Raw genomic sequence first — 144,179 nt, 5'->3', positions numbered from 1 at the left:
GGTATTGAAGTAATCAAAAAAGTAAGGGTAAGTTATCAGGTTACATTACTTTGATATTGTGATACTTGGATTACGTTACCATTTACATGTTTCCAGAAGTAATTAGTAACCATGTCAGAACACAATTCCCTCTGAGACGGCAGTGGAGTAGAAGTATAAAGTGGCACAAGATTAAATACTCAAGTCTTTCGAATGTGTACTAGCGACCATTGTTTCAGTAAATGTGCATAGTTTCTTTCCATCACAGACTGCATCATATTAACCTGATGCTAGTATTAGTGGCCTCCAGCTCATTTTAACTGTCAGTCATACCCATGTTGTCTTTGAGGAGGTGGGTGACGGTGTCGGCCTGAGCTGGTGTCGGGAGGATTAAATCCTTCAAACCCTTCAGCAGAGGAGTCATCAGACCTGTGAGAGAGCAGAGCAGGTCTGTCAGTGTCGCTGTTCCTATTTCTGCCTTCGCTCTGACGGTGAAAACATTGGTTTTCATGGCACAGGTTTTTTTGAGATTTGAGATTCAGTTTTTTTCTTTCATAACATGTATTTCTTCAGAGTGGTGGAGAGAACATCTTAAAAAGTAGCCTTAAGGTGTTTTTTTTAATCTGATTTCTGTAAAGAAGAAGTCTGGAATTTTCACACCACCTATCTTTAAAGGTTTCTCAGACTCATGAGACAAAAATCTCAACTTCAGTAAATACACCAAACTTTCCTTGGCAAAAGGGTTTATTCATATATAATTCAGAGTCTTGATTTATATAAGGTCTTACTCCAACAGTATCTTCTGAGTGATCAGAGGAGATCTCCAAACATTCCCCTGTGAAATCCTTTGATTCTGATGTGTCAAACAAAATGAAGCAAGGGTTTTGAACCTGGCTTTATCCGGAGCTCAGATTTCTGTTTCGGAAATGTATGCTGTTGAGTGCGTTTTGAATAAGATGCTGCCTTTTTTGTATGAAGGGTTAGGGTTAAAATATAATATCAGAAAACTTGTGATGTGAAAAAAATGTTTGTTTCCCCTTAAAGTGACTTTGGTGTCACTGCAGCATCTCTGCGGCTGCTTCCTTCCTCCTACCCTCTTTGACGTCCTCTTGCACTTCGGGGCTGGCTCGCACCATCCCGATCTGAGAGCTGACGAAAGGGCAGCCCTTCGACACAGACTCAGCCACCTGAGCCGCCGACTGAGCAAACAGCCTCCTTTGATCCATGGTGGGAAGTCGTTTAGTCTTCAGGGCGTCGGATGAGACGCCCAGCTTGGCGTCCAGAGAGGCTGGGCCACTCACGCTGATCTGTCGAGCGATGATGGGGCACCGATCGGCCAGAGACATCAAGGTGGCCCCTGTTCTCCTCAAAGCTGGCTTCGGGACAGCTTTCAAGAAGGGGCAGTGATGAAGGAAGGCAGCCATTGTACTGCAGCTGTTCCTAGTCTGAGATGAGATAGAAGATGGGGAATCAATTTCATTCTATAAAACATGCCATATTTCTGTAAAGAGTGTGGCTTTTACTCCAGGCAGGGTGTGCAGAATAACTTTTTACTTCTCTAAGCACCTGCACAAAAGAAGCTAAAATCTCATCCCTTACAGTCAGGTGACCAGAGTGTAAAATGAGAATGACTGGGGAATGACTGAACTTCAAAAAAGCCCATCATAGTTTCTGAAGAGAAACATGTTCAGAGGGGCTATGTAGTGGCTCAGTTTGGCTGTGGAGAGCAGTCGGTGCCTCCTCCAGGGTGCGGCAGGTTGCTGCTGTTTATCTTCACCCTGCAGGCGCTCAAGTGCTCCCCCGACAGACGTCACCAGCTGATTACAGCAGTGTACCTATCAGAAATGTCTCCACTTCACACAGCAGGGATGCGTCTCATTTTGTTTTGATTCTTTCGGTCAATTATTTTCCTGCAGTGAGAGGTTTCTCAGACTATGAGGGAATAAAAATAGATGCTGGATGTGATACTCTGCCAGTGAAAAACCCACCCAAACAATAACTTATCTGCATTTTAATAAGATGAAGGGCGCAAGTATGTATAGCTTAGTTTACAGCCGGAGGCTGCATCACTTCCCCAACAATCTCCTGTGGTCAGCAGATAAGCCAATTCTTAGGATCTGTGGCTTTCCCTTGTGGTCAGATGTAATCTTACATCAGCCCCTCTAACACCGGGGTCTTTAAACACAAGTAGGTCAAACTTTGACTTTATCTTAGGAAAGCCTTTGCTGTCATTGAATACACATAACTATTACTAATCACTAAAGCCAAATATCCTCAGGCATCTGTAGGCTGTAAAGTCCACATCTCCTGTTTCTGCCCATCAACAAATGTTGTTCATGGATCAATTTGTGTTTGTGAATGAATGTAAAATAAATGTGTATTCCCCACTAAATAAATTAATGAATAACATATCCATAAATAAAACACTTCACGCCACATTTATTATTACATAACATACAACTTAAGATATTGTTATTAGGCAGTGGATGTCAGAGGGGTTCATAACAATAACACTACTATTAAAAATAGTAAAAATAAAGGAAATTAGCACCATTACTGCTACTGCCAATTTAAAGAACACATCTAAATATGAATAATAAAGTAAAGTAATGATGAAACAACAACACCAAGCAGGAAGCTCACCTGTTGACCTGCACTGAGGACGAACTTCGAAACAGCAAATAGACAGATTGTCACCAAGTGTCAACAGTTATCGGTCAGATGTTGAAGCGCATTATGCAATCAGCTCAGCCCCCACCCCTCCCACGGCCCCCAGCTTTGGGGGCCACCCAGCGAAGAGTTTGTGTGTGTGTGCATGTGTGTGTGTGGGAGGTGCAAAGATGCTGATAAGGCTGCATTAAAGTTCTGTAAAATGACTTTCACTTTGATGTCTGAGCTGTTAAAGCAGTGTGATGCTGCGTTTTCAAAAACACACCGCACATGTACACGGTCTGTTTGTTAGTTTTTTGGTGATATTAGGAGATTTAAACACTGTAAGACACAACAAGGTCACTGTGAGGAATATTTGTGACATTCTACATATATGTAAGTGTATTACAGTATATGTAGTAAAATGTTGTAGTTATTTTTACACCTTCCATTGAGCACTTAGAGGTCGGATGAAATCAGGAATACAACTTGAAGCTCAACACATCCTCCATGTATGCTCCTGTATTTTCACTTGACAGTTCATTGTGCATGAATAATGGTTCAGTATTGACACATATTATCCGGGAACTTTTTGAAGATTGCCTGGGAAAGCGTGATTAATATTTTTTAATACATGGTTAAAAATGTTTACAAAATCTAATATCTGGAAGAATGGGTATTTTTCAATAAGTCAAATGAAGTACAATCACAAAAACTGAACTGGGTTTTCTTTTTCCTGCAAAGGCATGTGTGGCTGAGGGCAACATTCATTCCGGGGCTACTGTATGTGTATTACAGCAATCTTGCGCCATGTTCTACAAATGGTTTACTAATCCTGGCTCAATGTAAAATAGACTTGACTCAAAATTGTAATCTGATCTATGTTTAACCCTCATGTTGTCTTAACATTTTGTATACGCCCCTTGTCCTCTGGATCAAAAATGACCCACCTTCACTGAAGATCTAAAATAAAGCAATTTCATTTCACTTTAAATGCCAAATCTATTTAGCATTTTGCATTTTTATTGTAACACAGCTGTCATATTTCTTTACTAAAGTACATTTTTATTGTTATTATTTCTTAAGGTACTGCAAAGGTGGTAAACAATATTTTACATTTTTTTTGTTAATTCTGCCCTGATAATAAAAGTCACTTCAATTAGGATGGTTAATGCAATTCTGTGTTTATTTGTTTGTCAATAGAACTGTACAGTTTTTCTTGTAAACTGTATGCAGGAGGAGAGCTGCAGTGATGCCACTCAACACAGTACCGCTGCATCCTTTTTGCTTAGCAGCCACAATGAAGGTTTCAGCTGTTTAAAGGGTTAAATAACATCTCTCAAATTCAATTTCAACCCCTCCTGGAGGAACATTGTTGTCCCTGACATGTTTCACCATGATCCATCCCATTCACTTTGATAGGGGCACATCTTAATCAATAACTTCTAGGTTATTTTACCCATTGTCTCAAAATCAGTTCCAAAATTTCTTTGGTTATTAGTTGAATGAGACGCACCTGTTTTTATTGGATTTTGTTGGACTTTCTGTGAATATGAATGCATATCTTAGGTCTAACCCTCAGTCAGTGACTGAAGTCAATTTACTGCCTGTAAGCCTCATCTATGAAGGAATGTTTTTGACATAAAGGTCAAAGGTCAGAATAATATAAATAGAGTTTGACACTCGATGACTGAAGTCATTTTTCTGCCTCTAACCCTAAACCTAAGTCCAACTGTGTGGGACTTTTAAAAAAAATATCACTACATACAGGGCACCTTTTTGTAGAGACATTTCTTTTTTCCAGAAATATTCAAAAGAAAAATCACCATCTTTCATGACTACACCTGCCGTTTCTTTCAGTAGGTCCCAATCATTTGTCCCATTGACCCATCATCAGTGCAGAGATGTCTTCCTTTACTGGTTGAATGAAGATCACTTGTGTTTATTCAATATTATAGGAACATGCCAGTAATAGTGAAAGAATTAAAAAAAAAATCTTTGAGGCACATAATAGAACATTATGTCACATATAGACTAAAAGCTCCTGTAAGAATATTGATAATAGCCCTACTAGATTATAAATCTCACCGATAAATTCAGGAATTTCACAGAAGCACTGGGACTCACTTTACAATCCATTTGGGAAAATAAATGAGATATTATTACAATGTAAGTCTAATAATATCTCTGGAGATAAGTACAGCCTGTCAGCTGCTGTTCTTCTTTTATTTGTTCAGCCTGCCCTCTGTAAAAACTGTCTGTCTGTCTGTCTGTCTGCCAGCCAGTCTGTAATTAAGTATTTGTCTTACAGAGTGTGTGCTCCCACCAGCAGATGGTGCGTTCCTCAGGCTTTTATGAATCGCTGCTGCTGCTCGTGAGAAGGAGGCGGGGTCGGATTTATTTATTTTTTAATTTTTTTCCTCCTGCTGTCGTCGACGTGCAGGCGAGGAGGCGGGCAGCAGGCACAGGGCAGCAGGCTGAGTCCATCTCCATCCTGACTGGATCACAGGAGCGACATCATCATCACCATCATCATCCCCCCCACATCCACCGTGACAAGGACAACCGCTCCCCGCAAGAAAATTAAAACACACACTCACACACACACACACACACACACACGCAGGAGCTGTTTTTCCTTTAGAAGAGAGGTACAAATCGCAGTCGAAAGCAGCAAGATGCTGGCCTGTACGGAGATGATCACCATGTGTCTTCAGTCTGCCAAGCAGGAGCACCTGAGGAGGCAGCAGGAGCTTGACCACAACCACAACCAAGGCACCTCTCTGGTTCAGGATGTGAGTACACTCTGGTTTATTTATCATTAATCAGTTGTAGCCTATCATAGCTCAGGAACCCGCCCTCTTGTCACTTCTTCTTAATTGAGCTTTTATGAATATCTCTCATTAATGATATGCATGGTTGCATCCATATTTATATTATACACCTTCCCCCCCATGAGCTGCTCCCCCACCCTTGCTCCTCATGGGGATGAATGCTTCATGTTTGAATTCACGTGCCTTGATGTACAGCAGCCCCATTATGTAAGAAAGGTGAGCGCATGTCCATCAGTGCGTGAATGACAAAACGAGGGGATGCTCAGCTTCCTTTGACCTCTCTCTCTCTCTCCCTCTCTCTCTCTCTCTCTCTCTCTCTCTTTTTGAACCTGCAGAGTTTTTGCAGTGTTTTTACCCCGGCTGACTTCATGTGACACTGAGGGTCGTGACATTGATTGCAGCCTGGGTGAAACATGAACGGTTGTCTGTATAAAAACATGACCGTCTGTGCATTATTGATGGGCAGCCTTCCATCTGCTCATAAAAATAGAGAGAGCTTAAATTGTGAATGATTGTAGGGCTGGGTTTATTCTCTGCTTCCCTCTCGCGCATTGCTGATGTGTTTTTTTTTTAAAAACTGCTTTATTCCTGGAGCCCTCGTGGCTGCTGTTTTAGCCTCTGGGCTGCTGAGGACACTGGATAATACAAGCAGCATCATTTCCCAGCCTTAGAGCTCCTGACAGCTGCTGTAGATAACGTTCTCCACTTTCCTTCAGGCAGATGATTGGCCGGCGAGGGGAACATTACACTGCAGAGCGTACGCATTTGGTGTAAATGCAGTTAGCGTCCATCCTTCCTTCCAGCCCAGTGCTGCATAACCTCCAAACAGCAATTTTCTTCTTCCACTGAATTACAATTGCTAATGGTTGGCGATGTGTTCTTTAATGGCTGTATAAATCAAGAGGGTGACCACCGGGAAGCAACTTATCGAAGCAAACTGCACTGATTCACCTCGCTCCTCTCGCTTCCCAGCGACCAAATCCTGCTGCTCGCACTCATATTTGCAGCAATTTCGCTGAAATCCGAGCCGTCTTTGTGCTTTTCCTGCTCTACACAGACTCACCACATCTCAGACACGAGGAAGCCGTTTGTGCTTGTCTGTTTATGTAATCAGACAAGTTGAAAGACTCGCTGTTTGATTTAAAAAAAAGGCTCTCAGTTAAGCGAAGGTGGTTTTCTTTGACATCCCAGAGAGGTGTTGTGCAGCTCTTTTTTGAGGTAGAGATTTCGCTTCAGAGGCTGATGGGAAGAATCTCAGCCGTGGCTGTGGTGCTGTAGATGTTGACAGTGTCAGATAACTCCTCCTGCTGTAGTCAGGAGTGACATATCAACAGGCCCCGGGGACGAGAGGAGAGAGAAAATACAAAGAAGCAGCATCCGTGCAGCCAGCATTTCTTTTGGAAGATCTCTGTCAGCTCTGTGGGATGGCAACACCGACTCCACCAACCAACCTCCCACTTAACAGCACGAGAAAGAGGAATCGAGGCCAGTGAATGTACAGTCTCCCCACAGCCGATGTTCATCGCTCACAGTTTGTTTCTCAGATTTTATTTACGGAGCGGCTCCCCGTGTCTTCTTCTGATGTGTGCTTGCGTCAGCACTTCTGTAGTTTAGGGATGCTTGACAGTGATGGCGCAGCCTCTGGGTTTCATGACATCAACTGCATCAAGAAGTCACTCCATAGATATTAAAACAGCGTGCCAGTTGTTTTGCATGGTTCAGTCCATTCACTGCAAATCCCAAAGTGAGATGACAGCTAATCTTCATCTGCGTGTGTTTTGGACCTGAGTGATTTATAATGCAGGTTGTTATCTTGGCTGTTGCTCTCATGTCGCAGTTTAGGGCTGCAACTGAGGATTATTTTCATTGTTGATGAATCTATCGATCATTTCCTTGATTAATACATTTCCTGTTTTGGCAAAGACGACAATCTCAAACGTCCCCTTTAGTCCACAACCCAACAATAATCAGCTCACTGTCATAGAGGAGTAAAAAAATCAGAGAATATTCCCATTTGAGAGGCTGAAATGAAAACTAGGGCCGTTATTCTCAATGACCCAAAATGATTCATATCGTCAAACTTGTTCGTGATGACTAGCTAATGACTAATCAGTTAATAAAAGAATCGTCGCTGCTCTACCGCTGATGTTCAGATCGCTTTTTGGGTTATGGGCATTGCAGTGCAGATATTCTAAAATATGTTTTGAAAAGGTGTTTTTTTTTCAGTGTTGAAATAAATTATGGCTTGAAAAGCTCTCCTGTTCATTACTCCACGCTAGCAGTGAAAGTAGAAGTAGATATTGGGAATTAATGTAGTCATTGGTGACTAGGGTGTAGTTTGGAGCACCGAAGCTGACAGAAGGCTCTGCAATATTATCAGACAAGTTACTTTTGGTATGACTGTTTCCTTTTTGACCACACCGCAAACCTCTAAATTTAATATCTTCAGTGTTTGTTCTATTTGAGTTGTGTATAGTTGTTATCAATAATACTTTAATTCACAGTCAGCATTAACTTTTATGTTTTTACTGTTACAGGTGCTATTTTATATCCAAAATCTCATATTGTGATATTGTCCCGCTCAAATATTGCGATAGATGATGTTCCTGTCTTATGGTAAAAAAGACATGTAGTTTTTGTTTAAATCCCTTGGCTCTCCATTTTCTCCCACTTCAAGGCCCAGATATTGCTCAACCGGTGAGCTGGCATTCTTTTAGGAAACAAAGTCTGTGTGTTGAAATGTGCGTGATTTAGCTGTAGTAACGTCCGCTCATTCCTCTGTCTCATTCCCACCTAATCAAATATTGACGTGCATTGCCTCTGCTGCGACTACAGCTCAGCATTATTTCCTCAACAAAATAAAAGCCTTGATATTCAGTATTGTGAGTATTGTGCATGTGATGAAATATATCGCCACATATGATGTGTGACGTGACGTGGCGTTTCTGTATCACGAGTCGTTCTGCTAACTCTTGAATCTAGCTTGAGCATTTTTATCCATCACGGGGAACATCATGTCTCTGTTTATTTTTGTCAGCGTTGCATCATTGGTTTGTTGTCAGACTTTTCACATCAACCCGCCTAAAACCGCGTTACCCCGCAATGATAAACTGATTGATTTATAAATTAAAGCAGACGTAAGGGGTTGGCTGCGATGGATAACACAACATTGAACAACTCTGCTAAATTAATTTGAAACCATACAGGAAATAATTGGAATCCAGTGGTTGCCTAGGGAATGTTAAGTGGGCATGAGCCGGAAAACACACTGATGCTGGACTGAATGTTGCCCAGGTACCCGAGATGTCCAGTGTAGTCTTTCTTATTCTGTCACATTCTTTGTTCCGTCCCCCTTTTTTTCCCTCGCATTGATTTCTGCGAGGCTCGGTCGATGTCTCTTGTGTGGAGGATGGATGTTGTGAGCAGAGCGTGTCTGAGCCTTCACATCACGATGTGCTCGAAAGGTGACGGCTGGATGTGAGCGCACAGTTAATCAACCAGCCAGCTGGACTCTGTTTGTCCACTCGGGGTGAATGAGCAGGGGGGGAAGAATAAGGTGCCACTGTGATGATCTCACCTCACACGGCACAAACACATCCGATTCCTCACGAGATCGGTGTTACGCGGTGACGATGCCGAAGACATTAATGAGGATCTTACCGCGTAGATTAGTGAGCATAAAGGACTGTTGCTTCCTGGTTTGCAGGTTTTTAACACAAATATCTTCATGCAGCGTGATTGCTCTCAGTGCCAGGAGAGGGAAGAAAAACCCCATTGAATCTATCATTCAAAGGCTTCTCATGGGTGCATATAAATGTCAGCATTTCATTTCCTGAGGTGTCTCGAGTGTCTATTGTTATTGAAATGCAGAAATTACAGCTTCTCTTAAAGGTTCTCCCGTTGAAGAAGAGAAAGGAATATGCCAAGAAAAAGGGTTCTCATACAGATGAATTGCCTCACATGCATGGAGACTTTTAATGGCTCCACTGCCACACAAGTCTTTGCATTTTATCTCACATTATTAAAATATATCATTACCTTTGAAGATACTGCTCTCGCGTTGATGCATGTTTCCCATATTTTTCCCCCTTTAACATGACCTTCTCCTCTTCTTGCAGATATTCCGCCGGGCAGACAAAAATGGTGAGTAAACAAAACATGCAGCTAATTGGATTACACGGCTTATTAAAACTCAGTTAGAAAATCTCTTTGAAGGAGTTTCTGTGCAAATGAGATGCACATGTGACAGGAAGGCAGATCGCGGTGGCTGAGTTCAGACAGGTGGCCTCTGAGGGGCTTCATGTGACCTGGTTGAAGTCATGTTTCCGTTTTATTGTTGTTCTTGGTAGATCCAAATAGAAAGGATATAAATAACCCAGTTCAGGTGCAGATGCACCTTTTTTGTTGTCATGATGTGATTGGATTTGTCAGGACGAACTACATCGAAGCAGCCGCTCGCCATGGAAACGCTCATCCCAGCGATATCCAGACCCATCCAGTCATGCTATATATCCACTTAGTTGTCTCCCTGTTCAGTGAATGTGGCCTGTGCCGTCTTCCTCATCAGAAAAATACATTTTTAACTCCAAATTCACCAGAGACTTTCGTTCTCCCCCCTGCAAATATGTCACAGCTCCATTTGAATAAATGTGTTAATGTGTTACATTTAAATCCACGCGCAAGAAAAATCCCACCTGTGCACGATAACACAGTGCCGACAGACAGCACAGTTTATCATGCGGGCACACCGTCTGCATTAAATGGAACGTGCAATTCAAAAGGAGCAAGTGATAAATGCGCGCGGAGTATCGACGAGCTATGATCGCCTTTTTCCTCAGGAGGACGTGTTGCGTAAGAGCAGGAAAATTAATGATGCAACGTGTGCCGCCGTTAGCAGGGGTTGTGTGGGGTTGCCTCGCAGCTCGTGTGGAGACATTCAGATAAAAGAAGAAAATTTGTGAATTATGCAAGGGCCCCTCAAAGATGTCTTTTCGTTGCGGGTGAAACTAGTTGACAGAACTGTTTCTTCAAGTTGTGTCTCAATTACCTTGTGAATTAGTGGCCGGACACGCAGCTAGACGTGTGGCAGACGTTGACTCCATCTCAGTGAGAAAAGGATTCATTCTACAGTTTTGTGAAGCCTCAAGTCTGCTCCCCGCGTCCCCCTTTCCACCCACCACCCTTCAGCACTCACGCAACGCTTTTATTTTTCACCCTCTGTAAGACCAAGCCAAGAAACCAAGAAAGATAAAGCCAGAGAGGAGTACTCTGTGTCATGTTTGTGGTAGTTATCTTCAATTTGCAGCAGAGCTCCTTTTTTTTGCTTCTCGTCTTCACAAACTCACCGAGTCGTGCACCCCGAGAGGGAAGCGCCTCCTACCAATCAGCACCGAGTGGGCTGCCGTGATACGCCTCGAGCACTGCGGATTTACCATGTAATGAGTGCTGGCTACCAACCCACTACACTCTATTCCTCCACTCTATTGTAATGAGGAATTAAATCTTTAAAAAGCCCCCAAAACAATTGTATGAGTGCAAGACTACAAAGAAGATGTACACAGAGAGCTCATGAGTCTTGTGCTGAGATTAGTTTAATGTTGCTGCACAGTGAGCTCAGAGACGTACTCGAGGATTTGCAGTGTAGCGAGATGAAAGTCGGTCAATGACACTGGAAACAAAAGGAGGCCTATTATGCTTTTATAATTTTTTTCCCTGTGCTTCAGTGTTTTATTTACGTTGTCGTGCCTGTAAAAGATCTTGAAACCTTGCCTCGTCAGTAGTCCCATTTTTAATCCTGTGACATTGTGACATCACACTACAGTACGCCACTGCGTCCTTCATTTGCACAAGTTATGCACAGCTGCTCTGTTGTCGTTGTTATTAGTGGTGCTGGCTCAGGTGTGGGTGAGCTGACCAATCAGAGGAGATTGGGTACTCAGGATGAAGGAGGGGCCTTAAAGAGACATGAACTAAAACAGAGAGTGTTCAGATGGATGGGGCATACAGAGCTGCAGCACCGGACAGTATGACAGAACCGATGTGTTTTATAAGTCAGAGGAGACTTTCGTCACAGATGACGTAAAGTTTCATCATGTGAACTGAACTGTTGTGAATGAAGAATGATTCGTTAAGGCCTTTGACTGGTTTCACACAATGCTCTGGTTTTATAACAATACAGTGTAACAAGTACCATTTTACTTATTTTTTTTATGATTAATTTATAGTTTTGTATCATTGAAAGAATAGGTTGCCATTACAATGTGAGGTGCACAATGTGGTTTTGATTTTTCCTGCGTAAAAGATGACAACCACATACAGTCGTTGTCATTAATGCTACATTCAGCACTGTAGCAGAGAAGACTGCAGACGACAGCAGAATCCTTTCAGGACGCAGCGATGTTCAAATGTACTGCAGCTTTGAGAGTTTGTGAGGAGCAGATTCAGCTGTCAGCAACAAAATGACTCCGTGAATTGGTCCAAACAAAGTTCCACTCTGGAAATTTGCACATGTATCTACAGAGGACGCTTTTGATGTTTCAAGTAATTATACTTAAAAACTAATAAGAATAAGTTTGATTTGCATGTTTCTCTGTAGGCTCAGTTATTTATGGTCAGTGTCTACTCCTCAGTCTATTCTTATCTCTCACATTCCCGTTATTGCTCTGTTGGGCTTCATGAATTATTGGTGGTGCTCTGCTTTTAGGATTGCCTCCAGAAAAAGCGTACCTGGAGAGAGGTGAGAGAATTTTTGCTGTTTTTATTCAGTGTGAAGCGAGACAATTAAAGCTAGTAAGCTGCCTTGCTTCTGTCTTGAGGTACCGATTTACCATCCATCTGAACAACACTCTAATTTCCCTGCAGAGGTGCTGTATTGACTCTTGTGAGTCACGAAGCCTCAAGATTAGATCTTGCAAATTCAGTCTTCACTTAAAAGGTTAAAGCTATTTAGAGCTTATTTTTTTTCCTCCAATTGATATGAAACAGAAAAAGGTAGCAAATCCGGTTTTGCTGATCAGTGGTAACATATTATCAGAATTATTGTTGGTGGACTCGATCTAGTTTCCCCGTGGTCAAGCTTGAGTTTTTTCGGTAACTGAATGCTATACGAGTGTCACTCTCCTTCAGCCTTTGCCTCCACTAGCCGACAGTTGTTATTTACATGACCGCAAGAGTCAAGAATACCGAAACACAAGTCAAACTGTCTATAGCCTGAAGCTCAGCCTTATCTACCAGTGCAGCTCTGCTCTCTGAGAGACACTGAACACTTGCATATTATGCCGTCTGAGCCGCACTGTAACATGTATTTGGGTGTCTAATTGGGTGTGAATCTACACCATAGCAGCTCTGATGGAGAAGGCTGCAGAATGAGTCAGAGGTGCAACAGATTGTGTTTACTCCTACATCATGTGGAAAGAAGATTTTTTTTTTATAGGGAAGTTTGAGAAAAGATAGTTCCGCCTTAACAAACAGCTTCAGTCTTCTGGCCACGATTTAACATCGCCAGACCACAACAAATGTTCAGCAGGCGCACTGATCGTAGGGGGTAGTGTTGCAGCTGGTGAAACAGTGAAGACACAAATGCAGACTCAACGAGACAGGCAGGTAGAAAAAACAAACAGTGAGCTTTGATAACATAACGTCCATGAATCCGAAATCCAAAAGTGCAGGCAATGAAAAGGGCAGGCAACAACAATAATAATGGTAAATTCAAATGGCAAAAAGGGAAATACAGAAGTAACCAGGAAAAAACTGAGATAACGAAGATGGGACTACAAAAAAAAAAAAACACAAAGGCAGAGAGCATGAGGAGCAGATATAGTGACATTAGAAGCAACACATGTGAACAGGCAAAGAGACACAGATTGAAACTAAAGGGCTAAAGGGATAAAGTGGGAAAAACACAAAGACAGGAAGTATAAAGTATAACCTGACACATGATAAATCTACCAAAATAAAACAGGAAATAACAAAACCAAAAACCAAATGCATGACAGGTACAGCTGAATAATTTCTCAATATGATATTGTTTTTGTAATATGAGCCTATATAACATTTGGATGAATTTGGATATCATCTGTATAACCTGATCTGTAATAAGGATCGTCTTTTCCTGGTTTTAAATGCTGCATTACAGTAAAGTGATGAAACTTACCAGACCGTTCGCTTTGCACTCATACTTTCCTTTAGTTGCAACTAAGTCATCGTCATGTCCACATTACTGATGATTATTTATCTAAAAGACCAAAAGTCATCCCTACAATAGTGTGACAATTGATGTGTGACAATATTGATATCAAGGTATTTGGTTATGATCAGTGATAAAGCAACAGCATCTTTTTGTCAAAATGTGTCATTTTGCTAACCAGCCTTTGCTTCAAACGCATCATGTCCAAAGCCATCCGCCATGTAAGCTGGAAAGAAGTCAAAACAGTTCTTACAAACTAACAGATGATGAGATTTACTGTTGGCTCTGGTCTATCAGTCTGAGCTCCGTTGCCTGGCGGGATACTCAGCGGCGGGTCTCAAAAGGTTTCACTGCTTACTGAGCAAAGCTGGTGAGATGGAGGCGATATCTCATTATCGCCTGAAGTTTGTCCGCTGTTGAGCTCTGCTCTGACTACTCAAACTACTCCTCAATCCTTGCTCCCAATTTTCACAGGAGACTGCAGCCCCAGATGCTGCTAATCAGAGGTAGACCATGCTCACCTTCAGCAGAGGCTAGTGCCCTTCAGTTTATCCTCTGAGGTGGCATTGACTAAACACTGCTACGCGCAAGCTGTGTTGAGGTGATTGCACTGGGAGAAATGATTTGGAGCAGAGATCGAAATGATTTTGCGGCATCGTGTTTGTTTGGCTGTCAGGAAATAAAAAGGAATTAAAAAGGAAAGCTGCCGCTCATTTAGATCATTATTACTCCTCATTATTACGCTGTGTGATTTATATTCGCTACAGTAATGGAGCCAGATAACTACAAAGTTGAATTCAGTCTTCTGAGTGTAGTTTTTTGCCTGAGATTTTGTCCTTGATAGGGGTTTTAAGGTTGAATAACGACTGATGTTGAGTATTATCGTTTACAGTGGCACCTCTGAGCTTATCACAGGCTTTAATTTAGTATTGTGAGGTCAAATTAGCCTTGTTCCATTATGTTGAATAATGGACAACCTCTTCATTAAGGTGATAAAACCTTGCAGGCTTCAGTGAGGTTTTATGTCCTACGGTTTTTCTCTTCTTTCAGATGACGGGAAGCTGTCCTTGGAGGAGTTCCAGTCGTACTTCACTGATGGTATCCTCACTGATGAGCAGATGCAGGAGCTGTATTACTCCATCGACAGGCAGCGGACAGAGTAAGCTCATCTTCCTTTTGGACGTCGTCCAACTCCGCCGCCATCTGTAGCCCCTCCTGCTCTCCTCCTGCCCGCCCGGCAGAGAGATGTCAACACCTCACTTCAATGAAGATGATGTCGATATTCCATAGAGAGCCTGGATCTAGCTCAAGTTTGCAGCATTCTGTTTGCACACTGATGAGCAAATGAGATTTTGAAATATGTAAACATTTGCCTGCGCCACCGGCATACCATTAGACTGAGTCAAATCTCCAGTTTGTTTGCACATTCTTGCCCAGTAAACCCTGATTCTAAATATGAAACCTGAGAAACATTGATTGGGACAAAAAACTCACAGCCAAGATGGCGTACTCAGCTGCGTCTGTGGGTACTAAACTGAGGACGTAGCTGTGCTGCTGACATCACTGAAGTACCAACCAGTCACAGTGAAGCATGACTGCTCAGGTTCAGCTGCACCCTGGAATGTGCAGCTCAGCTTCATTTGTCTCAGTAAATTCACATGTTCAAAAAAACAAGAGAACAAGAAAGCTTGCGTCACATTAGCAATTAAACATTTGAGCTCCTGATATATCAAATTGATGGATATAAAATGTTGGAGGTAACCTAATCACATCAGTTCTTTTTAAATGGTCAAGATCTGAAGTAATGTAATGCTGAATGAACTATCAAAAATATCCAAAGTACTATGATCTATTTCCTGTTAAATTAGGTCCATTACTATCTGTCAGAGTTATGTATGTATAATAAATATTTGTATAAACACAGTTCACCATACTGATGTAGCACTGTAGCTATTAACAGTTAGCTGTTGGCAGTTATCTGTAGTGAATTGCGTCTTTCTCACTCTATTTTTCCTCTCTCTCCAATATGTGGCACTGCAGTTACCTGATTGGCTGTTACCGCTGCATGCCTTGAAGGAATAGTACACCAAGTAAAATAAAAGAAAGGATCTGCAAACTACTTTTTAGTGAATGAAAATGTGTTGATGGACTAAATTTTATGTTTTCTGTCGTTGCAGTGCAATGAATCAACTTCAGTGAACAGACTGTGGTGAAACATACCCTTTCACAACGTTAATCACAAGTTAGAAAAACCCGTCTCCAATGTGTGCATTTTTCCCGTTTAGTCGCAAAGCTATGACATTGCATTTGGTCTGCTGCAATGGATTTAATTATTCAACATGGCATTGTCGTATTGTGCCACCAGCGCATTGTCATCCCTAGAGTCCTGCTCGTGGGATGTCTAAAAAAACTAGACTGTCAGTGTGGGTTGACAGGATTTGTTTCAGTCCTCCCGCTGACATCTCTCTAATCAGTGTGTCTCTCTTTGTCTTGTTCCTGTTTCCTCTCAGCAACCTGGACATAGACAAACTCTCAGGTAATTATGTGTCATTCTTGCTCTATCTGACTGACCTTTCTAATAAAATCAATCCTAATTGTTTTTACGTGCGGCTCATTTTATCACCATTATGTATCGCACAGCTTTACAGTGTCAGCTGTTGCTACTGGCTCCAGTTCTCTGATGATGACGCTAACTCAAGCATGACACAGCAATCAGTGGCTGAACTACTTGGATTCTGTTTAATGCAATCAGTGTTATTCTGACTCGTGTGCTTGTGTCTGACACACAGCATGTTCAAAGTGCTGAACAAATCCATTTTTTCCTCCAGAATACTTCACTCCACATCTGGGAGAATATGTCAGCGTCCTGTCCGCTCTGGAAAAGCTGAACGTGGCCATATTAAAGGCCATGGATAAAACTAAAGAGGTGGGTGATGATGGCTTTCACCTCCACGCCGTGTTTAATTGCGCACTGCTTGAAATGCAACACGACACCTGGGGTCTATTATCCTTTTTTGACAGCTTCAAGAACATTTATAATCATCCTTCATGCCTCCGAGCGTTCAGACAAGTGTTTTTTGTTTGTGCCTCAGCTGTCAATTTGAAACCCTCTCGGAGTTCTTTGAGATCACTCTGCTGTGGCGGTGATACAGAGGCAAAGAAAGCTACCCCAGCATGACTGCCTCTGCTGCGGTATCTGCTCTGCCTCTGCCCACTGACAATACATTCTCACACATGAGCCCTCAGGACCTTACAAGACGAGTCGTGCCTTTTGAAAAGGGCCTCCTCTAACAAGACAGCTGATGTCAGCTTGTTGGTGTGAGAAACATGGCAGCTGTTGGAGTTTGGAAATCAGGTGGAGAGCCATTAAAAGAGGATGCTGTTGGTATTGTAGAGATATTGCTATGTAGGTCATAGAGCTGAAACATGTATTTTTTTTAATAATGTGCTGCTAGTCGTAATTTGACCAATATTCAGCGGAGGGGTGAGGCTGTGAGGGACGGAGACTACCCTTTTACACACCTGTGGACTGACAGGTGACAAAATCAGAGCAAGAAACACCCACGCACAGTGACCTGACAGCTCTCAGCACATGGAGCTATGGAAATGTAAAACTTTTTGGTAAACATACCTTCATCAGTGGGACAACGTTGGCATGCTGACATGCTCACAAAGCTAACATGTTAATTGAGATCTTATATGTCATGCTTTCCATCATCATCATGATTTTCATTACTTTACGTGTTAGCTCAGCCGAGGCTGATGGGAATATCATATCATTAGCTTTTTTGTAATAAACCATAGTACTAGTATTTGACCTAATGATGAGTCCATCAGTGTTTTTCAGGCCAAAGACCCTTTAGCAGACACCGAGCAGGGGCCCTGTGCTTTACATATTGTACACATCTCTGTTGTGTATAGAACTTGGACCTGCAGTCACATGAAGAGCAGCTTATAGCGCCAAGTACAAACATTTAGGCAGCAGTAGCGATGTCATTCTCTTACTTGATATCTTAGAAAATTATTTACTACGGATTAAATGTCTGTACACTCAGGATAATTATACAGATAACTTGCTATCATGCTGACTTGTTTCATAGTATAATTTTTGCTGTTTAGGAATGGGATTCCCTCCAGCAACATCTGACATGTTCCTCCTCACGTTCATTCATGTATCTTTCAGTTTCACGTGATCGCATTGCTTCGCCTGTTTGACGTCACAGCTCGTTATTCAAAGCCAGCATCGACTGTCATAACATGTTTTTGCCAAGTTACTTCAGGTCTCATCGCTGATAAAAAAAAAAAAAAAGAAATGCTTTGGAGCTGAAGTAAAGATCAATACCAGTCAGTTCAAAAGAGCCCAAACTTTTGCACCAGCGTTACTTTTCCATGTATTTTCCAGATAATGAGACCTAGAATCTCATTGAATCATCAGCCTTGAAACATGCTAATTAGAGCGTTATGGAATGCTGTTATGAAACCTGGCTGAACAGAACCGTGCGCTGCGCTTTACACAACGCGTTGAGGGGCTTAAAGAATCTCTGATCGCGTTGTATTATGCACACGCCTAAGACAGATCCGAGAAACTCCCACAAAGACATAATCAATGGCTCAGCTCACTCTGTATCGATCTCCCCCAACCGGCCAGTTTAAGGGGAGAGCCTGTGAATATTTATTCCTGTTCGAGGAGGGGAGCAGAAACAGAGGCAGACTGGAGGCAGACTTACAAAGAGGTTTTTTTTTTTTTGGTTTGTGGTATGCAGCGACTCATTTTCGCTGCAGTGCGGGATGTGGGTGTCGATGATTTTAAGAGAGAGCAGAGGGTGATAGTGGAGCATAGACGACAGTAACCAAGGCTGACAAACCCCCCAGCTGTCCGACTGATCTTACGTCAGATGCCCTCCACAAACACTTCTCTTTCAATCTCTTTCTCTTTCAGTTTGCTTCCCTTCTTCTTAATCCGAGTCCATTATTCACTCAGGCCCACACTCCTCCTTTTCTCTGTTTTATCTCCTTTCAATGTTCATCCATCTTCTCCGACATTGTCTTCTTGTCGGGCTTTTTTTCACCCCCCTCTCTTTCCCTTGTACTTTCCCGGTCTCTATATCACCCGTGCCTCCCCTATAGCTCATGCATATTTCATGCTGCTGTTAGTCAGTCAGAAAGCTTTCTTTACCCTGAAGTACAGAGGCTCCTTAAACATCCTGATCAGCCTCATTTATTAAATTCTCCGCGCTAAACCTAAGAAACGGATCCTATAGCAGTAATCAATGGCATCCACAGCTGCAGTGATTTGTCCATCGAAAGAAAAATTGCCAACTGTTTTGTTAATCGATTAATCGTTTCAGTTTTTTTTCAAGCACAAATATGAAACGTTTGCTGGTCTCTGAAATGTAAGGATCTGCTGGGGTTTTTTTTTGTCTCTTTTTGTTATCTAGTAATGAATTGTCTTTGGGTTTTTGACTGATCACTTTGGGGCTTTGGGAGACTGTGATGAGCATTTTTCTCTTGCAAACTCGCAAATGCAATTTAGGCGAGAACAAAGGGTACAACTTTTGCATGAACTCCAGTTTATAATGCCCTGAACACATTATGAACCAACACAGTCAAGTGCATCTTCTGCATCCGTCAGCTCTGGCGTCGCAGCTCCTCTGTCTCTTGAAGCGAGGGAGGAGGAATTGAGAAATTTGTCGAGGTTCATTACTCATGTAGTGCGGAGTCTCTGCCGCTGAGAAACCACAGCCCATAGAGACGAGGAATCCAACAAGCTCGCTGGTCATTTTTCAAATGTCTCCCTGTCATTTTTTCTTCTGAACTCTATTTCGTCGCACCGCAGGGTGCTAGCGAGGGGTGACGGGGTTCATTATCCGCCAAAACTCAGCCGACAAAAAATAGCAGCCGCTGCACTAAGTGTTCTCAGAGAGCTCGCCGCACCAGACATACATACATTATCATAATACCACTTTCCTTTTCACCGAATGGGCCATTATCACCTTGTCTGCTTTGCATTCATGTATTCAGAGTAATGTACACGGTGACAAGTTCACACCATTAACGTCTCTGTGTTTACTCCTTGCTTGTTTTAAGCAGGTGGGACTCATGTTGTTTCAACTCAGTTCTTTTGATCAAATACCTGCATAAAAAACCTGTTTATTAAAAATACACAAACAACCTCAAAATCCTGAGATTTGAGTAGTGTTACAGTATGGGTGGAAAAAGTGCCAGTAAGTATTAAGTGTCGTGACTTTCCCTTTGATTTTCACAAACATTGTGCAGTAAATTATGACAAACAAACAAACACATTTTTCATGGTGATGGTTTGTGCCATCATCAACAGGACACTGATTTTAGAATTTAAGCACACCTTATTTGATATGACAGCTCAAATATGAGGAAATTCTCATGATGTAATTTCATGACTATTCCGATAATATTCACAAAAACTATACAGTAAAATCGTAAATGATTTTCCCTGCAGAAACACAGATTAAAATGTTATTGTGCCTCTGCAGCGCTGATAGCTGTGACCAGAGGGATTATGTTTTCGGGTTGTCCGTCCCATCCTCACTCTCTCAAGAACTGATTAGATTGTGTTTGTCAGAGGTCACTGACCTCACTGACCCCATAAACCCATTTTAAGCCATTACTCAACAATTCATATTATAATTACAACAACATTTTATGGACATGTCTAATGGCATAAAATGATGAAGCCGTAACATTTTATATTGAGACCTGAATACTGTGACATCATAATGTCCTGTGAAAAACGTTCCTGTCGTATTTCAGCACCCCTGGTAAATCTAGCATGGTCATAAATTTTGAGTATCATTCCTCTGGGAAAAAGTCATGGTACAGCAAAGAGTCAAAAGTAGAGCTAGTAGACTAAGTGAATACCGGCCCACTTTGTACGCTGGTTTTAAACATGCAGTACAAGCAGACTGTCTGATGGTCAACATCATGGCTGATTTTTTTTTCCCCCTTCATCTCCTCCCTTCCTCTTGCATTCAGGAGTATCAGGGTTCATCAGTGCTGGGTCAGTTTGTGACGCGCTTCCTGCTGAGGGAGACCTCCACCCAGCTGCAGTCCCTTCAGTCTTCACTGGACTGTGCTATGGAGGCTGTCCATGACCAGGGCTGCACTGGAAGGAGGATAGTGAAGAAGCCTGAGGACCTGCCCATCCAGAGGGTGGCCAAACGCCCCGGCAGACGCATCCAGAAGAACATGTGTCTCTCCCCGACTGACCCCTACTCTGGCATGCTCACCACAGGTATGTTTCAGAAAAGATATTGGAAGTAAATCTGTTAAGGGTAGTAAGGAAGTAATTTCATTGTTTAGACGTCCTCTGTTGTGTCTCTGGTGTCAGGGGTCAGCGTGGAGCCAGACAACCACTGGGGCTCCCAGATCAACCAGCTGGAGGAGCTCATGGACAAACTGGAGTGTGAGGTTCGTATGAAATCTCTAGAGTTTATGTTAAGCTAAGCTGACTGTCTGATGGCTCTAGTTTCATATTTGGCCGACAGACATCAGAGTGATGTCAATGTTTTCGTCTAACTCTGTACAAGAGCAACTAAGAACATTTTCCAAAATGTAAAATATATTCCTTCAAACGGATAATACTTCTGTCGGTGTAGAATTATCCAGCTCAATAAGCTGTTTCAAAGCAGTTCACAAGTTGCAGTCTCAAAAATCAGTCTTATTTTCAGGTTCATACTTTCATTTTAGGTGCATGCTAGAAGATTATTTACACATTTTAATGCTCTCTGTTGTGCCTGTCTCTTTAAGGCCGTCTCCTGAAAAGTGCTGTCTGCTCTGATTAGTCAGTTGCCACAGGCCTGAGCAGGCACCGCCCAGCTTGCCTCTGCATCAGCTCTGCGTTGTTTTTTAAAAAACATGTGACATCACAACCTTACAGAATCCTCGATGGCTTGTTTAAAGGCACAGTTTCTGAATACTGGCTGCGTGCATTTCTTAGTGGAATGAGTATTTTGACACTTTCACTGCATTTATACAGCACCTAGACCTGCTTTAAAACAAAAAAAGACAAAGAAATCTCATTTTATACAATATGGGAGCTTTAATAAGAATGTGGGCCATTAAAATGGCAGAATCACTGGCGTATTCCATCCAGTAAGTGGGACCCAGAGGACCAAGTCGGCCCTATAAGGCAGAGGTTTACACAAAAATGTCGTCGTTTCAATTTGATTTCTTGGAAAGTCTCACGTTTGCTGGAGAGCGGCTCATGGCGAGGATCAGGTTTGACTACAGGGGGCTCAGCTGTTACAGACAGAAATGTCAAGCAGACCGTATGAGCCCTGCTGCGCATCTGCAGATATGTACAGAGTTTTTCCCGTGGAACGAGATCCAACGTGATGTCAGAGAGGATGATTTGTTCAAGGTGCATATGGCTGTTGAGGCCAGAGGTACAAAGCTACATTGAACTGAGCACACGCACACACACACACACACACACACACACACACACACACACACACACACACACTGAACGTCAGGCACAAGGTATCATCCTGTGCATGCATGCTGTGCTTGGCTCAACCTAGACTCTGAGAAAAAGGTTTCAGTGAGTCGATGAGACACAGCGGTTGTCTGACAACACGATACTTCACACAGATGAGTTGCTGCTGGAAAGATTCAACCCTGCTGTTGATGCTCTGGGCTAACAGATGTTATAAAGTTTATACGTTTTTATTCTAGTCACCAAAATAACTCTGGAAAGATGAGAAATAACTTCTCTGTGCTGCGTTTTTTATTTTGCACATTATTATAATTGCAGATATTTTTATATTTTCTTAGGTTAGATATCAGCGCTGCAGCAATAATAAGCAAGTTTGCTAACACACCAATAATTACATTTGCTTATCTTGGCTGTGCAGACAAGAATTTAGTACAACACAAATTCTTTGGGCTGCTAGTGAGGCTTTTGGAGAGTTGGAGAATGGGGGGGGGGATTTTCCTCCCGGTGAAAGCCAATAGTTTGTGACAGACTGTACCTGGAGGCCATGCTTTTTGCTCGAGCTACTTGTTCTGCTCAAGGCTGACTGAAATATTCATGCCCTCCATTTTCAGAGTCCACATCTCGAACCGCTCAAAGAGGACACGTTGGCGGGGACGTATAAATCGGTGAGTCCGACCTGTGCTAAAAATAGCTGCGGCGCTATCTCAGATTGTGTGAGATCATACAACAAATCCTTTTGATGTAGTTGATTCATACATGGTATATTTAACGGCACTCAAATGCACCGCAAATCCAAAATGAGCCTAATTTGTTGTAGTTACTGTAAATATTTTTCTGTTTTCTCTCCTCTCTCTTCTCTAGAACATCCTCCTGGTGCAGCGACAGATGTCTGTGAAGGAGCGCGACTTTGAGCAGTTTCAGCAAGCTCTCAAAATCTACACAGATGCCACCTGCAGCCAGCTAGACAACCTGCAGTATGTCTCTTTTTTTTCTGCCTCAACGCTTTAGTTGGTCTCAGAATTTCTGTTATTTGATGCAGCCATCTCAAACTGCTTCAATCCCTCCCCACACACACATAATATAACCCCACCGCCCGCACTCTCTCTCTGTCTCGTGTTATTTTTAGCGTTTCCGTCCAGAACCTGCCAGACAGATCATGCTTCATCATGTACGAATTTTGGCAGGACCGTCTCTCCTGGATGAGGTAGGTGCAGGGGGCCTTCATGGCCTATTAGATTTGAAACCTGAGAATTTCAGTACCGCACTGAAATTTTGCTCAGTGTATCGAGCTGCTCGCCGGCTCTCTTTGAAGCTTTCGCTGCCTTGCCGAGAGGCATACAGCGATCTCATCCTTTCCATCCCTCTTTCCCCTCAGCTACCTGCAGTCGCCCATCAGTAAGACCTTCCAGCGCTGCATTATCGACTCGCTGGAGGAGCCTGAGATGGTGTCCACCATGCTGCTCCCAGGTAGAAACCAGCCGCTTACAGATCAATCTCACAATGCGCAAAATCTCACACGAATCCAGTTTAATTTGGTTGATGGTTTTATTAATTAATGATAATGACTCTCAGTAGAACAATGAGAATTAATTCAAGAACAGGATGGCCTTAAAATATAATTGCGAATGCCTCTCAAAATGAGTAGGTGTTTTCAGAGAATCAAGACACAAAGGATTTTAGATGAACCTCAGAGCTTTGTTAGATTCTTTCTGGGAGATTAACTTGTCAGAAACTGCGAAATCAAGTCGCTTTACTGGTAACCTTTAATGTAAAAGCTGCTATTGTAAATAGTTTAAGAATAACAATAGTTTAAATGACGTATGTGTAAATGAAACAAGTAGGTAGTGATGAACTCACAGCTCATTCTGCAGTTCCCCTCAGCTTGAACAGAGCAATTTAGCTTCTCTCATCAAATTAATCAGGATTTCTGGACCAAAACTTTACTCTTTTGGTTTCCTTACACTGCAGGCAGCAGAAGCTACAGAGCTGTGATTCAACCTTTGTGTCCTTCCAGACATACAGTTAGCTACTAGAGAACCTGACGTTCTCCTCATCAGTAGGTGGAGACAGACAGAGTAATCCTGACTTCAAGCACTTATGTGACTAGTTCAGCTGACTGTAAGGTTACAGCGAAAAAGAGCTGAAAGCAGAGTGAAATTTATCTGTCAGGCGCCCGGAAACATAAAAGGTGATAAGTGATCAGCGTAATGTGTCAGACGTCCTGTATTAGATAATGAACTGTCATTTTCAGGGGCCATTAGGTTTTCAAGAAGAAACTGAAGTGCGTGTTTACATGTAGCGCCTCTTCCTGCCATTTGTGTAAGGCAAAGATGAGTAAGATGAATGAAAACCCTGATTCTTGTGTTTTATTAACAGCATCTTGGTGGATTATGAACAACAACTGACAGAGCAACGCTGCTTCTACTGAGGAAAAGGCAACTGGATGATCGTTTGATCCCTTTTCTGTTCTTTGATATCCACTTTCTCCTTGTGGCATGGCCGGGATTGTTTACGCGAAGCTTTGCTCCGAGGTTATTAAAAAAAGAAAAAAAAAAAGAAAAAAAAGAAAAGAAGACTGCTCTTGGACGAATCAGTCAACAGTGAAACTAATTAACACCTTGGAGAGAAGGAATTGAGGCAATGCCATATTTTATCGCGTGATCAGGATCTGTGCCAACCTTCATTCAACTCTGTCGGCACATTTCTTGCTTCTGATTTAATGGAGAAAAAAAAATGATTTGCATGATTTCTTATTTCTCAGTGCTAGTTTTATTTGACTCAGAACTACATCTTAGAGTAGATATAATGTCAGTGATGCCACAAAAATAGAAACACATGAATGACAACTGTCCCACCCATCCGTCTCTGTCCATCACCCTCTCTTCGGTACAGACAAAAACAGAAGTAGTGGCAGGGCTGACCTGCATCTCCCCTTGTTCTGTCTGTGGTATTGTGCTTTGTTGTCTCCTTCAAAGCTTTGCTACCAAGCGTCTTTTTGTTGACGGGCTACAAAGCCATTAGATAGAACAATTACGGTTCCCATTTAAACTTCTATCAGTGTGTCACTCCTGCACTTTAGACCAACAGTAAACATGGACCTAATTGTGGAGAATGGATATTATTGTAGATTTGTTGGAAAGTGTAGAATGTAAAGCTGATTATATGATGAGCCGGGAGCTGTGCTGAGGTGTAGCGAGACATTAGCTGACAATTAACCAAATAATTCTCCTGCAGTTTGCCTGTACTGTTAACCCGCGAATACGACTCCAAAAGCCATTGTTTTACATTTGTAGTGTGTAATCAGAATACTTTGACAGTACAGCACACACAAGTAGAATTTTATATTTCGAGTACGGAAATCAAGCAGAACCTGTTCAGTGTAATGCCGTTAGAAAAAAAAAATTCTATTAAGATTGTGTACAGTAGTTAATGAGAGCTGTAAGATGTAAGATGTAAGTAATTGTTGTAGATCATTGGTAAATGTACAGTATATTGAGCTTTGGTTGCTCTGAGGAGGAATGAATGCATTCACTCTTTCTTTGAAGATTTATGGAGAATATACAGTTGTTACGTTGATGCTATGTTTGTTTTCTGGCATGAAATAAAGTTCATGACTTGTTGATGACACGAGGTGGTACATTACTTGTCCCCCCCTTTTAAGAGGAGCGCTGTGTTTATCAATTTTGACCTAATCCTTTTACTAAAGGTGCAGTATGTAATAATTGTTATTTAAAACATTCAAAAATGAACTCAAATTGTCAACAAAATGTGAAGAATGAGTTTGTAAAATTTGTTGGTGCATTGTGTTGCAGAGATATTTGCTGGAATTAACCGCTGCCAACCAGCTAGGACTTTTTCATACCACTCCAACCTCCCAGTCTGGACTGCTAGCTGCATGGCTAAGTGAGCTAACTCGCTAACAGCCGCTGCAGGTGATATGCTGCCCACGACTCGTCTGGAGTATGAATTTAAAAAGAGGCCAATTCTTACATATTGCACCTTCAGGGTTGTAATTGTGTGTACTGCAGGGCCCCAGTTTAACGTTTTATGCCAGTTGCACTGGTGCACCTGACTTTTTCTATTCAGGTGCACATAACACGTTACGTAGAGACGCCTGAAAACATTAAATCAGCAACAATAATCTGGCTGCTTAAATGATTTGATATGCTATATTCTGTTTTTATCACAAATAGAAATGTTCATCATTACTTCTGACATTGTCTTAAGTCACTCAGTTAATGAGGCCTAAACAATTAAAAATAAAAGTAATAAGCTTTTGAAACACTATGGAACACTGACTTAATGTTATTTTTATCTGTATGTGTACTCCTGTTTTTTGTTTTTTATATTATTATATTATATAAAAAGTCAAAAGCCTACAAGGTAAAATAAAGTGCTGTCCCATTCATATTATAGCATTTTTGGCCCTTGAAACTCATTCAAACACTCAGGGCTTAAAAGCTCAGGGCTTTAGCTTCAGGGGCCACATTGGAATTCAGTGGCACCTGACAGATTTTTGGATGGATGTGTGACGAAAATAGTCACCCCATGTACCCTGAGCCTCCTGCTCATGTTGTATTCATCTTTATTCATGATTTAAGTTGGCCTGTCCTGCGTTAAATCACCAATAGTAAATAAAGTGTTTCATACTATATTTCATCTTTCAATTGCAGCAGAACATTATGTTCCTTCTTCTTGGCTGAATAAGACTGACAGACTGAAATCCTTTGAAAATACAAACTTGGTTTGGGCGGTCTTATCAGCTGGAAACTTTGAGAAACGTATAAACAAACAACGGAACAATTTCAAGCTCACCTCGTGCTGAATGTAGAGCAGCTGGCTGGTTTTCATTCTTCAAAGCCAGTTTGCCCTTTTTCTTCAAACGCGAGCTGAAACAGCTCGTACTTGGAAAGTTGACAGCCAGAGTTTCCAGCTCACACTTGCGCTGTATTTTCAGTCTTAATAATACATACACATCAGGTTATATTTGTCTTGAGTGTATTACCGACCAAGCCTTGGAAATTTGTCTCTTTGTGCCTCCTAATACTTACGTACAATAGGACTCGCAAGTGAGGATTTCATTTAAGTACTAACATGTACTTACTCCTATTATCCATAAGTGGATATTCAGACACTTAAAATAGGCCAGTGTTTAATGTATTACCTCGTGTTCTCACAGCCTTACATATGTCACATGGCTCTCACAGTAAATGGACAGATTTTTCTGTGATGGGAGCTGTATGAAGTGAGGATGCTGAAATGCAGGGGGGGCTTTATTGCAGCTCGCAGCCTCTCTCTGAGATAAATTCTTCTGCTGCTTCAGATCTCACATCCTAATCCTTCCCCACTGCTATTTTCTCCTCTGTGACAGTGGGGCTTCGGCAGATATGTTGGGGCCAAAACACCAAGCCAGCTGTGTGGGCTGAAGAACATCTTTTTTATTTATGTGTGTGTGTGTGTATATATATATATATATATATATATATATATATACATATATAATTTTTCACATGTACATATAAACATCCTGTCAGGCCTCTCAGAACCAATGAGGGTATATTTTCAATCCTCTTAGGAACACACTCAATACGCTGATGCCATTATGTCTTTTTGTGCAATTTCCTCGCACAAATTGGTCAGAGAATGGCCTATTTCCACAGCCGAGTGAGCAGACACTAATGAATGTAAGGTTGACACAAGAGAAGGAGTGTCGGTCAATGTATTTATATGTATTGGCTCTGGGTAATTTGCCTGTAAATGGATGCCATTTGTGATGTTTGGCACCCATTAGCTGACAAGAGGCTTCCGTCCAGGATGTTAGTGCACTTGAGTGTCACCACACAACTATTTGGTCAATAAGGAGCTTAGGTGCATGTGTTTTTGCGTGTGTATAATTAACAATAAGTGGTTGGAGGCAGGGTGGTAGGGAATGAACCAGTCCAGAGAGTAGCAAGGGAAGAGAGGGAGGAGTAAATGGTGGGTGAAGAGACATTGGCAGAGCAAAATCAGGGTCAGCTGTCAGGTCACATTGACGCCAACGGGGAAGCAAACTCAAGCAGAGAGCCTGAGCTCTCATTTCCCCACGTGCAACACACAAACACACGCACAAACACAACAACACACCCGTGGCCTTGTGATAAGCTATAAGGTAACAGCAGGATTGATGGAGGAGGAGGAGGAGGAAGTGGGAGTAGAAAGATTCAGAGAAATGCAGCGATGGGTACGGTTGCATGTTTTCAAGCATTTTTCCAGGCCAGATTAGTGACAGTCGATCAAAGAGGGATTACTGACGGCTCGAGGCGCAAAATATATTTCTGGAATTAGAGGGCGTTTGATCTGTCTTATCAGATGGGCTCCGCTGCCTACTTCCATTGGCCGCATATTTGCTGCGGATGACACAAACATGACTGGAGGAGTGCGTCAGCTCACAAGCAGAGCGACGGTGGAGCCTCTCGCGTTTCGTTCAGCGTTAGGTTTAGTTGGTGTTCCTGCTCCTGCCAATAAACACATTTCATTGTACTTGCTGTTTCAAGACTTACAGGTCTGTATTATTCTCTCACTGACTAGCATTGTAACCATAACGATGCCAGGAACCAAATCTGAAGCAGATCATTATGTCAGTGCTTAACAAGCTTTAGATGAACTAAAAACAACCCCTGTATTGCATGTTTGTGATGATTTTCTACAAAGAAGACTGAATCAAAGTGTGGCAATTATTCAGTATATCACTATCTGGATAGTCTGGCTCGACATAAAAAAGATAACACTTGACCGACCACAGAGCAGTGGAGAGGTTCAAGAGGATGTGGAGCTAAAAGCACCAGAGCGACGAGCACACAGGAGGATCACAGGAAGAGAGACGGAGCGAGGACAATTAGATGGGAAAAGGAGGTAGAATAACACTGGGGAGGGATGTGGAAACAATGAAGGGAAGAACAGGGGGAAGGTAAAATAAATGGACCATCATCATCTTTTACAGTCAGAGTTGGGTTATCAGAGGGGAATGCAGGAGGTTTGGCTAGAGGGATGCCTGATGAAAAAAAAGAAAATGAAATGGAGAGGAATGTCAGTGGATGATGAAAACAAGGGGGAGGATGTTCTTTGAAGAGTGGAGAGATGGTAAATTGGCAACATGAAATAGAGGACAAAAAGTGGGGGAGAGGAGAGGGAATTAAGGGAAATAATGAGGAGGCCGAAACCGAAAGAATCAGAGAATAGAGGACATTTTGGAGTACAGTGGCATGTGACGTAGAAGTATGTGAACAATCTTACATTTCTGGAGGTAAGATTGCAAGATAATAATTATATTTATTACAAATAATTAAATTAAAAGAGTGCAGATGTTTAAAACCTGTGTAGAAAATCTGCTGTGTTAACAATGCATTTTCACCACATTACATAAAGTGTATAAACACCTGCTGTCCATATTATAGTGTGTATCTGAGGCTGTTCTTAATGGTTCCTGCTTATTTTGTATCATGAGAAATATTAATGCCACAGCATGCGCTAATGTTTTATACAGTGGTTTCCTTCTACATTGGAGGTAACACTTTATCACAACACCCCCGTACACCATGAGCTCAGTACAGAAATGAAGCCAAGTAATGCAATAAAAATAATATCATATATGTTATTCATTCCAAATAGCATTTTATATATAAGAAACATAAATACATATATACATAAAAGTGATATTCTATTTTTTATTTGTTCCTGTGTACTTTGAGAACACGACTGGCCCAACCAATTCCTTTGGGATGAAATGAAGCACCAATTGGAGTGGTTAGACCTCTTTAGGCAGAATCGGAGCAAATCTCTGCAAGGCATCCAAATGTTATGGAAATGTATACAGTAGCACATTAATCTATTGATCTATTGCCAGAAATCGAATAAAATATTCATAATTATGTTTTCATTCATGAATAATCACCTGCAACTGAGAATCCTTGTGTTTTGTTTCCTTTATCAAGGGGGAAGAACAATCCTCTTTCTAAATTGCACACTACACTATGTTGCATCTCCATTTTTCTACAGTAGGCTAGAGGGACAAACCAAATACTGACTCTAGAGAGAATTTTTGGTGGTTTTAGAAATCACCATAGGGTAGTGTGGACCTTTAAATCCATGGTTCAACAGTCACATATGGGTGTCCATAAAGACATTTCTGCCATGTGGTATAAATGCACCATTACATACCGTGTTGAGGAAACAGTAAACCTACAGATTTAGTACATTATTGCAAACTATTTTAGGATTCAACAGCTCTGACGTTCAGCTTCACTTCAGATCTTTGAAAGCTGATCTTCAGTGATATAACATTCATCATGAAGTTATCTCTGCCTCTCCTTTACAGACGGATACTCTGCAGTCAAAAAGTGTGGGATGGAAGAGTGGGGGCAAAAAACAAGACAAAAAAGAAAAATGGGTGGAGAGACTGGAATGAGAGTGAAATAAGCTAGTAAAAAGCTGATTGAGAAAAGAAGATGATAGGATTAAGAGGTGAAAACAGAGGAGATTGAGGCTGCCTGTGAAAAGAGATTACAGATTTGAGTGAGAAGAAAGCCGGAGGGAGCAACGAGAGAAAAAAGGGGAGCAGTGAAAATATAAATGAAAAGCAGGAAAAATATGGAAACAACATACATGACAAGAGAAAACCAGATACACACAAAGGCAGGTAAAACAAAGCATATAAGAAAAAAGAAGATATCTTAGTGAAAGATTAAATTCAGGGCCTGTGACACATTCCAATGCAAAGTACATGGAAATTTACCAAAACTGTTGACATGTATGCCAAGCAAACATTTTGTATTGCTCTGATGGTCTTGTCTTTGCTGATTTTAACAAACTTGCTTGATTCTTCTGCTCAAGAACTGCAACCACTCACAGGTAAGTAGAACTTTGAAGTACAACCACTTAATCTTTTGCAGATTAAGATGCTGCATTCAATGAGACTCATGAGGTAAGCGTTTTCAAATCTTGCTCTTGTAGAAAAAAAACTTTGAACTTCAAACATTTTTACCACCCGGAGTATTAAAACGGTGTTGCTTTAACTCTGTGATGATGCATTTTTTCATTAATACTCTGACATGTGAAAGCACACACACACACGCACGCACACACACATGCACGCACGCACACACGTAAGCACGCACGCATACACACACACACACACACACACACACACACACACACACACACACACACACACACACACACAATAAAGGCACCCTGTAAGATGCTGACTGTCACAGTGCTCACTGTGTGGGCTGCAGCACATCCCGTCTGTCCATCATCATCATCTGCCATCACAGTTCCAGCTCCAACATGTCATATTCATACCAATGACTTCACTTCCATTATCATGTCACCTCACGGAAGTGCTGGATTTTAAAATAGCTCTTTGGGTTATGAAGCAACAAGAGAAAATGTATTATTATGGAAAATATTAACCAGGAGATTTTAGGTTTGCTTTGGTGTGCAAGGATGAAGTACTGACAGTGCACTCAAGTGCAGTTTTAAGGTAATATAGTATTCCTATTTTCCAGTGTTGTAAAAAGTACCCCAAAGACCTACTTGAATAAGTGTAAAGATATTTTGTTAAAATTTTACCCTAGTAAAAGCGATGCAGCTTACACACTGATAAATCAATAAAAATGTTGATTATAAAATTCTATCATGTTGTTGATAATGCCTCTGTGATTTTACTTTGAACACATTGATTTATAATGCAGTATTTTTGATTATGACATGTTCAATTAAAATAAAAGGTTTGAATTCCTCCTCCGCCTGCATACAGGTCAAATAACAAGAAAATAGCTGTAGGTTCAAAGTTTTATGTTTTAGGAATGCTTTCTGACACTACTGACAGTTTGGACCTCATACACTGTTGTTGATTTTGCACTCATCTTCTTTGGCGTGGAGAGATTATTTTTTGCAAGTTAAATCAAATACAGAAATGTAAATGATCATGTCTCATGTATTTTCGTAGCTAAAAGAGGAGGAAGGGATTGTTTCAGTTTGGTCCTGGGGCTGTTTCTAGCTCATACATCACATTAAGTATGACATTTATCATAAATGATGAGATTTTGCACCATCTGGCTGCCTATGCGAGAACTATTCACACTACAGTAACTCATGATTTCTGTTCGCTCTCTCACCATCTACCTCACTATCAGATGCTACACTGCAATGAAAGCTATTGACAAATGACTCAGCCCTTCCCCATCGCAAGACTGTTTTTTTGTACATTTGACAGTGTTTCGTGTGTTTTTTAAAATATAAATCATTACTTGTAAAACAGTGGAATGGAAGCTATAATGGCATGTTGGGTAAGAGAGACGTTTTCATTAATCTAAATGAAACTTATGCCTTTTGTTGTTATATATGGAGACACTCTTAATGCATCACATTAAACACAATTCTGCTACTGGATAAGAAATTATGGAGGAGAGAAAATACAGTTACTTCCCCTTAATAAAAATGAATAAAACTGAACAATTTCTCACATTAAAACTCTCAAAGGTTTTTCCTTTGTTTAGAGTTTCATTTCTTTTTCTAGTGTTTCCACTGAAATCAAATAGGCAATAACTTGCAAGAAATCCCATATTCAAGTACAAGTACAAGTAAAGTACTGAGGTGCAACTACTGGCACTAAAAATAATACTTCAGTAAAAGTAATATCTACCTATTTGTTGCCGATTGGGCTAATCATCAATGGTTGAAAGGTAACTAATAATCTTTTTAATTAGAATTGCACTCAGCCCTCACTGACAATTGTAAAAGTAACTGAGTGGGTTATATGGTGTCATGCATGTAAGTAAGTGAAAAAATTACAGACGTAAAATACAACAAAAAAATACTTAACTACAGTGAAAGACAACAATGATGAGTCTGACATGAAAATGCATGATTGGCAGTGAGTGTTTTTCCTACTTATGTGTTACATTTAACACTTTTGTAATCTGCATGGTTTTTTTTAGCCACTATGCCTTTAAAATTTCCCATGATGCCTTGCGTCTGTAACAGTATCATTCAAGTTCTAACTACTTACTATTGCGGAGACGAGCTTTGTGTGAGGCTGCTCTGACTACCGTGCAATTTAAGAGATTAGCGAGACGTTGCTGAGTTATAACCAACAATTGCGACACCGTGATGGACAATAATTTCCACATGGGCTCGTATTTATAAGTCGCTTCCCCTCCTCACATCCGGGCATTCGGAAGTCTTGCACTCTGGGCTACATGCAGAGAATCAGATTTCTCCCCGCCGCCCAGGGGAAAGTCCCCGGACTCGAGGCAGAAAGTGCCGCTGGGTGATTCCAGTGTCCGCTAGCGCCGCACCGCGAACAAGCTAAGACGTTCATATGAGCAGAGCTTGGTGTCCGCTTGTGGACTTTGTCAGCGTTACTAGTAATGCAAGTGAGCAGTCACTAACGCAGAAACAGAACGGGGCTCATTCTCGGAATGCACTTTTTTCTTAATATACATATATATATCTTACACACTATTGTAATTCAGAGGCGCTAATGCCCCTACGCTAGTTTAATTAGCTTTAAGCGAGCTCTTCCGTGTTGAGCACAGCGGTTACTTAGCAACCGGCACAGGAAGTGCCGGTTTACGTTACTTTCGGACTCGAGAACACACGATGTGATCGTTTTACAAAGGGATCATCAGTTTGTTAGAGTCTAAAATGAGAAAATGCTTTTTTTTTAAAATTTATTTACACCATCTCCTTCTTGTGCAGTTACCTTTATACTCAACCACAACAGCTGACAGTGAAGTGCCGGAGAGAGCATTTTTAAACGTGCTGAGGCCGTCATCTTGTGGTCGAAAACGTGACGTGCAGCTCTTGAGCGTCGAGCTAGCTGTGAGTGCCTGGGATTAATTGAAATAAATGAACCTGACGTCACAGGCTGTAATTTGTTCATAGAACATGAAAGTCCCCTTGGGACTAATGTCACAGTCTCAATAACATTTTGGAAACAGTTTTCTTAATTTTGTGATGTTTGATTAAGTATCCCTCCCAAATAGTTTAAATTAATATGAGCTACGTGGCTTAGATTCCCTGCAAGTGCACATATACAGTAAATCTATGTATTTTAAGTAACCCAAGCAGTCAATTTAATTTTTAACAGTACAGAATATCAATCAACACAATTTCTACTACTACCTAATTTTGCTCTTGAAAGGAGAAAAAATATATAATTGTAGTGCTGTGTAGAATCTGTCCTGTCTGAACAATTCAAGATGGTGGAAAAACCATTTGGAGATACAGGAATAACATTAGACATATTATTGTTATTCTGCATGGTCGCTGCTGAATATGGCCAGTGCTGCTCCATTTTCTCAGTGGCGTCACATTTCTGCATGACATGGGAGGGACAAAGGCACTTGTTTTTCCATGTTGGCACCACTGGAGGGAGCTCTAGATTTACAGCATCCCTGCTAATACACCCTGACATGAGCCCTACAAAGACACACACTGACATACTGTATGCTACTGGATTAGGTAGCACACAAAAAGATTACAGCGTCACATGGTGGCCCCTCCGAATGGTGCCTGCCTGTAATCTACTTCCCTTCCTCTGAGCCATCCCATCATTCATTTGGAGTGGGCGTAGGCTCAGGCAGCAGCAGCATCACAAAGGTCCAGCTCCTCCCTGCCGTGTCCTGGCGAGACTGAGGGAGGGAGGGAGAGACAGAGAGAGGATCAGGGTCAGATGAATTCCAGTCTGAGTAACGAACGCAGTGTGTGCAGGAGAGTGTGTGTATAAGAGAGGACGAATCAGGGAGGGAGATTAGAGAGAGAGAGAGAGTTGAGGGGGGGTGGGTTGTGTGTGTATGTGTGTGTGTGAGAGAGAGAGAGAGAGAGAGAAAGAGACAGAGAGACAGAAAGAGGAAATCCAGACAGAGGGAGGAAGGGAACATAAAGAGAGGAAGGAAAAGGGGGGCAGGAGGAAAAAGACAAGACAAGGGGACCCAGATTAAGAAGGAAGATGGCTGAGCCGGAGCTGAAATCACGGAGCAGCCGGGAGAGCGTTGCCAAGGCGGCGAGCCAGGAGAAGATGGAGGGTAGGTACAGTGCGTGCTCACACTCCTGTAGATAACCACATGGTGCAGAGCTGCGTTATGCTGCCATGTGCCCTGATGCAACATTGCCTGATGCAAAAATACATGTGGCTATGGAGATGCCTTGTATTATTATGGTTGTGTGTGTGTGTATGTGTGTGTGAAATTGACAGGTGAGTAAATGTTACACAAAATTAGACCTTGTGAGCCTCGTAAACACTGAGGCAAGGTGTGTCACACTTGGGGGTTGTAAATTAGGCAGATAACAGCCATTCTTCTGCAACGGGTTTTCAAATTATCCCGATGATCCTGCTTAACCTGTTTGACAACAGCTGACACCTGCTGACATGTGTACCCATGCTAGAAAAGCCTTGTCTGTTTTGTTAATTAACTGCTGCCTAAACTGTCTCAGCTCAGAAACTTCAAACAAAACTTTGCCAATTTGATGAATCCCTCTCTTTTTTTTATGACCACTAAATGCCTTAATTGTGAAATTATCTTGTCTGTTCTCCTTTCAACTCCAGCAGCTGAAGCACACCCAGACCAAGATGGTCTGATTGCAGATCAGTCGGCATCTCCATCCAGCCCCATGGTCCCTGCATCAGCCGCCACAAGCCCTACAGATGGCTCGCCCGCCAAAGGGGAGAAGGTCGTTCTCAAACGCAGCATCACCCTCTTCAATGGTGTGGGGATGATCATAGGCACCATCATCGGCTCAGGCATTTTTGTCACTCCAACGGGTGTGGTTAAGGAGACTGGCTCAGCTGGGCTCTCCCTGATCGTGTGGTCTGCCTGCGGCGTCATCTCAACCATGGGTGCCCTGTGCTACGCTGAGCTGGGCACGACCATCACCAAGTCTGGGGGAGACTATACTTACATCCTGGAAGTGTACGGCGAGCTGGCGGCTTTTTTAAAGCTGTGGGTTGAGATGCTCATCATCCGGCCGTCATCGCAGTATGTTGTGTCGCTGGTGTTCGCCACGTACCTGCTGAAACCTCTCTACCCAAACTGCTCTGTGCCCGACAGTGCTGCCAAGCTCATCGCCTGCCTGTGTCTTAGTGAGTGGGGGTGTTTGGCTGTCTTGCAAAGACTGACTGTAGAAATATGTTGTCCTTTTATCCAAATGACAAAGAATTCAAATTCTCAAGGCATTACCCCTCTCATTCTTGATTCTTACTCTCTTGTGTGTCTCCTGTAGCCTCCCTGACGTTTGTAAACTGCATCAGCGTGAGAGCGGCCACAAAGGTCCAGGACTTGTTCACGGCCTCCAAACTGGTGGCCCTGATCATCATCATCCTCTTCGGCTTCATCCAGATTGGCACAGGTAAGTCCCACCTACTCACTGACTGACAGACAGAGGCAACAATGTTGAGAAAAAACCAAGGTTGGTTTTATGATGTTTGTCACTGTCAGGCCTTTTCCAGGGATATGCAGAGAGAAAAAGCAGCAATTATAACACAACAAAGGTTACTCAAAAAAACAAATTACCCAATTTGACTTAAATAGTAAGTCATGAGTTTTTTGTATTACTGCCTTTGCTGCCCATGATACGTGTACAGTGTATTTCCCAGCATGCACCTCTGCACAGTGTTAAACCATCTCCTGCTTGTTTTCATTGTTGTTTATCACACTCATGGTGCATTAAGTGTAATAAAACAAATCCCATTACCAATTGTAGTTTTTTTTCATCTTACAAAGTAATGTCCTCTCCATTATTGTCCCATCCTTATGTGTGTCAGTAGTTCTGACAAGGCAGGTCTATTTCTTTTGTCTCTAATGATCAACAAATTGTTGACCAACACTAATGAGCCCAACCAAGCAGACTGCCCTCCTTTCAGTTTGTTAGCACAGTTGCTGAGTCTGAACACAAGGCTTGTCTGTCTGCAGCCATGTGATTGAGTCTGAGCAAGAGCGCGACCATGTGCATCTGTGCCTGTGTGGGTGTATGAAGCCGAACGGCATAATTGGTTTCATACATGACTCGTCCGCACAGTATAGAGGACATTAAAGAAACCGTACGTGAGATAATTATTTGAAAATTTGAGAAACATTGATGATTGCTGCAAAGAATGCCTCATTGTCCTTTCAATGACGCCCCGAACATGGATTCAAATGTGCAATATCAGCTCCATCTTTAATAACAGCAGATATTAAAAACTGAATGGACTCCCTCATTCAAATTAAAACGGCGCGGGAAGACATTGTGGCCCTCCTTTGCTCCATGCTACATCTGCTCCTCTTCCCCCCATTTTTTTTTCTTTTTGCAAGGCCACACCCACCACCATTGTGCTCGACACCACGTTACCATGGTAACTAGGCGGCGAAGCTTGCCGGCTGTTGTCACACTGTGGTCTTTCAGAGAAGGACAGAGTGAGAAAATAATGTGTGTGTAATAGAGGAAAGCAGAGTCATTACCATCTGAAAGAGACAGGTACTGTAGAGGAGAGAGTCAAACAGAATAGAGACTTTAAGCATACGCCCTTTTTTATTTACGCACACACACACTGCCTGACAATTACCTTTGCTAATAAAAAACTGGATTTTCAAGCTTCTGTGTATATACGTTTGCAGCTGGAGGTTTATCTATCAGAAGATGTTTCTGCTAATTTTTAGATGTCAGCCACACAGAATCTTATTGTGTTTCAGTACATCAAAGCAGATGCTCAAACCTAGAGGCAACAAGCTCAGATGGAGTCCCGACTGGCAAGAAAATGTCAAGCCTGTCAAAGGGACAGGCAGCAACAGCTTCAAACCAGAATTAAACAAGGGCAGAAGCCCTTAAATGAGGATCAATTAAATGTCTAATGAAACCACGTTATAACTTCAAAGAGAGAGAGTAGAGCGTTTCTCTTTCATTTTGAGATTTCATTAACTTCTTTTTCTTCTTTCTGTGTGCAGGCGATGTGCCGTACCTGACGCTGGAAAAGTCGTTTGAGGGCAGCAAAATGGGGGTGGACAATATCGTGTTGGCTCTGTACAGTGGTCTCTTTGCCTTTGGAGGCTGGTGAGGCATTTGTGACCTTTTTTGAAATAATTACATACCAGAGATAGAAATGATTCATTCATAGCTGCTAAATATTTGCTATTGTTTTGGAATACACAATACATAATTACAATCTCTAGCCAATCCCTAAAATAGTGCTGTGTTCTATATTTTCTTGTAGGAATTACCTGAACTACGTGACTGAGGAGATGATCAATCCAGAGAGGTGACTTAAATATGATAATGGTTGTTTTGAGGATTGTGCCGATAGAGTAAGTGTTTGATCCAAGCAATCATGACTGAGCTTATTGCTTGGAGATACAGTTTTAGGGCTACAACTAATGGTTATATTATATATTAGATTAAATGAAATTCTTATTATTAATATTATTATTATTATTGATTAATCTGACAGTTAGTCTTGAAAATATCAAAAAATTGTATATAATGCTCATGACAATTTGCCAGAGCTCAAAGTGACATCTTCAACTTGATTCTTTTGTCCATGAAACTGTAAAAAACCAAAGACTCATTTATTATCATAAATGTCATAGAGTAGATCCAGACAGACACGAAGCTGGATTCTAAAAAGATATTTGACTTCTCATCTTAAAAAATAAATGAAAAGATTACTCTATTATCAAAATAGATAACAGTACATTTTCTTTTGATTGTTTGATCAATTAACTGACTAATCACAATATACAGTGTGACACGTACCTCTTTCAATTTAATGCAATCTAACACAATAGCAGCCTCAAAAACAGCCGTAGAGTTGAATCAACATCTCTGATGACAAAATCAAATGATTAACTTGAGTTTTGTTGCATTGGTTTGCATAAAGTATTTAGCTGTTACCATGTTTTTGTCCACCTGAAATATTAACAGTCTCAAAAATGCATGTGATGCATGTGCATATATGTTTTTAACTGATATATAATCTAGCATGAATGATGACTGGATTGTGTAAAATTGGATGCAAATAAAATTCCTGTTCCCATAAAAGCAGTTAAAACAATCATGTATAAGTAGAAAAATATGTTGGATGTTTTTTCCTCAAATGACCTCTGACCTCTCCCCGCCACAGGAACCTGCCGTTGTCCATCATCATATCCATGCCTATAGTGACGGTGGTGTACGTCCTCACCAACCTGGCCTACTTCACCACCATCTCTCCTGAAGAGATGGTCGAGTCCGAGGCCGTTGCCGTGGTGAGTGTCATGTGTCTGTCATAGGGTTACCGCAGCTACAACTTGCAGTTGAGTTGCATCTTTGGCCTGTTGTTTTTGCTTTCTGAGTGGCCTTAATACATTTTGTGCTGCTTGGCAGAGTTTTGGCGAGTACCATCTTGGTGTGATGGCCTGGCTGATTCCTGTCTTTGTGGGACTGTCCTGCTTTGGAGCTGTCAACGGATCCCTGTTCACCTCAGCTCGGTGTGTGTTTGCACAATAAAATGTATTGTTGATTGCATTTTGCTGCTGAAATACGATGGTTTTTTTTTTCAAATGATTGGAAATTAGCTAAGGGAATGCTTGTTTGGTGGATGTTCAAAACCGCTTTGAGCATAATATTCCTTTGAACATGAAATTAATGTCAGAAACTGGGTGCGATAAAAACTCACAAATGGCAACTCACAAAAAGTATTTCATCAGTGAATACCAACTACTGAGCTTCCTCTCTTCTAGGTTGTTCTACGCCGGAGCTCGTGAAGGTCAGCTCCCTGCTGCTCTGGGATTGGTCCACACAGACCTCTTCACACCAGTGCCATCCCTCATCTTCACGGTAAGTATCAGCTGTGACCAATAGTAATGATATGAGAGTTCGTCTCCTGTTGAATAAATGGTCATCACTGGACATTCAGTGTCAAATTAGACACCAACAAGGTGGGATCAAAAACATGTTCATGAAAGCATTTGACGAGTGCAGCATGTGTGTTTATATGCTGTTTACTGATACAATGTCGTCTTCCTTTTCCTTGTTTCAGTGTTTGCTGTCCATGATGTACGCCATCTCTCAGGACATCTTCTCTGTCATCAACCTCTTCAGCTTCTTCACCTGGCTGTGTGTCGGGATGGCCATCGCTGGCTTGGTCTGGATGCGCTTCACCAAGCCCAACCTCAGAAGGCCAATTAAGGTAGAGTCCCTACGTCTGGAAGGTTGTTTTACAAATCTATCTAAGAGGAGTGTTTCTTGAAAAGAGTGATGCAATACCCTTGTTTTACCTGAACCTCAGCCAGGTTCCTGGTGTGCCCAAGACATCAACACATCCTCTGATTTCATCGAGAATCCACTATTTTTTATTTTCTTTCTTCATTTTTTTAATGAAAGCGCCATTGTATCACTGCTCTTGTTATTAGCTGGAAGTGGAACCACACTGTGTTTCCAGAACAGTAGGGAGTGGCTCTTTGTTTCTGTTTCATCATGGGAATATTACTTTGGCTGACCAGAGTCTTTCATCTTCCCTTTGAGCCTGAGTGCTCTCAGCCCAGTTGTTTTATAAAATGAACCACCAACAAGTAAACCTTTCATCAAACCAGACAGCTCGACTATTTCTTAGATCTAAATTCAGATCCTCCGACAAGGCAACACTGTATTCTTCTTAGCTTGTGATGCAGCTGGCCGAGAGACTAAATTACCACAACACTGTATGTACTTGTAATGATCTAAGATGATCTATATATTGGCATCAAAATACAGCCTACTTAACATACGTTTTCAACACATTTCAGAATATCAGTTTGGTAATAATGCAGTGATTCTGTCCTCTTTTCTAGGATCAAACACTCACATCTATTGTTTCTTTTTTCCTGCAGTTTCCTCTGTTTATCCCCTTGACTTTTGTCTTGGGCTGCGTCTTCATGATCGTCGTGTCCTTCTGGGCAGCTCCGTTTGAGTGCCTGGTAGGCAGCAGCATCATTCTCACAGGCGTCCCGGCGTACCTACTGGGCTACAAGTGGAAGAAACCCCATGTGGTCAAGAAGATGCTGGGTGAGTGAGACATCTCTGTTCTTTGATAGCGTCTTTCTCTATTTGCTCAGGCGCAGCAGGAGAAGCATTCGTTACATTTTGTTATGAGATTCATGTGAGAATACCTGCTGGAGCGTGTTTACACAGCCAGCGCGACGGCCTCGAACAAGGTGTCGATCAGATGTTTGATACAAATCTGACAGTATTTGACCTGTAGCAGCCTAGTAAAAGAAAACAAACACAGCTAATGCGATGAGTTGTTTCTCCTCAGAAATCTTCACCATGTTCTGTCAGAAGATCTTCATGTCGGTTCCTGAGGAGAGGGAGCAGCGGGTGGCTGAATAAGGCCGGACACACTGACCAACATGAGTCGATATTTTTGTCTGAACATTCTTGACATGTTTACATTCATTCACCTGTGATTTGGCTTCAACAGTTTTATTATTATTATTATTATTATTTTGTTAATCTTTGAATTACTACGGAAACACTGAGAGGCAAGTTAGAAAAAAATAGATCTGCTGATCCTTTTTTTCTGAGTCTGATTGAAATATTGGTTTTCCTTTGTTTATGACTTAAGAACATTATAATAATTTAATGATTGATAATGTTTATTTTTTCCATCTCAGAAAAATCAATTCATCCATGAAATCAGGTGAAAAAAAAGAAATGTTTTAACCGATGCCTCTGATTGGCTAACCCTGATCCCTCATGCCTACTTCTAATTGTGCCAAACCAACAAAGCCAATCCAAAGCCAAAGTTTATACGCTATTGGTTTAAACCGCTCAGACCCACGCCACAGGGCAGCGTGTATGTCCTGATTACAAACCTTATGAAGTCCCTCTGTCATGATAAATCATATCGCTATCTCTTTGTTTTCCTGAGATGATGACACAAATTAAACCGCTATCACAGCAAAAAGTATCTCGACTGGCGTTCTGAAGATAGGGGCAATTGGAAAAGTAATTACGTCCATGGCCTTTAAGGGCTTCCATATTTAAGTCATTAACACAGGAAACAATCAAGATCACACCTAAAAAAATAGATCACCATTTTTTTTTTCCACTTGCCTCCACACTAAACAGTCAGGCAACTGTGACACAAATTGGTATTCCCTAGTGCGGCCTGGCAATCTTATTGAAAGAGGGTTTACACGAAGGGTTTCTCTTGTTTGCATAGTATGAAGGGATGTTTTATTCTAAATCTTTTTGACAATTATATCTCCTTTAATGCTAGATCATGCATATATGTTGCATGTTAGTTAGGTATAAAAAGGAGAGTCATGCAGTATGATTAGTCGTAAACACAAGATCAGAAGCTGCACAATATGTAGTCGAGTGGCCTAGAACGAGCAAGTGTCGTGCTCGCCTGAAGTGTACAAATGAGTAGCCAAGCGAGACAAGATGCTTTTTTTTAAACTTTCTTTACTTTTTGATAAACACTAACAACCAAACTTCATATAGTTTATTATAGTTGACAGTTTTAAGGAATATGAACGCTGTATACAGTACCTACCTGTGAGTTAACCTCTCTGCTACAGTTATGACCTCACATCCTCATTAAACACTCACTGCACAGTGTATAAATAAGGTCAGGGATGGAAGAGGAGGAGGTTAACTCATCATAACACTGGTTACATTATACTCATACTAATATTTGTGTTAAGCAATTGATTTAAATGTGTATTTTTTGTATTCATTTGTTAAAATGAGACCACAGCACTATCTTAAAGCACAAACGTAAGACAAAACAGTGTATGTAATGTTTCCTTAAGATTTGTCGCTGTGAATCAGGTCTGTTTTCTTGTATCGTATCATTCTCACATCAAATCATGTCGCAGTCAGCGCTCCATGTGTGATGATGAAATGACAGCGGATACCAGCACCTGTGAGGCATTACTATAACAAACTGAAGACCTGTATAGATGTCATTCTGGTTGTACTCGGTAAACCCATTGTAGTGTTAGTGTTTTGTATTGCGTGCATCTACTGTATAATCTGTGCCAGACATGTCAGTGCTGATATCCCAGTTGTTTTGTTTTATTGCCACTATAAGACCAGAATGAATGTTACAAAGTTATTGACGTCAGCTTTGCTTTTTTTTTTTTTTTTTTAAAGAAAACATTAAAATCTAAGAATTGTTTTTTTTCCCCAAAGTTACTGCAAGCACTTTCCCAGTGTACTCGAGATGGAAGAGGAAAAACGTCTCTGAGGGAAACATAGCTGGATGGAGGTTGTGTGATCTGGGAAAAGTTTCTGGATTTTGCAGACTAAAGAACAGTCCCCTTAAATATCAACAGTTGGTTAGATGATTTTCAGCCTCTACTTATTCTGCTGACAGTCCAGGTATAAGACAAATGTAAATGCATCCTTATGTTGGTTGAAGACACCAAACAGAAACATTAGTGCTGCTCATCTAACATAAATGAAGCTAAAGTTTTCAGAATTTCTCAAAATGTTAGACAGCAGAATGATGGAAAAAAGAAAAAAAAAAAACACTCTTTTAAGAAACACATGGACTCTTTAACCATCATTTTACATATTAATAGCCGCTGGACCATCATCACAACACAATAGACAATGATCAACCCTGATTTAACAATGCCACCATGGATTATAATCTACACGTAAGGGGGAGAAGCACATCTTTAGTGATCGACAATGGAAACGTCCTTCTTAAAAGGAAAAAGAACTTGATATGAAAGTTTTGTACACATTTTTGGAAAATAACACACCTGTTAGTTTCTGCTGACAGATGCTCGCAAGCACAACAAACAGCACAATGCCCCACTAATTAAATCTGAACAAGTCTCAAAACCAGTATATTAACAATTGTGAGTTAAGATAAATGAATTCTGCAGACCTCTCCATATATTTTATGTTTTGCACAACATACTGTGTGGAATGTATTGCTGTATGTATGGATAGGCAATACCGTTCATGGTATTTGTCTGATGAAATGTTACAGAGGAAATAAAACACTCTGACAGCATATTTTTAAGCGTAAAAATGGAAAGTACCTTTGTCAGATGTCAGTTATTGTAACTATTATATGTCAGTGACCATGGCAGGTACATGTAACAATAAATATATTTTTGTTCAAAGTTTGCCCGGTTGTTTGTGTCTTTGTAAAGCCATAGACAACACAAGACGTCTTCCTCTGGGCGCAAATTCTCAGAACTGCGTAAAAGAAGCGTCCCGTATCAAAAAAGAAAAAAAAAAAAAAGAAAAAAAAATATTCTGGCAGCAGGGGGCGCCAAGAATATTGTAAAGTAACCAAAAAAAGCAATTTATTTAAGGCAAAAAATGACAGAAAAGGGCTGTTTCAGTTGAATTTGAATTTGACTTAATGTGAACAATGTTGTATGTTTAATTTATATTTCATATTATGCATTAATACAACAATGAAAACATTACATTTACACTTGAGTGTCCAACTAATATTTAGTTATCTCCACTTTATCATAGCGACATCTGTTTCTTTCACTTGATCTAATTTATTTCACATAAAGTGATAGTGAGACTTCTTTTTATTTCTGCTTCCTTCAAATGAGATTACAGCTGTTGATAAATATTACAGCCGCTTCACTAATGGTAAAAACTACAATCCAGCACAAAAATAACAATTGCTAGTATAAGCCACGATGGTCTAAAAATGCACATTACAAACTCTACCTAGAAGGAACATTTGCAACAACACAGCTTCACAAAAATTCAGCTGCTCAGCAGAATGCATGATGGGAAAGGCGGGCTGTCTTTGACCCCAATACTATCAGCACTGTTTCACATCACTGTCAGGTGGTGTCCTCAGATGCATGTATGCAGAACCAGTCCCTCTTTCATTGATACTTGTCACTAATTATGTATAATTTAATTCATTTTAGTACAATATGAAACTTGAATTCAACATTTCCAATGAAAAAAACAAAAATGTAAATAACATTTTATGGTTACAGATGTATCATGTGATTTTACAATAGACATGTAAATTAAAACTCCATCTTTTGTAGTTTCATGGATATTTTAGTGTATTTAAAAAATACAGGGAATAGTGTAAAATAAATGAATATTTCATAAAATGACAGCTCGTGTGACAGAAGGCCAGGCCCAGCCGCTCTGCAGATAACACCTTCAAGCAGAACAAGCAATCCCCCAAAACACTAGATAGCTTCTAGCCAAATGAGGATGTTTCACAGGCACAGTTTTCCCTCAGAATGTCGTCCAACTGTGTTATCACCTCGGCCATCAAGTGTTCGGTTAGTGATCCGTATGAAATGCTCTGTCCTTTCTTGTTTGCCTCGTCTTGTTTGCTGGCTGTCAGACAATGATGCCGCTGATGCCTGCGCTGTCAGGAGAGTTCATATCCGTCTGAAGAGGAAATGAGAGGGTCTGATGGCGACTGATGAAACCAGTATCAGAGCTGCTGGAGACAATATTAGTGATGGGAGATTGGACAGGCAAGGAGCCAATATTGCACAAGTGACGTAAAGGGCGTTTCTGCTAAAAAGGGAGGGCATCAAATGGGGGCTTCACCAGTCCACTTCATTTGTAATATGATAAATCAGCACATATGGTGTAGTTGAGTAAACTGATCTGAGAGGTGATTTTAGAAAGCAGCAGGTCAGATAAACATTAAAACACTCTGAAGTTCTGTTTTATTTTGAGCAACCCCTAACAGACTTACAGCATGTAATTTAAACAGATGTATTGCACTCGTGATATTTTTCAGCGTTGCCTTGCAATCTTTCAGCTTTGTGAAACAACCCGAGGGCAGCTTCAATCATACATAACTCACCGAGGTGAGATTGATTCAGCTCCGCAGCAAAACGCATCACTGACATCAATCTTTACACATAATTTAGCTCTTTTGTACTGAGCTCTCCAGTGATCTATTTTTCATAAAACAAGAACAATTCTGCCTGTGGGGTGAAACAAAATCCACTTGTCCCCTGAGTATTTTCAAGACTGGCCCTGGTATAAGATGTATAACAGAAAGAAATGGACTAAAAAGTCTTGAAGGATCATTTTAAAGGGCTTAGTGCCTCAGTGATGTTTGCACTGTTGGGCAGCCTTAAAATGAGAATAAACACAATGAAGATCCTAAAGATGATGATATTCTTTTGCTTTCTCACTTTCATAACTGACGTTTGACATTTATGACACATACGATGCAGAGTTGTGTTGGGATGAGGTGAAAATGTTCTTGTTGGAACCTGAATCACCACCAGCACTACAATCCACCAGCAGATGGAGACAGAGGAAAACGAATGGGAGATGGTAAAACATTGGACAGATCCAGTCCAACTATTATTTCTGTCAGTAATCAGCTCCAGCAGCGCTCGTATATAAATCAACCTCTGTCTTTAGAGACACGTGCACTGTGACGTCCTTTATCAGATACCTCATTTTGGTGACATTTAAAAGGATTTCCTGCTCACAAATGTAACATCCTGAGTTTTTTTTTCCTCATTTTATTCAACTTTTAAATACATTTTGAGGGCTACTTCTGCCAAGAGTGATGTCCTCTTTTATTCTTTTTTGCAGACATCTGGAAGCTGCCCAGTAAAACACAAGTGCGTGATAACAGCCTTGCTCAAGGGCACCTCTGTGGCGGCAGTGACGGCAGCGAGAGGAACTTAGACGTCCTTCATTTGTGTCATTAAAACAAGTTATAGTTACACCTTCTCCAGCACCATGGGTGAAGTCGCTGAATCGTAATGAACCCATTCCTCTTTGGGTAGAGGCACTGAAAAAAAAAGAAAAAACAATGTGGTAGGTTTTATGAATGAGCTCTAGGGGGCACTGCGTCATCATCATCACCATGGAGAGAGAGAGGGGGAGAGAGAGAGAGAGAGAGAGAGAGAGAGAGAGGGGAGGGATGATAGATTCCATTTCTATTCTACCTTTAATCCAACTGTGAAATTCATAAGTAAAAGGCAGTATTTTTTTTCTTCTTCTTTGCAGGTACTTCTCTGAAAGACCATGCACTGCTGCATCAACTCCGAGTTTCATCACCAAACCTTGACGGAAAAAAGAAAAAAAAAAAAAACATGACCAGCGGGCAGAGATATGTTGCTAGATATACTATATATTGATCATGTTCTCGAAAAAGAGAGAAAAAAACACTGAGAAGGTTAAAGTTCTTTAAATGAAGGCACGCCAGGGAGCATAAACTCCTCACCTCATGAGCCACGCAGCGGGGGGCCACGTCGACTTTTCTCCAGCATCAAAGATAATTCTCCTAATTAACCCCAGACATGTGCAGGGAAATGCAAAGTTATGTTTATCGGCTATCAGGAGCCGCTCGTCTAATTACTAATGAATGTGTGGAGACTCAGCAATGTAAAGCACAGCCAAATAAGTCGAGACATGCATGTCCGTTTCTCCACTTTAAACATTTTATTACAGACAAAAGAAAACAAAAGAAGTATTGGTGACACAAAATGAATCTAATGCCGGTACAGCAGTATTGCACCAACAACAATTTCTGAAAAAATATTTATTATTCTAATAATCATGGCGTTTGATCAGTAATAATAATAATAATAATAATAATAATAATAATAATAATAATAATAATAATAATGCACCCTGATGAAAATAAGCCAAAATGTTACTTCATATCATTCATAAATAGATGTGAAACCTGCAACCAAATTAAATAGAATGACCATATTGTAAAACATGATATTCAACAAAACAAAATGGGGTTCTCTCATCACTGGCTTTACAAATTAAAGAAGTACATTTGGCAGGTTTATACACAAAATTAAAATATCTACCCCCATGACTGTTCCTCCGAAACGCAAGTCCTGCTACAGTGAAAAAAGAAAAAACAAAACAAAAAAGAAAATATCCTCAAGAATTTTTTTTCTTCACAAAAAATGATAAAGATGAGTTCAACACAATTCTAAAACACCTAATAAAACTAGTCAAAAACTTTAAAACCCACTGTTATGTTTTTTTTTTCTTTAGTAACATTTCACATTTAGCAACTTTTTTTTTATTCACCTGTACAAGTGGTGTCGGGACTAAAGGGGAGGTGGGCGGGGTTACAGGTGTAGGGGGGAGAAGGGGGCGGTCCTTACTGACCAAGAGGAGGGGGAGGAGCTAAAAGGAGAGGTATCGACCTTTGACCTCTACAGTTCTGTAACGTCCTGAGGCCGTGTGACGAGAGCGACACTCTCTATCAGAGCTCCGCCGGTTAAGGAGGAACTGGAGCGCTTTTTCAGTCTTTTCTCTCTCTCTCTCATTTCGGAGAGAGACAAGACCAGTGAACACAGTTTCAACACAACTTTTAGTGTGTGTATTCCCTCACTGGATCCGCCTGCACGAAAATCACATAACCAAACGAAAAGAATGTTTTTAAAAAGAAAAAAAAAAAGGAAAGCAAGGGACTGCAGCTAAATACACACATAAGAGGGATCCATTTTGGTGATATTTACAATCACTCTGTGAGAAAGAAAGGAAACGAGGGAGTCCTTTAATATGGGCAAGGATGATTTACAAATGTCTTATGTGTTCGTGACTATCTTCGTTAAAATGTTCTGCTTTGCTTTCACTCAGTCGGTCATGGAGTACATTCACCCCTGCTGAGGTGACTATAATCTAGTTTCCTGCATTAGCTTTTCTACCCAAGACCCCATCGCTTTGAGTATGCTTAGAGCATTTCATCTCCCCGATGAGGGCGGTCCATGGCAAACACAGAGTAATGGAGTGGAGAGGGGAGAGAGCATCTTTAAAAAATTCAAAACAAAATGAGAAGACATTTTTCTTTTCTTTTTTTTTTTGGTCTTCATTTCCAGTATGTTGGCATGAGCTTAAAGCTCAATGCCCCCGCAAAAAACAGGGAAAGTTCACTGATAAGAAAAAAGAAAAAGAAAAAGAAAAAGCAAGAGAAGTGCCTCAGGCTTCGGGCCGATTTAAGTGCTTGGCAAATAGGTGAAGTTACTGTAGCAGTCTTTGGGATTTTCGAAATCCGTCACAAAAAAAAAAAAGAAAAATAAGAAAAAAAATGGTGTAGAAGCTGATACATCGATGACGTTATGTTGGAAAGCTCCCTGGAGTCTGACATTTGGAGGTCTTTCAACTTCAAGTGAGGTAGAGAGGCTTGTCCCGAGCTCCCATGCCACTGCTGAGGAAGAGGAGACAGTATTAGTGTACGTCTGGATACATGTGAGTACAGTGATGGTCTGACTGGGGATGCATGGTATTGGATTTAGTCCGTAATGCAGATATTTTCTGTCGATACTAATATATGCACATACTTTCTCCGCCTTATTGCAAAGAACATCAGGCCTCAATCCTATTTCCAATTTTTGTCCCTGCCCGTGCTTTTCAAGTTTCCCCTTGCCCCTCGGAACAGAGTTACAGGGATTAGCGGCCAATATTTCTTGCTATGACATGGGACAACCCTTCGACACCCTCATACGTGATCGGTCGTCGAAGGCGTGTATGTAAACAGACATGAGCAGATGACATTTCCAGTAGGCTGTCGTCAAGTCATCAAACAAAAAAGAACCCAACCACATTACTTAGCTATCTGACTAGCCACCAGCTTTAGCATTGGCTTTATCATTAGCATCTTTGCTGCTGGACTTTAGTTAAAGTTCAGGTGTCACATGCCATCCAAGTGTAATTGAGACATGTCAGAATATGGTACTGTCGTGTTATGGACATCAGCTCCAACGATACAGCATTAGCTAGCTAGCTAGTTGGCTGCAGAGACCTCAGCAAACTAGATTGTTTCAGAAAAGTATCAAAAGAGAACGAGACAGCAGAGTTTATACCATTACCCCTCATTTAAAAGTGGCCCTACCCATCTATCCCAACATGAACTGCGACACCCTGCCCCGCAGTGATATCGAAGTCTCTCCTGTTGGGGGAATTAACATCTAGTTCTAGTGAAAGTTCAGTTGGCACAACTATTTCTTTGCTCACGTCATTTGTCATCAGCTGTTCTCACACACCTTCATTGTTAGCCACATCATCATCATCATCATCATCGTCATCTTCTTCATCATCATTGTCGTCTTCATCATCATCATCTTGCTATTGTCTTTTTAAATCTGTTCCCCTCTCTGCCCTAAGCTCATTCGTGCTGCTGTCATGCCCGGCCTTCACCCCTCCATCACTGCCAAGTCTTCACATATTCATTAGCTTCACTATTCCACCAGCACATCAGTCTCAGCAGAGTCATCATCAGCCACCGCCACCACCAGTTTCTGGACTCCAGGAGGGGATTTATCTCACTGCTGCTCGGGGCAGACGGCCCCCGATTACAAAATCTCCCCGTAGAGTCTAAGCTCCGAAGACTCTCTGACAAGACCTAATTATCACATATCATCTGTCATAATAAACAATTATCTTTACTTCATTCACTTGTCTCTCCTGATTGTAATATCACTATGATTACTCTTATCGGGATGGCAGACGCTTTTTGAAAAATGTACACATTGACATTTAAATAAGACAACTTCTCAGTAAGTGGTTTGCGTGGGATTAAAGCGTCATTACTTCCGCCTGTCTCGTCATTGGCAGAAATCGATATCATCGCGCATCCCCAGCTCTGACCGTTCCCTCCTTATCCTATATTTTCACCAGGAAATCCTTGTGAGATTACGAAAAAAAGAACAGCTTCAAAACAAACAGACATCAGTCAGTATAAAGAGAGAGAAACAAAAAAACAAAAGTCAGAATTTGCAGATCACTTGGTGCTTGAAATGTCAAATACAAAGCCAGTTCTGCAGTTATCTTTCCTGACACACTGAGAAGATTTCAGCACCCTCCAGAACTACAATGATCTGACACTGAGTGAGAAGGTTTTAAGCACACACTCGATCGACTTCAAAGAACATCAAACATGATTTGACCCAGGCGTGATCCCATTTGACATACAGATGAATCAGCTCTAAATACAGGAGATACTGACTTCCAGCTCTGCCGCCTCTCGGAATAGCAACACCAAGTTTCAGGTGTGAGACAAAACAACGTTCCTCTTGTACCTGCTCGAATGGCTTGATTCAATAAGGCAATGTGTGCTGAGCGAAACACAGGGAAACTTAATTGGATGTCACACTTTTCGCGAGCTGGGTAATAGCATTGTTCTACTGCTGCATTGCTCATTTCAATTTCAAGGAGATGCTTTGCTTTAGCAGGGAAATCGCAGTTTATGATTAATACTGTCTGAGTCTCTGAGTGTGAAAGTGAAGTGGTTTAGTGCAGCTCATTTGGAAAAATGAGTAACTGTCAGAAATCTACTTGCTATTCTCAACAACTGAATGTCCCAGAATGGGTTTACAGAGGCAGAGACATTTTTATTTTGGTCTTCTTGCAGTTATCTTCGTGTGATTTCTTCTTGTTTGTGGCGTCCTTCATGCAACATTCACTGCTGCCATAACCAAATATCAGGGTCCGGTGTGATGAGCTCACCCGCAGTGGTTGGGTCCACAGTCCCTGTTGCAGTACTCGCTGTCCCAGTCAGGGTTCTGGCCGTGCACTGGGTTCGGGGCCCCTGGAGACTGCGAGCCCCCGACACTGTTCTGGTAATCAGCCTGGATATGGGAGAATCCCTGTAGATCAGAGAAGAGGAGGAGCGTTGAGATGGGAGTTTACGGAGCCACGAGGCCAATTACTGTCAGTGCTTTTTTTTATCAGTTGCTCCTGAGCTTAGCGCATAGGAAACATAAACATCAATTTCAAAATCATAATTCCTATACAGACATGATGCCCTACTTAGCACCCATGTAAATACTGTACATTTTGAATTTAGTTCATTTAGTCTATTTTCATTAGATCTGACCTGTTTTGTATCCTTATTATTAACATGCTGTCTTGTTTGTGTCTGTGTACGTCTTCAATTGCCCCCCCGGTTTAAAGTTTTTTTAATTGAATTGAATTGAATTGAACTGAATTATAGACTTTAACATCTATGTCAAACTGGAACGGCCATGTTTGAACAGAGGAGGTGGCCTTTGACATTACTCATCACCCACCTACGATGCAGTACTGAGTTCCCTCAACCATTCGCACCAGGGCGAGCGAACCAACGATCAACAAGTGGCCCTAACGACTCTGTAAGGACACTCCCACGCAGAGTTTAAAAAGCCTGCATCTCCCCTGCAGTTAGTTAGAACTGAAGAAGCCTCTTGGGTGAGAGGTGAAACTGAAACAAGTCCAGTTGCTTACAGTACAGCACTTAGAATCAACAATCAGTGGAAGAGGAGAAAATGCTTAGTTTTTCAGTGAATGGGTGCAAAAACTTTTTTTTTTCAAATCTTCTTTGTTTTTTCTTCATTTATATGCAAAGCAATATAACTATATTTATAATATGACAGAGCAACTGATGAACAAATCTGAAGGTTTTCAATTTCAATCATAGTCAGAAAAAGCAATACAACAATGCGTTTATGTTTAATAAATTATCCATCAACAATGATCTCTGATTAAATATAATATTCAATGTGATTACAGTGATTTTATGTGTCATCATATTCATGTTTCAGAGATTTTTAATAACCGCCACACCAACCTGTTGGCTGAGAGGAGGGGAATGCAGAGGCGCCTGGAGCCCCATTTGGTGCGAGATGATTGGCTGCGACTGCTGCATGCGGATTGGCTGGTTGAGCAGGGAGCTCTGATGCAGGGAGAGCTGGGCGTGGGGGTGCAGAGGTGGGCTGATCTGGAAGGGAGCTGGGGGAGAGGCACTCATGCTGGGCGGCAGCATCTGGGATTGGCTGAGGGTCTGGGCCAGGGTGTGGCGGGGCGGCCCGGCATAGCTCTGGAGGTCCGACAGGGGGAAGGAGCCCGGCGGGCCCAGGTAGGGTGAGGAGGGCTGGGGGGGCACACTGTACAGGGGCTGCTTCGGGGGCAGCATGTGGGAGGGCTGGCTGTTCTGCTGGGCACTTTTTGGTTCAGGGTCATTGTAAGTCTGTTGAGGAATAAAAAACATTTTTAATAAGAGCACTTCAATAAATGACAACTTACCTTGAACCTGAACACATCACAATAACACATCGATCATCACTCATCAACACAGCCCCCCTCTTGTTTTTGTTGATCGCATCATCCATTACACTTAAAACTCCAGCCCTGACCTGAATCTTGAAGGGAAATTCTGTCAGTACTTAACCTGGCCCAGTTGAAAAGCAGCTGGATTGCTATGTTATCCTGTTTACTTCAGCAGCGGTGGGGATTTCCAGAGGACTTCCTGTCTTTACTTTTCTTTTTTTTTTTTTTAGACTCACAGACAAGGTTTTAAAGGAACAGTTCTGGAAAATATGTTTACTCCCCCTTATTTGCAAAGTAGATAGATGGGAAGATTAAAGAGCAGGCTACTAGTTACACTAGTAGGGAAGTCTTTTTTAGTTAACTTTGGTTTCAACAGCCACATTAACAGGTTTTTTTTAAGAAAAAACTCTCGATTAGATATCGATGGCATAACGCACTCAGGCTCAAGATACTGGCATAGGTCTTAAGACTCCATACTGATTGGCATGCATCACATTTTGTTCCCTTGGCAAGCAACGACAGGAACTTTGGCAATCAGCCTTTCTTTGAACATGGCAGTTGGGGCAGCATAGCGCTAGTACTACTACTACACTGTAGAGTAGCATCGCACAATTTACATTTGACTTCACTGTCTTTCTGGACGAAATGTCCCCACCCTGAGCTAGCGGAGTGGTGGGTGTGCACAGTATATGTGCAAATAAACCTACAGACCAACACATGTAACCATCAAAAATATATTAGACATATATAGACATCTAATTTTTTTAAATGTTACATTTACATATAAGGTAAATTTACTCCTGTACCCCAGAAGCAATGAGTAAAATCTTAACATGACTAAAGGACGCAATTGATAAATATTTGATAGTAACGCTCAGGCTGACAAATTCTGGACTTTCCCTTTAAAACATTTCCATACTGCCCCCTCAGAACTGGTTAATTATGTTCAGATCTTCGTCAGCTGCCTCACTGCAGAGCTGCTCATTTCTTGTCTGCCCGGTGCAGCAGTCTGATACGGTTGACACTTAAAGCTCCTAACAGCAAATCCTTTTCAGCATATTGATGCTCACTGTGTAATAAGACTGTATATTTTTTACTTCACACATGCACAAGGCTCAGATGAGAGTAAACAGGGTCGAGTTAAAAATGGACGCACTGCTTTCAAGTACAACCCATCAAACTCTGTCAAGATCAACAAAACTTCACTTCACCTTTTCTCTTTTTGGACAGTATCACTCTGAGCAGGTGCTGCACCCTACAAAATACACCACCTCCACCTCCGCCCCACCCTCCCCAGGCCCCTATGATGACCTGTCAGATTGCTCATCTCCAGCCATCAGTGTTGATTAGAAGGTAATGGAGCCCATTTGTATGAATAGAGCTGGGGCCGAGGTAATGATCAATAGACACCTTGACAGATAGATGGGAAAAGGAGAGGGACACACACACACACACACACACACACACACACACACACACACACACACACACACACACACACAGACGCACACACATATATGCAGGAGCCCATGCAGAGAAATGAGGCTGTTTGCCTGCAGAACAAATGGAATGACAAAAGGAATCTTCCCCACACTACATTGTGTGTTGTTAATACAAGACGGCACTAAACAATGCAATCCACAGTCCTCCTCCTTGCCTTTCTTTATTCCTCGTGCTACTATGCAGGTGTGTACGAGACACCATCATTCACTGGGTAAACGGGATGTCATAGATCTGAATTAGCAGGAAGGTGTCAGAGGCGCAAACAGCAAGAAAGCCTATGATTGCTTGCGTTGATTTGGATGTACTTCCTGTTGTAGATGATAAGATGGAGGAAATCGATGATCTAATACACGACACAGGTGTCTGCTTGTGCAGGATAGATGTGAGGTTTCCAACAGATGCATATAAAACAGACTCAAACCTGAGATCATGTGCAGCACACACGAGAGAGCAATCATTTTCCATCCTCCATCTCTAATAGATGTGTCCATATGCTCGTGCGCTCCGATTGGCTGACCCCTCCCCCAGCTATATCTCCACACCAACTACGATCCCCAACCCCCCAACATCTGCACCCTATGGAAATCAGGTATTGTTCCAAATACAGCCTGCTCTTTTTTGCATCAGATGCCCCCACCCACCACCATCACCACCACCTCATCCCAAGGAAGCCCCGCCCAGCCCATTAGCAGGGATTTTCCATCCAATCCATCATCAGTTTTAGCCAGGGCCTGTGTGTCATATGCGTTACCTTGGAAACCAGACTGGCTCGGTACGCGGCCAAAGCTTTCAGGTACTCCTTCTTAGCCGCCTCGGTTTTCCTCTTGTACGCCTGTGAAAGAAAAAAAAAAAAAAATCTAAACAAGAGGCTTCGGGTGAGAGGAGAGGTTGACATGCTCATAAATGAACGCACACACACACACACACACACACACACACTCCTTTTTTTATCTAACACTTTCTTAAACACACCGCGCACGCACAGACACACACACACACACGTCCTTAATGTTCCCTTTTCCATCAGAGCCAATGGTACAGAACACCTCTATTTCCTCATCACAGCACTAAAACTCCCTCATCTCAATGTGTCTCCCTCTATTGTAGCAACACATCATTTCCATTCCAATCCACCTAGAGAAATGAACTGGAACCCCCCTGTCTCTCTCTCTCTCTCTCTCTCTCTCTCTCTCTCTCCCTCCTTATAGCTCCACAATAACACTCCTATCAGCATACTGACATTAGTGATACACCAGAATGGTTGTTGTCATTTGGCACATTAGGATACGATCCCTGCCTGAGTTTGAGTTTCATTTGAAACTGCCTTCCATATTGTTGCTGTGATGTACAAACTTCTGTTGTCATACCACTAACTGCTGCTGCTGCTGTGTTTGAGTAAAGCATAAAGAATGTGGCTTTATGAGTGCATATGGATGTGTGTTTCTGCAGGCAGGTATTGTCTGTGTAGGATTTGGAGTGTCAGGAAAATAGGGCTATTAGCTATAGGAGCTACAGGCAAAACCATGTCTATTATGCAAAACAGAGAGAGACAGTGGCATGTTGTTTGTTGCCACAAGAAAACAAAGTATATTTGCATTGTGCTTTTTTCTGTAGGGTGGGGTATTCAATCTTGTTTTATACAAGTAACAACTGGTACTAAAAAGTATTTTTAGTATTTTATCAATAACTAACTGAGAAAAATAAACTTTTCATTTAGCAAAGAAGGTCAAACGTGATTAAAAGCAGCTGCACAGGAGGTTCTTCTAGTTTATAAATCTGATCCATTATGGTTGTCAACTGGTGTCCCTCAGGGCTCTATACTGGGTCCACTCCTGTTCAGCATGTACATTAATGACAGACCTCCTCTGTGTGGAAAATGTGACATCTTAACGTATGCTGCCGATACAGCTATTTTTGGTCATGGTAAAACTGCAGAAGAAGTTGCAATCAGCCAGATGCTATATTGAGTGTCACCAATGCTGTTTGTGATTCAGTGTATCAAAAGTAGATACTACTGACATGACTGCTGTGATTACTTTAAAAGGTACAGTAATTGCATTATAATTCAAAATATTAATATGCTGTTTACTTGCATCCAAAAATTGCAGCTCCCACTTAGCAATATTTGGGTTTCAATAATCTTTCAAAAACTGTGCAGCCCTACGGGAGACCCAATGAGTTTCCAGGGAAGTCAAGCTTACACAATAATTCAACAATATGAATACTTTTTGATTATATCTCTTTTTATTTTGTTTGGTAACTGTTGTATAATTCTAATATTACACTCAAAGGTGAGCTTTACCAACATTATTGGCACTTGAGGGAGGCTTATGGATCACTATTGTGTCAATAATGACACTAAAACTCACCCTCGAGTGGAATATTGCTTAATTTGATGACGCCGGCATTGGTTACTTGACAGTTTTCAATACTCTATGCTACAGATACATTTGGTAAGTCATATTTTTGTGTATCACAGAGTTGATGCTCCACACCAAGAAGAAACAGATTGGAAAATGTAGCGCTTTTAAATGCACATTATATATTAAAATGTTGTCTCAACAGAATCTCTTCTTTGAAGCGAACTCTCCTCATCCCAGGACGATGGCTGCAAGCAAAAGAAACTAACAACTGCTGTTTCTCTTGGAGTCCAACACCCAAAACATCATGACCTCCTGTAACTCTGTCATCATTAGCGTCTCCCACCTATTACTGCTGAGTTGGAGATGACGTTACAGGGCAACAAAAACAATGGACTTCCTGGATAGCCGAGATGCCCTTCAGCTAAATCCAAGGACGAGACAATCGTGAGGAGGGGGGGTTCACTAATTCTGTATTCTAGGCAGGATCAAAATAGCAGGCAAGAGATATAAATAAAGAGAGTGGAAATGAGAACTTCACACATCCCTGCTTGTCAGAGGGCCAATGAAGATGCATGGTGTGGAGGCATCAGCTATGGAGGCTGCAGGGAAACAGGAAGTGTGGACCGTACCGCAACCTGCACAGCTTTGTGGGAGCTGTGTTTGGCAAGTAAGATGAGTTTAACTTTTTTAACCATATTTTTTGGGGGACATCCTTTCTTAGGTTTGATGGACACGGTGTCGCTAAGAAAAAGACGGGTTTGCATTTGTTACATTTTGTGTTTGTGTGTCTGCACGTGTGCATTCATATCCGACTGTTTGCTTTTGCAGGGCTGCCTGAGTGCAGGAGTATTTACACACTGCATAACATATATCAGTCCTAGACGCCTGAAATCTCCCCAGGTGCATTTATATTTTTCCCACCTTGACCATTTCGTGCCCGTAAAATGTCTGACTTTGTTAGTTTCAGACTGTTTTACGGGCCGCCGTTGCAGAGAACACTCCCCCTCTCCTCTTTCCCTTTGCTCGAATTAAATTTAGAAAGAAAATCATTTTTATGAGAGTCAGGGGAGTGGGGATAAACGGATGGATTATCTTTAGAAAGAGAAGAAGAAGCTCATTAAGGTGAGCTGTATCTCACAGCGATGTTCTGGTAATTACACAGCACATAACGCCGGGGAGAGGCTGCTCGCCTGCTGCAGCACACATGCCATCTACTGGCTGGACCAGGGTGTGTGTGTATGTGTGGTTGAATGTGCATGTACAGGTGAACTTGTTCTTTTATACATTAAAGTTTACGTACAGTACTGTGTTTCTGTCCTTGGTGTTTTATGAATGGGTAGCACCTCGCTTTATTTTGCTAAATTCCTGTCAGAACATCAGCTAGCAGTTAAATAACAAGTCCATCCCGTGCAGTTGTGAATTTTTACGTACAGCACTATAGATTGGCAGGAAATGAGCTTTTAAAATTTAAATTCCCCCATGTTGACTCTACGTGGTCAGTCCACAGAACAGTCTCAACTTAGTCTCAACTTCTTCGTCTTCTACATTCCTGTGTGGTAACCCACACACTCTATTGTTCCAGATATTCCCAGACAACCACATTCTGTACCTGCTTCTGTTCCTCTCCTAGGCTGTCCCACATGGAGGCCACAATCTTGGAGACGTCCCCGAAGGTGGCGTTGGGGTTCTGGCCCTTGATGGCCGCCTGGGTGTCTCTGAAGAACAGCGCGTAGGCTGACACGGGTTTCTGCGGCTCGTTGGGGTCCTTCTTCTTCTTCTTCTTTTGAGGTTTGGGTTTGGGCTTCATCATTTCCGCCGAGGCCCGCTTCTCGCTGTTTATCTGGAAGGCAGAAAGAGGGATGGAGGGACGAGAGGAAAAAGAGAGACATCTCTGGTCATAAATCAGTGGATGAAAATAGCTCCTTTGCTGCGGCTACTATACGTAGAAAAGAGGTTTGAGAAGACTTTCGGTATATATTTAGAGGTGTGATGCATCCACTGGATAAAGGATCAACATTAACCAGTGTGTACATGGCGCTCAGCATAAATGAAACGGAACATCGAGTAAACGCCGGACAGAGGGTGAAAGCAGTGGAGTTCTGCGAAGAACAGCAGCGGCTTGTTCTGAGAAGAGAAAACAGATCAATTTACGGACATGGCTGAATGAAGAGTAACAGGACGTCAGAGAGACAGGTTGGCCTCTGGGGTGTAGGAGGTGTGGTTCAGGAAGACGCTGGCCAAACACGGGATAGGATGGAGAGAGTCCAGGGCTAATTAAAATCCCTTTGGCAGCAGTTTCCACTTGGTTCCACATCGGCGCAAAGTTATCAGTTGTTAAATCACTGGATTTTAATCTGGGTTTCTTTCACGTAGATCACAAAGAGTTCCACTTCCCAGAGGAAAAACGTAAAAAAAAAAAAAGGACTAAATCTATATATTTATTTTTCATAGCATGCACCCAGTCGGTTTGGCAACAATAACACACTGCAATCTCGCCACATTTTCAGGAAGCCGAAAAACGGCTCGCGTCTGTGTGATGCACTCGATCCAACACACATGAATACATTTTCATTTTCTGTGCAGGGGCTTTTGACGGGGGAGTCAAATCCAGGTCACCTGATCCTGGTTGTGATTCTATATGGAAATTGCCTTCTTTGCTGAGGAGAGAACACATCAAACACGGGAGGGAGGGAGAGAGAGAGAGAGAGAGAGAGAGAGAGAGAGAGAGAGAGAGAGAGAGAGAGAGAGAGAGAGAGAGAGAGAGATTGCGAGGAAGAATTGACAGCTTGATGTTGCCATTAGTATCGGTGGAACATCAGTTAACCTGATTTCTCGGTAGGGAAAAACAATCCAATTTCCATCCATATAATAGAAGATATAATGACATACTGAATATGTAATAATATACATTGATATTACGTCAAATGAAGGTTGCTTATGTGCAGCGTTTATGGATGAGGGGTTATGGGGTGTAGCTCAAATGCTGTTAGGGGCTCTGAGCGAGTGAAATGAGAGATTTTTGGCATTTTTTATTTTTTTTTTAAAAAGAGCCCATCTTCAATGCCAAGTTCCTATTTCATCAGGTTGCATTTTAGAAATTTTCAACAGCTTTGAATGTTCTCTTTCATGATCCACAGATCCTGGGCTTCAGTGTTAAAACTCAGCAGGGGGGGGGAGAACAAACCATGAAAAAGATTTGTCCCCGCGCGGGTATCAAACAGCAACTTGAGGACATTTAAAGGCGTTCACATCCATCTAATGCATACTTATCACTGGATTAAGCAACAGCCACGTTTTCCCCCTTTAACTGTCAATTGGAAAACAGGAAATGACTGCCTTTGAAAATCGCATTGTTTCAGCAAGGCATTTTGCAGCCAAACAACACGTTGTATTCCACCCAGCATGAAATTAACTAATCAAAATTCAAGGTCCAGGAGCACATTTGGCAGCTACGGAAAAAACTTCAAAATGGCTTTACTGGTGAGTGGAAATGAATTGATGTTCTCATTCGGGCCGATGTGAAAGTATTGCTTGTCTATTTCACAGCTTACAGGTAATTTTTTTTGTGTGTGTGAGAGCAAGCCGGGTTTCATTAAAAAATAATCAGCCCTCACTTTTAGGCAATGAGGCAGAAGACAGGCATTTGAAACGACATCTGTTCCAGCCGAGCCTTTGAAGTGAAAATAGAATAAACTGAAGGTAGAGCTAATGGAATGACAAAATAGGGGGAAAAAAAGGAGGCTAAATAATCTCCAGGAAAATTCACATGTATTCACACAGTGGAGAGAGTGATGACACTCAACAGCTTGCAGCTACAAACAATCAACCCGGAGAGCGAGGGGCGTATTCTTTCATTTCTTTTCGTTCTGTTCTTCTCTTATTGTACGAGGTGCATGCTTGTGAACTTAAAGCAGGCCAACATGAGATATCAAGGTAATACTGAAAATAAGAGAGATGAAAAATGAACGAGTGCGGCTCAGAAAAGACTGCAACAAGCCCAATCTCCACATCACAACAGTGTAACAGTGTTAATAATGCTTCTACAGTAACAGCACAAGAGGACAAAACCACCCTCACAGAAGCAATCTGGGATTTTTCACTTGCTTTCATTTCCCCTCAGCCCATCTCATCAACATCTTCCTACATTTCCCAGAATACAGTAAAAAAAGTAAAAAAAAACAAAAAACAAAAAAACCCAGACGAGTGGGTGAGAATTTTACTACTAAAAGGTCAGTTACAAAAAGATATAGTCATAATAGTGTGTATTAGGATGATTATATCTGACCAGAAAACAGAACAAACAAGAGTGAGAAGTAAATTGCCTGGCTAAAACACTCATTTCAGAAACATGTACTGAGAGAGATGCAAATGTTGGAAGAAGCAGATCGATGTAGCCTCCACTGTAAATACTGTCAAGAAAGTGTAATAATTATAACATTCATCACAATCTTGTTTCAAAACCTTCAATAAATATGTTAAGGAATAATAATTATATATTTACTAGCTTTCAGCCAGTTTCTTCAGCTAGTTTCAACAACCGTTATCGAGTCTTTTCTGCTCACCATGTTTGCAGATTTTTGGATTGATGACACCAAATTTCTCATGATTAAAAAGTGCCATATGTAAGAATTTGCAACATGCATATTTATGCTCCAAATAGGGGGCAGCATATCACCAGAGCAACCACTAACATCTGCTAATAGCAGCTTCACCAGCTAGTGTTGGTGTTATTCACTTTCATACTCTATGCTGACATCATACTGATATTTCTTCATATTCCATTTATCATTCTAGTTCCATATTTGGATGTAAAATTCTTGCACATGCCACCTTTAATATTCTGCTTGGATTTGGTTGAAATGACATTTACCTTTGTTCCCTCATTCTCCCTCAAACACATTCATCAGAGTGGCTTTATTCTCTGCCTTTACAAATTATCGACGGTGATGAGCAGATATCCACCACGTGTCCACTGTACATTATCGCACTGATTTTCCTCGGTTCTTCTCATCCAGGCGCGGAGAACAGTAATGATTATGACAGCTGTTGTTGCCGGCTAAGAAAAAAGCGAGAGTCACATCCCTTATTCATAACACAACATCTTGTGGCTGCACTGCATTCTGGTCTATTTTCTGATACTGTCAGTGGAGAGATTGGTATCTGGTCCTCTTCTCCGATGGATTTCTCCCTGTGTGATTGTTGATGCAAAATGGTGAGTCTGTAAAGTGGCTCTCTGATTCTGATGTGCTGACACTGGATCCTGATGTTTGCCATTTGTGTTTTTTTTTTTTTTTTTTTTTTTTTTTAGACCACTGGACATTTATCTTCTGTCCTACAACACTGTAGCTGTGCTGGACATATTGTGAAGTGACTTAATGTAATTCAAAAATCTAAGTTTGGACAGATATCCGCAGCAATGGGAATAATACATTATTCCCAAACCTAGAACCAGTAAAAAGATTTATTCATTCAGCCAAAATGTTCTCAGAAATTGTAATCTGAAAAAAATCCCTTTAGCTTCCAAGTCACAGAGGACTCAATTTCCTGATAAATATTCACTATTTCAGTTATAATACTGAGTGCCAGATGAGTCAGCAGGGTGGGGGGGTGGGGGATGCTGTCCAGTCACAACGGTAACATAAACTGCAGTGAACATGTGCTGCTGTCCGTCACCGTCTACTTTGACTAGAGCTTTAGAATGAAGGTACATAAACATGCTTTCCATCGCATAGAAAAACTGCCTGCAGACTGGCAAGTAGGGTCAGAATATCATTTGTAGACCATGGACTTCTACAGACACAAGTCAACAAGAGTCAGTCAGCTGCAAACTATTAAATGCATCACCACAATTTCAAAAGCTGATTAATTGGTTTAAAGGCTGTTTATTTTTAAAGGAAATAAAGTGAAAATTCTCAGATTTAAGCTTCTTAAATGTGAATATGTCCTTCTTTATTTTACTCCTTTATGACAGTAAACGGAATATCTTTGGGCTATGAACAAAAAAAAACTTTTGAAGATCAACATTTTAGAGAAAATAATCAACTGAGAAATAAATGAATTGTAACTTGCAGCCCAGGTCCATTTTGATTTCCACTGCCAACTTAGTGACAGATCACAGATCATGTAAAGGAGATTATGATCTGAGCAAATACTGCACGCCAGACAAAACTGATGTTTGAAGTTATAGTTATATTTTGAAGACAAGGGGGTAAAGATGGCAGCACAAAACACAACACGTGGCTGTTGCTAGGTGAGACCACCATGTCCTGTACGGATCGCCAGGGTCCAAATACATTTTGTACACAGCTTTATAGTTTACAAGCACAAGACTGAACCATAGTGTCAGCCTTTGCTTGCTCGTCCCATCAGCGTTTTCTGTTGTCTGTGACAGAGAGAGAGAGAGAGAGAGAGAGAGAGAGAGAGAGAGAGAGAGAAAGATGGACGGGGTGGTGGATGTGGGGAGAGGGATAGGGAGGAGGGGGTAGCTGTAATTCTGAATGGACAGCACTGCACTGGAAAGACAAGATTAGAATTGACAGCCTGATAACTGCGTCACTATCAAAACAGCAGAGATGGAGAGAGAGAGAGAGAGAGAAATGAAGGAGGAAGTGAGAGAATGAGAGAAGTGTGTGAGATGCAAAGGAAAAGAGAGAGAGAGAGAGAGTTGATGTAGAGCGAGCAGATAAAAGGAGGAGGAGGAGGAGTAATGTAGAAGAGGGCTGATAACAGTAAGAGCGACGGGTGCCGACGTGGAGACCGACAGGGCTTAAGAGACATGAAAATTAGACAATAAAACCAGGTGATAGTATGGGAGAGTATTAAAGTGTCCAATCACAGCCTCCTGAATATATGCATCATCATCATACACACTGAGCAGCAAAGTGCAGAGTGCTGCACGCTGTATCGATTTCGAACAGGCCATAAAAACAAACAGGAACTACTCAGAGGTGATGCACAGATACCTTTTCTCTCTTTGGTCATTACACTAAAGCGCGATGCAGATACTGAGCGCGGCACTAAATCAAATCTGGATGCCATCCGCTTCCCAAAGTGTAGAACACTTCTGTGGATTTCAAGCCAAACAACAGTAAAATGGGTAAAATACACACAGCAGTGGATTTTTCAGTGTGTTGTAAGGTTTGTGGGACAGTTAGTGTGCAAGCACCGACAGAGAATGCACAATAAAAAAAACATTTTAAATGCTTTTTTTTTTTTTTTTTTTGGAGGAAAATATTGTCTGAATGTGCACTTGCCTGAAGAAAGAAACAAAGCACTCATAGTGCTACTCAGAAGGGTCTTGTGGGTTGGAAATCTCAGTAAATCAGTGTTTAGAAAAATGATGTAGAAACTGGATCTACAAATGACAAACAGGAAGTGACACAGGGTAAGGCAGCAGCCAAGCTAAACAGTAAGAAATTAATGGATGTAAATTCTTGTCTTAACACTTGTAAATGTATATTGATTCATACACACATGATGGACCAATAAATTAACTGTAGGTGTCCAAGAGACCAGGAAGTGATGGGGATTAGAAAATAATACTTAATGTTTAAAGAAATGACATTTTGGTTTGAGGAGGCCCAGAAGAACACCGCTTGTAAAACGTGCTATCACTTATCAGGCTATAACAACTAGCAGTGGCTGTCTTGTGCTTGCAGGAGTATTGATACTTGAGCAGAACATAAACTACTGTTGTAATTAGCACAGTATATCCTAACTCCAATAATAATAATAATATGAATCCTTTCAAAATATTCAAGGATTGGCCCAGTTGTTAGCTCTGGACTGATCCATCTGTCAAACAACAAAATCCTATCAATGAAAACTGTTAGCTAACATTAGCTACTTGAACCAGAACAAGTAGAGCTGTAGCAGCAAAACCCTTAAATTGAACAAACATCCATTTAGATATTTTACGACCGTTGTGTCATGTCAAATTGATGAATGAAAGTGGGACAATCACTCTTTTTTTTCAGCTCTGTTTTGGTCTCTACCAACTACCAAGGGAAACAGCTGGCTCTTTAGCTGCTGAGTGCTCCACTGCGTTCAGCAGCCAGTTGCTCACTACGCCTCTTTTGCCGTTCGGTGCTGATTTGAAGAGCTCTTTAGCCGAGGCTGCTTTCCACGGCTCAATGATGTCGACGAGAGCAGTGAAGACGGACAGACGCCGTCAAGCTCCTTAGAAGTTAAGGGGAACTGGAGTCTGGTGATGGCACTCAATGGGTTTGTCACTTTTAAATGATGTGATCTACTGTAAACATGAGAGTATTGATTATAGTTGCTTAAAGCTTCAACACTTCTGCATTAACATTAGTCTCAACGTAAATGGATTTGATACAACAACTTTAAAAGGAATGAAAGGGATCGATAGCTCAAACTAACCATGACACATTATTTATAAGTGGTTCAAAATACATATCATACTTAATGTGTGTATATATATATATATATATATATATATATATATATATATATATATATATATATATACATATATATATATATATATATATATATATATATATATATATACCAATATTTTTTTTTCTCCATTTTTTAAAATATATTTTGAATAATCTGACCAAAGAAATGTGTAACAATATATTTAAAAATATATGTTATGTGGTGGTACAGTGGAACAGATCTCTTCAGCAGTGCAGGCACGGACCTCTCTGCACCAGCATACTGAAGAGAAGCGCAGCTTAGTGCAGCTGTTACAGACTCTAAGCCTTTGTGGGTTTATAAATAGATAAATGGCCATGGTTAGAGAAGCAGCAGTGAGAATAATGTAATTCCAAGATGCCATATATAATTTTTCTGCAATTTTCACCACCAGCTTTAACTCGCAGCCTTAAAGCGGAAAAAAAAGAAAGAAAAAAGTGGGTTTCCTGATGGCTGTGTGGTGCAACGAAAGAGCCAGAACCAAAAAGTTATTGTGCCTCACGTCTTTTTTTCAGGAGCGGCTCCAAAGTCAGCTGGTTTGAAAATGTAAAAGCATGTTTGTCAACTGAATCATCCATCCATTTATATATATATACGCCGCAGCCTGCAAGGACTCGGGCGGAGAAGGTAGATGTGTTGCCGGTAAATGATGAATACCATCCAAAGTTTTTCTTTTGCCAGACAACATTATGTTTTTTAAAATCAATAACGGTTATGATGCCAGTCTTCTCTACCTGACTTGCATGATCAGATGATCTTTGCACGGAGGAGAATGAATGCCGGAGTGGGGTTTTTGAGACAGAGTAAGCAAGTCTTTGTTAAGTTTCCATAATTAGGGTGGGGGGGATCATGCGGGCTTACAGTTGGTTTTTATTACATGCATTTATTTGTTATTTAGATATCGGTTTCATCCAACATTTTCAAAGTGCCCCTGTGTGTAATGCTGTCAAGATTGTGGCCTTAAGAAATGTTGGCAAGGCAAGATGAGAATGTAAACAAAGCTGTTTGAGATTTGAATGATTCAACCTCGCCTAAACCAAGACTGCCTGCAGACGGAATCCAAAATACAAGACGCTCGTTAAATTTCTTACATCCCGTTAGTCAACTACAAGTTTCTATAAATTCTTCAAATCGTTCGCTGTCAGTTGTTTTAAAACTCCTGCGCAGGCCCTCATCTTTGCGCATTCCCATCATCTAGCTCAGCCTCGGTGGATTAGAATATGCCTTAAAATATATACTGTGCCCTCCTCATCTGGAGGCGATTACAGCGCCATGTCAGACAGCCCATCTGTAAGCAATGAACGGGACTGCATGTCAAAGCGGCCGCACAGATCTCTGAGTAGAACCAGGCACTTGTCCAGAGAGCAGCACTCATCAAATAAAAAATACAGCCCGGCCCAAACAGTAATGAACCGGAAGTGCAGAATCACGGCGGTGATCTGAGAGAGACATGAAAGGACATCAGTGGGAATCGCAAGAACCTGATCCATAAAAGAGCCCATTATGGAATTTGTAACCAGTTCTGATGCCATGCCATTACAAATATACACGGCCTCTGTGATGTGGAGGATTTCATTAATGTCCTCAGACATGCACACTTGTGCTGCAGAGCTCGCAATGTGGATTTGATTTCAACCAATGTTCCCATTGCATATATTCTAATTCAAACTCGAGCCCAAAGCCGTTGCTGAGCTAAGCTGCATGATTTATCTGACTCTGGGAAAATGACTGACAGCTCTGAGGAGCTCCTCCCTGCGAGCTCTGCCTAACAGCGCTGGACCCACTTAATCAGCCTAAATTGCAAAGTCGAGGCCCTTGTATTTGGTAATGTGGTGAAAACAGTGGCAAGTGAGAGCTAATTAGATTAACGGTAGTTTAACGAGCTGTTGGAGGGGCCCCCGCAGATTGGATTTTAATAAATAGTGGCAAAAGCATCTGCTATGCACTTCCTGGCTCTGCTGGCATCCTAATTGGCCCCAGTGGGTTGCTGTAGCTCAGCGCTGCACAGTGCAATTTAGGAGGGGGAGAAAGAAAAAAAAACGGCAAAATGCTTATCTCTATTCCAGGTAAGTCTGGGAAAGGAAATAAAAACAGTCTTTATGATTGTAAAGCTTCACAGGCGAGGCTTTATCAACATTAATACTTCACTAATACAATTTCTAAGACTTTTATCACTACAGAACATCCACAAAATGTCCACAAAGCAGGAAGAGAGAATAAAACAGCTTTGGACATATTAATCTTTTCCTATTGTTTGTTTTCAAGATGAAATGTTCCCATGATGAGGTCTTTGTAGAGGCAGCAGCACAGAGAGGAAAAAACAATTAATCAAACATGAATGAGCGACCATAGCAGGGTTATTTCCATAGCAACAGCCCGAGGGGACAACTTGAACCCTTTAATGTGAGCTGGTGATGTCTCTTTGTAAACATCTGCGCAGCGGGGGGGTGGGGGGAGAAAGCCAATGAGAGAGCCTGGCAACAGAGGCATCACAGGGCAGCAACCTCTTGGTAACAATCGAAGTTTCCATTATCTGGTGCTGAAAGGACCTAAAAGTGCTCTGAAATATTGTATTCGGGAGCATTTGAAGTTGATAAGCGTCTTTGTGCCACTGCCGCTCTGTGTCCAAAAGAACGTTGAGGTGGTTTACAGCTGCTCAAAACAACGCGCGAATGATCAGGATAAAGTCATCAAAGCCATTTGCACAAACAGTTTCCTCTTACATCGACACATCAGAGGCCTAATCTCTCTCACTCTCGTGCCTTATGCAACCTGCAACCAGTGGGCTCGCTCAGCCTCCAGCTGTGACCAACAGAAGGCAGAACGCAAGTGTACACAAACAATAAAAACTGCTATTATCAGGGGTCGCTCGTCGGTGGCCATGAGCGCACTAGACTAATTGTCATTTCACAAGTCTCAGATAAACGGGGGGGGGATATGATGCGAAAGCAATCTGCTGTCTGTTAATGTGATGAAAATACATAAGACTACAAGAGTAGTGCATGAGCAAAATAGAAACGAGCGCCTCCGGCACAAAGCTCAGAAACTAACCTGATTGCAGTCGAAAAAATGGCAAGCACAGTGTAGGTACACAGTGGTAGAATGGTAATTCAGTCAACCAGAATACTGTCAGCATATCAAGAGGAAAGAACATATAGTTTCCAGGGGTCCGCACTGAAGTCAGCAATCCAGCGTGCTAAACCCGAATCAGTTCTCAGTGAAGTGCACAAAAAGAAAATCCGCAACAACAAAGCCAGTAACAGTCTTTGAAAGTTAAAGAGATGATGTAAATAAGGATTTATTCACCCTCCCTCAGTGACTGGGCAGTACGTGGAGCCTGGCAGCACCACCGCTGGCACGAGCAGGTATCCATATAAACCTCTTACAAACACTCTCGTCCCCCAAAACCTCAGCGGTTCCTTGGGCGAGAGTAATGGCTCCTTTGCACTGGGCTGCGCTGTGCTATTGTAGAATCACAGAGCGGTTAATTGAAACAAATGACTCTAATAATGGGACATTATCCCCACAGGCTGGCTTTGTGGTGGGCCTAATTAGCGTTGCGGTGGTGGCGAGGAGGACGAGTCACCAGGCTGATCCCTCAAAGGAAGCAGCCGAGGCCCCCTTTTAAGTGGGCAGTACGGGATTCTCCTGCTCGCAGCGTGCAAAGGGTGCCGGGCTTTTTTCAAACGCAGCGTGGTAAATGTAAACATGTCTAGTCACCCAGCGGGTCCCTCTGAGGGTGAGTGTGCCGCTCTGTCGGCCGCTGTGCTGAGGCTGCTCTTCCTTCTTGGATGAGGAAGCTCACGACTACCCTGCATCCACACTTTCTGTAAATATGTAGAAATGACGAACTGACAAGAGATCTGAGGTCAGGAAAGAAAAGAGGGGGGGGCTGTTTTTATAAGCAAATAATTTGATTAGATACAGCCAATTAATGCAATTTTATTTACTGCTTAAACTGTGTTTTTGTGTAACTGAGAAAAACGTTCACTGATTGATTTTCACGATTTGATGAACTGTCTTCATGGCACAACATAATTTCATCTTCTTTTCTTTGCTCATATTTGCAGGACCCTTCTTAGCAGCCTCTTTCTAGTTTCAAACAGATGTCTGGTGACTGACGATGGCTTTTTAGGAGAATATTGCATATTTGCAAATGAATACATTTCTGAGTTTGATGGATATAATCCTCGAAACATTGTGAAAATTACAAAAGCAGCAGAGCGGCAAAAAGCAGCAGGATCTTTCTGGTCCCGGAGAATATTTTTCTGTTCGTTGACTAATTGATTAATAAACAAATTGTTGCGATTATTGCCAACTCTTCACCTCGCCGTCCTCTCGCGTGTCATCACGTTCCCTCTTGCAGCGCCAATGGCCCGTGGCTAATGTGACAACATGAGATATTGTTTTCCAGATGTATTTTGATCACCGCTAAAATCTGTTTTCGCCGTTCCTAATTGTTTACCCTTGTACACGATGATCCCAGAAAGTCAGCTGTAATGCAGTGTTCAAATCTCTGTGACCAAGCTGTTTTAAATATTCATTAGTCGTAACAGTCGCCTAAGGTTATTTGAATTAGCGGCATGAATATTCATGAACGGCAATGAATGAGCATTTGTTTTTAATGCTCAATCCGTTAATACTCCTCTTCATTACTCCACTGCGAACCCTGCATGATAACCTGCGCAAAACAAAGCTTTACTTTTTAAAAGCACAGTCTCTTTGGAAGCCTATTTGTTTCAGTTTAAATGAAACGGGAGTGCCCTCCCAATTATCTCGCTGTCATTTCTCTTGACAACTACAAGACACATTGTTCACCCCTGTTGTGGAGTGCAGCACTGAAGGGCATCCGTCTTTCTGTGAAATGAAAAGCCACAACAGAAAACATTTCTGCTCTTACAAAAAGTGATTTATCTGGGAACGTCACCGAGATGTCATATCTATCCCGGTGAAAGGCAGCAGAGCAGGCAGGTCATATGAGATATGTCTAAAACCTACACTGGGGGGGAAATGCTGTTTCAATTTAAAAAAACACAAGTAATCCAGCCGCACTGAGCATGTGAAGTCAAGTCAAACTGAAATTTGCGGCAGGGTTCTTTATAGATAAAGTTTATTTTGAGGCAGTTCTTCTCATTAGATTTTGGAAGGGCCTTGGAAAATTGGAAAATGGAAAAGGAGATCAGGACATGCTGTGCACCTGAGGTCACTGTGTGGATTTCACCATACAACAGATCATGCTTTCCTTTTGTTCATTTGCTTTCGGTGCAATTCCTTATCCGTCTGAATACGACTTCTCTAAGATGCTTCGGTCCAGTGTTGAATCGATGGACTTGCTCTGATCTCTTTAATGGTCTGATTGTGTCTATATCTAACTGTCCCTGTGCTGTCAATAACCGCAGCTGTCAATACAGTTTTATGTCGCCGCATTTAAAATAGTTGTGGCCTTTCCACCCCGCTGTCTGTGTCCTAAATGCCAAGTGATGCAAAAAAAATTCCCTTTCACAGATTAAATGAAGTCAAATTAAGTGAAGCTCACATAACCTGATAGCAATCGGTGACTCTGACAGAGACCGATCCTGGAAATAAAGGCACGCGCATACATGCAGCAGACACACTCTCTGTGTACTGTAGCTGAGCATGCATCTCGTGCACTGTTAACTACTGCACAGACGTACTAATGCACTCTGTCACTCTGTGCGTTACACTTTGGAAAATAAAACTCATCTCATCCTTACCTTTATTACAAAGGTAAAGCTCCACTAATCATCTACCAATTAACCAAATGACCATGGTTAATGTGAAGTGATTGCTCTCAGTGAATTATCACATTAACTCTTTTAGCAAATTGTTTCAGTTTTGCATCCTGATAATGTACTGCTTGTTTGTTTGGTTAAAACTGAACCAGAACTGAAAGAAGTTTCCATCAGCTGGCCACTAATGTGACTCTAAATGGATGCTTAAATTGCAAATTCACTAACTTTAGGGCTTGAATATTACTATTGCCTATGTAAGTATTATAAGCCTTTTGTGGCTCCTGATGAAGCTGTTATCTGATTAATTGCCTCCAATGATGTCATTCAGTTGCTAAATTGCATTGTGGGTAGGTTTTGAAACAGGTTGAAAAGCACTCCTGTAACACTTTTGGAATCATTATGGAAAGTTTGAAAAAAATGCTTAAAATTGACAGAGCAGAACTGCAAATATCACAATTTTTATTCAGCGCATTCTTCTTCCTTTGCAAAAACCTGGTGCCTACATTACCCACAATACAACTTAGCCACTGGATGACATCACTGGAGACAGTTTATCAGATTATATGCAGCTCCCGCTTGAGCTACAGACATTGCTTTATACTACTCTTTTATAAACACAGTAATACTTTCTAAGACTTCCATCCATCCATCATCTGTACACATTATATGTACGCCGCTTAATCCTCTGCAGGGTCGCGGGGGGGCTGGAGCCTATCCCAGCTGACTTAGGGCGAAGGCAGGGGACACCCTGGACAGGTCGCCAGTCTATCGCAGGGCTACACATAGAGACAAACAACCACAATTCACACCTACGGACAATTTAGAATGATCAATTAACCTCAGTATGTTTTTGGACTGTGGGAGGAAGCCGGAGTACCCGGTGAAAACCCACGCTTGCACAGGGAGAACATATAAACTCCACAGGCGTCCCAACCGGGACGCGAACCGGCGATCTTCTAGCTGTGAGGCAGCAGTGCTAGCCACTGGGCCACTGTAAACAGAAAATGAAGGTGTTAATTGGTGGAGCTACCCTTTAAACTTGCTCCGACGTTGCTGGGTGTGAATGTGGACAACTGTTTGCAAACACGTCAGCAATAAAAACTCTCACGAAGTGATAATATGTCAGGGCACCATGTCTGCCAGCCTGCTGTGGAGTTCCTCTGCTCTCAAGTGGGCGGAAAAAAACAAAAAAACAAACAACCCCCGACAACAATCAATCAATCAAACAACTGTTAATGCGGCCTGAAAAATAAATAACCAAAGCGGAATCCTCAACTGACAAATTATTTATGATATCCACAATAACTTGTCAAAATAACTTGTTACTGTCTCAACACAGCACAGTGTCAAACATTGACTGCTGGTGGCCTGTCACACGTCGCATGTCTTGCCAAAAATATCATTCTGGCACCACATGTTTGACAAAACTGAACAAAGTTCCCACCCGGAGTCATCTGAATCAATGTGCGACATAAACTCATAAAACTGGCAGCTGCTTTTTTGGCAGTAGGGGCTTTCCTCCTCCCTAACCAGCCTCATTACGCCGGTAATGAGACAGGGGCTGGTGCTCTGTTTCAATATTTAAACGCGCCGGCGCCCCTCAAGGCTCCGTGTTGGGGCCGTTCTGCAAACTCCATCGCGACCTCTCATTACTGTCTGCTGGTGAGTGTCCCTCCTCCTTTATTTTTTCAAAGGGCTACATCTTGCTCGCAGCTCCACCCGGCGTAGCCTCAGCCAGACCTGAACGATCGGGGGGGCTTGTTGAACACGAGACCCCTGGGTGCCACCTCTTCCCCCAGCGCCAGGGTGGCAGGAACGCTGACAGCTAAGGGTGAGACAGGGATTCTCCCTCAGCAATGTGCATTCACACGAAGGCATGTTACATCTCACGGCATCCAGTCATCCAAGACTTTCTGCCTCGATTTAAAGGCGCTGACAGAGTAGGTCAGCGTTGCAGGGAGGAGTTAAGAGAATGTAAGAGCATTTCTGATTGACAGCTCTGTCTTTTATAAAGCCGATGTTGATCCTTCTGCTTGTTGGAGTCCTTGTAAATGGTGCAATTTAAAGTGAGAAAAGGTTCAAAACTGGCAGTTAAGACTATTATGAACAACATGCGTCTGCAGCAGAGAGGATCAAACCCTACACCTGAACAAAGTGCTAAATCTTCCAGTTGGAAATAAGCAGAAAAAAAACAAACCTCAATGTACATCAAATGTTGAAGCTCCAAAGAGGACTCATTGCATGTATTTGACACCTGTTCTATCCATTTACTACTCTTTTCTATGGTGCCTGTGGAGTCATAATTAGAAAGAAAAGAGGAGGTTGTCAGACAGAATAAATTAAGCTTGGAAAAAAAGGGGCTCTTGCAGAGACATATGCTATTCTGCAGGCCAGAAATCTTAAGATTATTATACAGTGAAATCTAAATGAGCAGAAATTGTGCTCTTTTAAATCTTCCAGGACGAGCTGATGCAAAACTGTGTGCCTATGCAGCGCGAAGATGACGGCCAATCCACTGCTCTCAATCCTGTAATGATTTAACTGTGTTTGCTGTAGGATCGATGTGCGCTGAAAAAGAGAATCCCAAAGCAGGGAGAAGTTTACAGAGCTTTAGCCTTAGGCTAAATGTTGTACAAAAACCAGCAACAACATCCCTCGAGATGAAGCGTATCTGTTGCTCCAGCTGAGCTTGTACTTGTAGGAGGTTTATATGTGCACTGAAGGATAGCTTTTATTGAAGAGAAGTGTATCCTCAAGGTAACGCTGTTGACTTTTTATTTGCTTCTTCAGCGATGGTGAAAGAAGACTGTTGAACGATTAGCGCTTTGGTTTTCCAGCCATCTCCTCCAATTTCTGTCTGTGAGGCTTTTGTTAATACAGCACAACAAAGGTAAAGGCTCGTCTCTTCATTTCGGAACCCGAGGAGCCTGTTTCCAATCGCCCTTATTATTCTTTAAGCATTCAGCAGACATAAATTCAATCCTCCTTATTATACCTTTATCAGTATGAAATTAAGGTTAATTGACTTTGTTGGGGAAGCATCAAATGAAACATCCCTAATGGAACCGAAATGAAAATAACGTCATCTCCAATTGCTTTAAAATATTTCTCAATATACAGCCTACTTTCCTATTCCACAGCCTCAGAAATAAGCTCCTCTTGTCCCAAGAGATAATAAATGAATTGAATCCCCCCCCCACTCCAACCCCACCAAACCCCCCCCTTCCCTCCTCCTTCTTCCTTATCGGTCATCTATTTTTCCAGAGTAAGCTATTACTTGCTGGGGTTGCTAGGCAACAAGAAATATTAATAGCGGCTATTATTAGCCGGGCTCTGCTAGAGTAGTACTAAAATGTGGAAGTGGGAAACATGAATGTGTTACATAAATCTCCGGACCTTTCACAGTGTGTGCAAGTCTCTGTTTGTGCGGTGATTTATTGCAATGACGGTTCATTTATGAGAAAAGGGGGTGTGAAATAAGAAAATGGAACATTACCCTGAAGGGCTATTTGAGAATAAATAATTGCAAAGGTGAAACAAAAGCTGTGTAAGGAGCAGGCACTCCCTCTCTGTTTCCTACTGCTGGCCTGAAGGGGCTGCTTTGTTACATGTACTTGTGCACGGACATCAAATTAAAGAATAAAGTTTACAGCGCATACGTCCACCCTGAGCCGCCGCCACTTACATGATGTCTTCCACTGAAACCTACCCACCCAAATCATTATATGGGTTTTTCCAGCCAGATTGACTGCAAATGCTCCAGTCAACTGCATCTTTCTCCTGCACCGAGCATATTCAGCACTTGCCAATGGATTGTGACCTAATCCTGAAGACTGGCTCTAATGGAGGCCTTACAGTAGCTACCACCCACAGAAAGGGAAAAAAAAAAAAAAAGGAAACGGGAGCTTGCAACTTATGCAGTTTGATTCTGAAAATCACATAAGACCTGATTAACGGAGGATAAATGCCACGGATGCTCACATTAAAGCATAAATATTCATGATGGAGGGCAGAGAGGAAAAAAAAAAGTAATATTTATGTCAGATGAAAGTATATAACGTTGAATTATTCACCACACAGGCCATCTATAATTCATCTGGTTCGATCCTATGATTAAAGCATTTGAATGTGTTCGCCAGGGGTGTTTACATGTTCGGTCTGAAGCATGTTTAACACAAGAAAAAGTCCCTTTACTGTGAGTGGGAGAGCGGGGGTCCTCGGCATCCTTTTGAAAATAAAAAAGTAGCTGACAAGGAATAACCCCTCCCAACCCCCTCCGTGTCAAGATTTTGTGTTCGAACCCCCCACACTCCAATCTCTCCCCGTTCCCTCTTTTTTTGCTTTGCCGATCGTAACGAATGAAAATGTGCAGCGCCGAGTTTCTTGCTCCCTTTCTTGCCTCACTTTGAGGCAATGAAATCTTTGAGTTGCGCAGCTGAATAGATATTAAAGGAGCTCTGCTGCAAAGGTCTGGGTGTTAAGGAGGCAGCAGCTCTCTGTATTTATTAATGTTGCACGTATAGACCCCCCCCGCCCCCAGACTTCTCTGTCTCAGCTTCCTTGGCCTCTAACCGGGCTAATTATTGCGCTAATAGAAAAACGCTTTGCAGTAATAAAAAAATGATCTGAGACTGTGGAGAGCCGCACACAGAAGAATTAGTCACTTTGCTGCCCCCATTGCTCTATATACGAGCTCACAGCCTGAACTGAGTGTCTCGAGATCAATAGTTTTTGGACACATTTTGAAAAGACTGAACTCTCCGTGACACGCACATGTGAAACCTCCAGAGAAATTTTTTCTCGGCGCTGACTTCCAGCCTCCCGGCCATGAAGACTAACAGCCTACCACAGCGCTTGACTTGTATGATCATAAAGGGCCGCAGCTAAAAAGGGACGGACGAGCGGAAAAAAAAAAGAAAAGAAAAAGGCTTTACTCACCGAGTGCATAGGCCCCGAGAGGAGGTGGGTGTCCTGACCCAGCATGTTGGACATCATGAGGGCGGGCAGCTCGGGGTAGGAGTAGGTGTTGAGCAGGCCGTTGTGAGGCAGAGAGTGGAAGGGGTAACCCGACTCGTGCTCCATGAGGTGCAGCAGAGAAGGGTCGGCATGGTTGGGGGGTGTGATGGGGGGGATCTCGTAGTCTTCATCCCCTGCTCCTCCTCCGCTGCTGCCTCTGCCCTGACTGGAGTAGCTCTGGAAAGGCGGAGAAAAGAACGGAATCATTGTAGAGGAACACTGCGACCAGTGCAACACCCAATTTTACTACAATTTCAGGAATGCAAATGGCAGTTTTATCCAAAACGTATCTAAAAAGAGAAAGGAAACACCAGATAGACACTTTAAAGGGACACTTCACACCAAAATCACAAATCCATATTTTTTCCACTCATCTATAGTGCTATTTATCCATCTAGATTGTTTTGGTGCGAGTTGCAAAATTTTGGAGATATCGGCCATGGAGGTATCTGCCTTCTTTGGAATATAATGGAACTAAATGGCATGTGGTGCTTAAAGCGCAAAAAAAAAAAAAAAAAGCAATGTCTCCTCTTTCCAGTAGTAATCATACGGGGAAGTGAACATCTACTCATGGTTGTGAGGCTTGTGCTTGCGATGACACAAGATGTGAATACTAACGGCGTCCTCCTCGGCTGAGCTGTAATATTAGCTAGCTCGGTTAGCTTAGTTGGCGAGCCTCTCGTCCAGACCCCGTTGTGAGCAGGAACTACACCACCACGGAGAAGGAAGTGCGCATCTACTCATGGATGAGAGGTTAGTTAATTAAGCCAGCTAACGTTACAGCTCAGCCGATAACGCTGACGCTAATGTTTACGTCCCTTGCTGTCATGAGCATTCCTCTGCGCGGTGATACGTTTGGCGCGTGTAGTTTGGTAGAAAGAAAACAGAAAAAGTGCTCACAACAAGGTCTGCGGATAATCTAGAGAAAACGGATGATGATTTCTGGAGAGAGATTGTCATCTGGTTCCGTTATATTCAAGAAAAGACATCTCCACAGCCGATCTCTCCATACCGGACACCTCTCAATCTGGATGGATAAGTAGCACTACCGCTAATGTGAGGTTTTCATTTTGAGATGTACTATCCCTTTAATATATACGTGTAACTTAGAGTGTACAACCCACCAACAGCTATTTTCTTTGGTACGTGGGAGGAAGCACACAGGGAAAATCCACATGAAAACAACACAGCAACATAAAAAATGTGTGTACCTGCGTCTCAAAACAGTGCCACATTTAGTAACAGCACAGATAAAATCAGGCGCTGGTTCCAACACCTGAATCTCTAAGAAAATGTGCCCACGAGACAATGCTAGACAACATTTTAATGGCGAACAGAAGTTCAGTAACAATCTCTGAGAGAAAAGTTGACAAACACTGATCCAGAGTAATTAAAAAGCTTCATAATTGGCTTTTAAAAGGCACCTGTTGGTTTTTTTGTTGTTCAGATTCGTTTTGTGCAGACAGACACTGTACGCCGGCAGTCGATTCGGGCTGTTTTTGTGCCGGGAAACAAAAAATAATTAGAAATGCAAATTGTTGTGCTTAGAAAAGTGTAAAGAATTAATTCAACACAAACGTACACAGCAAATTAATTAGAGTTCGACAACAACAACAGCTGCTGTACAGAGTAATTTGCTTCAGAAATCTTGACAGCTTTAAAGCAACATCCTGTCAGCCCGCACGCCTTTAAAATACAGTTAATCAAATTCATTAAGTGGGAAAACACCAGCGACACTCACTTAGGGGCTTTTTCATAATCTCATAATTATAGTGCCAATCATGCTTTTTTTTTTCAGAACGAGACAAAGCCGGACTAAACAAACCTCACATCCCTCACTGTGAAATGTAACCGGCGTGTGTCCAAATGACCCCCAGCAGGTAAAAAAAGCAGCGGCTTTATGGCACTAATAAGGTGATACATGAGCAGAGCCCGTGGTTGTCTTTTTCCGCGGGCCTATCTTGACATAATATTGCGCCGAGAAATATGGTTTTGTGCTCTCAAAAAGCATACTGAGGGTATTCACCAGGGAATGAAAAGCAATTTTGTCAGAGGCAATCTGATGCCAACTCCCCTTTATAATGACTGAAGAAAATTAATCATCACAAATAATATTCCAGTGTCAGCCATTCAAGAGCTTTTTAATAGAATTTTTATTATTCATGTCTCGTGGTACACATCAACTAGTCCGTTCTGCAACATTTCAGAAATCAATTCAATATCATCTTCGTGTAGGCTGTCATCTCGCCTGCCACTGCAGCAATTCATCTTGCAAACAAATACTTTTAGCAAACAAATGGCAAGAAACGACGATGGAGCAGCTACAATGTCCTCACCAGCAGAACTGGTGCTTGAAGATAGGATAAAAGTCTCATAATGTGCAGTATCATTAGGGAGGGAATAATAATAATAAAAAGGGAGTATGTTTACTATCAGGGGGTGATGTGCTATTTTTCTCTTCCCATAACACTCGCTCCCCTCGTTCGGTGCTTGCTCAGAAATATTATCACTGACAGTTCCTTTTCCCACGATAAAGGTTTAACAAATGTCTGTCTCTGCATTGTCTAACATGCATTGTTGTTGTCATTTGTTATTATTGTTCACAAGCGTATGCGTATGGTTTAATTCTATAAAAGATAAATACAAATCTGGCTGGTTTCTGCATTTATTTCTGATGAGCTGTAACATTGGCTATATATATATATATATATATACATACACATATATACATATATATATATATATACACACACATATATATATATATATATATATATATATATATATATATATATGTGTGTGTGTGTATATAAGCCCAGAACACGAGGCCATTCCACTGTCCCTATAAAGCAGGATTAGAGATGAAACGGTTAGCAGATTGAAGAAAATTAATCTGCAAATATTTTGATAATTGTTCAATCGTCATCATCATCATCAATCATCATTTGCCAAGCAAAAATGTGAAACATTTCTTGGTTTTGCCTTCTCAACAAGGAAGATTTGCTATTTTTCTTGGTCATTTATTTTAGTAAATGCCGGGTCTTTTGGTTTTGGACTGTTGGTTGGACAAAAGGAGCATTTGAAGATGTCGCTTCAGGCTCTTCGAAATTGTGGTGAGCATTTTTTCACAATTATCTTTTAGCGAAAGATTTAATAAATAATTCATCCAATCATGTCAATCAAGTCATCATATGTCATTTTCTTTTGAATAAAGGTGCCGCAAACTTGCTGGTTCTAGCTTTTCAAGAGAAAAAATTTGCACCTCATCTTGGACTCCGCAAACCGTGATGATGACATTGTGCACTTAATGAACTGTTAATGAATTGAGAAATAATGATAGAAAATAACGACAATGAAAACGTGTCGCTAGGTTTGCAGGACGATTTGAAAAACATTTGAACTACATGATGTTTTGTTTATTTTGCCTCAGAAGTTCTTGTGAATGACAGATAAATTTAATCTAAATGACAGTGTGCCTTTCAAAACAACACATGACTGACATGACCATCTGGCCACCTTCCTTCACTGTGGTTCAAGTTCGGCTGGGTTCAGGCAAAACACATAATGTTGAATACATTAGGTAAAGGTTAGGGGACCATCATGGTCATAGATAAAATAAACCAATGTAGTGATTCATTTGAACACTGCAGGTCCCTTTCAGGAAAACATTGACATAGGTTGATTTTAAGCATTAGAATAAAAACCCGATTAATTATTTGTCTTGTGAAGATCGTCTCGGAATTATTTACTCTTTGTACTCTCAAACGTCAACAATCTGAGAGCAGAACTTCACGCTGTAAATGGTCCAAACCAGAACAACCTCTAGGAATCTGGTGTACAGCTGACTCTAAAAGGGAAAAGCAGAGGCTCGTTTGGTGAGTAATTGAACATGTTGAGGTACGTTTGTACCAAGATTTAAATGCTGTCAGCGGCTACTTTACGACCGTGCCTTCCATCCCTTTGGTGATTTTTTTTTTTTTCCTTTACTGCTTCTTATGATGCCCTTGGAGATAAGACGCGGGACAAGGACATCACAAGTTTAATATTTTCAAACACAGATAAATAATTCATAAATATACTGTCTTTCAGGACATGGAGAGGAGAGTGGATAAAAGAGAGAGGGGTCAGAAAGAAACGCCAAATGTTGATTCAGCCTTCTCTCGCTAACCTTCACCCTCCTCCCCGCAGAGGTGAAATTTAAGCAAATCTGTCATTTTCAGAGACAGGGACTCTGCTGTGGATCTTTGAAGAATCCGCACATCACTTCTTCTTCACTTGTTTTCTTCCTCTAACTTAGAGACAATAGCACCGGTCTCCTTTTGTACATCAGTTGTGATTTGACATCAAAACACCATATTGCTTTAACATAGTTTATAGATGTGAGATATCGCTCCGAGGCATATTGAGTATCATCATACATAAAGCAGGCCCTGGTTCTTTGAAAGAGAAACATGGAGATGATTCACCCCATGGGAACAGTGTTGATTTTCTCCACGGATCTATGGAAGAATCAGACTTATAAAATGATGCTCTAGTCGAAGACCACTTTTAAAGAACATGCATTAAAAAACTGGTCTCAAGAAGAATCTGAAGGACACTTTTAACTGAACTAACTGTTTGCTTTACATTTGCACTTTGAAATGAATAAACCATCATGTTGTCAAAAGCTCAGTCGAGGTAATGACATTCAGTCCTGCATAACTTACTCCACAGCTTAATTTATGCTACATAGGAGATGACAGAGGAAGTGTTTGTTCTTGCTTTCAGAGGTAGCTGGTGCTGCAGCAGGATTCCATGAGATGGATGCAAACCATTAAAAAAAAATCTTTCTTTAAAACTGTCCACGCAATGAAGTTATGTTTGCATTGTTTTTGTGGTCGGGTATTTTAAGCCGGCATGAACGTTTAGTCACATTATCCGCTCACTTTCTCACCTGAAGTTGTCCGATTGACGCCTGTTTGTTGAAATCTTGCTTTCACATTTTTTTCCGGTGGAATTTTAAATGGTATGTTGTGACAACACTGTTCTCATCGTCTGCTCAACTTCAGGCACAGACACACGAGATTGTGTTTTTGTCACCACAAACATGGCCAGAGATCGTCCTGAGGTCTCCTTAAGAAATATCAAGTGGTTTTCACACTGACAGATGTGTTGAACTGTGGTCACTGGCTTGGCAGCATACTTAAAACAAGTTAAGTGGATTCTGTGCTTGATAGCTTTTTATTGAAATATGTTTTCTCAGCATAATTATGTAAAACATTTTTACTGGGTTCAAACTGCCTTAGTTTGTGGGCACGACACAGACATACTTAGATCCTCAGGGCGTGTACAATCAACAAAAGATTGGGTATAATTGCTAGTTGTTAGCCACAGTTTAGCTGAAATTTCACCTTGAAGTGTAGGTGTGCTGGCTGAAAGGTCTCTGCAATCAAACACAGCTCCACCTCGTCATAATTAAGTTATCCTAAGTGGAAACAAATGAATCAGCTGAGCTCAAAAGTTTCTTTGACACAAATGGCTGGGAAGATGAGACGGAGTCATTAGCTCGGTGATGGAGTCGTTCGTGGCCTATGAGGTGTTTAGTGGAAGACAGCTCGTCTGGGAACAATGATGTGTTCGTCAAAGGGAGGAGAATGAATATGTTGCGCGGTGCCACCGAGAGCCTGTCATGGCTGATGGGGGGCAAATTGTCCAAAGACAAGAGCTGTCTGTCTTTGATGGACTTTGTTATTACAGCTCCAGTGGCTGACACACTCAAAGTGTTTCCTGTAATATGGAACACTTACAAGGCTTTAGAAACAACTAATCAGTCAAAAAACAACTCTTTTGTGTCATAAAAGCACATAACTTTGACTGAGTATACAGTGTCCTATGGAAAGTCATCCAGCCATATGCTACGTTGTGAAAAAAAAAATAATGACAGAGCAGCAAGGTTTTGGCGACAAACAACAGCTGGCCGTGCATACATAAAGGTCCTCACGTCCACTCTGCGTATTCCAGATAGACGGATGGCAACGGTAAATCTTTAAAACATCTTCAAAATTCACCTTCGCAGATCAACCTTGCAGTGCAGAGAAAGGGCAGAAATCAAACTCATCATCGGCAGGCGCTGGAGACGGCCGAGGTGTGCCGCACAAGCAACTATTACAGCGATGGTCTGCCGGGTCCACAAAGGCTATCTGACCTGACGTGGAGACGACAAGGAACTCCATTTGGGTGATGTATCAAGAGGAGCAGACAGAGTGGTACAATGGAAGGAGAATAGGATAGCAGACCCACCGGGCTGACTGACAGCGAGACAGACCTGGGATAAGTGAAGTGTGCAAGGAGGGGTGCAGGGGTGGGGGGGCGGAGGGGGTGGGCCTTTCACCATGACCGATAGTAGCTCAGGGTCATCCCTTCCGTCCGTCACTAAAAGGTGGGCCGTGGTGCGCCTCGACCAATGGCGGAGCAGTGAGCTAACCTCTTCCCTGCTCTCCCATGCACTGGTAATTCTCTCAAATGTCACATCAAAATGGATCTCATTTAGGTTGGGTAAAAAAAGGACCTGGCTCTCCACTGCAGCTGCGAGTGGGGCCCCCGTGCTGGACTGTAAGCCGAACTCGGCTGCAAAGGAAGTGTTTTGAAAAAGGTGTGAAAAGGGGCCACGTGCCGCACATTAGTGTCAGGTCTATTTTCGTTTATTTCCTTATTTTTTTAATTTATTTTCTGAAACACACTCAGTTATGGATCAAAGATCTTGGGTGAAAAAAAACATCTCGGATCTTCACGCCGGAACAGAGGGGAAATAGAAAATTCTTTAACGTTTGGACCGGGGGCCGTGTTTTTATTTTTTTTGACAAGGAGCGCAACACTGTGGTCTCGGCCACATTTCCTATTCTTATTCATTAGAGAGAATCGTATAAATAAATAAAATATGTTGTCTCGTAGTCACTCATCCCCCCCCAAGGGAACATGGAAGCCCCAGTAATCACGTATGGCACAATAGCTCGCCCATAATCCCCTTTATTTTTATTTTCATGATGTCACTCTCTTTAAGCCCCTTGCTTTATGAGTCGCAAACGGACTGGAGAGGGGGGAGGAGAGGAGGAGTGCGGGGAGGGGAGAGAGGAGAGAGAGAGAGGAGAGGAAAAAGCAAGGGAGGGGTGAAAACAAATGATGTGGATCCCTCATTGTTCTTTCTCTATGCCCTCATTCCAGTCAGGGTAATAAGAGAACATTGTGATTTACTGTCAGTGAAGCGCAAGAGTGCATCAGAGAGAATCCACTGCGGCAGGGGCCATTAAAATAGATTTAACTTCCCACAGTATTAGGCCAGATGTCTACACTTCTATTATATTTCAATCAGCCATGACCTTGGTCTCCATATGATGAGAAAGATCACTGAGAGAGAGAGAGAGGGGAAAGAGAGAGTGAAAATACACACAGAAAAACCAATAGAAATATCAAACTACTTAGTCCCACTAAATCCCTCTGCTCCGCCGTGCAGCGTACACAGAGAGAGGCCGGGACCGAAATAGAGCCAAGGTTTCAAGTTCTCTTAAAAGAGTGTATGAATCATTGAGTGCACTCTCGCTGTTGATAAGTTGCAGTTTTTTTTTGTTTTTTTTTTGTCGGGGGGGTGCTGCTTTTCTGCAGGCGATGTATTTGTGGAGGGACCGAGGGGAGTAGGCCAAAAAGAGTGGGACAGTGGGTCGTTTTGATGTTCTTTAGAGCCTCTGATATCAACAGACATCACCAAACATAAGTCTTTCCACGTTGACTCCTCACAGCACCATGCAGCCCTTCCTTTGACCTCGCCGTCTTTATATTTTTTCATGTTGCTGTTTTCCTCCAAACTCGCTAATATTTGTCTATTGTCCATAAATAAAAATCTTAACTCTGCCACAGAGCAGGGCTCGCCATCCATTCCGTCCATTTTAGCTGCATGAAAACAGAGCAGAGGTCAGGGTTTGTTCTATTTCAGAGGCTGATGGTAATTGGACTTATTGGCTGACATGGACTGACCTACATAAGGAACTACCGATCCCTGGTTACAACTGTAACTTACATCCCCCCCCCCCCAAGCATGGGTGTGGTTGTTGTTGCTGACGCTCCTCTGATGTTCCTCCAGCATTGTTTGCAGATATTGATGCCCCGGTGCCGGTTTAGAGCTGAGAACTGTTTCCAGCCTGAATTCATGCTACCGCGATCTCTCTTGAAATTTAAATAAAGCACAATATGTATCTCTACTTCTTTCTCGCGACCTTGCCGGCGGCTCCGTGCGGCCTCAAAGAGGGAGCGAGATGTGTGTTGGCGTTTTCAGACCCTCAATTTTCATTTCTTCATCCTTTGTCTCAAATGTCCCCCTAACTTTTCTTGCAGGGATGCGAGGAGAGAGGATGGGGAGAGAAACACGCTCACTGAAGTGAAGTGTAAGGCAGTGAGGGGGGAGGAGGTGGGGAGGGGGGAGGGGGAGTGTTGTGAAGTGAGGAGAGTGTTGCAGTTGTGGTGGTGGTGGTGGGGGTATAATGGTGCACTGTGTGAGTCACTGTTAAGTAACGGTGCCTATTCACATCAGCATCGCCCACATTGGGTGTGCGGTGCCAGGGTGTACTGAGGTGTCTCTGCCTCAGAGAGGGGGGGAGAGAGAGAGAGAAAGAGAGAAAGAGAGAAAGCGATCAGGGGTGAGGTGAACAAAAATCATGGCAGCTGCTTGTATCAGAATTATCCTTCTTTTGGTCTGATTTTGGGAAATATCTGTTTTCATGGGCCAATAACACTTTCATATCTGTATGCTAAATATGAAGCTACACAGCCAGCGGCCAATTAGCTTAGCTCGAGCAAATGAGATACAGCCAATAATGTGTTCATCAGTGAAGTGTAGGCAAGCATTTTTTTAGCCTTCTGACAGAGCCAAAGTAACTGTCTTCCTCTGTTTCCAGTAGGTATGCTAAGCTAAACTAAGCTAAGCTAAGCTAAACCAGCTAAACCAAGCTGCTGCTGGCACCAGCGTTATAGTCAACGTTTTCAGCTAATGCTCAGAAAGAAGGCCTAAATTAATAAAATGAGCTTATGCACACATTACATACACAATTAAACCTTTTGTAAACACGTATTATTAGTTGACTAAACTGATTCTGTTCAACTGATTATTTGGATCACATCAAAGAAATGGTTCAGCATTTTGGTAAATATACTGAGATAACACCATTGACACCATTTCAATCTGTGCAAATAAATATGAAGTACATAAATATTCAGTTACAACCTGGATTTCTGCCTCCAGTCTTTATGCTAAGCTAAACTGGACAGCTGCTGGCATTAGCGTCATATTTACCATGCAGATATCAGAGTGGTATTGATTTTCATCTACTCATCTTACTCTTGGTAGGAAAGTGAATCATTTCATAGTGAGACATTTCCCAAAATGTCAAACTGGCCCTGTCCTTCCATGATGTAAAATTAGCATTCTTCTTCAATGTTCAGGCTCAAATTCCAGAGAGTCTCAGATTATCTGTTGTTGTTACATGTGTCAGAAAATTCACACGCTCCTCTCTCTCAGACCTAAACGTCTAATTTGACTCCTTCCCACACCGTCGTTAGGTGCTTCAGAAACAGACGACACATTCATTGTGCACTGAGGGTCAGACTACGAACTGCTTCACTAGAGCAAAATTGAACGTGAGTGAAAAAAGAAAACTAGTTGCATAACTTGTTAGTTGAAGTTAATTAAAGTTCGGCAGCTTTTCTCAGGGAGTTTTGCATTGAACAACTAACTAAGTGCGTGTGTAATTACCTCGTGTTACCCTGGCTTTATTACAACGGTCTGAAGTGAAGTCAGAGTGGGACGGGCTGTCTGAATTGAGGTTTAGATGATGTATGTAAGAGCTATATATTTTCAGGAGAAAGGAGCTGGCTGGGTGAGCGTGGGTGAAAAACCGGAGAGAGACGAAGGAGAAACACGGAGAACGAGAGAGAGAAAGAGAGAGAGAGTGAGGGAGTGTCAGAGTTAAGAAACACACAAAAATAAACAGACAGACACAGAAAGACGACGAGAGAGAGAGAGAGAGAGAGAGAGAGAGAGAGAGAGAGAGAGAGAGAGAGTCTGCGTCCAACAAGTGAGGTTTCTGTTCTAATCTCGACCATCAGCCACTGTTCTCTTGCAGCCGGCCAAATCGATAGAGACACATGGCTCAGCAAGACACCTGGAAACAGAAAAAACACGGACGCACAAAAAAAAACAGGCTGAAACTTGCTGCCGCTCCTCTGAAGACCAGCGGCCCCTGAGCTTCCTCTCCTGCACAGGAACACAAAACAGCGAGTACAGCACGAGAGAGGAAGAGACTTCCTGCCACTGGCTTGTTTTCTCTTTCAAGCTTTCCTCCCTAACCAGCTATTTTTTTTTTTTTTTTTGGGGGGGGGGGGTTGTTTTTTTTGTTTGTTTTTTTTTTTGGCCTCTAATTTTCCCTGATCCATCGTATGTGCGTATACACACAGACACGCATGCAGAGGATGATTACAGGGTGAGGAGGAGGCGAGCCAAAACACACCAAAATACACACGGAGGTACAAAGTCTGGACAATCACTCAGACAGATCAGGCCTGATATGAATCTAAATGAAGAACACTAATTGCACTTTGTACAGAATTAGAACATGCGTGGGTGTGGTTGGAGGCAGCCATTTTGGTTTGGCTGCGATCGTGCAGTGGTGCAAGTGCATGCGCTGCAGTCAGCATTATTTGGCTTGCGTGTGCACGGCAGCCTGATAATCAGACGGGCTCTTCTCTTTATCGTTCAGTTCGATTTCACTTTGTCGCGGGCGCTGCAGGGGAGAGAGCTCCGGTACGTCACCGAGCACGCGCCAGAACTACATGTTTACGAATCGCTGACAAAATCTGAGATGTGGGTGGCGCATTTCAGACCTCCCGGAACAAAGCCATGCGAGTCAATCAGGATAATTGAGATGTTTAATAATCTTTAATTCGACAAACTATCCCCTCAGCAGCTCCGTGTGTGGGCAGATATAAACAATGGCGGTCAACAAAACAACACGCCCACACTCGCGCGTATAGGCCGAAACCTCGACAGATCAGCTAAATGGAAAAAAAAAAATATCAATATCATCAAAACGTCTGGGCGCTCCATATGTGCAGAAAACCGTACAGTATTCAAAGCCTCGAAAACATCTTGTTTGAATGGACAGATTGTGTCCAAGCATACAGTAAACGGCCCCCTTTAAAGCTGTTTCTGATTAGCGGTTTTTCTCTTTTTAAAAGCTCGGAGATGTTATGTGTAATGCAATCTCCCGGCTGTGTCAAACTCCTACCTCAGTGCATACGCTGTGGAAGACCCCGAGACATGCAAACAAAGGAGCCTCTGTTCTGGCTTCATGCACCTTTTTTCTTTTCTTTTTTTTTTTTCTTTTTCTTTTTTTTTTAACAGGCACACATCATGTAAAGGCTCGGGCGGGCATCTCCACACAGCGTCAGAACTTGCATTAAAGCAGACAGGGTCCTTCTTTCAAAAATAGGTTTGACCACTGGGAAGACACTGTGAGCCCTGTGCATTTTCCTCAGAAGCGAAGAATGCAAGTCTCACTGCAGACCTGCTCGGGAGGAACAAACAGAGGAGACACAGGAGCAAATGTGGCCCATCTTGTTCTCCTACAAACACAGCTGGGGAGTACTTAAATCTTAGTAAAAATGAGGAACACATTAAAAAAAAAACAAAAAAAAAACAGACCAGCATGTAGGCATGTATTCAGCATATTCATCAGCCGGTAATCACCATTTCAAATTGATGCAGAAAATGATTCCATACTTGAACCTCCAATTTGTCTGATTTAACTTCAAAAGCAGGCTGTATGTGACAAAACACTGCACAGCTAATGCACACAATTAAGCATTAATTAGGGAATGATTGGCTCACATGCACAGCAAGCAGCCGGAGTGATGAACTTTGTTTGATGTACAAAAAAAAAATGCAAATATCTTCGGATGTGGCGGCTTTGAAGATATTTGTGGGTTAACCTCTGAGATGGCCTGCACCCAAGTGCTGCTTAAATACATGGAAATGCTGAAAATATGTGTAAACATATGCACAAGACAGTTAATATGAGATGGCTTTGGTACGCTCTGACACAACTGCACAGATATCTTTAAAGGAAAGTTTCCGTTCCGTTAAGCAGGGTTAAAAGGTTTTTTTATGATGTCACATATACAAAAAAAAGTTAGACATCAAGATCAGTGCGAACCACTCAGGTATTCATCATTAGGGCTGCAAACAACTATCATTTCAGTCGGCATGGAGTCTTGGTGAGCAACCAACTCAACTTCATGACCTGAGAATGAGACTCAACAAACCAAATATACATCTTTCACCAGAATTTGCTGTAAAATGAATAAAATGCCATTTAATATATCAATATGTATCACAAACCCCAACATGGTCATCAGCTTGGCTCAGAAAAAGATTAAAAAGGTGTGTGAAATGTGAAAGGAGAATTAGTCAGTTCTGCAAGCTGCTAATCTACAGGACCGGCTCTACAACGTTTTTTTAAGCGTTAATCGACAACCTCACTTTCAAATTACGTATTTTCTTCATCTGTCTCTCTTCATTCCCTACGATACATATTTTTCCTGAAACAATGTCCAATGGCGATGCACTAGAAGGGGCGTGACTTCAACCCTCTGTAGCCTGCAACATAATAAATGTACAGGCCGAGAGCAGGATCTACAGACACCACCACACATTTCTGGTGGGTGGTAGTTCATGACTGAGCGAGATCACTTTTATACTGTAAGTTGTATAGAAGGAAAATCCTGCACAGTATACCTTTAAAAGTGATGGTGCCCACCCTCCCTCCTTCTACATTTCAAATTAAATCCGCTGCGTAAAAAAAAAAAAAAAAAATCAGAAGCCAAATGTTGAACTTTGTGTCCGTTGGTCCGCTCAGAACTGGTGCTTAAGCTTCTGTTTGACGGCGCTGACAGAGCATCAACTGCAACTGACATGTTTTGAAAAGCCCAAATTGCCTTATCCACTAAGAAGGTATTTGTTGACACAACACTGCGGAACCTGGAGAGGGTGTCGATGATTGACACATGACCGCTGCAGCAGAGAAACTACAAAGCTAGACATTTATCCCAATTAGCTCAAACCCATGTATGCAAGCAAAGTGACATAATTAGGGCAGATCAGGAAATGTGGCTAACAACGACGGACCTCATAGCCTGTGATGTGTGTTATAAGTAGACAATAAGCTGCTAAAGCCCCCCTCGACCTCTCGTTATAGTCACTCAATCTCAACATCAAAGGGAAGACAACCTTATGGATATATAGGATGACGGTGTGCCTCTATATGTGTGTGTGTCAGGGTTTAAGAGAGAGTGTGTGTGTGTTTATGTGCACACACAGTGCATATGTTCCTGTTTGTCAGTCTGTGCGAGGACCAATTTAAGTTTTATACTCTTGAGTGTAAGCACATTTTTGGAAAGTGAGGACATTTTGGCTGGTCTTGACTTCTTCAAAGGGGCTGCTTGAGGGTTAAGACGGGGTTTTACTGTCAGGTTAATGTTTTAAGTAGTTTTAGTTTAAAGGGTCAGTACACACAAATTACTGAGAGACGTCTTTGGAAGAAAGTAGCGCCAGTAACGGGAGTCTAAAGCAAGGTTTGTGGGTAATACAGAGTCACCAGAAAAACCTTTTCATGACAGAGATGTGACTGTTGAGCTACCCAGACATAACTTTTTAGATTTAAGGGACCACAAGTTAACTTTTGCACATCCACACTGTATTGAGATGGTGGCCGACTTTTCATAGAGATCCATCTCAAACATATAACACAAAAAACCGACAATCACCAAAAGAGAGGCTCGTGAATGCAAATAGTGGCTACAAGTCTTAAAGGAGACATATCATCCTCATTTTCAGGTTCATACTTTTATTTTGTGGGGTTGTTTTTGGGTGCTACGAGAATAGGTACTCTCTCCGGTCAGCTTTCCAAGTAAAGGTAAATTATACATACATTTAAATGTATGTATGTACTGTAAGGTACTGTACTAAGGGTTGACCGGCTCCAATATTCTGCACTTTACTGATCAGAAAGCAAACTGGAATCATTTTTTTTTTTTGCTTTAAACAAGATCTAATTTCCTATATCAATTTAAAAATGTGCTACTTTGCCTCTGATGCAGCATGCAAATCTGAAAAGTAATTTAAGTCATATAAATGTACTGGAGTAAAAGGTACACTACTTTTTCCTCTACAATATAGCAGATATATATATATTATGGCCAAGAACCACAGAATTGTACTGAAGCGCAATACTTGAGTAAATAAAATGTATTAGAGTATTTAGTTACATTCTGTTGCCACTATTTGAGATGCCTTGTAGTACCGCTGAAGTAAGTGAGGAAATATCTATTTTTGCAATATAATGAACCGACTCTTTAATAATACAATTGGGATTAGGCAGCTGTGATGGCCACATTTAGGAGTACTGACAAGTAAATACATTCTGTCAATGTGGGTCCTCACAAGTATAGAGGTATGAACTTATGTGTGTGTGTGTGTTCGTAAAGTACAGAGAGTGGAAGAAACAAAAATTGAGGACGTTTACTTGTACATGTGCTAATTACTTATGAATAACTTTGTGTCAGAGAATGTGTCACTTTTATCTGTGTGATTCTGAGCGAGCGTGAGTGTGTGTTCGTGTGTGTGTGCCCCGACGTCCTCTGCCTTCTGGCCTTGTCCCATGACTCCCTGACAGTATTTGGCGGAGCACTAATTGACGAGGAGCCTCCACCTCGTCGTGTTTTGTCAGAACATGAAGGCCTCGCCGCTGGATCAACAAATCCTGCAGCTCCAAATTCTGCCATATGTCCGGCCATGTGTTCCCACGTACCAGCTGGGAGCACTCAGCGCTGCGCCTGTCTAACTCATTGACAGCGCGACTAGGACTGTGCCACTCCAGACTGGGCCCGGCGCAACAATGAGCCCGGAACGATGAAAACGTTTGCCGCCGGTTTACTTGTGAGTGAAATGTTTAGCTCAATGGGCATTGACATTGCGTTAACAATCATGGGGTTGATGCTTTAATCCCTCTAATGTTAAAGATACATGTTGAGTTAATGTACTTTGGATAAAATCATCTATCAAATGGCACATGCTGGAGAGATACTCTGGCTTACGAGGAATTAAATGTTTTTTTTTTTTTTTTCCTACTTAGCAAGAGAGGCTCAAGGTCATGGATGATGTTTTTAGAGTAATGCTCCGATTAGGGCACCAAAGCTACCATCGGCGATTTAATATTTCAATCAGCTGATATGACACAGCAAATCATCAACTGCGGTTATAAATGATTTTCTAAAGACACCACTTTGCCTCAATTCCTATTTTTCCACACTTGAAGCTTGAGAGATCAAATGATCTGAAGAAGATTTTTATGTCCACTTTAGACACCTGGTAAACCGCTAACCAAGAGATCACATTTCATTCGCTGCTGTCTGTCGAGTTTATCTGGCTACAAAACAGTAATGCACCAGTGATCCACCTTGGATTAGCCTCAAAGCCGTGTGGCAAAAAGCAACACTTTAAAACTAAACACACCGATTTAATCTGTGGGTTGTGGAAGCGATCTGTACATTATTATACGCGACTGCGACCACACAGTATGGCTGTACTTGTATACATCTAAATGCTAATGTCAACAAGCTAGCATGCCATCAATAACAATGCTAACAGGCTGATGTTTAGCAGATAGCCTATAATGTGAAACATGTTCATCCTTTCAGTGCTAGCCGGGTGTAAACCCACCATGACATTGGTCTGTGGACTACCATCTTGAAGCCTCGACTCTGGCATTACAGCTGTCACCATCTTGGTTTTTGAAGCCAGAGGTGACCATAATTGGACACAATGGTGGAGCTGGGAAGGGCACTGATCGGATCAGGCTGAGAACATGTGGACATGCAGTTGTCAAGCGATTTGTCAATCACAAGACAGCCATGCCATCCATGTTTCTCCAAATAGGACCATAATTTACTAAATGAACACCATACTGTGTTTAGGAAGACTTGACAGCAGTGATTGGGACCATAAACTTGTTAGGAAACTGTTTCCTGAGGTAATAAATTAAGTTAGAAGTAGGGTCACTTTCTCATGAGCTAACAAACAATCAAACCTCTTTTTTGAAACCAGTAGAGTTTCCCCGAGCTGGGAAACACTTAAAACCACTTTCGCCTTCAAATCAAATGTTGTGATCTGTCCATATTTAATACAGTCAGTGGTATTTGGATGCTAACAGTTAATGACATGGAAAACAGGACAGCTGAGGCTAATGAGAATGTCTTCGGTTCAGTGATCATAAACCATAGTATTGAATATATTAAACTTTTGATCTGAGGGTGGCATTCAAAATCTAAAATGTCAACCTGGTGATGTCAAATAAAAAAACCCAAACAACCCATCTTGAATAAAGTACATTTTGTTTCTTCTGGAAGGAAACCTTTGACTGAGTCATTTGTAGTGATTAGAAGATCAATAAAGTTATAAAGCCCAAGGTGTATTTAAGGGAAAAATTAGTCAAACTAAATTTCCTGGTTAGAAATAGGATAATTTCTTGTGTCTTTACATATGTTCCAATGCAGGGATATACAATTTTGCACTCATACTGATGGATGGCCTGATAAATTATGTTAACTTCAAATATTCAAATTCATATTCAGTTGTCTTTTAGAAATCTCTTTTAGGAATCGCAACATCGGGCTAATGAGAACAAATCAGGAAGAATTTACAGCGTCAATTTTCACATCCAAACTGTTTTCAGTTTACCGCAGAGTTCAATGTGAAGATGTATTTTGACACGTCTTACCCACGTGTCTTAATAACTGCAGGGCGACCACACACCACTGTGACTTGTGTGTTCCACGGTTTCCCAGTTTTACACGCCACACTGTCCATCTACTGCCAACCTTAGTTAATGAGCACCTTTACTGGCAAACATGTAATACTTTCCAACATTTACCAAAACATAGCATTTTAAAAACTCCCCCCTTGTTAAATGCTAACACCTGCAACACCACCCTAATAACACCACAGCTTCCCGGGCATTTATTTGTACAAGCCTGTGGGCTTCATAGGAAAAAGACGTGGGCTGTCTTACCTGGTTTGGAGACCGAAACTCTTGGTTATTGTCATTCATGTACATGTTGTCACCATCAAACTGTGGACAGAAGCAGAGAGGAGAAATAAAATAAACAGTGTGCAAAGAGGAGGTGTGAAAAGAATTGGGGGCCGAGGAGGAGGTGCGAAAAGGAAAAACTCTTTACGGGTGGCCTGAAGTGTGAGACTAATGACTTTGTCACTTTGGTTAAACCTCGTGGTGGCATGGCAGCGTGGGTAATTACTGTTCGTCAGTGGGCCGGTAATTAGGCTACATGAGCGCAGTGACGAGAGATGGGCTTTTCCCTGTGGGCTCTGCTGTGTGTATGAGGGAGAGAATGAGTGTGAATGAATCTGTGAGTACGTACAGTAGTAAAGGGTGTGTGTGTGTGCGTGCGTGCGTGTCGCTGAGCCTGTGGATCCAGCGTGTGTGCCGCTGAGTGAGGGCATGCTGTGTCTTCAGGATCGAGTTAATCAGGCATTGAAAGATCACTTGCTGCAGGTGCCAAAACACTGCTTGACACGGGGTTAGAACTCCCGTAACAACAAATGACCCCTTGACCCCCGAGGGTGCTGGGAAACAACACCGGGTCACCAGCTGAGCGCTGTGTGCAACACGCTCAGGCTGATGTATGGCGCGCTGGTGAGCTAAATCCCCGAAGAATTCCCCGCCGAGATCGGCTTCGAGTGGGCCGCAAACGAAGCCAAAACAACACAGATTCTGTTTTTAGCTTCAGAGAAAATGAGATTCTGCCCCACAAACGGCCTCAGTAAACCGAAACTACGCGGTGTCAAGGTGACTGAGAGACTGCTACCGTGTTCAGAAGAAGGGCCACGTTGCGAGACGTCCTTGGCTTCCAAAGGCATGAAGCTTTTTTGTCGTAACACACTCGCTGCAAATAGAAGACAGGACCTGGATAGTAATGCGTGTGCACACAGAAAAACCCCAATGTGTCAAATTGAGCCTCCTTTTTGCTTGTTGACGGAGGTCAGCTTTTGTGAAATCAACGTATGGAATGAAGACTCGGGAACAGACAGCAGAGACAACATGATCAAACTAGACAGCATTCCATGTCAAATTCCTCAGATGTAAAGATACGGGGGGGGGGGGCTTTTTCATTTGGGGTGGTCTGCTTTGTGCCTATGTGCAAATGCCTGCAAGATAAACACATGCTGGATATGAGAGAACGCAAGTGGATCAAAAGGGGGAACCTGCTCAAAAAACAATGCCCGACGACTAATGGATGGAAATGGGGGGTTGGGGGGGAGAATTCCTCAGGGTGAAATCTAATATCCACACTTGAAGAGGGGAGAAAAGTCGAAGCAGCTACGTGGAGCATGTGAGTGTCGAGAAAGAGAAATTACTGTACATTATTGCAGGAGAAAGGCCTGGGGAACGAGCGGCTGCCTGGGGGCAACGGTTGGTTAACGATGCATATCATGGAAGCCCTTGTGAGGATTCACTTGGTTATTCTAATGATTGCATTTACATTCAACCGCAGACGCAAAAAATGAAACTGAGACAAGCGCTTGCATTTAAGCCTCATTCATACTTCACATGATTAATCCGAGAACCCTACCATTAGCACCGGCGCTGAGAAAAAGAAGAAGAAAAAAAAAAATGTCTCGGGTGAAACTGAATGCTGACTAATTGTTCGACGCTACATGCTGGAGATACAGACATTAATTTGCTTAATGAAGCGTGGTGCCGTCTATCACCTGACAGCGAGAAGTGACTGCGGCTCAGAGAGGGCCACAGTGATGTTGACCTTGGTGACACATCTGCAATAAACTCTCTGCTGCTCACATGAAAGCCTCTTGTCCTCGCCTAACTGAGCAATTTCATTCCATTGAAATCCACTTTGATATCGCCGGTGACGTAAAGCCATTCTGAGAGCGTCTTTGGGATAAGATTCTCTCGGGTGAAAGGAGAGCACACTCGCTGAATAACGACGGGCTTTTTTAACCACGGAACGCCAGATCGCGCATTTTTAGCTTCTGCTGCGAAGAGATTTTCTTTCAGCTTTTTAAGCGAAGCAATTAAGGCGCTCATTTTCACCAATTACATCTGTGGTGTAATGTTCACCAAAAAGGCCAAATCCAGCCTCGAAAGGTCAGCCATTTTGTGCTTCAACATGGCTGCCCATATATTGCAATGTAAAGCTGTTTTCCCCCTGCTCTTCTCTCGATAGCTCTCCTTTGCAGTGCCTCGCTCTCCCACTTAAAATGCCAATTTATCCTCGGCTCAATGCTATCAGCTCTGCCATTACTCCACATTTACTGCAGAAATCATCTTCTCTTTCTCTGTTGTTCCCTCTATCCCCCCTCTCCCTCTTTCTCTCTCTCTCTCTCTCACTCTTTCCACTACCCCTTATGTTTCACCGTCTCTTCCTCTTTTTCCACCTCTCCTCCTCGCTGCTTTCTCTCTCCCTCTGCCTCCGCCCCCCCCCCCCCCGTGCTACAACCTCCCTCTACTCCTCCATCTCCCTCCCCACCCCTCCTTCTCCCCTCTTCCCTCTCTTTCTTCAGCGGGCCTTGGCATCGCTTTCTCATCGGCAGTCTAATTGGGCATTCTGCCTGAGACAAGGGCCTCATTAAGCAGTAATTACACACATGTTGTTTTCGGCAAACATCTCTATTTGGATTGCTTTGCATGGTAATTGTTCAGCAGGGACCACTGCTCGCGATGTTTCCCTCCGTGACACACGTGGTGCTGAGAGAGAGACGAATAAAAACACGGAGAGGAGGGCTAGAGAGGCAGGGAGGGGTACAGAGAGAGAGAGAGAGGGAGAGAGGGAGAGAGAGAAGGGGGGATGTGAGAATAGGGAAAATAATAATAGGTTGTGGATGGGAGACAAATTGAGAAATAAAGAATGCATACATGAGAGGAGAGGAGGATGAGAGCAACAGAGAGATGCACTAAACAGGATGAAGGTGATGCTGAGGCAGTAAATGGAGAAAGACAATGAATAAATGACAAAGAAAGGAGGTAGACGGATTCGGCGTGAGAGGAAAATGAGGTGGAGAGGTAGAGGTGGAAGGAGAAAAAAGACGCAGAGGATGAGCAAATGAGGAAGAAAAGTGAGAAAGTAAAGACAGAGAGAAACAGAGAGAGAGAGAGAGAGAGAGAGAGAGAGAGAGAGAGTCCCAGAACTAGGTCATGCCTCGCAATCATCGACAAAGCTGAGCGTTTCGAAAATAATGAAGCCACAAGGTGGAAGTAATGCTAACTAGCATATCCAGGGAAAACATGTAATATTTACACAGCGCTAATGGTACAATACAATTCTGGGATTTTTTCATCTTGGAGTGCGCCACTAAGACGGCTGATGGCAGGAATGGAGACAAAATTTCTGATTGACGGACAATTCATATAAGCTCCACATAAAGCCTTCTCGGCAACATCTGTTTGTGGGGTGGGGGTGGGGGGGGGGGGGTGAACTGCCTGTGTGCATGTGCAAGGCCACGACTGTCAAATCATTAGAGGGAGAAATGAAGACGTAAAGATGGGGGATGGGGAAATAAAAACCAGGAAACCAATTACCTAAGAAGCAAAGTATAATAATAACTTGCATAACTGGATCAAATGCTATGAAACACTGCAAGTAACCCGTTTCATGTATCAGCTAATATCAATAACTGAACTCCAATTCAGGTCTATTTATGTAACACTTTTTTTTTATATAACATTATCACAAGCTTGTCTCAAAGGGCTTTAGAGTGGTGCAAAGTACATTTGCAGTACAAGTGCTGCAGTTATGTAAAAGTTTGAAGCACTTTTAGCATTTTCATTTTATGCAGCTGCGTTTCAGAGGTAAACAACGCACTTCTACGTTAAGGCAACATTTTGTAGAATTGTGCACGTTGGTGCCACCCATAGTTTCTGAGTGCAACACACTGTGGTTAAAAAATAAACCCCAGGTCTGTAACAGTTTGTCAGACGTAATGTAGGTGCTGACTACAAACAAAACTCATTAGGCCGAGGGCTGAAAACTTGTTAGTTGATGTAAACATGTATGTGACACTGTGATCCGACCCTCTCACTGTAGTTACATAGTGCAGAAACAAGTGATAGGGGGTGGAGTGGCTGAGACAGAGACACTGTTCATCCTGTTACAAGACACTGGACCATCAACATGGTTCTGAAACTGACATTTTACATAATGCTGCTCTTCAGTTCCTGCTTACCTTACTACAGATGAAGATTTTCTGAACAAATCACCACTGATGCATCACTCGGCCGACATCATCAGCCGATCATGGACGTATCGCTATCAGCGTATACGTTGTAATCTTTTAATCCTGAGTGAATCTACTGTTTCAGTGCATTGCTGCAACTTTAGACAATAATGGTTTACAGATAATCTGTAAAATATCCTGCCTCTGTCACACATCTTTTTTGCCCCTTTCCCCTAAAAACACAGTATCACCCAGGTTGCAGATGAAACTGCTCAAAAAGTTTATAAAAAAGTTTGAAAATCTGCCCTGACCAGCTGCATTAATATTAATGATCCAGTTACATAAATAATACACAGCCTGAAAAGGGGGTCATTCTCTTACTTACCTCTCTCAAGAATGTGTTTCTTTTACAGTATTTTTTCATTGCGGTTGTTCTGCTTTAGTACATAACAACATAACATACACCGCATTACAGTTGATGTAGTGCGGTGTTTGATATGAGGCGGGTAGAAGAAAAAAAAGGGGAAGAACGTGACTCGAACTCAGAACAACATTCACACGGACCACTGCGACAAAAGTGAGAGCACGACGACGAAAAAAAACCAAAACAAAACAAAAAAAAGAAACGCACAGGATCCCACTGAAGAACAACCACAACAAACTTTCAGAACTTTTCTATTTACAAAAGGGAATCTATAAGCAGAGTGTGTAATACTTGTGACTTTAAAAGCCTTTGCCAGTACACCAAGCCTCTAAAAATAATTCTCTCACCGAGCGGAATTAATAAGCCCAGAACAGCACACAGCCATTCTGTGAAGAAAGGGGTGTGGTGGTGGTGGAGGTGGTGGTGCTGGTGGTTGGGGAGGTGGTGGTGGTGTTGTGTGTGTGTGTGTGTAGGGGGGGGCTCATGCAATATGTATGCCTGTTTGAGCACCCCTCATCCTCATCTCTCCCCCCCCCCCCCACACTTTATTTCTCCTTTTACGTCTCTCTCTCCCTCGTCCTCTGTTCAATTAAGCCGTAGGAGAGACCTAACAAACCCCAGCCTGAGACAATGTGCCGCTGAATTTTGATGTTGCCCAACTTGTCACTGCTGGTTCAAAGCCAGACGACATGGAGGAGACGGAAAGACAGACAGACAGACGAGAGGGAAACACACACACGCACACACACACGCACACACACCCGCACACACTTAAAACAGAGGAAGAGTGAGAGACAAAGCGTTTGAGAGGCAGAGAGAGAAAGAAAGAGAGAAAGAAGGAAAGAGAGAAGCCATAGAAGGTCGAATCCAGAGTTGCACTGGAGGGGGAGAGAGAAAAAGGGGAAGAGAGGAGAGACTATAGTAACAATTCTGGTGTTGCACCACGCCCCAAGCAAACAATGAACATGGGCAAACAATGAACATGGCACACACACACACACACACAAACACACACACACACAAAGCCCATAAAAAGCGCAGCCTGTGGCCATGGCGACACATGCTCTGTTGTCGTTAGATAAGGGAAACAGGGCCTCTTCCTGGGTGTGAGAGTTTGATCCCACACACACACACACACGCACACACACACTATGTACACACTGCAGCAGTGGGGTCATATCCACCAACGCCCAACATCATGTGCATCCTCACCTTTTATCAGCGCCGTGGTTCATTTTCATATGCAAAACCCGGGCTATGTTTACCTGGACACACTGTGCTCCGGTCAGCGGACCACATGGACGACATGATCAGATACCGGCGAGATACACGCAGCGGCTCGTCGTATCTCTCGGGGGGATTTTGATGGAATTCTGTTTGGAATTTGCTGGCCTCGTGCCATCCTAGAAAGTATTCAGTTGGAGGAATCGGAAACACGCATTTGTGCAGGGCGCTGTTTTTCCTGAAAGGACTGTTTCCAAAGTGTTTTAAAAGACTATCTGCATTACCTCTCCAGCTGATTTCCAGGAAAGAAATATTTAGTTTTACTGTCAGTGATCAGCTCACAACTAATGAGCTTCAGCTCTGTGTGTTATGATTAGGTTCCACGGTGGAGCAACACACACAAACACACAGCGCACTTCCCATCAGAAGCAGCTTGGAAGAAAAGACACAAAAGACACGATGCAGGTTCCAACCGCTTCCGGCTCCACCTATACTTTGTGATGTGTAAAAATAAAAAAGCAGGCTGAAGCTCTCATTCATCCACTTTCTGTTGCACTGGAGCGACCGCAAAACAGAACCAACAGTCAACAGCAGAGATGGGAGGGGAGATAGAGGAGAAAGGCAGCGTGCGTGTGTGTGTGTGTGTATGTGTGTGCGCGCAAGAGTGTGAGAGAAGGGAGGCCAGGTGGTGTGGTGCTAAATAAGGTTTTGTTTCCACTGTGAACCCGAGTTCACTGTGACTTAGTGAGTTCACAACAAGATAAAAATCGGTGATGGTGAGACGTGTTAACAGCAATCACAGCCTTACAGTTCAACAGTTAAAGTATTTTTTAGAAACACTGTCTCTTTCCTTTTGTGACTTTTATTATTAACATACTACAACATTTGTAATATCATCATAATTCAGCATTAAAATGTATCAAAAGGCGATTGTTTCTAATAACGATATGTTTTCTGTTCAAAATGCGGTCAAGGGATGATACTGCGGAAAACTTGAAACTTAAAAGAAAATCCACATATGTGGTTGCAATGGAAGGGATAAGGAACTGTTTTGCAGAAATCATGTGATGTGTCAGTAAACCAAGTAGCTACTTCTGAGGGATTCCACTTTTAATTTTTATCCATTACTTTTGTGGATTGAGACGTTTTCGGGCAAGGTACTTGGAATTCAGTGAAGTGGCTGGGGTCAACCTTTCTGTATGACGTGACTGTAGTTTGGTACATGCAGTCATACTAACGATACAAATATAGTAACTACAGCTGTATGATTTATCCTTAGCAGCATGGACACCATGATGTGCTCATACACAACAGTCATATCACAGAACACGCGATATCTAGTAAGGAAAACAATCTCAAAGATGTCCTGCTTTGGCTTTTCTGTTGCTTGATACATAAGGAAAATTTACATGGTTCTCATTCTCCATGACTGATCTACAAGGGCTTGATAAAACCTAACTTACTGTTTTTTGGAGGGGTTTTCTTGCAGACAAAGTCGGCACCAGGACTGTCGGACACAACTTTGCTGTGCGTGACGAATGAAGCAATTCAAGCACCGGCAGAAAAGAGCAGGCTGGAACAATCGGAAAAATAAGCACCACGAAGTGCCTCCTGGTGGTGCAGTTTATTCAGGGCCATTGTGAGTCTCCCAGAGAACATACACTATTCTGTGTGGTTTTGTCACAATGCTGGAATTTCTCACTTCGATGCAATAGCTTGAAAAGTGTGTTGCCCAAAACAGCATCTAAGTTAATTTACTTCTGGAGGAGGTGGGGCTAGGTTGGCACTGAAGCATTCCATCTGTCGGCTTGCTGTCGGAGTGGATAGTGAAAAAAACCCCACAGAAACTGCAAAAATTGAGCATTGAAACAATTTCAAATATTCAGTATCAAAATTTTAGCGGTGTTCTAGATACTTCTGACATCATTAATGGAGAAGACAGAAAAAAGCATGACAGCTTGTGAGAATTGCTAGAAAAGGTGATGGTGCGCAGAAGAGTAGGCCATAATGTAAAAGTGCCAGTAGTGCACCGTCTACTGTGAGTACCAGCCAACTACAAGCTAGCTTCAAGGTTAGCAACAAGCTATATAAATAAATGCTAATGCTGCTCTCTGCTCCATGTTTAAATAAACAAACAAGTTTGCCAAATTAAATAATACAATTTATAATGTTATAATGTACTTTTGTGTGAACTCTGTCAGAGAGCAACGGTAGGTTAGCATCCAGTTTAACTGCGTATCCTAAGTACAATCTCTGTCTGTGGAGTATCTACAGCAGAGTGCAAAAGAGGTCACGCACATCGAATGCGCCACGTGTGAGTGCATGTGCAAAGATACAACAGAAAAAAAAAGAAAAAAATGATGTCAGACCAAATTGCCACCCACATGGCCTCCCTCTTCCTGCAGTGGTGGCCTTCAACAGCCTGCTTGCTAACCAGTGCTGGGAAACACCTTCTTAGCGTCTGGCGCAGTAGCATCACTTGCAATTAGCAGCTAGCCCCAGCAGGTGCAGCAGTGCTATACTTGAAAACATGGCTGCCACTAGGAGGAAAGCGGTCCACCTGACACTAACACAGTCCGGTCTGGAGAGGGAGAGAGAGAGAGAGCGCCGAGTGCATTTGCACGTTCGCACAATGCACAATGTGTGTGTCCGTACAGTAAGTGCACGTCTCTGTGTGAGTCTTTGTCAGTGAGGTTTCTCTGGCAGCAGGAGAGGATGCAGAGCACAAGCCACTTTTAACTGACTGGGGTAAACAGCGATGAGAGAAGATAAAGGGCAGAGTGAATGTCACATTACCCCAGCCCTTTGCCTCTGCTCACCGCAGCATCAGATAACTGCAGCAGGAAAAAAATAAAAAAGTCTGGTTTCCTCTAGCATATAATTGGTTATCTTATTGCAATCTACTGCTCTCTTGCCTCTGCACAGAATAAAGTATGAAAGAGCACAGGAGGAAGGAGAAGAAAAAAAATGATCAAGTCTGACTGTTCATGCAGTGACTAAAATAAATCATTATGAACGTAGGCAACACATGAGTCTGATTCTATAGGTGTCTTCTGTGTTGGGAGTCACACAAAAGGTTGCGGCTATGTGTTGCATTCGGTCTCCTACATGCATGGACTTTGACATGCAGCACGAAACTTACAGTTGTATGAGGTGGGAGGAAGTGTTGTAATTGTTGATTTACTGTTACTGATAATCAGGTTGTGGTGTGTTCACTTCAAGTAAGTAAATATAGCACTACGCACAGATATTAACAAAACAGGGAAGTGTGCTTCATTATTAATCATAACAGACAGTCCAGTAGATCGGGGTAGTTTTAACAAAAGCTATATTCACAGGAAGTAACATGGCAACATGCTATTGTTTCAGCAGGCTGCCTGAAGAAATATTGATATGTTATATTTATTCTCTCTAAAATAATTCTGTACCAGTCTATTTTTTTTTTATTAAGTATCAAATAAAAAAAAAAATTGTGGTTAAAGAGTAATCCTAAAAATGTCAAAGGTGCTCAGTGCTCAATTTCAGAATAATTTGTATCTATGGATGCCCACACAGTTTGACCCAGCCACAACTACAGAGGCGTGTTTTGCACCTTGGCATGTTTTCACACATATGTTGCTGCAATTAAGAGACAACTCCTGACATCTTCTGTGGATTCCTGTAAATGTGCCAGCTTTTTTTATGCAAATACATTAAATATATGCATTGTGTAGCAGAGAATATAAAATAATTCGTTTTTCTAATGTATTCCGACACAATGTCTGTACAAGGCATGGACAGTCTGTGCATGTGTGCATTCTCACAGGGAAATTCAAGAGTTTCAGAAAATATGTCTCTCCATGATGAGTAATTTTATCACAACTCTAGATATTCTCAATTTGGAGCCTCCAAAATATAACTGGGCCCAGATCAGTACCTTGAGGTACACCTTTCTAAATCAACTGGCACAAACTCTCCACTCGCACAATGTAGTGAGGCATACATCTGCTTCACAAGCTGCTAACTCTACAGTATACCTCTGTAGTTATCTCAGTGCTTATTTTTTTTTTCTTCTGTAACCTACTTAAAATACTTCTCTTTTCACATTTTGCTTTGCATATATTGTTAATAGTTTACAGAATGTTTTTGTTTATAGTGTTTATAGCAGTTTTGATCATTTAGGTTATCACAGCTTCCAACAAAGAACCAGTCACTCTTGTTTACGTTTTGAGATTTGGATATGTTATCCAGCAATAAAGTCGGGGTTTTACTGCTGACTTTCGCAAGATGGTGTGTGTGTCAATTACTTTCATTTTTGGCAGCTCAAAGTCTAAGCACCAAGTTTAAAAAAAGAGACATTGCTACCTAGCTGATGCTGCTTATGATTATGTATCCATCTTAAAAAGATAAAACATGCTAAAACCACTTTACAAAGATGAATGGTGAACTGGTAACCATATATAAAAAGGGGACTGTGAAAAGTTTATTTTAATTAAGTTACGGATGAAAATTCTCTAGACATGCAGTGGGTGTCGGAGGCAAAAAGGATGTGCAGTTCGTAAAGTGGATATACGTCACACCACATTGTGCAAGTGGAGAACAGATGAAGTTTCAGAAACTGGAGGCTTGGCTATCTCACCACAGCAGTGGGCAGTCTTTTCCTAGCTGGATTGATGCCTGGGGTGGGGGCAGTGTGGAGCCTAACCCCTCGTTCACCCACACTGTACCGGGCCTGTGGTTAGAGAGAAAGACAGCGGGGAGAGAAAGAGAAGAGACAGAGAAGACAAAAGTTGGGGAAGGAAACGAGATGGCGGGGCTTTAGTTTTTTTGCAAGATACAAGCAGGGCATTTGTAAAGGAACATGTCAAGGGCCCCCCCACCCCCTCCTCCCTCGTGAACCTTTCCCTTCTTTCTCCCTTTTTTTCTCCGGTCGCCCTACTCTTTCCCCTCATGCCCGGCACACGCGTGCAGGGGGAGGAGTAATGACATGAGACTTACACAGTGACTCTACGCAGCGCCATGCTAGGGGAAGAATGGAGGTTAATGAGCTGACATCCCCTCCACCCCGAACACGCCTCCTCCCTGTGCCCACCTCCCTGCTCGCTTACACACACTGACAAGCATATACACAAACCCCCCGACAAGACAGCGGGGCTGAACGCTGGCACTGAGCCAAGGATCTGGAAGACTAAAGGAGTATCATGGAGCAACGAGTGGATTTACACCGTCTCCGAGCACATTAAACACAGCTCACAGCAATGGCTGGGTTATGAACAACTGTGAGAGTAATCTAATATCACAAATATGACCTGCAAACATCAGCTCACATAATCAGAACCACATAACACAGTATATTTAGGCCACACTGGTAGCACAGTGAGTCTGCAATGCTCATTACTCAAAGGGAAAAAAATAAGGTATTTGGATCTCATTAGAGTGGTGAGGCAAAAAGTTCAGTTTAGCTTGAGGGTTGCATCATGTTATGAAAGGGTTTATCCTCTGTAAACTGTTAGTTTTAGGGATATCTTATACTACCTGCTTAGGTTTTAGGTTTCTAGGTGGTTCTGATGACCAAAAAAACCAAACAAACATTAGGATTCATACCCTGAGGATCATGAATGTTCCTACTGAATGTCAATCCTAAAGCCCGGCCCATGTATCACTCAGCCGATATTATTGGCCAGTTATACAAATACTGGAGACTTATTGGTATGTTGTCAGAACACGATGAAGCAAATGATGCGTAAGGTATATCTGAGGGTGATACAAAGGCAGCTGTTGCCAGTTTCAATCGATTTTGCTCTGAAATTTTCTCAAAAGACAAACGCACTGACTGTCAGATGTCACCCCTGGAGCCTAGTCGCTAAAATCACTAAGAAGGCTGTCGAACCCATGTGTGAGCATCTTACCAAACACTACACAACCGTTGCCTTGTTGGGGACCAACAGCTCTTGCACCCAGACCACAGACCACTGCCTGAACACATCAAGCTATTATAGTGCAAACAGTGCTGCGAATAACTGATCAGACCTTCACATGCTCCCCCATTTCTTGGTTGTCACATGGTGGTGAGTGGGTGTATAAGATGTTAAATAAACCTCAGTGGCCTTTAGGTTGCATCACCGGAAAACCGACATGTAAAAGGTGACAATTATTAACAGATAAGAGCTGAAGCACGCACACACATAAATAAAAAAAGCACAGAGAGGTAAGAAAGCAGCAGGGTTTCAAGGAAAGTTTCAGAAAAAAATATTTCAGCAGATAAAAACTTAGCTGAATGTAAATTAATGTTAAAAAAGAAAAAAGGAGACATTTTCATGAGCCTGTCTGAGGTTAGATAAAAAGATACAGGTGCACTCGACACTGACATCAGGCAGATTTATTAGTTTGACTGCTGATGTTTGATCTATGTATAACATAAGCCCCTGCTATTCATATAGCTCCATAATGGCCTGCTGCACGCCTGGTTGACAGCTCCATTACACCCTTCACTCCCCTTCTTGAGAGGCCAGACGCTACCATTCATGCTACAAGCTTTCAAAACTGGAGTTAGATTTTTCTTTCTTTATATGTATATATATATATATATATATATATATATATATATATATATATATTTTTTTTTTTTTTTCTTTTTTTTAGAAAATGTCAACGGAGGGTATCCTACTGTTAAAGCTGATATGCCTTAATCACCTCAAATAAAACGAGATAAAAAATGTATAAAGCGAGGGTCCAAAATAACATCCTTCATGTGATAAAAGAACATTACCAAAAAGCAGAAAATAGAATTGATAATGGCGCTGCGAAACACTTTCACACGGCTCGAAAACAATGGAAGATGGATGGTTAGTCATTAGCGGCCATTGTGAATCTTTCCAGTGAGTAATTTGTGGAAAGGCTTGTGCATTTTTAATATTCTTAAACTGAAGAGCCCTAAGAACACAAACTCTATAAAATAATAACAGGCATTTCACCTTAGCACTATCTGAGCTTCTCAATTATTTACCACTAATGAATTGCCGCGGGCAATATTCTTCCTAAGTACAATATCAACCATCCCAGAGAGGCTGAATCAGCTCGCTCTAATACTTAATACATTTACTCAATTATGCTCGCTGTCCCTAATATGAAAGAGACAAGGACATACAAGCTTTCTTCTCCCTGCTGTTTCATATGCTCTGATTCAGCCCTCCTATTTCAAGAAATTCCTCGCGTGCACAACAACTCCCATGATTAATTGATAAAAACATTTTTATAAAAAGAAAGTAATGACAAGGTTCCTCAACATGTCCTCCATTTTCTGTGGTGTGGGAGGATACAATAAAAAGGATGTTTGCTGTTGTTGTGTTGTCTGGCCTCAGTACTGCGGGCCAGTTGCCAGGCATCCGCCAGACTTTGCACTCTGCAGCCCAACATGCCACCTAGAAAATATACGTTGATGAGCCTGAGGGAGCCTGAGGGGAGCCTCGGAGCGGAGCATGGGGCCATCACACCACCAGCTGCCTGGACAGGTAACCAACAGGTGGGAAAATGGTGGAAATGTGCAGGAGGAATATCGTATGGCACCAAGGAGGGAGGGGACACAATAAGTTGATTGTGGTGAATTTTCATTATTGGGATTATCGTGAATTTCCTTACATGAATGAAATAAAAGACGCTGTCTAGCTCGTTGATGCACAGTCTTCAAATGGTTCCCTGATTTATTTTGAATTGAAGCCTGTCACCATGGCCAAAGGCTCACACACTGAATCAGATGTGAATGGATACTGCAGATTCAAAGGACTAAACAACGACGGGGAGATGAGGTTATCTCCATTATTCATCATTTATGTCCATCCATTTGTGCAGGAAGATCTGAAGATTTATGATCACTTTTTCGAAGACTCTTTGTTTGTTTTACACTAAAGAAAATGTGTCCCATCTGTTAGGCAATAAAAATATGTAAGGTATGTAAGGTTAAAGCGATTCCAGTATGCTGTTGTGCCAAGAGTTTCTAAATATATTTTGATGATTATCTGGATCGAGAATTGCAATTACGTTGGACCGGGTACCCATGACATGAAATTTTTATCACGTCCCATGCCTATGGCAGTTCAGAAAGTAATGGAAGGAGAGACAAAGACTAATGAAGCCATCAAAAACAAATGTTGCCTATATATTTATGAAACAAAGTCTCAGCGGAGTGCAGAAAACTGTAGAGTAACCTTCAGCATATAAGTCATCATTCACCAAAGTGAATGCAAATAGATTCAACCATCTGTTAGCTTCTTCTATAGGGGACAACTTCCTATGTGTGTGTGTGTGTGTGTGTGTGTGTGTGTGTGTGTGTGGGGGGGGGGGGGGGGGTTGGCGACAGCGAAGGCACTGCTCATATTTACCGTCTAACATCTGAGAGTGAAAACAGCAGGTCCAGACAGGTATATAGGTACATGGGCTTTACAGATATTTCACATGACACACACAAGAGATCACATTTGTCAACAATTTCACCATCAGGGCAAATGTGGTTATTTGAAATATCATATCATAATATCATATTTAGCTAGTCATCGTTGAGAGGTCTTGGTTGATTATGCTTGCGTTTTCTGGTCTTGACCACATATTCAGACTTTCTGGAAGGGATCGATCCTTCAAGAAAAAAAAAAATCCTGGGTTTTAGTAGCAGTTACACACTCACAGCCCTCCAAGTAAAGACTGCTGGCTTCTTTGTCAAGATTGCTGAACACTCGTGTCTTTTAGAGCAGATTACTTTCCCTGTACCACTCAAAACAGGCTTGGGTGAAGAACGACTGGAAAATCGGTGCATTTATTCATCCAATCAGGCAAGACCCTCATAAATATTGAACCATGTGTTGCTTTTATTACAAAAACAGGTAAATTTACCTTGATTTTCTGACTGTCCCACGAATAAAGAGTTTTTAAAAAGAGAGTTGGTTAATTAAGATACTTGATTGATTTGACGTGTAAACGTTAGCAACCACAGCAGCCCCGGTACAGTGCTGATAGTCCTGCCATTCTGTCTCTCTCTACATTTGTTTTTTCCTTTTCCTTACATCCACCGTGCTTGAGCATGTGCAGCTGTTTATAAATGCGCATATTGTATAACCGCAGTCCACTCTGAGTAACAAAGTGAGTATTGGGCTCTATCTATATGATCTAAATTGTTATCGCCATTTGATCGCAAAGTCGTCACAACTGCGATCCCTCCGCTGTGTAGCAGAGCAGCTCGGGCCTGACAAGCTTTAGTCGATTCCACGCTATCCGGATATAATCATCAGTCTTTGGCTGTAACTACACCAGAGAGAAATTTAAGTGCAAAGGATCCTGTTCCTAGACAGCTGGTAGTTGTAAAAAAAAAACGGAGAGGGAGGGAGAGAGTTTGAAAGAAAACATATACTATTTTCATTTCAACTGCTTTAGGGATTAAAGCTCGGGGGCTCTAGAAAAAAAAATGCATTAAAATAATCCACCATTTGCATGTTTTATCTCACAAAGGAGGCTCACATACACACACATACACACCAACCCCCACTCTACCCTCCTCCTCCCTTCTTCTCCTCCATCCCCTCCCCCATTCAGACACACACTCGTACACACGTCACACATATACACACTGTCATCATTAAACACACACACACACACACACACACACGCGCGCACACACATCGAGATCAACCTGCTGCCATCTGCTCTATGCGCTCTGTACAATCCTCGCAGAATACATTATTCACTACAATACATCACATCACATTCCCTCAATGTCATAGCCTTGTGCTGAAGAAGAGTGAGGGAGAGAATGGAGGAGAGCGGAGAGCAAAACAGCCATTGTACTCTGAAGAGAGAGGGAAACAGAGAGAAAGAAACAGAGAGAATGAAACAGAGAGAGAGAGAGAGAGAGAGGGGAGAGATTTGGCCTGTTACACGGTACAGTGGGAGAGAAAATTAAAGACGGCTTGATTTGGCTTCTTAGGTTGAGACAAGGTTGTCAGCAAAACTTGTTCCAGTTACAGCTACCAGGCTAGATTAAAAATCCCGACAAGGAGGTGAGTGTATGAAAGCGAAGGATAAGAGAGACTGAGGAAGTGAGAGGAAGAGAAGGGAGAGACACCTGGCATCACTGGCAGGAGAACATACAGTAGAACTGCTCGTCATACACCGCGGCATGTTTCTACGTGGGGTTCTTTTGGTTTCTCCTTTATTTCTTTAAGTGTTTTCAAGTGTTAAAGCACGAGGCAGGTGTGAATTGATATTTTTGTGGCAGTCAATGCAATGAATGGACTAACACCAACAACGTGTAAGTCCATCTCTCAATGTTGTCCAACTTCCCAAACCATTCCAGAGGTGGTTGTTTTTTTTTTTTGTTTTTTTTAAAGGGCGCTCTAAACTATTAATATTTTATAGGATCAATGGATCAAAAGACTTTGAAAGGGCTCACTCATAGAGACAGACCCACAGAGATTTAGACAGCATTCACACAGCGGCCATTTTCCTCTGACCTCACACAACGGGGTGGGAAATGCTGGGATAATGTGTAATATGTTGTGGGTTGCAGAAAAACCTATAAAAAAAAGTGGAATCTGAAATATTGTTATCATTTGACCCATTATTGATTGATCAGCAACAGAAAAGATTAAGGAAAGTGAAATACTGGAGGGACATCAGGCTGTAGTTTAAGTTTAAACAACACATTTGATAATGTTAACGGGACAAATGAACATGTCCGAGTTGTGCGTTGATATTTTAGAGTAAATTTCCTTTTCCTATCCTATCATGTAACGCTATCTAATGGTGATGTTAGCTAGGGAGTGGCTGAATGCTACCGTTAGCTGGAATGTGGTGCTCTACCTTGAAATACGGCCCCAGTGTCCCTCCAGAGTTTCACTGTCCTTCATCTTTCAGCTGATGGTAAATTGGGAAGAGGTGAAATGATCATTTGTCCGATTTTTCTATGTTTATACGAGTCGCAATCTGGAACACATCAGTCCAACGTTTTGAGCGTCCCACCGTGACAGGAAAATGGCTGCTGCGTGAATATGGTCTATGAAGCACTTTATCACCTTTCAGCTCCTTGTTTTGCAGCTCAGTAGTTTTGGTTCACTCTCACCGTGCTCATCAGCATGGCTTTCAGCTGCAGCACACAGTTGATTTTACCAATAAATGCTACCAAACACGAAGCTAAAAAGAAGAGTTTGTACTGGATTCACATGCGTCAGGTAGATGGAATGATGACTCCAACTGGATGTTAATGATGCTCCACGGAGACCTGAACGGGCAGCTGTTTGCCAGAAAGTTCACCAAGCGGTTGAAAAAATTGAATTATGCAGGGTTTACCATTTCTCAAACAGGAGTTAAAATGCACCAATGTACATTAGAGTGAGTAATAACACATCTAGACGATGTGTTTTCATTATTTTAGACATCAGTGGAGGTCAGTGGCACATTGGAATTATCATATCAGGATTTGGCCCGGGGCGGTGCTTGTTAGTCAGATAAATTCATCATGTTTTTGTCTTCTTTCATGGGAATTGCAGAAAATAAGGAAAATATACAACAAACCGCAGCCTTATCTTTACAGCGTTATCGGTTGTTAATGTATGGTATATCACCATATTTTCATGTATTATTCACTTTGCTCTGATTACTGTATGAATTTAAATGAGAGAAATGCATCAAGAAAAAACAGATCCTGTTTGCTTTGAACATGTCACACTCCCTGTCCCTGTTAGTTCTCCTGTGCAAAGCATGAACGTGTGTGTGTGTGTGCGTGTGTGTCACCATTGTGCAGTGGTGGCGGAGCAAAGGGAGTGAACAGCTGGCAGGCCCACACTTGACTACGTATTGACCTGCTTTGCATTCACCTGTTATTCAGCCGAACCTAATGTTTCCACTCAGCTCTGCTGCAGCTGAGCTTCAATTAACCTCGCTGCGAGAGCAAGGCAAGCAAGACTTAAGTAATCTGTCAAAGTAGTTTGTCGAACTTTGCTGAGTGTCATTCCACCTAATCCCGGGAAAAATTAATGGGTTTTTACTTACATTTTCAGACTTTTTTTTTTTATTAAAAAAAGAGCAGAGTTTTGCCCAAAGGAGGACTTCTTACAGCACCTGTAAATACAGCCTGCATTCAAAACATCATTAACATACTTTTTTGTTACACTCTCAAGGTTCTCTTCAGGGTGCAGGTGATCTCCTGACTGCAGATAATTAGCCTTTGAAAGTGCCATTTGCCTGTCTAAACACACCATTTGAATGGGAGAAAGCGTTGCTGCATCAGATGCTTCCCTTCTCTCCACTCCACTCCTCCTCTTCGCCTCCTCTCTTCCCATTTTTTTTTCCCACCCTCCACCACTCCCCCCCTCCACTTTTCGCAGATGCTCTCTCGGTTCTTGTCTGTGTTTGGGCTGCGACTGTGAGGGGTCACCGCCTGCCTTGTTCTCACACGAGGAGCACTGAGCCCATGTGTGTTTGTGTGTGCATGTGTGTGTATGTGTGTGTGAGTGTGTGTGTGTGTGTGTGTGTGTGTGTGTGTGTGTGTGTGTGTGTGTGTGTGTGTGTGTGTGTGAGAGAGAGGCACGGCGCACACTTGTCTATGGATGATTATATGAATCAGTGTGTGTGTGCGCGCAAAACGTAAAAAAAAGAGGTGTTTAAGTGTGTGAATTTATCCAAATGTCTGTGCAGTTGAGCCTGAGTGCCTTTCCCACTGCGTGTGTTTCAAAGTGTTTGAGTGTGTATCCTTCTGTGTGTGTGTGTGTGTGTGTGTCTTGCTAGCTCAGTGCCAGGTCTCTCTAATGAGTCTGTCAGGCGCTGTTAGCGACGGCGTGCTCCCCTGGCTCAGCGCACTCCTACAGACACACTGTGATTAGCCGGGCCAACGGCACGCCACCGGGCCAGATTAAACACTCACCACGCCGCCAGGGAACACACACACACACACACATTCACACACACTCACACATTCACACTCACTCTGCACAGCACACATTACAGCGAGCGCTACACTGGCGAGCACAGGCACCACGCGCACACACAGACGTACTTAGACACACACAGCTTCATCATCATCGCACCCGTTAGTCTGCTCTGATACAGTAACACATACTTGCCCTCCAGAGCCAGGTGTTGACGCCACTGGAATCGTAAATGGGAATGCGAAATAAAAACACAATACAGGCCACCTATGGCACCAGCGAAAAAAATATTAATATTTCATCAATATGTCCGCCTTTATTGAATTCCTGACTGCTGCTAATTTTGAACATCACTCAGAATTAAGGCCAGCCCTTCTGGCTCCAGCAGCCTTCAACATCTTCATTAAAGCGACATGATTCACTAATTACAGGTAATTACCCTTTAATGAGCTGCCCAGATGAATGAGCAGATATGCAGAGGAGGGGCAGGCCTGAGGACGCGTCGTTTTTTCAGTTCCTCACGGGCCAAGAGTGAGTGGACTCTGACCGGGTGTTAAGAGCTGGACCGTTCACTGACACATGGGGGGTTTAGTCACAACAGGCTGGGAAGACCTTCACTTACACCTCTTTGAGACATACACCTGGTCTTTAACACAGGATACTGAACATGGGTGCAACTTTTTGGGGCTGTCAGCCCTAAATGTAAAGCAGTGTCTGACTGGCACAGGCTGCATGAATTCTGGTCATTAAAAGCTCCCAGAAGTTTATCTGAGGCTCCAGCAGGCTGAGTTAGTCAAATCAAGTGGTTATCTTCCAGCTGCAGCCTTGTAAGTACAAAATTCCCTCTTTGTGTTTCTTTGGACAGGTTCCTTGTTGACCAACAGCAGACCAATAGCAACACAAAGACACTTACTCATGTCCCGAATAGTCACTTCAGGTAAACTTCTGAATATATTCAAGGATTGTGGATCCCTTTCACTTAAACCCCTTTAACACCGGAACAGTAACATCCACTAACATCTGCCCTTTGTCTTCAAGTGGAAGGTTATAATCTGCGTCTGCATTTACTCCCTGGTCAAATGACTCTGCAGCAGTCACAGGTATTCATCGGCTCCAGCTCCGATAAATGGCTTCAGCTCAGTGAAGAAAAACATTTGCCCCTTTTCTGGGCCACACAATGATGCAGATTGAAGTTCTGGATGTTGGTGTGTAATACTTGTCCAACCATCTCCTTCCAGGCAGCACTCGAACATCATTCGAAAGAGAAGCTAAGGTAAAGAAACATGCTGTTTTCTGTTGTCTGGCATGTTGGTGAAGTAGAAAGGAGTAAATTGCTCGCTTTTAGCAGGTTTACCTGCATTTAGGAAACCTGACTAAATGCACTGTTTCTGGTGTAAAATGTATCGCAATAAATTAAAAAGGGATCATTTAATGGCTAGTATGAAAAAAAAAATGTAAATGTTTACATGGGCATTCAAAAATCTGAACCTATCCTTTAATTGATTAGAAACAGAAAAAAATTAGAGCCAAGTCACAAAAGAAGTCCTTATTAGTGGATCTGAACAGTTTCTATTTTTTTCTTCCCCATTCCATTAATCATTTTATGACCCATTAGGTTTACCGTTAAACCAACTGAATGCATCTCAAATGATAGTTTCAGATCCTCTGTTGAATTTAAAACTGAAATAAAGAGGAATGTTATAGTTACAGTTCTAATGTTTATACAGATTCAACATATCCAGAACTGCAGTTTCTGAGAATTTCATGTGATAACTGAACACCTTACAGTCATGTTAAAGCATCTCTGGGTTCAAGACACGTTACAAGTCATGTCCATTATCCAACCATATAGACGACTTCTATAAGCAGCCTACAGTGATCTTCACCACAGCTGAGTAAGCTGTAATGGACTGAGGTCAGAAAAGCTGTGACGACCCTTGACACTAACGACAAATGTGGGTTTTTCCACAGTCACATTTACAAGAATCGTCACCGACACTGATAAGAGGTGAGATTTGTAACACACTTAAGGTGGTGCTGTGTTAAAGCAGGCAGCTCCTCTAACTGTGAGGGTGTAGGAGGCGCAGACTGTAAACTCAAAAACAGAGAGGCGTTTATTGTTGTCCCTCTCTCAGAAAATGTGAAAATGAGACTGATCTAACAACTTGCCAAGATTTAAAAAAAAGTGAAGTTTCTTATCTCGGGCATGCAGAAGAAAGTCCCTACGTGAGGACACATGAAGTTCACTAATTTTTCCCCTCTTTCATATTCTTCTCCTCCCCCTCTCTCGCTGACTCTCGTGCCATGTGGCCTATTTTTACCCCTCAGCGTGGCGTCTCAGGGTTTTCCTTGTCACCACCACGTTTCCTGTCATCAGGTACGGTTGAACGGTGCACTTACTGAAAAGGCCCTGACACTGTATGTCTAACTGTCTCTCCCTCAGATGTGGTCGCAGATCTTTGTCTTCCTATCCACGTTTGTTTAGCCTTTTACAGTTCATGAACTAACAGATAGCATCCCACGACATATGTTAGTATGTTAGCAGGGCTGAGGAATACAACCTTAAAATTATATCGTCATACCTTTAGCTCTTTATGCACAGATTATTTAATCATAAAGTTATATTCTTTAAATGTAATTTTTACTGCTAAACAAGTTGAAAATTATGCCAACAACATTCTGTCAATGTATGTCATTTTGAAGGAGTTATACAGATGTCCATTGCAGTGGACCAGACAGGTAAACATTTACAACATTTTTCAACTATGTAACATGTCAAATATACTTTCAACAAGAGTTTAATAATACTTTTTTGTACATAAACGTCATCAAAAGGGTATACATTTACAATGCTGTATATTTACAATATAAAGACAATCATCACCTGGAACTGTGGACAAGGCTTGTGGGGGGGGATGCCACCTAGTAACTGTGTCAAGTTACTCCATCTTAAATGGTCAAAAATGGCTTCCAAATATCAATCAATTGTGAGGGGACTGTACATGAAAGATCTAAGTCAAGGGTTCGTCAATCAGGCCCCCAATGAGCATATGAGTTGCCAGTAGGGCACCTTAAACCTCAACCCTCTCGTTATACATGTAATCTATTAAATGTAAAGCAGTGTTTCCCACACATGTACTTTACTTGGGAAGGCCTATCTTGGAAAAGATGATGTGTATACTATAACATAGTCTCATATAATGAGGTCAACATAATATCAGTATACTGTCATGCCCTATATGTTAAGCACATCAACATACTAAAGCGGAAATATTAAACCAAAGTATTAGAAAAACATTTCTTGGTTCGCTGTCTCCTGTTTGTCTGCCTTTAATCCAGGCCCATGGGATTAGGATATTTACAGAAATAACCCTTTGTTTACAATACACTAATCCAATCACCACGCTAAAGTTCATTCAATTTGTGCCCCGACAGTGAACCCACCCCCTGCTCCCCGCCCCACTCCTCCACCCCTTACCCTCCTCCTCCTCTAAAGCATATTTATCATGATGCCATATGCCCCGACACAACACTGCGTCTTTTCTCTCGCTGAAATGTGCAGAATGTGATATACAGTAGTGTGTGGCACAATGGAGTAATTGTGTTTTGTCCCTAGAGGGAAAGTATGTGAAGAGGAGAAACATCAGCGCAGGATGTGTGCTTTACCAGCCTTGTAAGACGATGCAGTCGAGAGTGAGGCGAGCTATCAATGAACAACTTGATTTCTGGGATGTCACTATGTCGCCCAACCTCTGTTACAGCATGCTTTGGTGGCTTTTCTAAGCCTTTTAATGTCAAGCCATATCATATTTTCTTACTACAATATACTTTAACAACCTTTCTCTCTGCAGGGCAAAACAGCATATTAGGGCCTATATATATTTCAAACTATCCCCAAATCAGTTCCAGATGTGTGTGAGAGGCTAAAAATCCTTCTATGAAAGACAAATATACATCTGGACTTGAGATGATAAACAATGAAATGCCAATAGACTGCATGAAGTTAGCTGTCCTCTTTGTGCTGCACCTCTCCTCTGGCGTGACGCACAGTGCCTCTTTTGTTCTGCCGGTCATTGCTTATGTTACTGTAGAGCACTAATGCACACAGATCGATAGCATACTTTCCATTTCAACACATTGAGCTGATGTACGGACACGCAGTTGGAATTGATCCCGTCCCGTCAACACGAAGTTTTCGCTCTGTATGTCTTTTCTTCCCTGCTGCAGAATAAATGGTTAAAGCAAAAAGCTGTTTTCACAGCGTGTCCACAGTCTCGAATCCCCCCTTTTGCAACTTGACATCTCTGTTTTACGCGTTGAATAACTGCATCGCTGATGATGATGTAAGGCGAGGTGGGTGGGAGACAGTGCAAAGGAGGCAACACATCAATATCAAAAACAGGAACATCTGGCCCATTCACATGAATCAAATCTTCCAAAATGCCTCCTCCTGCACATTCTAGACCATTTATGATGAGGTGGGGGGGGGGAAACTGGCTCAAATAAAACTATTGTGGATAAGCTGTAAAGTCACAACTGCCATAAAACATGTTAATACGACAATAAAAACGACCGGTCTGAAATGTAAAGAAATAAAAAAAAAAAAAACAAAGAAAAAACTAACGCATGTCGCCTGTTGGTCTAGAACAAACAAACCCAGCAAAATCAATTTCCTCCCCCACAGGATGTCCACCGCACGCAAGTGGGTTTTTTACGACCATGACTGAAAGGTGCAAAAAACACCAAGCATGTTTCAAGTAAGCAAAAGCAACAATCTATAGTTTTAACAAGCTCGGGAGTACAAGGTGCACATATCCTGAATATGGTTTGAAACCTTTAACAGCACGAGGGCTGAAAACAGGAACTGGCTGGTCCCCCTCAAATAGGTCATTGTGTGTGCTATACTGTATGACTGATGACTGATGACTGACTTAAGGGACTGTTTAAAATTTGAATCTCAAGCTTTTATTTTTTTGTTTTGTTTTTGCAAACAGTTTCGTTTGCCAAACCCCCAAAAACCCACAAATGCCTTTCTCTTTCTGTTTCCTCCTGGAGTTAGAGTTAAGAAAAGTCAAAGCAAGTCACACGCAATTAAATCCGACTCTTAACACCTCTGATCCTTCCTCTAAACGCCTCTTTGAGCCTGAAAAACAACAGCGGGGAGGAATCAGAATATGGTTTTCACCCCCCAAGCTATAAATCATATAGTGGTCTTCTAAAATGATATGCTGTAGGAGGAAACTCTTTAAATTTTTTGAAGCTATCAGCCCACACAATACAGTAGGTGCTTCTGAGACCGAGATAAAATGTTTTTTTTTAGTGATAACAATAAAACAGCTCTTCTTGCTTCGATGAACCAAACCATCAGCTTCTGAAAGGCAGCGATGGAAAGAGAGAGAAACAGAGAGAGGAAGAGCACTAATCTCATTACCTTCCCTTCCTGGCATGAGAGAATATTCATCTCTCTGTGGCAACTGGCAGGAGGGTAAGAAAAAAAAAAAAAAAAAAAATTCAATCGCACATCCCACCATTTCATTTTCCATGTAATTAAATCAGTTAAATGTTATAAAAACATGTAAACTCCGTCAATGACTTTGAGCCATTTGCATTTTTAATCAGGCCAGATTAATTCTAATAAGCGAGCTGGGCTAAGGCGATGACAGAGCAGGCCTATTGTGTGTCTGTCACACTCATTTAATTCTGTCATTATGTCCCATATCCTATTATGGTAATTGGCTTTTTATTCTCAATCAACAACCAGCCAAGGCTATTAAGTAATAATCTCTGACTACTGCACTTTTAACCTGAGACGTGTTCGAAGTTTGCCACCTGAACAACAGCGAGCGGCTGATAAAAGATGGAGAAAATGCACAAGCGGCGCGACGCATCGGCTTATTCCACCCAGCCACTTGCTCCAAATGAAAAATGACTGTCAAGAAGCTGCCTGTTGACACTTGGCATAGGGGCGTAAAAGCAAACACATTAGATGGAGGAAATGGGAATCACCATCTTCCCCCTGCAAGGTAACTAAGCAGAGAAGACAAATGTGTCTGATGTGTTCAGCCATTTCCTCTGCTCCCTCTCGGGGGAGTCACTCGAAAGCGAAATCTGTGAAGAAAACCGGCCCTGCTGTTTAATTGAAAGACACCGCGGCAAACAAATAGGAGAAGGGCGCACGGTTTACCTCCAGGGAGACATGCAGCAAGTCTCTGACAAAGGGGTAATGATAGCATGAGGGGAAATATGTAATTGTAACCATGCGCAGAGCTGCACGAGTAACTACAACTGCACAATTTATCAGAAAGGTTCACTAATTAGAGATTGTTTTAGGCTATGTTGTCTCCTGAGTTCAATCTCGATGGATGGCTGCAGGTGAGCAACTCAATCAGTTTTTCAAAACAAGACAACGATCAATAAAGTGGTGGTCTGTCACTGGATCTGTACCTCACAACACTTAACAGCAAAGTGGTACATCTGAATAAAGTTTAAAGTAGATTTTTAATGTAGTTTTGAGGAAGAAAACTTTCATCAAAAGAGAAAAATCTTCACTGACTGATTGATTCACTTTGGTGGATGGCTTTTTTTTTTATTCAGCTGAGGGAGAAAAAAATCATATTGCTGTTTATAGTATTAGTGAATTTTACACTTCTGAAAACTACACAGCACACTTTTAAGTTCTGTGTGGTAAGCTAACAGCTAACTTTAATATAGGTCGATGGCACTGTTGTCCGTTACCATCTTTACTCATTTCTTTCATCACTGAAGGTCTGAGTGGCTCTTTCACTCATTCCAGTGAGGTTTTGAATGAACCACACATCATCTCTGCTGTCGACAAGAATAATGTCTGCGCAAATGAAACTGCACTCTGCACATCTATTCCTGGACTGTGTATGTATTGTCATGATATAATTATGTCTATTATCACGTAAGGGCACAAGTTGCCAAATAAGGCAGTAACATTTTCTGCATCCTCCTCGCACTTCAAGCACACACCAGTTGTGCCCCCTGATTGCTGCCTCAGCAGCATCAGCAGAAAGGATCAGTCACATGCAGAGTGCGTGTGTGTGTGTGTGTGTGTGTGTGTGTGTGTGTGTGTGTGTGTGTGTGTGTGTGTGTGTGTGTGTGTGTTTCAATGCATAGATGTAGGCCAGAAAATGCCAACAAGTCACATCACTAGTCACTATGCACGAACTGTGGTGTCAAACATGTGGTCAGGGACATTTTCAGTCCTAGTCACAGAGGAATTTCTTTGAAATAGTCAAACAGAAAAAAAACATACTTTAGCTTTTACAGCAATTGTTACACTTTTCTTAAAAGAGAATGGGAAGTTGTCAGAGAATGCTGGTAGAAATAAATTGATCCCACTTGCTTTTAAAGATTTGTTTTAGTTTGAAAATGAACCATAATCTTATTCAGCACCGTCTGAGACTTGAATTAGTTTTGTGGAATGGTTACCACCCACATTGAGAGTATGATTGCCGGTCATTCACTGATGCATTATGAAAGTTAACCTAGCTTTACTTTATCACACTCAATCAAAAAAAAAATAGGAGACATCTTTTCTTCATGTCTTTATGGGTTTAAGTACATAATTATAATCAGACACAAAAATAATACTGTTAAACTACCATTTTTTTTTCTATCTCTCTTTCTCTGTAAATCTCTTTTGTTCAGGTTCGCTTTGGTTTTTAAATACCATCCTCCCTCTCTCAATTATAAACAGTAGTATTTGTCATTCAGTTGTCGTTTTATACCCAAGGAGATGTTTCTCCGTTATTGTCTGCGCTCTGTTGATTTTATATGTAATTCAAATGAACTGAGAGGCTTGTAGGACTTTGAAAAAAAAAAAAGGGGGGAATTACACAACATACTCATCCATACAATATAAAAACATAGTTAGTCCTTTTGTCAGAAGCAAGTGCAATAATGGAAAAAAAATGTCATCCATTCAATAGCTCAAACTGTACTGTAAACAATGTCAGGAAAGCGGTGGGGGCTGGGAGGGCTTTGTTTCAACAGAAGCCACCCTCATGCAACTGACGGTTGGACCTTTAATGTTCGCAGTTTTCTTACTGGCTGCTGCTCTCCTCTCAACAAAACGCTCCGGCAGTCATCTCACTCACATTTTCAACTCTAAAATTAGCCGCGGAGTGCTGCAAAGCTGTCAGTGCCGATTCAATTGGACAGGTACAGCGGGAATGTATTAATTTTCTCATATAGGACAAAAGTGCTTTTCCAGGTTCCAGTACCCCTCACTTTGCCTATATCCCTGTGCATTAGTGTCCTTTTAAGAAGCAGCTCGAAGACATCTTTTTTTTCTCTCCAGCCACAGAAGACAGATGCAGGAAAGGCACACTGAGCACGGCTTCTCTTAACAGTTCAATAACATTGTGTTGAAAGCCGCAGTTTCTCAACTCTCACTCGCTAATGTTATGAGTAAGTCAGATGTCTATCCACGGCGCGCGGCCGTTTCACACCCCCACAAGCCAATTTCACTTTTAGCACTCTAAAGACAAGATTTAATAAACCTTTTCATTTCACAGTAAGACCTTATGAAACCGCCGTATGGCCTCACAATTTACATTTTACTCGCTTTTTATCCGTAAAGAGGACTTAATAAGTTCCCCTCTTGAGTACACACAAGGTGAGCGTTACTATGGGGACGCAGAGTGCTCCGCTGTGCTCCGTGGCACCGGGGCCTGCTCCATTGTGGCGAGAGACAACAGCTGTCTTTACCTTTGGCAGGCAAACAGGCTCATTAAGGGCGGCCATGTTTGTTTTTGTGCCCGATACCTAGCCCTAAGCAAACACAGCCATATCTCCACTCCACAGCCCTTGCAGCCTCAACATTTCCTTCCCTATTGTGGAGGGAGGCCCTGGCACATCGAGCCTGCTGTACATTTCTTCTTTTTTTTTTTTTTTCTCTCTCTCTCTCCCCGCGAGTTCTGGCTGAGCTGACAGTGGCTCTCAAAGAATGCGTGTTTAATTGAGAAATTTAGTCTTGGTTAGAAGCTGATGAAATGCTGAAATGCAGCGAGCACGGCGCTGAGATGCTATGAATATCGCGCATGTGTTATATACATAATGTATGTCATTATGCTGGCCGATATCACGTCTTGTGGTATGTCACAAGAAAGCCCCCTTTGTTTGTTGTGCTGTGGACGCGATAAAGGCGTCATTATTGGGTCTGCTCACAGCTAACAGTAAAATCTGCAGTGAAAGGTTTCATTCGCATATTTTTCTCCACTCTCAGCACTGTCTGCGGCTTGAGTGACAAGGCAGGTTGAATTCATAACGCTTTGACAAAAATTCCATTTAAGAGGGAAAATGGCATTGAATGTCATTCCATTACTGCAGACGGCAAACATGGGAACACTTTAACCCAGAAGGCATTCACATTAACTTATACAAAACAGCAGAAACACTATTTTTTTGGCTCTGCCTTTAATAAAGAGTATTTTTAGCCGTAGCATTTCAAGAGTAGTCTCCCAAAATGTACTCACTTATTTGATTTCATCCCTTTTCACCATTTGTCAAGCCCAAAGTCACAATGCATTTTGAAATGAGTTCTTAATGTGGAGTAATGAGGCTGTCACGGCGAAGCAGTCTCTGCTTGTTTGAATTTGAGTCATGTCGTAGATTCAATTAAATCAGCTGAAGTCAAGCTGGCCCCGGGCCAGATCGGTAATGGGTGACCTCATTCAAACAATGCACTGACATATTGAAACAATAAGAGGAAGGGCCTTGAGTCAGTTGCAAAAGCAAACTTGGGTCGAAAGCGATAAGGTAGAAAAATTACAGTGAAGTCACCAAAGTGTCTGAAAGATTTGTGTAGTCATGTGTCTTCTTGGGTGCTCGACTAGGTTTTCTCTTTTTTTAAAATCCGTTTGGTTTCCAAAGTTGGTGCTTGTGTAACACCTCGTAGACAGGCTGACTGCACACGTGTGTCTGTTTATCATTAAAACCACAGATCAAATGCAATGCAAGAGTGCTCAAGATGTAACAAATGTAGACATGGAAAACAATCTTTACTGTAAAGATAAACATCCCTATTGCCGATACACCAGACCACATATGCTCTGTGAACTCTGACTCCCACTTCCTCTCGCCTGTGATAATTGAAAACAAAAACTGCCCGAGCTTCGCAGATAAAGACTACCTTGCAGATTTCAAACACAGCTGGCCCGTTTCTTCTGTTGGAGGTTTATTTGTCCTCAGAAGTCTAAACTGATTTATTTGGATGTTGAAATGCCTGGAATCTAAATCATGACACAAACACTCCCAAGGCTATGTAAACAAGCTTTCTAGTTCCAGTCTACAGCCACGCTTTTCTGAGCAATAACTTGAGTGCCAAGGGCAAAAGCACTTCTCACGTTTGGACGGGTCTCCACTGTCACACAGTTATTAAGAGAGGGCACTACTCCGTTTAGAGAAAAAAAAAAGGGAGAAGGTATTGCTAAAACGCGTATTCTGACTCCCCTGTCAATGTACAATCAATTACGCTACTCATTTCAAGGTACATCTATAATTTATTAAGCGCGAGTTTACAGTTTGGAGAGTCAGAAACGTCCTGAGTGCTTCGTAGAATAAACAGAAATACGGTAAGAGAGACAAAACGGAACATCTTGCTTTACTCACTCTTGTTTCTCTATTCACCAGGGCAATAGCAGTTACAGTAAACAGATAAGAGAGTGCACACACACAGACACACACACGCACGCACACACACGCACGCACACAGACACACACACGCACGCACACACACGCACGCACACAGACACACACACACACACACACACACACTAACTAGTAACTGCATCTCATTAGGCGGCATTCCCTCTGGCCCTTATTCCATTAGAAATTAAAACTCGGGACAATTAGTGGCAAATTGGTCTCAGCTCAAGGCTCCGAGATGACTTAATTACAGGCTCATCTGAAAACTGTGCGATGGTTCTGTGCTGGAGAACACAACGAGTACCTGGATTACCGGTCAGTCACAACGACAAAGTTGAACAGATGGAAAATTAACAGCTGGAAAAACTAGTGCTGTGTACCAGAGAAAGACAATTTGAGTCATCACAACGACGGAAATGGTTCGATGGAGAGAAGGCTGTGTGACGGTGGTGTCGCTTTTTCTTTGTTTGAAAAGGTCACTCCCACTCCCACGTCTTTTTGATGAGAAAGCAAGTCCAGGTGCTATTTGAGCACTGTGAGAGTATCAAAACATTAAATCCACGTAGAAATGCGAGCCTCAAACTAGCTGTCAGGACTTCTGTAAACTTATAATGTCACAACTATACGGTGGCCGCCCTCAGCCACGCCCCCAGCACAGCCGTGGTTGCAAGAACACCGGCAGAGCTGACACTGAAACACAGTGGGCGATGCCTGCTCAGGCCAGGGGGAGCTGAGCAATCAGAGCAAAATGGGCATTTTGGGAGGGGGTACTTAAAGAGACAGGCTAAAACGGAGTGTTTAGACAGAGGGTGAGCAGAGGTGCTGCAGCAATGGACAGAGTGAGAGAAATAATGTGTTTTTTTAACATTAAAGCATGAAAACATTTTAAGTGGGCATCCAAAGCAACAAAATATCTCCCTGAAAATAATGGCAATATGTGATCTTTAAATCTTGAGGAATTAAAAAGCTCCATGCAAGATGACAGGGCGACTCTGCCAGTCATTTCTACCACAGGACAAACAAACGGGATGAAAAAGGCAAAAGGTCAAATGTTGGCGGGTTCAGAGCAGAGCCCTCGTTTCCTTGTTTATAAGACTGCTTGTTACTTCACTCTTAAGTTTTAGTTTGTCACTTCCTACAGATGGAGGGGTGTTCACATCTGATAAGAGTCCCACTGGTGAGACATATTCCAAATCTATTACATCTACACTCTTGTATAGTGCAGACCCATGTACCCATTTAAGCTGACAGCACATAAAAACATTTAGCAGTGCAGCTTTGATTTAGCAGTCAAACCTTAATGTATTTTAGTAGTAAGTATTTTAGCCGCCATGGACAGAGAGAGCACAGAATAGAGTGCAATTCATCAAAATCCTGAAGGAACACATATAACTAACTTATTTTTTATCTACCTTATCACTCTGCTTATGACAAGGACACAAAGAACATTTTTCTGTAATTGAACCAACTCCAGTTTATGTAACGACTGACCGTTCTGCCCTTCAAGCCAGAGAGAGAGAGAGAGAGAGAGAGAGAGAGAGAGAGAGAGAGAGAGAGAGAGAGAGAGAGATATTTGATCACTCCATGTACTCACCCCTGTCACGTGACACCATGTCCCATTATATTGTGATGTTGTCATAGGAGGAAAGGAAATGAAATGCCTTTCGGCTGTATGGCTAGTGTGTGTGTGTGTGTGTGTGTGTGTGTGTGTGTGCATGTTGTGGGGGAGTCAGAGGTGTAAAAGTGAGCCAGTGTGTTTGTGATTCAAAATTAGTTTGAACGTCTCAGAGTCGTATTGGGGAAACTTTGCTTTTTATTGAATTTTTTGTTGTTATCTCCGTCTGATCATTGCACCTATTGGCCAAAAATAATGTCTGGTGTTCAACATTGACAGAAATTATCAAATTTTACATAAGATATCACAAACAATGACTGTGCGTTGACCTCTATGCATGAGGCCAACATTAAATTAGCATGCAGCCCAACAATTTGTTAGTGGGTGTATATGGATTACTCAGCATGTCCTAATCCCTAACGACAGAAGGGTTTGAAGATTTCTGAAATGAGACTCAAAAAATTTACTTTCTCATGAAGTGGACCTTTAACGAGGAGTTACGTACATCTCCGTACTCATAAGTTGAGTACATTATCAAAGTTGAGTACATTATCAAAGTAGCTCAATATTGAAAAGAACAAAACAAAAACAGAGCAGAATTCATCTCTGCATTGCTTTTTAGATTATTTTATCAAGACATTTCTTATGGTACACACTGCGCACACACAATGTTTTTCTGGGTGGGTGTTTTTTTACACAAATGTGGATAAGACCAGTTTTTCTTTATTCCGACTTCAGAGAGCATTCATGTGAATTTTCACAATTGGCACACGTTTCTTCACATAATTCTGACAGTCAGTCTCAACCCCTCGCAGTCTCGGACTTGATAGCCTCTGGTCCTGGCCGCGACTTTCCCCAGATATCTAACTAATATAAGCCAACACCTGGTGTCACGAATCTAGAGTCCGATTTATTTCCTGCTTAGTAACGCCACTGCTGTTTTCCTGCTTCACTTTGTGTCTCTGCATCCCGTAGCCGCAAAAAAACACCGACATGCAGACTGAGATAAAGAGCCATTGGTAGCTATTAGCTACCTTGACTCTTAAAAGCCTTCTAGTTCTGCCAATAATCACTGTGCTACTTGAGCACTTTGAAAGTAGCCCAGTTTTGCATTTTGATACATTTTTATGCAAATGCAATGCCTGATGGTATATGAGCCGCTTGAAAGCTTGTTTCCCTACATGGCAGCAATATGAGCAGATATCCCTGTGAAACGCAGCACCTTTATCTCATCTGTGTCTGAGTAACTGATGGCTCATAAGACCTGCTGCGGTGGCTCTGGAGGTTAATGAGTTCAACCACACAACATTGCTGAAGTTCTGTTTATTACTTGTGGCTGGTATCTATGGCAGCGTTGTTATCATGTGCACTCATAGTGACAGAATTCAAAACATTTTACAGATAGTCTTCCTTCAGTGATTCAAATAACGCATACTGTAAGATGTTTATGAGTCGGCGCCGAGATAAAAAGGAGATGAATGCATACTGTTTCTATACAGTTGGTTTTATTATTGCTTTCATGGGTTTCCTTTATGTAAAGGGGATTTTTTGCTCAAACCACCAGGCGTGACAAAATTTTTTAGGGGAAACACGGCACGCATTCAAATCAGCGAGCAACACTCTAAGTCTGCCTTCCACCTATGCACTTTTCTGGAGATGGCTGAATCCTTTGCCGTGAAACAATACCACACCGCACCACCGTTCTCCGACATGTTGACTTGCTGTCATAATCCCAGCAAGTAATTATATAACTGTGTCCTGTAAACACAGCCACTGTTTTACACGTGTCGATAGCCACATCTAGATACCAAGAAAAGGAAACGCTTCTCGGTGCTTGACAATGGCAAAATTGTGGACAATGAGCGATGAAAGAAGCTGCTGTTTTTTTGCAGCAAGTCACCGTGTCAGTTGAGAATTTCCTTTGTGTGCGTCGGTGTGTTCGGGGGATGTTGCATGAATGGGCAGTCAGCATTTAGGGTTCAAAAGAAAACAGCAGCCTGAGCTCCTGTCTGTGTGAAAACCAAGGCTACGGTGCTCTGTATCAAGTGCCATTGTTTTGGTAATAGTAAACCTGGGGCACTTGCCAGGAGGCATTAGTCATTCATCTAACAAGTTCCACAAAACAAACCACAAAGTGCTCCACTGTCGACTTCCTCTTATTGAATTCTGAGCACATAAGCACATTTCCAAGTGTCGCACATGTAACACAGCAATGTATAGACTTTCTGATGACTCGCTACCTGAAGTATGTCTGCCATGTTTGTTTATTTGTGCGTTTTCCTGACAGGAAGCCGTCCCGTTTGGTAGCGCGCGGGGGAGAATGAGGAGAGAGAAGTAGGGAGGTGGCGGGTGAAAGGCGGATAGGAGGGGATTAGGGCGGAGTGCAATTTTTCAGCAGGCCAGGCATACGACATGATCTCTAATTACCCACAAAGCACTGTGTAACCCGAGCCACAGATTAGGCTGCATTATCAGGCTTAATAAAACATGACCATCTCTCAGTTTCACTCCCTTTCCCTGCCCTGCTGCCACAAACATTTGTTCCTGGTTATGACATTCACAGTCCTTTTGCTGAGCAAGTACGCCGACTTAAACTGCTACTGGCGCTAACTTTTGACCGCAGAAGCTCAAACTATGAAGCGACTGAGACGAAAAATTAGAGGACAAAAAGTTCGAATACACCAATTTGAATTCATATTTTAGACTTCTATCTAACCCTTTGTTTGAAATATTTGAGAGTTTTTCAACTTTGACCTTCAAGCAATCTTTGGTCAAACTCATCTCAAGCTTCAAAACCACTGGTTGATTATATCAAAGTGCTTTGAATTTTATAAACTTAGTATAAATATAGTGGGGTAAAAAGTAAAAAGAGAATAAAGTTGAGTTGAAGTATAAAAGAGCCATAAAATGAAAAGTCTGAATGAAAAATTTGTACCTAAGTACAGCACTTGAAAAATGTAATTACTTAAATTCAACCAATGTACCTGATGCTGCAGTTCAACATGGACATGGGTACCTATACTCAAGAGCTGAAAGAAATACAGAGACCTTGTACTTGTAAGAGTATCAATACCAAACTGCGGAAAAACTCTTGTTACAAGTAAAAGTTGCCCATTTGAATTTTTACTTCAAAAATACCGAAGAACTAACATAACCACACACTTTACGTAATGAAAGTAAAAGTACTCGTTGTGTGAAATGGCAGTTGGTTGTTTAACTACTTTATAAGGTGTATCTGATGGGCAGCTTGTGAATTTCCCTTCAGGGATCAATACAGTTTTATCTCAGTCTACATAAAAGGTCATTATTTTGTTTGACTAGTTTCTGTATAATCAAACTAAATCAGCAGCATGATGGTAACTAAAAACGTAAAACAAATGATGTGGAGTGAAAAACTACAGCATCTGCCTCTGATTTAGAGCAAAGTTAAAGCGTAAAACAGCGTGAAATTGGCATAAAAATGTACTTATGTAGAGTACCTGAGTAAATGCTAAATACTTGGTTGCTTTCCAACACTTCTTGTACTTTGCACACTGCATTTTGTTGTACTTTATAAATAAAATGATCAGACTTTGTCCTGTTAAAGTGTATTTGGTTTATAGCTTTGTTGTATTGAATTTCGTCTCTGAAACAACATTGTGCCCCTTTAAGTAAAGGATCTGAATACGTCCTCCACCACTGCTAATTTGCCTGCTACACACACAAAAGCATGCACACACATACTCTTTACTTGCCTGGTTCACGTGGGTTGTGCCAGTAAGTGCTGCTTTAGGCTATGGTTTTTCACTACTGTCTACTGTGTTATTAACAATTCTATAAAAAGATCTGCTCAAGTTTCCCTTTCCTGTGTGTTAACAACCCTGCCGAGTTGCTGTGAGGTTGTCGGGGCCGAGTTAAGAGAAAGACGGAGTCCTCGACAGCATAACACCACTGGCCGTATATCATAATTTCCAAAATCCTACTTTTCTTTCCTCTGTTTGTTTTTTCTCTGCGACATCAGTCATCGGTGTGGCTCGTGGCCAGCCTGAGACTAAATAGGACGGCAGCGCAAGGAGAGGGCCTCATTCTCTCACTTTCCCTCCCTTCTCTCAACCCGCAAGCCTCCTCCAAACATCTCTACCTCCGTTTTTTTTTTTTCTTTAACAACATACTTCTCTTTTCTTTTCTCTATCCATAACTCTACAGCAACTTCTTCCTGTTTTAGGGCGATTCCCATGTCTTAAACCAAAGATAATAGCTGTGCAGGAACTAAAACCATGGTATTACCACTGCACTTTCTGTCACACTTCTCCCTCTGCCCATTGTAAACGATCATGGAGCTCATCATTAGCTCTCAAAGAGGAAGAATGAGCCACAGTTTGATTACCTCGGTGGCTCTGCGGGCTCCCGCAGTCTCTGCTGACTGGATTGGACGCAGACGATTACAGCCTTGTGCTGGCAATTATATCTGCCTGCTAAATATGTCACACATAATAAACACATGCTCCTGACAGACAAGGGACAAGGCGAGACAGTCACAGCTGGGGAAAGAGGAGAAGAGAGCAAATTCAGGAACATATGGATTTATCAGCCCTGTCGTCCTCGAGTGGCGAACCCTCGCGGTCCAGATCAATGCATGTCAGTGAACTAATGGCAGACACCAGCGCTCAGGTTAACATTTAAAGATCTGTTACTGATTGGATATCTAGAAAAAAATCAAGAAATAAAAAAAAGCATTCTAGCTCATACCCCTAAAAGAATAAAAACTCAAGTTATTGTACTTTTTCTGAGCTCGGACCTGTAATTCAACTTTCATATGGGTACTGTCCCTGCAGGCCGCAGCGCAAACATGGCACTGACACCAGGCCGATAATATTTGTAAAGGATATTCAGTGAAAACAAGGGAGGGAAAGAGCCTTGAATCCCAGGCAAGGGGCTTATACCATGGCCCATGATGTTTGCACAGGACATACCTCAGGAAGCTGAGACAACTGGGAATGTTTGTCCAGCTTCCAGCCTCTTCCATGCATACATACATATATACAGTACATACGGCGCAACCCATTCAGCTCACTTCGCACACACGTACATATACACTGATACGTATACTGTAAACTGGACACACATACTGCGTATCACACAGGCCTGTCACCAGAATTAACCACATACCATATATATGTTTTATCTCATCTCATGGCCGTGTGTGTACAAGACGGCATTCGGTTTTTGCTGATTTCAAATGTCGCCAGTTGTTTTTAACATTAAGCAACTTATCCTCAATTGTTGTACCCCCTTTCCTCCACACTGCGAGAGGGCGTCTTTTGTAATTTTTGTTAACTTCTTATGGAATCACAGTTTCTGAGAACAACTGAACTTACAAAGAGCAGAAATGGTGATTGGAGCGGAGTGGCTATGACAGAGACACCATTCAGTCTAAAACAAGACACTGTAGCGTCAAAAATGATTGTGAAACTGATATTTTTAGGTTTAAAAGTTACACACTGTTGCTTTAAATAAAGGCATGATTGGATTAAATAGGACTGTTGGGCCTTGGCAGAGGTATGCGCTCTACTGAGCCTTCTGCTTGATTTCTAATTCCAGTGTCTGATTATTAAGAAGTTTGTTGGTCTTTGAAATAGTGTACTTGCATTATTATGCTACTGTTTTGTCACATCAGGGGCATAAAATGGTGTTAAATTGACAATAATACATTGAGCACAATTATTTCTGGGTCAATATACAAAGCAGCAGCAGTACATAAGCATTGTACTGTACATATATTTACAAGGGCTGTAACTGATGATTATTTTAATCACTGATTCATCTGTTAACTCTTTCATCAGTGAGTAACGTTCCGGAACCCGAGGAGGCGACATCAAAACCCTGCTCAGATCCAAACTCAGAAGATTTTTCATTTAAAAGTGACGTATATCAGAAAAACATTTCCTGTCAACAGGCTAATCTAACTGACTGATCAGATCAGCACATACAGTGTATACAGTTCATACATGCACGGTCTGTATAAAGAAGCTCTCTTGGCACTCTTACGCTCCTTCCTGTTTGTCTACGTTTGTTTGCCTTTAGCACAGAAACACTGGCTGGCTTCTGTAGGAGCTCACATGTACAATGTCTGTGTTGTGTTGTATATTGTAGCTTTCAAAATGCATATGGCGAGACCAAATACCACTGCAGTGAACTCATGTTGAAATCTCAAAATACTGTAGCATGGTTCAAAAGTAGAAAAACAATCATATTAGACAGATAGACAGATAGACAGATAGATAGATAGATAGATAGATAGATAGATAGATAGATAGATAGATAGATGCCATGCAGCCATTAACAAACATAATCAACATTTAACTAAACACCCCTGGGCCTACTCTGCAGCAGGTGCTGCTTCTGTTTCTTTTCCTTTTCTTCTTCTGCAGTAAGAATGAGAATGCCATCGCACTGCCCCATGGGAAGGCCCGGGCTGACTAATGTAAGCACACTACAGCGGGGCGGCTGGTCTTAATTACGGTAACAGACGCTGAGGGGGACGCGCTGCTACCCACCGACGAGCAAGTAGCTCAGCAGTGCCAGGGCCAATAATTAGCACATGGGTAAACCCCCCACCACCGCCACTACCACACACACACACACACACTCATACTGTCATTCTCATAACCTACATCAAACACAAACATTTAAAGGCCAAACAAAGACGTATTTGAATGGTGGGGAAAAAAAATCCATTCATGATCCAGCATCACGTGTCTCATTTCCTTTCATGAATATTTACATCTGTTCTACATCTATCAGAACCGATCTCAACAGATTCACAGAATGAAGAAGACACCCTGTCAGGAAAAGGACTTTTTCAAGAGTCACCTACACAGTAAAAATAAATAAATATAAATATAAATATAAATATATATATATATATATATATATATATATATATATATATATATATATATATATATATATATATATATATATATATATATATATATATGAGGCAAAAAAATCTCTGTGCCATATGCCGACTGTGTGACTCAGCCAATGTCAGAGCCAATTCCAGTTTTATTGAAATGATTTTAAATGGTTGGAATCCCTATTAAAAATCTGCTCCGTGTGTCGGGGCGGGGAGAATATGATTTAGTGGCTGTTTTTTGCCCCCTGCTCGCTGTGTGTCACCGGCCCTTACTGTGGTATGCATGGCCTTCCTCTGCACGGGGGCTATGAAAGCAATTGTGATTGTGATTCCGTAGTCAGCAAAACGCTTGAATGGCCCCGAGTTAGCATGCACACGCGTACGTACACACACACACACACACACACACACACACAGTCCCCATACTGGGCCACTGATTACTTCAACCCATTTGACTCTTGCTCATCCTTTGATTCTCCCTTTCTGCCTCTCTGTCACATACCACAGAGTTTGTCATTAGCTAATAGCGACAACACCACTCAACATGAACATAATACCGCAGCCTGCATCACAGCCACTGGTTAATTCGTCAGCCATGTTTAAGTACTCAAGATATTAAAAAAAAAAAAGAGAGGAAAAACAACAACCTTGTACATTTAACCAAAACTAACAACAAACATGTTTATTCAGGAGCTTGTCTCGCTTGAGGACGATCGTATGATGGGAGCTGACTGAATATGTTAATGCAAAGCAATCAAACCCTTTGCTCGGCGCACACAAAGGCAGTCCTGTAATAAGAAAAAATAAATAAAACTGAGATAAGGCATTCAAATGGAGCGCATCACTCCCCAGCTTATCAGAGGCAGAGGAGACCACCAAGTAACAAAGCCAGCTCTTCAGTCATGCCCTATCTAAGCAGATATCAGTTGTTGGGAGGATATATGAGCTGGGTGGGGCTTGGATGTATAAACACAGGGCCTACTCTAGTCTGCGCTCTATTGCTATACTGTAGGCAGCAGCTCAGCTCAGCTCCGCTCACCTCAGCAGCAGCAGCAGCAGCAGCAGTCTGCACTGTTTGATTAAGGTATTCAAATAAAGCAGCAGACACTGTGTTCCCATTTCACGGAGCAAACCGACAAACAAGTCACCACAGCACAATTACAGCTGTACATGTTGCATAAGACCCATCTTTACACTTTAAATTGCTTTTTTTTAAAGACACATTAAGTACACATTACTGCAGTATTTGCACACTTTCTAAGAGCATTCAAGGCAGCGTGATAACATGGCACGGTGTCTTGTTGCCATCAGAGCACAAAGCGGTTGGCATTGTTCTGTATAGTTCTCCTTGGCTGTCTGAGAGCAATAGTAATAAAAAGCCATGCACACTGACAAGCGAAATAAAGTGAGTATTGAAAGTACTGAAGTAGACATCTTCAGAGTTATTTATGGATCCCTCTGAATCATCTCAATCTGCACTTGAAGTACCGTCCCTGCTCATTTCATGCATCTCTTTCTTTGCGTTCTTCACTGTTTTTTTTTTTTTTCCTTTTCTCCAGCTCTACAGCGCCGAAGTTCTCAGAGAATACAGTCGTGGCCAGCAGCACGGCGATTCATGTCATTCAGCGCCAGTCAACGACAGACGTTTTGGTTCATATCTCCCCCTCCTCGCAAGACTTTTTTTTTATGTTGATCGTGGACGACGACGCCTCGGTAAAAGGGAAGTGATTCACACAGCGACTGGTGATCACAGCAATTATCAGCACATTGAAGAAGGTGAAAAAAAAGGAGGAATGTAACCAGAAGCTCCAAATGAGCAGTGTGACAAAGGCTGAAAGCATGAAAAGCGGCACACATGTTCCCTGGAAGTCACATAAACTCGCTAATTACTCAAACTAGGCTCGCGTCCGCGGCACAGCACCCAGAGTGAGCCGGCAGCGCTCAAAACAGGTTTGCAAATAAACAGACTATAAAGCGAAAATAACAGCACATGCTCATTTTATCCAATTAAGCCCGTGTGTGACTCAGATTAACACTGTAAATTTCACAGCGATAAAAGTAGAAATGTTTTCTCAGGCTGTAAATTGCCTTAAAAAATGTTGTTGTTGTTTTGTTTTTTTTTTAAAAAAAAAAGGGAAAACAGGAAAGTGGAGCAGCCAGAGAGAAATAATTGCTAAATCTCAATATGGTTGCCAAATTGTAACCATCCTACCAAAAGCTTCTTTTTATTCAAATTATTTTGACTCTTTTCCAATAATGTCATCCCTGAAGAATACTCGTGAGTTCAACAAATTCACCAACAAATTTGCCTACAAACCAAAAAGAAATCCACACAAATGTGCAAAAACGAGCCCATAAATAGAGAAATTGACCTCAACGCCATGATTAACCCTTTTTGCCTCCACGCTGCCTCAGAGGGTGACCTGGGCAGAATTAGAAAATTGGCCGAGCGGGCCTGCCAGAGATGATTAGCAGCGAGGCAGATCTGATCCGTAGATACAGTACCTACATAACAAATCAGATGTCTTTTTAATGCCACAGCCGGCTTGACAAGCCTTTTGAGGAGAGGGAACTTGACCTTGCGCAGTCGTGTTAACAGGACACCAAACGATCCCGCTGCTCCCCCCCTGGTCTTCATTTGCATTGCTAGTGAAGGTAGTTAGTGTTACACGTGCGGCGATGAGCAAATTGGAACGGGCCTCGCTCCCTCCCCCGAGTGCAGGGAAGACCTCAATAATTCAAAATGAACACTTGTCATTTTTTCGAGGGGCGCCACACTTTTTGTATCGTTGACAGTTGTTTTGTGTCACTCCCCCCCCCACCCCCCTCCCCCCTCCCCTGGTAAAGGCAGTTTATATCACTTCATATCTTGCAGCTTTGTTTCCAGGATTCATGCAGTGTGCGGATATCAGCATATTCTTGGGATTATCCGCACCAAGGATGATCCTAATTCATTTGACCTACAAAAAAGATAGCCTGAGAGCGGAGAAGACAGTTATATGAGCCGATTTGTGTGTCACAGGTGTAAACTGGCCTTATTGGTAAATGTTTTATACACATCCTCCTATTTCATCTGCGGATCAGGCTCAATAAAACTGTCTCCTGCTTGTTTTTTTTTGGGGGGGGGTACCGAACATGCAAAATGTGACCGTAGCACCCTTTTTTTCAAACAGGGACGTGAGGTTTTCAGATGATAACTGGAATTTTCCGTTCAGTTACAGAGATTTTCCATGTGCCCACACAGCGTAAGACAAACATCCCCAGCTGTGTGTATCATTCCACTCATTGTCATACCTGAAAGCCATCTTTATCTGAGAAGAACAACTCCATCTTTATCTCCTCCAGCTTCATCTGCAGCAGCAGCAGCAGCAGCAGCAGGTCAACAGCGAGATGCCTGTTGAGCTGTAACGTTCCCACCACGGTAAGTGGCAACGAAAGAGTCTAATTCTGTGATTACAGATGGCTGAGACCCTGGCAGCACGGGTGGAAGCTGCAAGTTTGTTAATTAAACAGTTTAAAATAGTTCTCCTGGTGTTTCCACAGGGTATACCCTGTGTTTGTGCTGCTCATTAGTACTTTTCTGTGAGCCTATCTTACTTTGTGGGGTTTTTTTTTTTGTTTGTTTTCTTTTTTATCTCCTGCAGTATGGCAGGCTTTCAATTCAGCGCGCCTCAAGACTCCATTCTTTGGTTCTTTATCACAGGATTATTAAAGATGGGGTGATGACTTGATTTCTCTGTTTGACAAAACATCAATACTGTCGTTTTGAAAGCCACCTGCGCACACTTCTCAGCAGAGTGAGTGCAGGTCACAAGCCAGAGAGCGATGGGGTGTCAGCCCCTGACTTATGAGTAAAAAAAAAAAAAAAAAAAAGAGTGATACTTGTAGCAGCCAGACTCCGTGGTTTCCCCTTACAAAGTAATTAACAGAACATTATTGGCACACATCCATTTAATCGTTCAACTCCCAGCGGATAAAGGAGAAGAAGGAGGAAAATAAAAACCCATGTAAGCTATTAGAAATCACTGTGAGGGAAGATAATGTTGGAGCACAGAGCAGCAGAGTGGGGGCAGTATGGATTCTATACAGCCTCTGGTATTCCACATCGGGTGTGACACTTAATGCCAGTTTTATGCGAACAAAAAAAAGAAACATAAAAACACACACACACACAACTGCACGATCTCACCGGGGGGAAAATAACATAATCACCATGTTGGCGAGAGGAAAAAAAGAAAGTTGGACTACACGCTTTTTTTTCTTTCCTTTTCAACGACAAAATAGAATGATTGCAGGTTTCCAACACAAACCCCGTGTCTGAATTAAAAGGCAGCTCATCCCACAGCTCGGGTCACTCTGTACTTGCTGACACTTGACATTTTGTTTGTTTTGTTTTGTTTCGTTTTGCTTTAAAGTGGATCAGAACGCATCCAAAAGTGTGCGTTTTTCTTTTTCTTTCTTTTTTTTTTTAGTTCTTTTTTTTTTGGTGGAGGGGGGGCACCGCGTGAATGTTGCAGGTTAGTGTTGGGCTCATATGGAGAGACAGGTGAGACAAGAAGCGTTTCGATGCACGAGCAGAAACACACACACACACACACACACACACTGAGAGAGAGCTTGTTATTTACCTTGTTCGAGTGGTAATAGTCCAACGAGCTCAGACAACTTGGATCAGTCGGTAGGGAGCATGAACCCACATTTGCCGGGGGCGCAGGATAAAATCTCACGTCCATCTCAGGTTGTGCGAGACTGAAGGCATGAAATCACTTTCGGCGTCTTTTTGACTCACTATTGTCTCAGCAAACACAACGCCGGAGCAGGACACACACACACACAAGCTCGCTCGCGCGCGCACGAAAGCACGCACGCACACGGAGCAGAAGAAAGTGGGGGAGTGTGTGTGTGTGTGTGTGTGTGTGTGAGAGAGAGAGAGAGAGTGTGTGTGTCTGTGCTCGGTACTCTTCCCTCACATCCGTTCGCGGCCGAACTTCGGCACCAACTCTGGTGATGATGCGCAGTCAGTCCTCCTCCAGGATGCGAAAAAAAAGCGCTCGCTCGCTCAGAGAACACAATTACGTGGAGACTCACACACACGTGTTGGCAAAAAAACAAAAAACAAAAAAAACTATCCCGTTGAGCAAATAAAAGCAAAAAAAACAAACAAAAAAAAAACAAGCCTCCAACTTAGATCCTCTCTCTTTCCTCTCTGCCTTTCTTTCTGTTTTAAAACCTGCGTTAAGTCAGCAGCTCGTAAGCGCGCAGCCTCTCGTTTCCCCTCTCAGGACTCCACACGGGCTTTGTTATGGAGCTGCATATTCTTGCATTGGTTCCAGTACAGAAGTGGTTGGACTTCCCTCTGCCATGCGACCTCTGCCGATAATAAACGGGAAAGAGGAACGGAGGGAGAAGGGGGAGGGGAGATTGGTGGCTGCCTTGGCAACCGCTCTCCCTTCTGCAACTGCGCGCTTCTGATTAGCTGGAAATGTAGTGGTGTGCACGGCTGTGCATTATAAAGCGCACTCTGCCTCCATCAGGGCTCCATAAAGGGCTTCCATTTGGGTTATTGTGCCAAGGCGGATGGGAGGGAGGTTGCGCGGAGTCTCTTCTCTCGCAGTTCTACCGTGTTTTTATTATGTTTTTTCTCTCTCTCTCTTTAATATTATCGTTTTGTTTGCGTGGCTTCGAGCTGAACCTGTTGTGTTTAATGTCTCCTGATTATACAGAGCCCATCACAGTCAGTAGCCCAGAGCAGAGTAACAACATCCACTCGGATAGGCCCCCTTTAAAACACAGAGATATCTCCATTCTTATAAAGTTTTTTTTTTTTTTTAGAGTTTAATCTTAACAGGGCTGTTTTTTTTCTTTCCTCATTTCATTTGAAGTCAGTTTTCATAAAAGTTAAGTTGTTTTGTCTCCAGTTGAGCCTGCATTTTAAAATACATTCCTTTATTTTGTAGTTTTTTTTTTAATTAAAAGAACATGTTAGAAAAATATATGATAAAATGCAGGCAGCAGTGCAAGAAAAGCCACACTTCTGACTGCGAGCACTGTGAATATGTACAGGGAGGTTTAATCTTGTATTGCCATGCAGTTGCAAATGTGTGCGGAGAGGAAAGCCGGGGCTGTGAGAGCCGCCTCTGACAGCTCACTGAATGTGATGGATAGCACACCCTTGCCCTGTGATGTGCATGCACATTTGATGTTGAAATGGCCTATCCATGGGACCATTGTCTTTCAATCATGTCAAGGCAAAGTACAGAACAGAGCACATTTTCTGCTGCCTGGCGTTATTACTATGCCACAGTTTACAGCACAATCCATACAGCCCTGCTGCCTCCTGCACAGAAATGTTTCTGATCCTTCCCCATGCTGCTCTGTTTAAAGACACCTAATTTGATCTGTTTTAAAGATGCGGTGATGATAAATCTCCTTTATCACTCCTCGACGGCGCTGCAGACAGGCTTTCATTAGTTGAACCTGCATGTGAATAAAGGGAAGAGAAGGGTACAATTGTTTTTACACAAACCGTGACAGCAGCATCTGCCCACTGCTGCAGCTTTTATCTCCCCCAACCTTCAGAAATGCAAAAAAGCAGGTCATTATTTCAGCAGGTCTATTATGTTACAGTGCAACCTCTTTTATTTTACAGTGCGGGCCTTCGCCGCTGGTAGGTAGGCACAGCCTGCCACTCTCCGGGCCCGGCACACGGAGGGTTAACGGCATGGCTCGGTGCCATGGCTTCATGGGAATGGAATGTGGAGTGCTGTGTGTGCAGGGCTCCTTTCCCAGCATCCCTCACTGCCCAGGCGCATGCTAATGATCAGTATTATTGAAGCACAATTGATGGGCTAGCAACCAAACAAGAGAAACTAATTACTACTAAGGCTTTATTGTCCTTTAATTACTGAAGCTCTATGGCAATTAGTGCTGCACAAAGACGCAGGCCTACTTTAATCTCAAATTAAAAAAAAAAAATGTGATGCAGATGAAAAAATTTGGAAGATGAAAGGTAGATAAGATAATTTGGCTGTCGGTTCGTCCCGCAGAAATGATGACTGATTTGAGTAAAAGCGTGGGAGAACAAAAGAAGCGCTGAGGGTTGCGCTAGTTTAAACCGAAAAATCATCTCACAAACTGGATCGGCATAGGATACTTCTGTGACCTTGGACTGCTAAATTCGAAAAGTGGATGCCGAACATCTCTCTCACAAAGTTTGAGCTGAAAACGAGAGCCAGTTTGTGATGTCATTAAATGAGGACTTGTAAAGCCGTTCCTTACAACAAACAGATTGGGCAACTTTGTAGATAGTTTCCCTCTCACGAGGCTGATCACACTACAAAGCAGAGCTGGGAAGCATAAAAGTGCCTGCGCGCACTGTTCACGACAGCACGGCTCATGTTACACTGCATCAAATGATTCTCAAGGTTTTTTCTAACCAAGTATGAAAACCACGATCTCCTTCTGCGTCTGTATCAAGGTTCAACTTTAATTTAATATTCACATTTGTTCACGTAGCAGTTTGATCGTTCTCACTAAGCATTAAACGCTTTCGCTTTGAGAACTTTTTTCACAGTTTTGGAATTATTGTTTAAGAAAGAAGAAGAAATTCAAACAATTCGCGATTTCAATATTTACAATATTCATTGTGCCAATTACACAAACTCTGATTTTTTTGTTCCATAGATGAATAAACGAGGAAAAGGAAAATAAGTTGGCAGGGTCCGCCACATATAAACAAAGTAAAACGGTATGAATTTGTGTTGTCCTTTAAGGTCAGTTTTTTTATTCAGTCATGAAAACAAAGACAGTTTGTTTATTTGGTTTCTTTCTCTTCTGATTTAAATTTCCTCCCCAAAACTACATATTGCCCCTTTAAGTAATTACAAAGCTTGAAGACATATGTGTCCGTCTACTGCGAGCCTCTACTGTAATATGTTTCTAATGCTGAGACTTGTTAGACTGCTGCCTCACATAGCACAACACAAAAGAAGGAAATTGCATCATGTTCTATTCCAGCGGAGTTCGGTGGGTGAAAATGTAGGTGTGTGTGTGTGTGTGTGTGCGCGCGTATTTCTTCCTATGGCGATGTTAAATGTGCACTATGTAGTGTTGGAAAAGAAATCCAAATGTGGAAAGGTAAATTTACAGTACTGTAATGTAATAATACAAACTCATGATTAGTTAGTTTTTTCAGACTGTATTTCCATAACTGAATAAACAAGCTGTCTTCAAAGGAAAATGAGGTTTAAAGCTGGGAAGTAGAAGGGTCCTGCAAATAAAAACAAAGTAAATAACTGTGAAATGGTGCTGTCCTCTGAGAACATTTTGTTTTATTAAGTCCATTCAGTCATGAAAATCAATTAAATAAGACAGTTCCCTTCCAATTAAATGTTCTTCCCATTAAAAGTATGTAGCACATACCTTTAAGCCAAGTTTACTATTTATATCACAAGATTACAGGTTTTGTAACTGTCAGCTTCGTTAGAGTTTGGGTATTATGAACACAGAAAATAAAAGTAAATATTAGCACTCTCATCTGTACCGTATTTTTGCGTACTGTATATTCAGTGAATGCAGATAGGCCTCTTTTTTTCTTTAAATGCAATGTGAATTACAAAGGAGAGTTTGAAAGTAACCAGTTTTAGGTAACAATGTGAATTATCCTGCAAGAATGATTTACTCAGGATTATATTTTAAAAACAAGATTCATTTCATTTTTATTCATTTTACCAAGAACTCCCATTGAGATCTAGATATTTTTTACAAGAGAGACCTGGCCAAGGTAGCAGCCCTACATACAACATGTACTGCAGATTGTATTGTTGCACTGTGTTGTCTTGCTTCGTCCTCGATCGACATTTTCACACATTCTGCCAAACCAGTTTTGCTCCTGATGTGCAAAACATATATGACACACCTGCAGAGTTGCAGTACATGGTGTGCCTGTACTATCGAGCTTTTTGCACAATCTGATCTGTTCATGCAAACTGTCGTGCCTCAGGGCAGCCATGATGAGGTACATGCAAATGACACCATTAGGTTATCGTCACTCCCACTCAAGAGGAGTGCATAATCTCTCCCCATATAAATCAATCAAAAAGTATATATTAGTTAAAGATATTAAGATTTAGCATCACTCGTATTTGTGTATTATTTTTAAAGATTATTAGATAAAATCAAAAATGTTTTTATTTGAATTATTTTGTATCAGGTGGTGTTGAGCTGTGTATAAGATGCCTCGGACAGTGTATCCCAGTGAACGCTGTGTATACTCACACTGCCTGTTTGCTTGTACCTGTAGCTGTCCTGCAGTAATGAGCTGTACAGTAAGCCTGCAGGGCATCTGGAGCTAGAGATCGTCTCAGGGACGGGAGATAAATGTTAAAGATTGTTCATTTAGTGAGAATCGGTAAATCTATCTCGCTGCTCGTCCTTGAATACAATTAAGATGTGAGAATATAAAAATGTGATTTGCTCCTGGTGCCCTGAGTTAAAATAATACCTTATTACGACTGAGACAGCTGAGGACTCCCAAATACAAAGATTGTAAATCTCACAATCACCTGAGGGAATCTTCAGGGCATTTTTCTGTCTCGGCTTGCTGATCTCTGACCCCCGCGCCAGGTCACACTGACCCTACTTGTTTCAGCAGGGCATGGGAACCAGTGGTGTGTCCTGAGTGTGTCAACAATCAGCTCCGAGAGCACAAACAGCAGTTGAGATAATGAATCTGGAATCATTCATTTACTGGAGAACAAAAGAGCGAGTTGTGATTTTCCATCTATGGTGTATGTTGTCTTTAAGCCGAGTGAAACTTCTCTCCTTCCTTTCAGATTCCTGTTGGGATAGATGTAGCGATCCTATAATGTCCTCAACGCAGCTCTGCAGACAAGGAGGTCATGACCTAGTTTCCCCAGGGGTCAGCTCCCATACTCTGTTGCAGGACGCTAAGCCCCTGACATGTGAACCACTAAAAGATTATGTCCATGTGTTGTTTTTATACTAGATTTATTCCATACATGGAAAACGCTGACTCTCTTACCAAACCCAGTTACTGTACAATGCGCCTGTGAATCAGAGCTCGCACTGAAGAGAAAATGCCGGGATATTATTTGACTGACATCATGTCCTCATTGTGTCATCCACCTTGCAAATCACCCTGAAGCACAATTAAGGAAAATCACCACAGGGCTTACATGCATTGACTCTTGATTTGGTAAAAAGAGACGTGTATACCTTTCCCCTCTGCAGGAAGAGCTGCAGGAAGACAGAGAAGCTCAGTGAGAAAGAGAGCAGACTTGTCAGTCTGACCACGTTTCATTTAGCACTTCATTTCAAGGAAATTCTAGAGACTCTTCTAATTGCCTATAGCATTTCAACTCTCATTCCGGGGGGGTGTATTGCAGTGTGCAGGAGCTAAGCTTCAGTGTTTTCATATTATTAAAAGCCCAACATTTGCACATGGCGATAATGTCAATTGAGTGAAAGTTTCCTACTTTTGTCTGAAAAAAAAAAAAACAGAGGCAGTGTGTGTGGTTTTGATTGCCACTGTTTGGTATGCACGATCAAAACAAGTCCGTGACATTTGCTCTTCTTTTCTTTTCTCCTTCGCATCTTGGACACAATTTGTCTCATGCATGCGACCGAGCGCATGTTTTGTGCACATGTCGGAAAACAGGACCTATTCTTATTTGTGCTCGATGAGACACATGGCATCATTTGCCAGAGAAAATTGTTTGTCATTCAAGCGGAGGAATTGTGAGTCATTCCTATATAAAGACATTCGAGCATCCAATCATGGTCCCTTTCAGATGAGCAATTAGGATTCTTTTTGAGTAGCTGAAATTATAGATGTTTTTACCGAGAGGGGGGGGAGGAGGTAGAGAAAAGAAAAAAAAATGAGGCTAATTTGAATTCAGGCATCTTTTTTAATGTGACCTCACAGCATTAACAACCATTAAATACATTTTATTTTCCAGTGACTGCACAATTTGGAATTTATTTGGTCATAAGTCAACATTTTATTTTTGTATAATCCATTTTCAGGTGCTGTTAACCTTCACAACCCTGCACTAAACTGACGCTAAAATCCTCTGTTTATGCAGATGTGTAGATACGACGCGAGCATCACTTTGTGTTAAAACACTCTCCGTTTCCACTTTCCATCGATGTCGGGACACGCAGATCCTATGTAATCTCTATCATGCATGGTGGTGAAACAATGCTTTTGCTTCTCATGTTCCATCCACTTATTAAATGAAGCATACTTGATCTTTATCTGGGCTGAAGGATGATGCCTGCGCTGGCCTCTATCCAGGTCCTGTAGGCTGGAAAAATAAGAAGACAAACATGACAAATCTATCAGGGATATTAACCTTTTATTCACCTTATATGTGTTGTGTTTGTTTCAGTCAAAAGATTATAAAATATCAAACAAACTGGATGCTAACATCTATTAAATGTTATCAAGTGAATGTTCGCTAAGCCCCACCCCTGAACTGCAGTCGTCCAATCATAGCTTAGCAACCGTAACTAGGCACGGTGAGCGGCTCTGTCATGCTCTTTATTAGATTTGAGGAAGTTTACACTCCAGCAGACCCCAGACAAACTTGTTATCCAATATAGCATTATGTTCACCAAACACATTGGTTGGTCCTTAAAGCCCTCCCTCTTGTGACTTCAAAAAAAAAAAGAAACACACCGTTTTAAAATGTAAAAAGCATAAATCTAATCTCTGTAATCCAAACAGGGTTACATTCAAATGAAATTAGAGTCTTATCTCAATACTGCAACACAGGAACACTTTGATTCTTTGTTTCCATGTCCTCCATGTTGATCATCAGCTGGTGAGAAGGCAGCACATTAGCTTTCGCCTTAGTGCTGTATCATGTAGCGATAAAGAGCACAGTTAAAGATGCATTTGACAGTTTTAACCATCTCCGGGAGCTAATTTTAGCTTAACAAGCCAGCAAAAGGTAATGAAATCTGCCAATGATAGTGATCATGTCAGCCTTATCTCACTTTCAGTGCTAGAGCCAAAATGGGTTGGGGTCAACATGCTGTTTCTTTGTTTCCAAGTCTTCATTATGGATCATTTGGCTCACTCGTGAGATTGAGTCTTTTAGCACATTTTTGATGTAGTTAAAAACAGCGTATGTATGACACATTTTACAGGGTTCTCGTCTTTGGCATCATTGAATTAACAAGCTGACTAGCTCAGTTTAAAATCTGCCAGCATCCGTTTTTATTATATATTTAAAATATCTTCATCACTGCACGATAAAGGAATTTTTATTCAAATTTGTCACCATTTGAAGGCTGAAATACTAATACAAACTTTGTTCTGGTATTACACTTTATTTGGCGTCTAAGTGTGGCAGTAATTTGAGAACTTCACCATCACAAAAATCATGCCAGCATGTGTGCAAACTATTCAGACTGACAAAATGTTTCTTTTCAGAAGAGATTTTGATCAGAACAGGACTTAGTTGAACAGATAGAGAAGTTTCATTCCTTTTTGAATAATCTTTGCAGGTGTAATAATGTGTTTTTATATGGTGAGCTTAAATGTTTCAGAGGTAACCACAAATGTTCAACATGAATCAGTCTGACTACAGAGTCGTTTGTGCGAGGAGTGCAGGTGGAGGGCGATGTGAAGGAATGCTTTACCCTAGGAAAAAATATATTTTACCTGTCAAAATCCCTTGAAAAGCACAACTATCTCAAACTATGTGAAAGAAACTGTAATGAATCTCTTCGGACAACCAGCAGTTGAGTACAGACTGGATTTAGTTTTCTCACCGTCCAAGGCTACGTTCATAATACCTTCTCACCTTGGCTTTATAAAAAGGACAAAATCATATTATAATCTTTCTCTACAAGTGATTTCACGTGGCGAGAGTGTGT

General features: G+C 41.9%; 4 protein-coding genes and 1 long non-coding RNA gene across 10 annotated transcripts in view; 3 read left to right on the top strand and 2 right to left on the bottom strand.

Annotated features, from left to right (window-relative positions):
- alas2 (aminolevulinate, delta-, synthase 2) overlaps positions 1-2,727 on the bottom strand; it is an 8,421-nt gene extending 5,694 nt beyond the window's left edge. Inside the window, exons 1-3 of the mRNA XM_037104340.1 lie at positions 2,623-2,727; positions 1,073-1,424; positions 313-408 (exon numbers count right to left, since the gene is read on the bottom strand). Coding sequence (XP_036960235.1) covers positions 313-408; positions 1,073-1,403 — 427 coding nt within the window. The 5' untranslated portion in view covers positions 1,404-1,424; positions 2,623-2,727. The remainder of the gene's footprint in view (positions 1-312; positions 409-1,072; positions 1,425-2,622) is intronic.
- Positions 2,728-5,012: 2,285 nt separating this feature from the next.
- LOC119023602 (N-terminal EF-hand calcium-binding protein 1-like) lies at positions 5,013-25,750 on the top strand. Its single transcript, XM_037105669.1, has 12 exons — positions 5,013-5,423; positions 9,581-9,605; positions 14,698-14,806; positions 16,158-16,183; positions 16,476-16,573; positions 20,659-20,917; positions 21,014-21,093; positions 22,735-22,788; positions 22,985-23,097; positions 23,250-23,327; positions 23,499-23,590; positions 24,500-25,750. Exons 1-12 carry the CDS (start codon positions 5,307-5,309, stop codon positions 24,526-24,528), a joined length of 1,080 nt encoding a protein of 359 aa, XP_036961564.1. The 5' UTR covers positions 5,013-5,306; the 3' UTR covers positions 24,529-25,750.
- Positions 25,751-33,205: 7,455 nt separating this feature from the next.
- LOC119023502 (large neutral amino acids transporter small subunit 1-like) lies at positions 33,206-43,246 on the top strand. 2 transcript variants are annotated; one of them, XM_037105485.1, is made up of 11 exons: positions 33,206-35,193; positions 35,718-36,248; positions 36,389-36,514; positions 38,089-38,194; positions 38,355-38,399; positions 39,261-39,384; positions 39,503-39,606; positions 39,859-39,955; positions 40,158-40,307; positions 40,987-41,161; positions 41,412-43,246. In XM_037105485.1, exons 1-11 carry the CDS (start codon positions 35,118-35,120, stop codon positions 41,483-41,485), a joined length of 1,608 nt encoding a protein of 535 aa, XP_036961380.1. In that variant the 5' UTR covers positions 33,206-35,117; the 3' UTR covers positions 41,486-43,246. The 2 variants fall into 2 exon arrangements, with proteins under 2 accessions (XP_036961380.1, XP_036961379.1); XM_037105484.1 differs by having other exon boundaries at positions 33,210-35,193; positions 35,715-36,248.
- Positions 43,247-48,099: 4,853 nt separating this feature from the next.
- Positions 48,100-136,628, bottom strand: LOC119023100 (TOX high mobility group box family member 2-like). 3 transcript variants are annotated; one of them, XM_037104766.1, is made up of 9 exons: positions 135,902-136,628; positions 103,818-103,910; positions 93,374-93,433; positions 76,149-76,403; positions 58,625-58,855; positions 55,404-55,484; positions 52,671-53,069; positions 51,572-51,711; positions 48,100-49,274 (listed from the first exon to the last, which is right to left on the bottom strand). In XM_037104766.1, exons 1-9 carry the CDS (start codon positions 136,004-136,006, stop codon positions 49,232-49,234), a joined length of 1,407 nt encoding a protein of 468 aa, XP_036960661.1. In that variant the 5' UTR covers positions 136,007-136,628; the 3' UTR covers positions 48,100-49,231. The 3 variants fall into 3 exon arrangements, with proteins under 3 accessions (XP_036960661.1, XP_036960663.1, XP_036960662.1); XM_037104768.1 differs by having other exon boundaries at positions 136,244-136,628; XM_037104767.1 differs by lacking the exon at positions 103,818-103,910.
- On the top strand, positions 124,374-141,256 carry LOC119023101. 3 transcript variants are annotated; one of them, XR_005076162.1, is made up of 5 exons: positions 124,374-130,369; positions 130,745-130,959; positions 132,833-133,223; positions 134,619-134,694; positions 141,107-141,256. It is a non-coding gene; the product is annotated as an uncharacterized LOC119023101 (long non-coding RNA). The 3 variants fall into 3 exon arrangements; XR_005076161.1 differs by adding an exon at positions 134,489-134,518 and having other exon boundaries at positions 124,374-130,959; XR_005076160.1 differs by having other exon boundaries at positions 124,374-130,959.
- Positions 141,257-144,179: the final 2,923 nt, after the last annotated feature.

Source organism: Acanthopagrus latus, chromosome 7, assembly GCF_904848185.1.
Source record: "Acanthopagrus latus isolate v.2019 chromosome 7, fAcaLat1.1, whole genome shotgun sequence".
In the NCBI taxonomy this organism is placed as follows: domain Eukaryota; kingdom Metazoa; phylum Chordata; class Actinopteri; order Spariformes; family Sparidae; genus Acanthopagrus; species Acanthopagrus latus.
The sequence above is the reverse complement of the archived record's forward strand: the minus strand, read 5'-3'. Positions and strand labels throughout refer to the sequence as shown.

Bases quoted from the DNA above. Each gene is read 5' to 3' on its own strand.
- LOC119023502 (XM_037105484.1), top strand. From the start codon at position 35,118: ATGGCTGAGCCGGAGCTGAAATCACGGAGCAGCCGGGAGAGCGTTGCC. The intron at 38,195-38,354 runs GTGAGGCATTTG...ATTTTCTTGTAG, and splicing joins CTCTTTGCCTTTGGAGGCTG to GAATTACCTGAACTACGTGA. The intron at 40,308-40,986 runs GTAGAGTCCCTA...TTTTTCCTGCAG, and splicing joins ACCTCAGAAGGCCAATTAAG to TTTCCTCTGTTTATCCCCTT.
- LOC119023602 (XM_037105669.1), top strand. From the start codon at position 5,307: ATGCTGGCCTGTACGGAGATGATCACCATGTGTCTTCAGTCTGCCAAG. The intron at 16,184-16,475 runs GTAATTATGTGT...TTTTTCCTCCAG, and splicing joins GGACATAGACAAACTCTCAG to AATACTTCACTCCACATCTG. The intron at 16,574-20,658 runs GTGGGTGATGAT...TCTTGCATTCAG, and splicing joins CCATGGATAAAACTAAAGAG to GAGTATCAGGGTTCATCAGT.
- LOC119023100 (XM_037104766.1), bottom strand. From the start codon at position 136,006: ATGGACGTGAGATTTTATCCTGCGCCCCCGGCAAATGTGGGTTCATGC. The intron at 76,404-93,373 runs GTAAGACAGCCC...CCGCCTTTCCAG, and splicing joins AGTTTCGGTCTCCAAACCAG to AGCTACTCCAGTCAGGGCAG. The intron at 58,856-76,148 runs GTGAGTAAAGCC...TCTGCCTTCCAG, and splicing joins TCTCGGGGCCTATGCACTCG to ATAAACAGCGAGAAGCGGGC.